Source organism: Scophthalmus maximus, chromosome 6, assembly GCF_022379125.1.
Source record: "Scophthalmus maximus strain ysfricsl-2021 chromosome 6, ASM2237912v1, whole genome shotgun sequence".
Classification (NCBI taxonomy): domain Eukaryota; kingdom Metazoa; phylum Chordata; class Actinopteri; order Pleuronectiformes; family Scophthalmidae; genus Scophthalmus; species Scophthalmus maximus.
Window position 1 is genome coordinate 17,774,559 of NC_061520.1, and position 118,852 is coordinate 17,893,410.

Below are 118,852 nucleotides of genomic sequence, written 5' to 3' on the forward strand. Positions count from 1 at the left end.
ATGGAAAACAACCAAATCGACTGAACATGCTGTGAGTCAGAGCTTTTTTCACTGGAGAAGATGCTTTTTTGAATTTTTTGAGGAATTCAAAGAGGAAAGGTCTTTTTAATTTAGATTCTTTGAGAACATATTAGCCATTCAGTATGTGGTATATGCAAATTGCCGTTGTTAGCGTACACATAAAAAGTCACATGGTGTTTTATTTCGATTCGATTTAAAGGGGTTCTCCTCTGATGTGCAGTTTACTCATCACAAGGAGTACTAGTCAGCAGTGATGTGCATGAAGGTGGCCACTGTGATGTCACCCGTAGAAATGTGAACTGCCGTTTTGAAGCCTCGAGTTTCGCATTTTGACCAGCGCCATGTTGGCTTTTTGGCAGCTGGACGTAGAATTGGGGGTGGGTCTGACTGAGAGCTCGTCCACCTACACCTGCAACCATGCACCGATTGGAAGGACCAGCCGTTAATCACGGTGTATCCGTACTCACACAATGCACATACAATGTATACGGTGCTTTATCGTCTATTTTACTCTAAATTAGACTTTTACAAGATGAATATCATGCTGTATTAAAGACTTGAAACTAGCAATTGAGACAATAAACTCCTCAGGAAAATGTGTACTAACGTTACAAATCAAGCAAGAAGAAATCATTTTCTCAAACACCTCTATAGAAGCTGACTTCTTTTTGCAACCAGCGAGTCGCCCTCTGTTGGTTATTACATAGAATATTTTTCCACATGGGCTTCATTTTCCAGATCCGGGGACTACGACCATTTTCATATACAGTCTATGGTCCCAGTCTGGAATCCATTATATTTTTGTGAACAGCTGCATAATGCTTAATACAATTTCCATACCTTTACTGCACCTTTAACACTTTCTGCTCAATAAAACAATGTATATGGAGCTGAATTACAATTGTAAACCAATCTGGTTTGAGTTGTACTGTTTATGACACATCGTTAAAGTGGTAAATCATGAACACTTTTTTTCTTGGCTTTTAAAAGTTATCGCTGTCTCAAAAATCTAAAATAATGATGATATAAATCATGAAAGATACCCATCAAAGCGACCATCATCAAATTGCTTGTTTTTCTCAACCTCATGTTTAAAATCTCAGGTTATTCAATTTTAAGAGATTTTTAAAAAATAATTAATATTATTAATTTTGTAAAAGTTTCTGCACGAATAATTGCACAACTCCAAACAGTTAGTTGACATTTTTTGGGCCTTTACATTTGTAGTAGATAAAGGTAATGGGCATGTGGTATTAAGCATGTGGCGGAAAGTGACCAATCAAATCATGAGAAAAAGATAATTGTCCATAGGGTCAACTCCTGGAGGACATAAAGGGAAAAAAAGACAGCATTCAGTTGAGGGACTGAGTATCTGTTTCACATAGTCCCTGTCACTTCACGCCGCTCCCCCTCTTTCTTTCCCTCGTGAAACATGAAAGGACGAACCTCATAATAAAATGGAATAAACCATCTTCCAAGGTTGAATTATTGTAATTACATGTAATTGACTGTTTGGCGGCAAAACCATTTCCTCCTGAGATCCCGCATGTGCTTTTTGAAAATCACGATGACTTTGTTCTTGGCCCCGGCCACCGATTGACCTTCTCCAATTGCAGTCTTTCGTGAACGGCTGTGACATGAGACAGAGTGGGACCCGGGGGGGAGGAGGGTGCGGGGGGTTGCTATGTTGTCACAAGATGAGTTTGTTTCTAGCAGTTCCATGTGGTTTCAGTCATCTGTTGGTTTCCTTTTCTTTTCCCTTTTCTCTTGGTCTATTTATAAATACATGAAGTCTTTCGCGACGTTCTGGCCTTGGCCAGAGCCCGGGGGTTAAGAATGGAAGAAACCACCAAGACACAAATTAGTTCATGTTTCATGTCAGTATCTTTGAGGAGGTTGGTTTGTTCTGGGGCAGAAGTATCTGCCTGTACAGTAGACATGTCTGAGGATGCATAGTAGTGGCCATTGTTTAAGGGTTATGCTGGTCAGCCAACAGTCTCTCTGCAGAAGAGGGAAGTTAAATTGACCTCAAATGGCCAATTTTCATCCTGAATGAGTTATCTTTTGTTTGCTGTGGGTCACCAAAGATTATACAAAAATTACACTTCATATAAGTGGAGCAAAAATTCCACATGCACACAATGAAATATATTCTCTCAGTGAACCCATTCACATTTTCACCATTACAGCGGTACAGTGAGGATGAGGCAATGGGGCGACTAGTGGCTGTCCCTGCTTTCATGGAGAAATTTGCCCCAGACCATCGTGTCAGTGTGAATATACTCGTCTGTGTAGCATCTGTCAAGTCATAATACGGTGACCAATGCAGAAAATATGCAAAATGTGATCCAGTAACATGACGACCACATTTTGAGTCCCCAACAAACCTGTTCATCTTGAGCTCAGAGGGCGAAACTATATAAATGTTCATTACAGTGGTGATTAATTCTGACCTCAAAGACTTGCTGACGTAATATTACATTTAGTCAGTTTTTATAGTTACAGGATGTGACATTTTAGTCTGGCCAATATAATACATATATAACAACACCATATTTCCTTGACTCAAAATATAATAAAAACTTTTTTTTGTTTTGCATATGACAGTTTATACTGTGACTCATTAGAAGAAAAAGCAAAGGTCTGTATTTCACTTGAATCGCTACAAAAGGGTGAGAAGAGAGATTTTCTTATTCATTGTATGTGGCAAAGGTCCCTCTGCTGGAATTGGACCTGTGATGCGGCAGTTACATGGTACATGTCTTGAGCTGTTCTCAGACATGACCGCCGAAAAAAAGCCAGCAAATTTGCATCCAGATATTATCCGCAGATTGCTGTTCCCATATGGCAAATGCAGCAGGAGACTACCCAAGTCAGATGTGTTCACAACAGCAGGAATATCTCCGGAACGTTCTGAGTCCTCTGAGAGCGTGCAGGAGCTGCAGGACACGATGGTGACTCCACAAGCAAAGTTTTTGTTTACAGTCATCCACACAGCCACATGCTTACTGTAGTGTCTTTTTGTCCCTATATGGAATAAGAGGGGAATATGGGCTTACTTCTCTTCCTTTGGAATGTTATGCAAGGGGTCTTTCAAGGACCCTTACCACTCCTTTACTTGGCCTTGAAAGTTACACGTCTCATATAGCATAACTTGATTTGAACCAGGTGTTCCTTATCAAGCCAACGATGGGCCTATAAATGTAACCCCCAGGAAGAGTCGGGAGGGTTGTCCTTTTGGCCGGACACTCTCCAGGTTCTGCAGTGCTTGTAATCGATGCTGTTTTTTTTGTAATAAACCTTTATATACAATCAAGACGGTGTCGGCGGACTTCTCTTCAATACATCTTCACATCATCGCTACTTAGTATACAACATTACTTTGAATTCTCCGGATATTTCCCTGCTGTATTCTCACAAGGGACAATCTCCGGGAATTTCCCTAGAGGACTGTCTGGAACAGTACAATGTCCGAAGCAACATTTGCGGACATTTGCTATCTCACATACACAAAAGTCACAAAAGATACCAAAAGATTTCAGCTAATGATAAAAATAGTATTTTAGTGACAAATCTGACGGTTGACATCACACAGGACTTGACATTATGAATACAATAGGAAGCATTACTCAGGGTTCATTAAAATGTGATCTTTTGAACCAGTATGTAAGCAAAGATATAATTACATACAATATATGTGACATTTGGTGGCTCAAGTAATAAATGTCACTTTGATTTTAAAAAAAAAAAACATTCCATGAGTTATGATGGAGAAATTGTAATTCTAGTGTTCACAGTCGATTTGTCAGTGGGTGTCACTCCTCGTATGTGCTGCTCGTTGATTACATGGACTCCAGCTCAAAAGCAACTTGTGAGTGGGAATGTCAGGTTGCCATTTTCTTATGATTGGCTGATGAAAGGTATAATTTGGTACTGCCAAGACAGCAACTTCAAAAGCCTCCAATGCCATATTAGGCTGGAATGTGAAAGCTGTCCAGGCAAAAAATGATCCAATTTTCTACTGGCTTTAATTACAAAGAGGATCCCCTTTCATTGGTGGGGCAATTGCTGTCCATTTCTGAAGACCATTGTGGAAAATTATCAAGTCAAGCATATCCAGAACGCTTAAATCTGGACCTTCTTAGAGTGGCCATGGCATGATTATATCATATTTGAAACTCACATATCCACAGGCTCTGTAAAACAACCTTCAAAATGTTGGTAATGTAGAACCAAGAGACGTTTTTGTGCCAAGGGTAAACAATAAAAGACACAGTGATAACTCTGATGGCCATAGTCCAATCACTCGATGTCCAAAACTAGTTTCTTTAATAACCATTTTGTTTGTGCTTGCGGTGAACAAAATAAAAGAAAAAAATAATAGAAGTGGGTAAATGGTAATTTGCCCTGTAACTGTGCCTTTTTAGAAAGTTTCCCCTCTTGGCTGACACCACGCCAGCAAAATAAAAACATAAATTGTGGTTAATCCCTGGAGCAGAGACATTGTGCCCGAAGCCTGTTGGTAATGGGCAATGCCCTTTCTAATCTAAATAAAGTTAAGCGTTTGTAACAGCAACTTCATTACAGAAAATCCAATTTGTGATTGCAACTCTCAACGTAACCTATGGGTAGCTCTTTGTTGGTCCAAGCAGCTAAGCTGCATGTCTTTTCCATGATTAGTTTTCCAGGAAACTTACATGTACATGACCTTGCATGCAATTCTTGTGATTCATATGCAAAAACTGGATTCTGGTCATTATGGTGGTAAAAAAGAATTAACATCTAAGTGTTCTCAGACATGCAAACTCATGTGCAGAGTTCAGAAGCTTGTGTGAGATACTGTGTGAATGCACCCGAGATTTATTTTCCCACAGTGTAGTGCACAGAGCACATATATGGAAAATAGTCACATATACATTATCACCCAGTCTATGTTAAGATAATGACACAAACTATTCAATCGCTACTTGCTTGACAATAATACACGTCAATTTTTATTGTTACCAATATGACACCACGAGGCAAACACAGAAACTCAGACCTGAGTCAAACATGTATTATTACCAGCTCCACATATCTTTTCTTCTTGGTGCAATAAAAAGATTCTTCTATTTGTCTCATTGTGTAATGCCAACCAAAACAAACTAGATGAATTGATTTAGCGCCTTGACAAGTGCTTCCCTCTCTGCCCCCACCTGTCAGATCTTGTCAAACTAGATTTGACAAGGAGTAGCACACCAAGAAAATGGACCATTCTCATAGATTTGGGACATGTCCAGAGGCTTATTTGTAAGCCTGCAGGGTGTGGCAGGTAAGCTTCCACCACAAAGGCAACAGCTCCCTCCCACGTAATTGCTCTTCATCAGATCAAGATGCATAACATTCCTTCAAACTGCTTCAAGTGACTACTGACAGAGAGACAGAGAGAGCTAACTGCCATCGAAGGTGACTATCTCCAATCTGCATCAGAAGTGGCTGATGGGTTATCGTTGTCTCGTTAGCTGAAGTTTCAGAATCCACCCTGCTCATAAACAATACATACACAGAAACAGCAGACAGATGAACTCAACCAAGCAAAAATACAACAGGAAAACGTAAGCACAATGAGCCAGTGACATGGATGATAGAAAAAAGCCCTTTCGCCAAACTGTGTTATTCACCCCAATAAGTGATCCTTTTATCAAAGTCTGGGCCGTTCTAGCGAGTCAGAGGAAGGATGCATCCTCAGGCAAAACAGAGATAAGGGCCTTTGATAGAATTAAGCCAACGTCAAACAGCCAGTAGATGAGTCCAATGGAGATAAAGCAGCCTGGACTGACAGGTCTGATAATAGTCCAAACAAAGAGAAAGTGGAGATTAAGGGGTTCCTTTTCAGACAGTTAAGTGGACTGCCCAGAGGATACTCCAAAACATGGCTCATCTGTCACAGGCGGGAGGAATGGATACCGTCACTGACGCTTCGTATGGGGATAGATAGAATCTAGGAATGTAGGCCTACAGTGTCAGAGAGAGCTCAACGCACAAGAACACAGATGCAGATAGACTAAACACAAGGGAATAAACAAAACAACTTAATCAATTTGACACCGCATGCGCTGCAAATGCTCACGACAAAACAAAATAAACAAATGTGCTGCAAGTGGCACAGACGACGAGTGGGAGTGTTTCCAGGTTACACAAAAACTAATGAGCCCCACCAGGACGCGCTTGTTGCTCAATGGTTTGTAACTTATATTCTAGATCATTTTTCCAGCCGCATGACGTGAAGCTGACATCAAAAACGTTAAAAGTCACAAAGCATTGAACAACAAGCGATGCCCAGTCAGGATGATCACTTTCCCACCAGCAACAGTCCTATTGTCGCCCATGCTACTTGCAGCAGGTTTCTGTATTTGGTTGTATGGACACCCAGGGCTTATGGCTGTGTTATGTGTGCCTCGCCACCGTCAGTGGTCCATCTACAAAAACCAGCTTAAGATCCTGTACCAGTCTGCCCGGCCCTTAACCCTTGCTCTTTTTCTCCTGGCCTGGTGATCGTACTAGTTCAACTGTCTGTACAGTTACTGCAATAGAGTGTGTGAAAACTTTGTAATGGACAATTAATGGATTAATGAGTTGTCAGTGGTAGTGGATATAATAGTTAATGTATAAGCATAACATCTAATAGATAAAAAGTTATAGACAGTTGAAATAGTTAGCTAAAAGTATTAACAGTTTTGACATAGTTAAAAGTAATGAATAAAATATTGGAATAGATAATTTAGCACTGAATACTAAGCTAAATATGAAGCTTTCTAAATAACTAGCTAAAAGTAATGAATGTCTGATTGAAAAAATTTAACATTTTAGATAAAATAATAGTGTTAAATAACATTATGTGTTGAGCATGTAAACATGTTATTGTGGTTTCAGAAACACAGTTAAGGTCTCGACCATGAATAAGTTATGTAGGCCTATAAATAGGTTTTCCATGTTCCATGTAGCTAAATGCCATATCCTGAATTAAAAACAGGAGTCAAACTACAAGTTACCATTGTTCATGTGTACAAACTAAAATAGGAGGATAGAAAATAAAAAATCTGCTGTTGAAGTAGCCGAGCACAGCGGCCTCTATGCTTGAAGCAAGCTCAGCGATAGCGTGTTTTATCCCGTGGTAAGATAAAAGCTGGGAAACTTTAATGCTCAGTTAAACTGCTCACATCAACACATTAAGTATCAAAAGGGCAATCATGCCTTCGTTTGTGCCAGTAACATTGGTCCCTGAAAAGCCGCCCTCTTTCCACAGTCAAAGCGAAAAGAGTGAATGAAAAAACAAATGATGAGGAGTTAATGCTGAGGCGGCAGAAAAGGAGAGACAGTCAATGTACTCAGCTGTAACACAGTCTGGCACAACACTAACAAAGGAAATGAGCAAACCACACAGCAAATAACAGAGTTTAATTCAACACTCTGGGCCCCACCACTTTACATCTGGGTGCCAACCCATCACTTACAAATACATGGATTTATGAGAAATATTACACACCAATAACTACATTTGTCTAGACGGCAAATTATTTGGGGCCTTCTTACACTGGTATGATCAAGTTCAATTTTCATAAATATGTTTATTGGTATATGTCAAACATTTACAGCTTTCACATTTGCACTTAAGAGTAAATGACATAAATCAGCAAATCAGCAAATCAGTAAATGACATAAATCGGCAAATAAACAAAAAAAAGTCCCACACTGTAAAACTACACATATGAATTTGGAATTTCCTCCCAGAAAACACAAATCGTACTCCCTTAGTAATGTAAATCAATTTCAAGAATTATAGAACTCAGTAGTTGAAATTTCAGTTAGTGTATATGGCAAGATACCTCAGCCTACATGTTAATGTGTTGCCTGTCAACTTAGAGGATGTCTAACGTGTAAGTGAGTGAGTTTTGAATGGTGAAAAGACATTGCGAGGCAACAAATGAGAAATCCCTTGAATTTCACTGTCCTACAAAGAAAACGGATGATCTCAAGTCTTTGAGAAAGACAATAATTTATAAAACAACACAACATATAAGCCTTTTATTCTACTTGTTGGTTGCTTTTCAGGAAATTTCAAAGAAAGAGATGTTAGTTATCAAATTATCAGGGTCACATGTAGATATAGCAGAATATGGAGTAAGTCTTCACCCAGATCAAATGTGTTGTTTTTCTATAAAACTGACAAATCATGAGACTAACTTTCATCTGCCACATTTCATAGACAGGCACAAGTACCATACAGCTGCAACTGATTTTTTTCTACAATTGTGTTAGTCCTTTTGAAGTGGCTCTTCCATTTGCTTTTTCATCATCTTAATTTTTAGTGTGTAATATTCCTCTTGCAGCTTGAGGACGGCCTCTTGTCGTCTCAGCACAGACATTTCCAAATCCGTGCGCTCTTGCAAGGTTGTGCCGTGCACTGAGGTTGGAGAAGTGGAGCAGGGAATATCCGAGTGTTCTCCGGAGGCAGCACAGGGAGTACTGAACTGTACTGCGAGTGATTCAGGAAAATTGGTTAAAACAGTCATCTTTTGTTCTTCTGGAGAGGTGGATGGATGTGGATATGTAAGGAGCTTGTGCTCTGTCGGTGGACATTTGATTGTCAAACTTTCATCAGCTCTGTGGTTGTTTCCATCTTTATCACAGCTGAAATGGGGAAAAAAATCCTTGTCCATGAATTTGTTTGACAAGCTGTTGCAGTGCAATCTACACATATAAAGAGCTAGTTCATTCAAATCATACCAAAAAAACTTTATTTCTTTTTTGGTTTAGTTTATCCAGATTCAAGATAGAATATGGTAAAAAATTAAAAGTGACTTTAGTACACTGAGAGAAGCCAACATACAAAATATGTATAACCTGTTTTGTTGCGTTTCCGCCAAGTCTGACACAGAAGAGTCTTCTCGATCTTGTTGCAGCATGTCTGAGAGGTTCATCACAGAAATCACTATTTGGGTCACAGTGCTGAAATCTTCAAATGACAGGCCTTCATCTGTGAAAGAGCAAATGTCATGCATGAATTGATTAAAAAACAAATACAATTAATTCAACATACGAATAAACATGTGGTCTGCTCATATCCTCAAATTTTCTTTAAACTCTAAACATATATCTTTACACACATCCAGCCTCTTATTTTGCCAGTCTTAGATTGCAGATTTAATGATACTTATTATGAGACTTTTTATTGCTAACAAAAGTGCATATTTTCCTCACCTGTACCCGCATGCCTTCTCTGTCGTTTGATCTCCTCCCTCGACTTTGCCAGAAGATTTTCCCACTTTTTGTTGCAGTCAAAAACTGTTCGCTGAGTCTCTGGAAAGGCAGTATTGATGGCTTGGGCTATTTCCTCCCAGGCTTGTCTTTTATCCTGTATTGATACCCCAGTGCTGCACTTCCCTCTGATTATTTCTTTCCTCTCCTGCATCAACTGGGCAAGAAGGAGACACTCCTCGTCTGTCCAGTTAGGTCTTCGCTTCCTGCTGGACAGCCCCTCAAGAAGTTGTAGAGGCATTTTTCTGAAAGAGAGCGAGAGAGAGAAATACACACACATTGACTATCTGATTGATTGAATAGATACACAATTGATCCATGTTACACCCTGGCAGCACATGCATACAGTGGAGAAATTGCAGCATGGTTAAATTCAACTCTACCGTTTAATATGATCATCTGTCTTAAAGGTTAAGCCTTCCACTTAAGTCGTTTTCAACTTAAGTCATTGTATTTAAGAGATTTTTTGAATTTTGAAGATTTTCGCTACCTGCAACTGAATCAAGTCGAAGAGTAATTTGGTACCTGCCCAGGCTCTTGAGGGACGCAGATACTAGGAGGCAGAAAAGGCGCAATGATACATAAATCCCGAATAAAACCTTAAGGTGAAACGTAAGGCTTTCTTCTCCGTCTCAGGGAAAACGCAGCGTCGCAGGACAGTGACGTCGTCTCCCGGTGACGTGTCAGTTTGTTTACAGCGCCGCAGCGGCACGGAACATGGCGGTGGACATAACTTTACTCTTCAAAGCCAGCGTGAAGACGGTGAAGACCAGGAACAAGGCGATAGGAATCGGCTTCGACTCCACCAAAGATGAGATTTTCAAGCGGAGCAGAACGAAGAGCGGCTTCTCTCAGAAGGCGAAGGAAGTGGTGAGTGTTTTGCCCGAGCTAGCTTTAGCTAACGGGGCTAGCAGCGACACTGAACTCTCATTCACTGGACACTCGGCTGTTTAGCTGAAGTCGCCGAGTTGTAAAATCCAGTATTGACACTAATGGGTTGTTTTCCAACAGTGTTTAATGCTCCCAGACATATTAAAGGAAAGTCTACGTTGCTGTAAAACAATTGTCAACATTTCTGCCAGTTGACAGATTCAGCTTCTCTCAATCCTCTACAGATCACATCGAGCAACCGTAGCAGGAATAATCCTCGTAACTGCTCTACATGTATGTTGAGTTAAAGTGAATTGACATTGTGATCATGTGTCGTTGTGTTTTTCCTCACTCCTGATTTATGTGCCGTGCTGTTGGAGGCAGGTTCCCCTTGACATCCTGTTACATAGTGACATTATTCAACAGCAGCACTAAGATAACCACAGCTGTGCAAGATGCAAACTAATGCTCCAGTCTCATGTTTTCTGTGCCAGAATTTATTCAGTCGTAATTGTACTACAGCTTGGTCCAGTGCAAGGAGACTCTGAACTATCCTGAGGATCGTCCAGCGATATATCATTTCTGTCACCATATTCATGTTCAAGAAACAGTTCCACAGCTTTGCACAGGAGAGATATTAATCGTATGGTCTTGACTATGTTTACGCCGGAGCACTCATAACAACCAGGAATCGCGATCACATTACTCGAGCTGAAAAAAGGGAATGACAATCCCTGTACTCAAAGTAAATCAGCTTTCCACAGAGCTATTACCTGCACAACCATTAGGCTGAACCATTATGTCTGTCTTTGTACACCCTGCCTGTCTCTCTAAACTCAGCCTGCAGGGTGCTAACTGCACGGTTCCCATGATGGGAACCTGACGTACTTGAAAGTTTGTGAATTTGCGAGAAAACAACAATGCCTTGATAATAGACATAATTAGACATGGGTAGGTAATGTGCTTGAATTTATTTTTTCTTTGCATATATAGAAATTGAAGTCTTACATTTCATTTTATTTGACATTAGTAAAAGGCTATGTGCTGCTCTGCCATCACACAGCACCCTTCACCCTTTTTCAGCTGGCAGTCACATCCGTCCTGAGTGATGCGATCAGTGCCAGTCGGACGGCTCTAATTACAGGTGAAAACACTGTCAGGACACATCGAGGACTCATTGAAATCGGATCTCAAAAACCACATTGGGAGGTGGTTTAAGCCGCATGTGTCCAGATTCTAGCAGTGAGAACGGGTATGTGCCTTTTGGCCACAGTAAGGAATCGCCTGCTCAACTGACGCCCTCTGCGTGAGCTGAAGTACAAACTCATTCGCGCGTCTGAAAATTTCCAAAAGCCCATAACAATAGATCACGAGTGCGTCTAACAGCTTTGGTGATGTGTTTTGACTGGAACACGGCAAGGAATAGAGTCTGTATTTTTTTGATTTCTTCTTCTTCTACTACTTCCAATTCTTCTTCTTCTCTTATTTCCGGCAGACCAGGCACGGGAGGGGCACTGCTGCATTTGGTCTTTTGCAAATGGTAATGATGTACGTGTTGAACTGTGTGTTCACACATTCAAGCCCCCTTCCTTTTAACTGTGGAATGTGACCTTCAGTAAAGCCTGTTAGTTGTTATTATCAAAATTCTTACTCTTCTAACATTGATTAACCTTTATTCGTGTGTCAAACTGCATGTTAGGTCCTTGAATTTGAGGGGCTTGGGAAGTCCTTGAAAAGTTCTCAAAGTCAATATTTAAGAAGGTGTGGGAACCTTGTAACTGTTATGGAATCTAGTTCTAAATCACAGTTAGAAAGATTTTAGATTGCTCTGATCTAAAATCGAACAGTTGGTCCCAGTAATTAATTTAATATCTACCCCTTTGGCATGTGATTATACATCTTTGGCACATGTTTGACTGATTGACGGACAAGTGGTTCAAGTGTCACAGATGTCTGTGTCAATTCAGGGGCCACATCCTTTGAAGGGGCTCAATTAAAAAACCTATTCACATAACGTGGATGTCTTATTTGAAAGTCCCCGTCAGTTGGAGGGATTTTCTAATCCTCCCCAGTGTGGGAAGTTCAGAGTAAATGACTGCTCTGCCTGAGATCGCACACTAACAGGTCTGGAAACTGGGTTTAAAATTGACCCAAAAAATGACCTAATGTGATCTAGACTTTAGGCTGGAGTAAGTCAGATTAGTAAGAAAAATCTAAAAGAGTATTTTCATCATTTCCATGATATCGAAAAGACGTGGCAAGTTTCTGAATAGTATCCTGAACTAATTAAAACAGTGGTTCAGTCTTAGCCAGACGTTTGTCAACTACATAACTACATTACAGCAAGGAAATTTTGATTTCATTGCCTCTTTTAAAATACTTAACTTAGCTTCCTAATCTTGATTTAATTATAGGAAATTTCCCATAAGCTTAAATATATTGGTGAAAACAAGTTCTTGTGACGGGACACTGACCTTAAAAACTTGGGAGGAGAGGCAGCATTGGCATTTAATTACTTCAGCAACCTTCACAAATCATCTCATATTTTATTCTTCCACTGAAGTACAGCGACATCATCAATGGTTGGCACCAGGAGATGGACCATTGGCAACAAAAACGCTTCCCTCCATGTCATGAGTGTTGCTTATACAGCCAGAAGTCCTTGGCCTAGCATGAATATCATGAACACAAACCTCTTCAAAGTCACCTCGAAGAACCACTTTACGTTTCCCAAGGGGAGTCGGGGTCTTAAGTTTTACCTGATGTCTCCAACCATCAGTCTGAGGCAAACTTGAGCTACAGTCTCAGCGGCTCTGCACAACCAGTTTTTTGTTATGTCTCGTTACATTGATATTAGAACTGGTGGTTTAATAAAAGCACTGTTGCTGAATCAAAAGAAACCAAAACCTATCCTGTGGTGCCTGCCCTTTGCTTTCCTCCCCCCCACCGCTGTCTCCCTCGCACTGCAGATATCATCTCAACCATCCTGGTGAAGCAGCTTTTGTAGAAATTGAAATTGCGAGTTTGGAATGTCCTGACTGCTTACAGTTATGTCGTGGTTTTCACCCACATCTCCCCTGGCTCAACTATCCATTTTTCTCTCTTTACAGCCTGACATAGGCAGCATTTTTTTTTTTTTATGCAGGTCCCCTCTTTACATGTATGATTCCATAAACATGCTGCAATAACATTTTCTTTTGGCTCTCCAGCAATTTCTTGGGGAAAGCCGATCTTCCCAAGAGCCAGTGATTAAAGGTGGAAGATCAAAACAAAGAAAATATTAAATTAGGTCCCCAGTAACAATGTTGACGGCCGGCACCTAATGCACAACAGATGTGAGTGCCCTTCTAGACATGCATAACTTTCCAAGTTCCCACTGGAGCTTCACAAATTTAGAAAGAAAACATCAAAGTTGACAAATACACAGTGGTCCTGTGAGGCTTTTTTCCACTCAGAAAGCAGCACCATGAGAAAGGAAATGTAGTTTCTTTCAAGGCAACGCAAAAAAGGAGCTTGATTTACTAATAAGAGGGCCAGTGTTTGCAGGGTGGGGTTTTGGTCTGGGGAATCTTTTACCTCATAGGGGTCGGTTTGGGGCACTGTGATCTCTCATTTCACCGCACCACCTCGTCTCTCTGCGTAGCATGCTGCCCTTCTCCAGTTTAAATGAAGGGGGTCACTCTAAAATTGTTAAATTGTGTGTAGAAAATAGTGCCGGGCTCCCAACTGTGCCTTTAGTGTTGCTCTTCCAAAATTGGCTCCTTTTCGCAGTGTTTTCTTATGAACCATGCAAAAGGGTCAGCCAGCACTTGAAAGTATTTTCTGCTGTTGGGGAGGGGCTTTATCCCTCTCACAATTTTCACATTGAAATAGTCGGCTCATATATTCACAATCCAACAGTTTGAATTTCAAGACACTGCTTTACTTGATATTTTTACTTAGTAATGAATATGTTTCCAAGTCTATAATGTTTTTAAACATTTGTGATGTATCATACAGCGACGGAAATAATGTCAGATTACAAACATGTTATTAATAAATATAACATTTACCTTTAATTTTGCCATTTGTTAAATTGAAGATTGGCTGTGATGGTGATCAAGCTTTGAAATAGCTTGTTGGCTACTCTTTATGATTCTGTTTTCATTCAGTTGACAATGGGACATATTTGCAGATGTTTTGCATTTAACAGGTCATGTTGGTAAAATTATAATCAGCAATGACATTTATGATTTATCATTAATGTCAGCCATTTAGGGAAAGTTGGAAATCTGTCCAGATCTTAAAATAAAAAAAGAAGAAGCAAAAAGTGCATTGACTGTACTTGAGTATTCAGGAAATAATTGTACACAGGTGAATAGAAAACAATAATTCATGTATGAAATTATGAGCTTAATCTGGACTATTGTATACATTGTTGTCATGAGTCTGACTGAAGGCTTATTGTATTGCAAACTGTATGGAAGTGTGCGTTTATTTTCAAAAACAGGGCTGGGAAAAGTGGTATAATCTTTCAAATGTATAAAGTTTCTTCTTTATTGTCTTGAGTCAAAAACTATCCTGGCACACGGGCAAAGACATGCCCACATACAGCTGTCTAAACCCAGTCTATATTGAGTCGGCACTTGAGCCGTGGGGAAGTGATCTGCAGGGATCACCCTGAGATGAACGTGCTGCTAAATGGTCTCTTTACCAGTCGGCCTAATCTCTGCACTGTTTTCCCACGAAAGCCAGGCAAATTGAATTTCGAGGCATCTGCTGTCGGGCCAGAGCACAATCTTGATTTTGTTTCACTGCGTGCAACAATGTTTTTTTGCATGATTCATGAAATTGAAAATAAAAGAGGAAAAATGGGGGTGAAACACAGATTCACAGATGTATGTCAAACTCTAAATCATGAGATGGACACCAGATACTCTGCAGACTAAATTGTTTAAGCAGAACAAAAAGTAATGTTTAACACAATAGACCAAGGCCCAATTTAAACATTGAAACATGTTGCAAGACTAAAGCAGCAGCTGTGGAAACCTTTTTAAAGAATGTTGTTCGACTCTGTTGTTAGACAAATCTTAATTATTGTGATTTACAATCGCTGAAATACTACCAACACAGATGACAGCAGGCTGCATACTTGACCCTGACACTCCGAAACACAGAGAGGCTGAACCATGAAACTACAACAGATGTGTACTCATCCAAAACAGATGACATCTCTGAGAGACACTAGTGTGCCTTTTTCTTACGTAAGTGGGAGAGGGCATTGAGTACTAATTATGTATTGTCATTTCACATCGATGTTGAATAAGTCAAGTGATGTTGTTGTTTGAGTAACTAACAAACAACGGCAAAGTATTGTTCGGCTTTTCACTTCACTGGTCATCATTTACCTATAGCAGATGAAAGGCAGCGCTGAGGCAAAGGTCAAAAGAAAAACGGGGTTGATTGCTGCCTCTGAGGTGCAAACTGTCCAAGTCGTAGTTCTCTGTTTTTAATGAGGTTGGATTTTTTGCATTATTGTCAGAATCTGTCATCCACTCTGTGTGGAAACAAGTCTGTTATTTCCACACGCACACACTTTGACTATCGTTGCTTTCTCCATTCTTCAAATTCTTTAACTGCTCTTTTCTGTCTTTGTAAATCAATCATGCTCATCAAGATGCTGATAGGACATGTTTTACATGCTCGGTGCTTCTGGTTTCAGCAGACTTGTCTTGTCTCTTCATGAGACCACATTTTCAAACAAGAAAGAAGTAAATGTTTTTCTTTCAACCCCCTGCCCCCCCTCACAAATATGGCAAATACCATCTCTGAAAGAGTAAAGGACAGTTTTTTATATCACCTTCTTTACTTGACAAGATGTACATTTGCACATTTTATATCCCACCTTATGTTATAGGATTAGAAGCTCTGCGGCACCCTGGCATTCCTTTTGTCTGTCTCTCATCGTCGGTACTTTTTATCAAAAATATATTCTTTCATATCTTTTGTTATCAAATCTATTAAACCATGAGACAATCCAAGTACCTTATACTTTGCATAAGTTATTTAGATTTTTAGGAATATTTGAAATTGATTGGTAGGGATGTCACAGATCTGTCCATTTTTCACATTTTATCATGATCCCATTATATTTGTTCACATGTACTGTCTTGGGCATACCTGCAGATTCTGCTCTTTCTATTTGATAGAGGTTGTCCCCTATTTAAATGTATTGTGCAGCGTACATAGGCGCCTCCGACACAGGGTTTTGTCTGCGTTTCAAAACAACTGCTATTATCTATCTGTTCCTGACACATCACTGGATGTTGCCCTAAACACATTATGCTTCTTCGTTTATTTTGTCCACTGCATTGTCCAGGTTTTTCCATTAGTTAAACATGGCCACCACAGCCAATACATATGTTTCATATGACGGCAATTGCTGAAATGTGATGTGATTGCTTCAAAATGCAGCAGTGTGTCTAAAACACACTGTAAGACCTGTCTCCGCAGTGGTCACCAACAAAGCATCAATCAGACTGCCCATCACACAATAAATGGCGATCTCGGTTTCGTAAGTTGACGTTTTGTATCGTTGCATGATCGGACCTGCGCGATCGAATCTGAACACCAAGATTATTGTGCTAGAGCTGCTTTTTATAGCTTTGAATCTAAATGATCTATCAAGTATAAATCAAAAACACAATAATAAAACTTTAGCACATGTAAAAAAGAAGGTCAAATATTCAGTCGATGAATAATCTCAAAAGCTTTGATTGATGGTGCTTTTTGTTGTTTATAAAGTTGACGGAGGCGTTCTAACATCGAATAGACATAGGAGGACAAACTTACCCCATTAGAGAGTCAGACATAAACAAGATAATAAAATCAACATGCGGCACAGTCTTCTCCACTGAAACATCCCGTATGCATCAGGCCCACATACCTAAATACAACATAGCATTGGCGTCAGTATGAATAGCCCTCGGTCAGGACACACACGGACTTAAAATCAAAGCAGGGCAGCCATCATCAAATTCTGTCAGTTACCTGGATTTAACAAAATAAAGGGCCGTCCAAGCTCTTTTGAAATTTGCCAGCTAAGCCTTTTCTCTTTTCTTCCTCATAATAATCCCCCCTGATGGTTTGTTTGGGCTCAGTCGGGGCTGGAGGGAAGCAGGGGGAAGGAGAAAGTGAGGAGGTAAAGTGGGGGTCTTTGATGATGACGAGATTAGATGTAGCCCGGCAGACTGTCTCCTCCTGCCTTCGCTACGAGCTCTACCTCACACACACACACACACACACACACACACACACACACACACACACACACACCCCTATGGCGGCTGCACGTATACACACGCACACACTCGCATACCTACACACATACGGTGAGCGGCATGCACAAGGCCACCCTCTTCCTCATTGTTGAGGACTTACTTGCTCTTTAGGGTCTTAAGTTACAAGAGCAATTGATCCCCCTGACCCCCTGCAAACCCTTGAGGTTGTGCTGGGAATCTGAGCCCCAATGTATACACAAAGGAGACAGCTCAACCCCCAGAGCAGCACTCTTGACACTCCCTGGCACCCCCACAACACACACACACACACACACACATTGGGTTGATCTAATGCTGTGGATTTAGCCCCGCCTGCTGGTCAAAAAGGTGTTATTACAATTACTGTGGTTCAAGTAAGTATACTGTAGTTTGTACATAAAAAAGTGCTAATTACAAGCAGAAAATATTGTTTATAGTAAAAGATATTAGTAATGCCTTGTAAGAAGACTAGTTTGAAAAGATCACACCATGACAGTCACCTAACCATGCTGTGTCTTAAGCATCTTAAAATTTGTCAGCAACTAACAAATAATGCTCATCGCTAAGAGATCGTGGCTGGTCTCTTGTTTTGTCCGATCGAGTGTGAAAACCAAAGATATACAGTTCATTATCACAGAAAAAACTAAGCGGATAAAGATATCCATATTTTTGAAGGGGAAACCATTTTTCCTTATGAAATACTTAAAGCATTATTCAGTTGTTAAAATATCAGGGACTCCAAATTGATGAACACAGAATAATGCAGTACATTTTGTCATATCTCACTACTCTAACATATGTGGATGCTACTAGATAGCCCGTTCGTTCCAACCTAGATCACCAAGTACATTTTGAAAAGGAGGTTGTTCTTTGGAGGTCTCAACAGCTGTAGGTTTGGAAAATCCTACGGACTCACAGGGGCTCGCTTCAAAGTTTTCTGATTCACCGAGACACCCACATAACATGCAATGTTTTGAAAGACTTTGAACCATAAGAAAGGTTCTCTTCTTCCCTGATCTCCCCCTCTAAGCTCAACTGCTCTGAACAACAATTAACTCTTGACCTCTAATAATTGTATTATTACAAGGGTCGGCTTGCCTGAGTTAGCATGTGCCCCACAGCAGTGTCTTACGCCGCTCGGTTCGCTGCTGAACCAGAGAGAGGGGGGGCTCGGTTTCGAACAAATTGCTCGGCTCTGTTTGTCTTGACACCTTCGTTCTGTGGTGAAGAAATTGTCATTTCTCAGACGTCAGCTCAAATGAAACACCGCTTCAGGTCACCGTGACGCTGGGAATGAATGTTTAGAGACATTATTAGACGGCTGGTGCCGGGTTGCTCCTCACAGCCAAGGCAATTTGATAATTGAGGTGGTTAGAGTGAAAAGGCTGAAGGCCGAAGACAGCGTCATTACGCTATCAAAATAATCTCCCACGCTCTGGGGTCGCTGTCACAGTCAAACTCGTTGTGTCATTTTTCAGTCCTGTGCCTGTCTCAGTTCTGTCTTCTGGGTCTCACAGAGCCTTCTGTGTTCACACCCACTCATGCTCTGCCAGGAGAGCTCTGTGGACAGGGAAGCAATTTGTTCTTTTTTAATATTTGACAAAATTACAGGAGCAAATATTGGACTGAACCAAGTTTCCTCTGGTTTTCCTGTGCACACATACACTCGGACATATTCTCAGTGATGAATAGTAGCAGATCACGAAATTAAAGCTTATTAGAGAATGTTCTGTCACTGCTCTGTGCGCACGTTTATTTGTGAGAGCTGTTTGAGGAGCAAATTACAGGTTTGATTTTTGTATGTCACAGACTTGATGAATTGTAAAAGAAAATATTGAGATAGACACACAGTAGTCGCCTGTCACCTCCAATAAATACTAATCTTTACATTTACTCTGGCTCTGTCTAAATGTAGTCTGGAGGAAATAGTTTCCTGGTACACGTCTGAAGACTCTTTCCTCAGCTGTGATGACACAGTTAACATCTTTGAAGGAGCAACCAAGGTGACTCGTCGACATGAAGGTAATGAAGTCGAGTAATGCTTCTTCTCACTTTGTCTTGGCAGATCGCGAACATCACCAAGCTCAAAGACTTTCTGCTACTACACAGGAAAGATTATGTGAGCGCTGGAAGGTAAGCCTCTCTAAAAAATTAGTCGCCGCCTTCAAAACACAATCCACAACAGCGACAGGGAAAACCCACCAAGGCTGCAGGGAGGGGACGGACACTCTGATTCTGACAAAATTCAGGAGGGGTCAAAAGTCAGGGTTATTTGACGTGTGTGTGTGTGTGCGCGCGTGTGTGTGCGCGCGCGCTGCAGGGTCTTGCCACTGGCACAAGGTCAGCAGCGAGGAGGGTGGTCTGTAGCGGCAGGCTCCAGTCTAATTGTCTGGAATAATTGAGCTGCAACCAAGTGGAGAACAAATCACGCCCTGGGACTAATCCAGGCTTTCCTCCCTTCAAGGCCCCCCTCTGTGTTTTGTAGGTGCGGGTTTTGTGGAGTAGCCCGTGTTTTGTTAGGCTTGTTGATAAAGTCTCAACAGAACACATTAACTAGACATCAGAGATGTCGATGGGTGGAGTTCAGTCGCATTTAGTGGTAGGAAAATACATCAAGATCCCATCACTGGTGTGTTCGTAAGTCTCGTCTACACTCAGCCTCATTATGGCCTGTTCCTATCTTCCAGTTTTTTTTTATCACCCTTCATTTTTCTCTACACCATTTGGCTTTGCCAGACAGAATAATTGCCACCATCTCAGTCCAAGTGTGCTTAAATAATGGCTAATTAAAGTAAAAGCCTCATTGATGATCCCTGAAAATAGATGGGAACAACACACTTTCCCAGGGCTCAAGGTAACGTCCTCAGATAGACCAAAACCTAAAGCTATACAGACATGACACTGAGAAAAGCAGCAAACTTTCACACAGAAACAAGAAATGTTTAGCAATTTTGTCCCGCTGTGATCGCTCTCTGCCCCACACGACCCTGACTCGAAATAGAGGGAAGCACCGGAGGTGGTTGGAGGTAGACGTGAGTTAGGGAGAAGAAAGGCATCTGTCAGTATTTAGTTTGTACATGAATTAGTCTTTGTTTAGTTATAAATCCAATGTTTGGCAGCTGATACTCACCCACAAATGATTAAAACATACTGCGATTGTTGTCGTGTGCTCTACAGTCTCATCTCATCCGATCTCACCCGGATGACAGACAGTGAACGAGATCAGATCGACCAGGACGCTCAGATCTTCATGAGGACCTGCTCTGAAGCCATCAAGCTGCTACGCAATGAAGGTATGCGCTAATATTATAGTGAGCTCAATAAATGTAAAATATGTACAGATGTATTTATTTTCTAACTCAACACTCAATTTGGTTGAATTAAAAAAACATCAACAGCAAACTAGCGAGTAAATGTGGTCTTGTTGTTCATGCAGCAGGGAAGAATGTGACATCAGCCCAGACAAAGGAGCACAGAGGTGCAGTGCTGGACCTCATTGAAATGTATCTGAGGGGTGAGTTAATGCAAATCATAACAAGTCTGACAGAACTTGTATTGTACCAAGTGTGATGTATGCGTCCACAGAGGACACAGGAAAAGTTCAAGGCCTGTTTCGGTATCACTGTTAGCTGTATGCATCTCCTCTTTTATTTAAGGAGTGTGTAAGCTGTATTCTGAGCAGAGAGCCATCAGAGTCAAGAGAATGGTGGACAAAAAGAGACTGTGAGTGTTCAAGTACCTCATTCACACAATTAACTTCTTTTATAAAATCATTTTTAGGATTTAGTAGCAACCTTGAAAAACCAACATGTTTTTGCTCCTGCGTCTCGTGATTTCAGGTCCAGACTGGCACCAGAACATCACAGTCGGGTGGAGAAAACACGAGAGGTCGAGCCCACGGAGGAGAAAACTGTAAAGGAGGAAAGTTCTGGTAAGTCAATGTGTCCATGGCAGCACAAGGACAGTATGTGTGGGTAGACTGGACACTATTCAATGTGATTTGTCCTTTGCTGGTTTTGTATTTTTGTGCATTAAGCTATTTCTGTGCCCCTAAAAGTGCATTTATTTTTGTTCTGTGTTCTGTGCAGGGCAAGGAAACACTTAGGTTAGAGATTTTTTAAACCAGTAGAAACCGTTTGCTAAGAAATTTTAATTTCAAAAGGATTATAGCAAGAATTTTAGTAAAGCAGTTTGTGCTGCAGTAAAGGTTAGTGGTGAATGTTTACCTGGATCTTAACTACACCAGCTTTTACTTACATCTTTACAGTCATCTGAAGGACAACAGTGTGTGTTTCATCTGTGTTTAAAATTTAATTTGAAAAGTGTTGTGTCACTGCAATGTGACTTTGATTAGATCACATTCAGTAGCTTGTAATTCCACAGGTTGATGTCACCCAAACCATCAGGGTTTGGTCAAACCTTCCCATGTATGGATACACTTGACAGTTCACAATGAAACATCTGAGGATGAATAGAAGCCAGATAACAATAATAATCCAAACTGGCTGCACCAAGGTCCAGTGTGGTGAAATGTAAAATGACTACAAGATTACCCAATCTAAACAAAACATATTATCTCTTTCAAAGACAGAATTAGCAACTAGATGAGCGACTGATAAACCAATTAAAGTACAGTTTTGCGGCTACATGAGGCATTTTCACTCTGTTTTTCCTTCCTGTAGATAAGAGTGTGTTAGAGGTCCTGGACAACACTGTGGAACACCTGTGGGAGGAGGGCCGTGTGGAGGACGAGCTCTCTCCTGAGGAGATCCAGATGGTACGACACCTCCAGTCGTCATGATTCATTATTCATGGTACACTGTATATGTAGATCTGTATGGTTGAAGTGTTGAATGTGTAGCTTTTCTTAGATGACATCTATTTAATCAGTAAAGCAGACGTCCGTGCTTTACTGAGGAGGAGGAGGATTACATTTGTAGAGATCCAAACAACAGACTCATGTTGACTTTTGACTTATTTGTCAATACAAAGGTAGCACGCAGTATAGCCTCACACAAGCATTCACATGAATTAATTTAATAACACAGCATATCCATGTTCTTGTGACACTAAATAAATATCTGACACATGCATAATCGTCACTGATGAAGATGTGAATGTGCTGCTGTGTCTGTCTGTCTAGTTTGAACAGGAAAATCAGAGGTTGGTGAGTGAGATGAGCAGCCTGGTGGATGAAGTTAGGTGAGAATCTCCCAGCAAACATAATTTTTTTCTCTGTTTGTTGTGAACAGCATGACTACTACCAGGGAGATCAGTAATTTCACTCTGCTCAGACGGCAGTATTCTGTGAACGTTGTAATTTATTGGGGGGAAAACTGTGGTAATCGAAAGCCACTTGTGAGTAACTGTGTTACACATCGTCATGGCCCCTCCCACTAAATTATAAGTGATTGAAATGCCAGGTGAGCAAGACAACACTTATTTGAAATACCAGATGTTGAACCAGACAGGATTAAAATGACCCAAGGACAGAGGTGTTTGCAGATGAAATTATCACTGTGGCAGCCAGAGAAAATCACTGACATGTTTGTTCCAGATGGAACAAAATTCCTCGGGTCCTGAGGTGAAAATTACCAGACCTGTCCCAGTAATACTAATGCCATCTGGAAGGGCTTAAATATGCTAGGCACACTGCTTTCATGGGACATGTCATGATGAATTTTTTTTGTGCCCATCAGGCAAATCGAGGGGAAGGTGGTAGAGATCTCTCGACTTCAGGAGATCTTTTCTGAGAAAGTGCTGCAACAAGTAAGCTGGCGTCATTTTGTTTCATTCACTCTGTCCCTTGAATGCACACAACTGTGAGGGTCAGTCGCACGTGAACTGATTGTCCATCTCACTTTCCATGGCAGGAAACGGAGATATACAGTATTCATCAGCTGGTTGTGGGGGCTACAGAGAACGTGAAAGAAGGCAATGAGGATATACGAGAGGTAACACTCACTAGATGAGAAACACAGTAATCATAAATATAATTCTTCCTTTGGTCATTGTTAATAAATCTGACCTGTTCTTCTACTGTATATTCTCACCTCTATCAAAGGCAATCAAAAACAACGCCGGCTTCCGGGTGTGGATCCTCTTCTTCCTCGTCATGTGCTCTTTCTCTCTCCTCTTCCTGGACTGGTATGACAGCTAACATAACCGCGAGCGTGGAGTCTCTCTGGGTACACGACAGGAAACTGCCTGGCTCTGGCACATACTGGTGATCTCATTAACAAGTGATGACAACACTGAGACTGAATGTTCGGTTTTCCCATGATGGACAGAGTGGACAAGTTGTTCTTCGTGAAGAGGTCTTGATTCAAGTGGCGATGGCAGTGCTTTTAGGGGCGGCATCAGTGTGTTTAAAAGCACTTCTGTGAAGTCGGGCTTTGTAGGGAGCACTGTATCTACTTATACGTGTTTGTGAGGTTGGACGCTCTTTCTTTGTCTGTCACTGAATGATAAGGTTGTGATTGGCTGCCACTGCTTTTAATCTAATTGACTGAAAGAAAAAAAAATGGTTTCTGTTGATCTCATTTGGAATCATTTGCTTTAATGCCCTATAGGACACTGTATAGACTTGCATCTTCTAATGTCTTTAAATAGATCAAACACCCGGTGTCCCTCTGTGACATTTCATTTATACATCACTGTCAAACCAATGAGAATGTTTTGCTTTCTGGGCATTAATTTGATATCTCTCAAAACATAACTGCACTGACGCACCACTCACATTCGAGTAAAATTCAGCAATATCCTTAATTAAATTCTGTCTTTCTTGACCTCGGGACATCATTTTTATGAGCTAATCCATTTGAAATTTATGTAAAGCTTTCAAATAACATCAAGAGCAGAACAGCAGAAAACCACAGCATGTCTCTGGGGTTTTTTTTGTGAGCCAAAGAAAAGATGCTGTCGACATTTCATTCACGCAGACCCCTAATATTTCTTCTAATCTGTTTAGTAGGATGAACCTATATGGTTGTCAAAGCACACAGTGCGTAGACATGTTTCTCTGATGTTAACTCAATAGAACATGAGCGTTAACTGTATTTATTTTCTGCTCTGTGGGAGCTTCAGTGTTATTGACAAAATCTCCTCTTGAAACAGTAAAAGACAACGTTCCCTTTACACACATGGATTCCACTCGGAACGTCGGTGTGAAATGTGGGCACTTTTATTTCAGTTTTTCATTGAACATTTTTATGTAGCAAATGCACTTCAATGGTAATCATCACTTTGTTTGAAAAAAGTACATAATCTGTGACAGTTTAAGTCAAATGACAAATACAGGGGGAAAAAAAGCAACAGGACAAGCAACTATTGTCAGATTGTTCCACTACATCAAACCTAAGTCTAGCATCTGCGATGGCAACCGACAGCCATCTGTGGCGACAGGAGTCAATGCAAAGCATTGCACAATACAGTGTCTTCACTAGCAATGCAAAAAACATTCAATAGAGTAGCGTAAGATTTATGCTACGAAAAGTAACCACTGAGTTAAGTCTCATGTAGCCAGCAAAGAAAAGCACATGGTGTTCACAAACAGTTCAAATGAATGGAGACAATCAGTAATGCTGGTTTAAAAGACTCGATGCATCAAATACTATAAACTCCTTAACAGCACTATATGCAGAGAGCAGTATGGGATGAATCAAAATAATTAGTCAATTCAAATCCTTTTTTCTTTTTTCTTGCTGGTTAAAAGTTTTCTTCCAGTTCAAACCTCTTTTTTTTGTTGTTGTTCATAATATCATGACAATAAAATTATGACCTCAGTGGCAAATATGCTGCAAACTCGCTGGACCCGGAGAGGCCTGACATGCGCCATCAGTACGCGATGCGTCTGAAAATGAAGAGGTCCAAAGCAAAGTGTTTTGTTATTATCATTGTTATTAAGAGTCGTGCGTGCATGTGCGTGAAAACGAGCGACGCAGACACAACATGGTTCACAGTCATTTCACAATCGCAGTACTAAAGTGGGTTCTCTTACATATGTGTATGTACAAAGACAGTGAGAGTGTGTGTGTGTCTGTATCAGTGTTTGTGTTTCTGTGGCTCTCACTACACATTTGCCACTCTTGTTTTCAAGTGTAAATAAATAACGACAGATGCTATTCAAACAAACCACAAATCCATCCAAAGTCTATGCCTCACTTTGCTGAGAAACATGTTCAAAATTTCCACAGATTTCCTGCTACAGTACACACCAGCTGACCAAACTACATCAACAAGGCAGCACAGCACCTCAGGATCGAGAACTTTTTTTTTGTTTTTGCCATGGGACTGTTGAGGTTTGCTTGAATGGCACAACCATATTATTTACTTATTCCTCTGCAGCAGGTGAGCCCACCTCCTGATGCCAGGTGGGTTAAGCCAGCTTCTGGGCGGTCTCCGTCTCCTGCTGGGTGACCTTCTCCTCAGACATGATGGTCATCCATGGTGATACTGACCGAGTGATGGTCTGCTTGGCTATGTTGTAGTGGTTGATGAGGGTGAAGAGGCGCCCGCGGCCCCCAGGGCCCTGAGGGGGGAAGTTGCCATACATCCCAGCCGGCATGCAGCGTCCTTGCTGCTCGACAGAGCGATGGAGCAAGATGAAAAATACCAAGAGGTGATCAATTGCAAAGGTGAACATTTTTTTGAAAATATGACATCTACTCATGGAGGAATATTGTGTTAATTCTCCTAATTTAAAAAAAATACTGATTAGTAGAAAAGCTGATTAACGTGTGGCAGTTGTGATAAAATGACACCTTCAAATAGAAAATGATGCTGTCAAAGGTCATACGAACAAAAAAAATTCAAGGAGGAACATAAAGAGTACATCTCCCTCAAAGTCCTTTAATTGTGAAGCTGAGTCATGACTCCAGCAAACTTATTGTTAAATGAGATGCCGACGATAAAATGAACTTGAACACATCAGCGTCTTACAGGGTCACAAAGGATGAGGCTGGTAAATGTTTACCGTGTAGACGAAGCTGTCGGGGCAGGGCTGCTCGTACTGGTAGACCTTGTAGACCACCAGGAACACCACGCACACCAGGAAGGCCAGGGCACAGATCACCAGCAAGGTCACCTGCAGGACACACACACACACACACACACACACAGACCAGCTCAATCATCAGCACAAGTCCTGAGTGACAGCTCAGCCTCAGCCTGAGAGAAAGGGTCACTGTAGCTGTCTTGGCTCATAGGTTCATTCACATAAGTGAGGTGTGCACCAAGTTATACAGTTCTGTCTACATATGTGAAGTTGTACAGCATATGTAACAGTGACTAACAGCCAGTCAATGGGGAAATGGCTCCATCGGAGAAACTGATCTACGTCTGTGCCATGAAACAGTTCCAACAGAGAAACTGCGAAATCATGATGCAAATGCTGATTTTTCGCCGAGTGCTGTGCTCTCACAATGTTCTTGAGGATTTCTTAGATCGGGAGCGAGGCTACTCTGCGTAATGTTCCCCCAGCATGTTTGGCACAGATGTGATCGTTAACAGTGTGTGTCGATGTGAATACAAGGATGTTCTTTTTTTCCCCTCTGCCCGTGTGAGTCCTGCACAGCAGAGCAGACAGTACAAAACGGGCGAGGCAACGCAACAGGAGCTTATGAAAGAGGCTCTCTGCGATGAAAGGGCCGCCTGCTGCATTTCAAAGCGCCAACGTGAGGAAACGAGCTGTGTTCTCCGAGAAAGTGACGTGCCTCTTTTTGCCCTTTCAGAAGCTGTTTCGCTCAAGGAAAGCTTGACAGTTTCATCTGTTGATTTTGAATTAGGAGGGAAAGCGGTGCAGTGAATGTGTGATGAATGAATTTCAAAGCATGGAAAGACATCTTTCGCATGTGCAGCTAGGCCAGTGTTGTGTTTTCACTTTCTCCTTCATTTCAAAACCACGTGCTTAAATGACCATTTCAAATGGCCGCCAGGAGCTAATCCCATCTGCTGGCCATGGGGCCGTCGAAGGAGGCTGGAGAGATGCTGCCCGTTTGGAGGCCATCGCCATGGCAGCAGCTGAATTAATGAGAGTTTCGGGGCGGGGTTAAGTGAATCATTGTGGAATTGTGTCCCTGTGCAGCCCTTCAAGATGACAGCCAGCGCAGGACACGAGACGAGAGGGTGGCCCGGGCAAAGAGAAGCCACGGAGTCTGACTTGGACTGGAGAGACAACATTGAGACGGCAGCAGGGACGGACGTTCGGAGCGGCAGGGAGACAGCTGCCTGCTCTGTGGCATATGCGTGTGTGGGAGTGTGGGAGTCGTCGGAAATGGGATGAGGCATGGGACACAGACGGTGGCAGCAAACATCATTCTCACCTTGAGTCGCTCAGAGACGCCTTCGATGATGCTTATTGAGAACTCTGCGATTTTCGGTGATCGTAGCTTCCCCTTCTTGCTCTCGCCATCGTAGTCTGCCTTTGTCTTCACCACCAACTGAAAGAAACACACACACACACACACACACACACACATGAGAACAGGTCCAATCAGCTTGCAGTAATAGCGTGATGACAAAAGGAGGGATCACAGAAGCCGGGTGGGTGAAATGATATCTACTTTGCTCCTCTACTTATGTAAATAATAGATCTGTACAGATAAACATGAGTTCCCTTAATTGGACTAATTGGAAACTGGAGAGGTCATCATCACCACAGGGCCCCTCGCTGTGGCTGTGGAATCAATGGGGGAGGGGGAGGGGGGGAACAAATCAAAAACCTTACCTTGTCTGGTGGAGGAAACTGCAGCTGGCTGGCATCCAGCGGTGTTATGAGAGGGATGGTGTCGAATCCGTCTTCACAAACCGCCTTCCCGTTGTTCTTCTCGCTGAAATTATTCCCCAGCTTCACCATTTTTCCCAACAGGAGAAAAAACACACCAACCTGCGATGGGGGGGGGGGGGGGGGCGAGAGCGCTCGTTGAAAGCTGGTACCTCTCTGGAAAAAAAAGAATCTAACACATATGATGCGAGGCGCTTTGTGGGCCAGGAGGAAGCCTGTTCAGCACAAAAGCGCAGGAGAGGACACGCAGGGATCCGACATGATGAGGCTGGAGCGTCTCTGTGGAGGGGGGTCGGGGGGGCAGAAAAACACCATCTACCGCATCCCAACACTTACCAGCTCTTGTGAATCGGTGTATCTCTGCTGCTGCGGCGTCTTCAGTGGCTCCGGCGCTGGTGTGCGTGTGTTTGTGTGTGACGCAGCCGATTTGCGGAGAGATGCTGCTGCTGCACAATATGGCCAGATGGGTTCGTGCGCCGCGTCTCCTCCTCCGAGCTGGATGCTGCTGCTGGCGTCTGGCTGCACTGCAAGTGATGTAACATCCTCATCTCACACACACACACACACACACACACACACACACACACACATCTGTGTATACCTGTACTATTTTAAATTTGTGGTCAGCACACAGCCAGTAAGGAATCTCTTGCAGAGATTTTTGTGATCCATGCTTTTGTTCCACCATGTGAGAAGGTTAAGTCACACTGTGACATGTACAGTAACTGACCGGCAGCAAATCAGCGAGTTTACATTGCTGTAATGCGGTCAAGTAATGTAGATGTTATTACAGTAAAATAACAATAATCAATAACCACAGTACTGTAATTGTCATCCCAGTGATAGTGTGCTGTATTTTCAATCACAGCGAATATTAGACTACTGTAGCAGGCGCTACTGCAGGGATTTCAGTACTGTAAATCAATAATTAAAATAACTACATGCACAATGACGCCGTTTTTGTCACACAAGTGTCATTTGTTGTATGATTTTCAATCAATTTTACAAATTAAACAACCATATGGTTGCTAGAACTTAGATTTATACACACACTCTGCTCAGTTTTTTCGGACGTCTAGAGTCAGTTTTTGTTCACCTACGTACGTCACCTGTCCAGTGTCCAGCCCAAAACTTTGGCACAGTACAGTCGTTTTATTTCAAAGTGTCCAGCCTAGGAGCTTAAAAGACACTAAAAACCTAACAAGCAAGAACAAAAAGTGCATTTTGTTTTCATCCTGTACAGGATCACAAGGTGACACTTCCTTGTCTCCTCAGGAGTTGAATCCGGTCCCACTGCCACAGGCGAGATGCCTCATCTCGACATGGGCACAGACAGACCTCCGTGCTCTGGTCATGTTAAAGGTGACACAGTTCCCAAGGCCTAGATTACACTTAATCAGACAGTACTCTGCCAGTTGTGGTTTAAGTCTCACCGATTCATTCTGTTTTGGGTCTCTCTCACTGCTCCCATTGTGCCTTTTTTAGTTACAGTAGAGCAGACAGCTGTTCTAGCAACAAAAAAAAAATGCACTAAAAATCCCACTGGAATCCGTCAGACACAGTTAGGGCATTTTGATTTCTAGTTATATGTGGCATGTGAAGGAGCACAATCAGCCTAAAGTATATGGCTATGACGAGGCGCCTTCGATTTTCAAATATGTATTGCTCCATCAAGCTATGATACAAACTAGCTGAACTGAATTATTGATTAAACTATACCTCCCAGAATACAGAACAGAAACCTAGTTAAGATGCATGACATTTTGATTTGTACTAAGCCCTTCCTATCTTCTCATCCTCGTTTCTAGAAATGATGGAGTTAAGCTGTGTCCCTGCATACAGTATTATGCAGTGGCCTGTTGCCAGGCTACAGTGTGAATGAAAAGGGGTTAGGAGCAGATGCATGAATGATCATGTCCAGCCTGTTAATAATGACTGTATAATGACAAAGAAGCAGCAGCAGCAGCAGCAGTGGAGAGAATGACAGTGATCTCCTCACACACTGAGATGGAAACCACAGCTCTGTAGTGGACGCTCGACTTAGCCTGGTGGCTAAACGACAGCTGCAGAGCCCGCGGGTGACGATGCTCGCTGCTGGCTTGTGTCATAAAAGAGTACGTGATGAGTCAGTGGTACAAAGTCACTCACAATCCCATTTTCTCCTCCCTGAGGCCTAGAAGTCATGTGTTTCCTGAAAGTAAATACAAAGCGGTGAAGAAGTGACTGAGCGGTTTCACAGTGATTTCTTTGTGATGTGAAATACTACCTGAGCTGTATCAAAAATAACCCTTCTCATTTAAACCAGTCAAGTTTAGACAATTTCACAGTTAGTTCATGTTGACGTTATTTTTCACTAAATAATGAGTGCATGTGCATAGATGTTTGATGAAAGACGATTGAACTTCATATTGGTGATCACGGTGCTGAATTACAACAAGGAACTCGATGCGCCTCAGTGGTCCTTACATGAATAAAGGAGTTTATTCAACACATATCTGTACAGAGGAGATTGTTGAATGAGTCAACCAAAAAGTACAATAGAAACAATACCAGTATTATACCGAATGGCCAGGGGGGATAACAGACGTCATGTAGTATCTTGGAGACTGTCTCAAGGCACATCTTATCCCACAGCAAGAGACTTGATGGCAACTCCAAACACAAAACATTAGACATCCTGATCTAAGGCGTTCCTGCAGAGGCCTCCAGACCTCTCAGGTCAAGGTCTGTGAGACATAACTTTGGTAAGGCATAATATACGTCATACACAAAGATATTAAAGATGCATTTGACATAAAAATTCTCAGACAATGCACGTATGTTTCGAAATGCTCCCGCAGTTGACTCGGCCTTTGCAGGACAGTCTTCTACAGAGATTAAGAAACCTGTCTTGGATACAATACAGCAGGATGTTGTTAAAAGCTTCTGCGCTGCAAGTAACACACAGCATGGAATCATATGAGCGATATAGAAAGGGAATAATCTAACCTTCTGTGTGATTTACAGAGTTTTAGGTAGCAACAGCAGCAGGGAGATGAGTAGAGGGGATTTCTGCTGCAGTTGCCTTCTCAGGAAAAGCCACTAGAGGGAGACACCAGGCCAATCATGTACTACTCTGATCCGCTTGTGTTGAGGGACAGTGTAATGACTCTTGCACGTGATGGTGAGTTACTGTGTGATCATTATAAACACAATAATCAACAAAACTGTAAAATCATGTTACCAAAGACACTTTGTAAAAGTACTCCTTGTGCTGAACGGCCCATTCCAGAATGTGTATTATATTTGGTGATAACGGTTCACGCATTGATATGAACATCACTGACGTTGCAGTGGGTGAAAGTTGAGCAGATTTTCAGATATACAGCTGGGTAGCTCTTATACAATAATACATCATACTTCATTTGTTGAGCGTATTTTGCCTCATTGATCAGCTGAAGCAACATGTAATGGAGTGGAGTAGAGGTTGAAGTAGCAAAAAATATGTAAATACTAAGTTAATCTTCACCACTGGAGCGGAGAAATTATGTTAAATAATAAATCAACTGATATAACCTTCAGCTTCTAAACCTCTGTGAAGTAAAACTATTATATAAGTTTAAGACAGAAGAAATACTGGAATTAATTTAAGTTTTCATTTTGGAATAAACCCAGCACTGTGTGCGGGATTGACAAATGGGCTACAGCAGCTGAAGTATCTGTACCTCTTCTTACTCTTACTCCCACAGTAAACGTGTGAGTAAAACCTTATATAGCGCTGAAACTGCTGTGTCTTTAAAACCTACTCTTATCTTGGCTCTTTGCCCAGAAGGTTCATTTCCCATTTCCCATCCAGCCACATGGGCTGAGCTCCACCACTCAGAGGGAACGTGTATTTTCACTCGGAGAGCGGCAGCTCCAGCAGCGGCAGCAGTCTGAACTCTGACTCCCTGTAGGACATCTGTCACTGACCAGGGACGTCACAGCAGACCGGTCCCAGCTCACCAATCCTAAAAAGAAGTCGAGGTATGATTTAGACTCTGAAGCCCAGAGTGTGACAGGCTGCCTGCCGGTCGAGTGCAGCCTTACCCATGGCGTTATGTGTTTGCGTAGGTTATCTGTGTGAGCTGTTTGGTATTGATCTGCCGACTTTTGGACAGTATGTCAGATGACTCTTTGAATGTGCTGTGTCTGGGGTTTGAAAGTCCTGCTGCCGTGCCGGTGCTATTGTCTTTTTTCGCGTGAACACAAAGCTTCTTTTCATGAAGCTATAATTCCTCTCACTATGACCCAGCAGACTGTTGTGGGTGTGATGCTCCGAGCTGTAAAGCAGTTCTGTTCATTAAAACTGTTACAGCGTGTAAGAAGGCATGTTGAAGAAAGTTTGCCCTCATTCGATTTTTTTTCTAAATTTTGCCCTAGAAGTGTAATTAGTCACAAAGATTTGAATGGACAGAACTTTTGCAAGAACAATGAGGTTACGCCTGAAAGTTTGACGGCTTGTTAAGTTTCAGAATGAGCCAAAGCAGTGACCAGGCTGCATAAACAGGATGCCGTAGTCTGCCTACCCACACACACACACACATACACAAACACACACACTCCGGTTGAATGAACAGGCACCACCATCAGTGTTGTTGATGTAACAAGCCGAGTGAGATGTTTCTCCACAAACTGGCTGGTCTGTTATTGTGGACAAGTTGCACGGAGGCTGCATCATGCGGGTCGCTTGTGCTGCCGATGTTTCCGGAGGGTTTTCTGGGAAGATGAGGTCACACGGAGACACACCCAGAGGCTTGGGGCCCTCAGCAGGAAAAGACATGGGTGGAAGACTTTTCAGCAGCGCCTCTGACTGAGTCACTGCGTTGATGGAATTTCCATTCATTTTGGAGGAGAAGTATTTTGGTCTGAACATGGTATTCATTTAAAGATGGATGACACGGCTTGACACACATGGGAAGGGTCATTTCTCCCCGTCACATACACAAACAGAAGCCTTATGGCAACTTTGGTAGGATTACATCATCTGCTTTATTTCTATATAAGCAATCATTCAGCAAGAATTCCAAATAGGGTCACCTAATTTCCTCATTTTATCCCAACATAAAGGGAATTTTTGAATGAGCTTGCTTCATGAATTGAAAAAAAAAAAAAACGTGTTTGCATTGGAATGTGGTTGGAATGAGGATCATTTCCTCTCAGCCAGGAAGATCAAGTTGATGACCTGTGAACTCTTTGGAAACAGTTAAAAGCCTCACTTCCTGATCTCCCTTCTCCTTGCGTGGACACTATAATGTGCAACAAGTGCAATTTTTTGCTGAAATGGAATCTCGTTCCACTGCTATCCAAGGATGACAATCATGTTTTAAAATAGTATTATCAAGTGTTTTCAGCCTGAGATTTAGCCGGTCTAGACGGACGTGGCTGACTGAGCCGGAAGCGCGCGAGCGTGTGTGTGTGTGTGAGTGTGAGTGTGTGCGTGCGTGCGTGCGTGCGTAGTGTTGTGGTGGGGGTGGCTTATGCCTCTCAATGGAATCACAGGCACAGACTGAGATTGCCATAACACAGAGTTGGATCCAAAAAGAGAGGAATGAAGTGTAACTGACTGAAAATTCACAAACGATTACTGTTCTTTGGAAAGAGTTACGATAGTGGAAGATGTGAACTATTATATTTAGTTACGCAAACTGTTTTCAAACTATATTATATTTCTCTTTTCATCTCCTAATCTGTGCACCACCAGAGCAACATAACGTATTTAGTGAAGTGGACTGCAAAGAAACATCTCCCGTCTCTCTATAGAGCTACTGTCTTCATTTTGGGACTGTGATCACTCACATCTGCCCATGACTGTTTTTATGTGTACAACACATATTGTACAAGGACTTGTTCTTCTCTGCAGCTGTTTGAATTGCTCCCATAAACACACTGTTACCAGCACTTCAGAGTACAACAAGCTGTGGTCAGCTCCGAGCAACGCAACACAGCGGACCACAGCGGACAAGCTCTAAATATACGCAACTTCAATTCAAGCCTTTTCAACCCGTCATGACGTGTTTTTCTCGCTGAACTCTATTTTTCTGAGGCGCATTTTCCAAAATTACAGACTCCATTCACCGAGGCTTGCAGCACAGCCAAGCCCGTCACTATAATGGAAAGCCATGGACATGGATGACGTCCTGTCCTATGTGGGGAAAATATGGATGATGATGATGATGATGATGATGAGGAAGTTGCAGAGTTGCTCTTACTCAACAAAGCAGGAATCGATTGAGACTGTGGTAGTGTACACACTCTACCAGTTCATGTCATGTTTAACTCCAGCTGAAGAATTGTTTGTTTGTTTTTTTTCACGTTTGATTTGAAGAATCATAGATATCAGGCTCTGGGCTATTCACAAAAACATCCTCTGGTTATCATGTGACCCCCTGGGGAAGGATGGCCAAAACAAATACTGTTCACAGGTTCCTGCGATAGAAAATGCATCCACTATGAGGGGTGCACATAATAACAGGAGCACAGCTATTATTATTAGTTAAACACTAGATAACAACAGAGTTGAATCGACATATGCGACAGTCTCAGCAAAAGATCAATATCAAAACCTTTCAAAAACAGTCCAACTGCTGGGCCCTAAGCTGTTTTCTCCTGAGGTGATCTATGTGAAGTTGAACTTACAAGTGCCTATAAACTATAAACATTTAAATGATCTTTTATTAACTATCTTATTATTTACTTTACTAGTTTGACAATATACTGAATTTGATACTTATGTAAAGTGTTACTTTAACCACTGGGGGCGAGGACTTGAACTTCACCTGAACACCTGAAACACTCCACTGTAAAGACAAAACTTTGTGATCTGCAGACAAAAAACACATCTTCTTTGTCTGATCACATTTTAAAATGCAGTGGGTGTTTTTCTTTGCCAGGAACAGTCTCTTTTTCTCACTGTAAGAGAGAAAACTACACTTGCACCTCTGTAGACACTAGTGTTGGGTTTAGCATGGCCTGAGAAACAGAACAGATCTTCTGTCTGATATCATTGTCGAGCAGCAGGCCGCATGAGAAAAAACTCAAATCAGCTGACTTGGTCCTAAAGCACCAAGAATCACTTCACACGTTGTGCATAACTTCTGGAAGAAGAAAAAAAGAACTACATAATGAATGCACTTTAAAGAACACCGGCCCAGTGTTCCTCCGATCGCTCTCGGGGTGTGGAGTACCGGTCAAGCCAGATCGCTCAGAGAGCCCTGAGCCACGTCCTTACACAAGAATGAATTCCCACTTTATCTCATGACTGACTTCATCTTTTTATGGTTGGGACTTTCTACCCAATGCAACCGGGCACATACCAGCTGCTGATAGAAGGTCGAGGGCGGAGACTCGGGACGGGGAGGGACCTACCTGCAGAGGGAGAGGAAGGAATTTGACAGCAGGGCACCAGTGTTTCCCAGTGACTGGTCTCTGGAGAGTATGCCTCCTAGCTAAGGGGAAAACACTTGTACTGGTGTTGGTGTCCGTCCATCGACTGGAGAGGGGACATCAAAATGGGAGGCACCATAAGTCAGAGGAAGGGCAGCAAGCGGAACAGCTCAAGGACTCGCACGAGCAGCACCATGTGAGTCAAACCACTGACCTGTTTGATCCAGGCTTTACAGCATTAGATCAAATGCATCTAATCTTCAGTTCATTGACTTAAAACTTGTGCTGCTTGTAGCTGAACTATAAACAAAAATGTGACTTTTATGTGGCACGCAGTAACATCCATGCCTGGAACTATAACTGTAATGTAAAATACAACAATGAACCTGTGGCTGCACTCACTTGCAGTCTGTTTCCACATGGTGCGACTGGCCTCTGTTCAAGCGTACACTTGCACACACGTGCAAATATTCACACAGCCTCAAAATGAATCCACAGACTGTACCGAGTGCGTCTGTCAGCTTTAAAGCAACCAACCCACCAATGACATTAACATGGGATCTGATCTTAGGTAGAAAAACAGTGAATCTTAGAACCACCAATGTTCAGAATATACAAAACTTAGTGTGCAACATTTATAAAAGGGGTTTGGTTGTTTGTTTGGACACGGCTGTGACCGGTTTAACGTGATCAGTTTACAGGGCTGCCTGAACACGTCCACAGTTGTCTCATCACAGTGTGATGTCATTGTGAGACAAATAGCTTCACTGTGTCAATATTTGCTCGAGGCAATCCACGTCCTCTTGTTCTGGGAGGTACAATGGCAGATCTGACACACGGGACAGTGAGTTTGTCAGTAACTTAACTTGAAGTGTTGTGGATAGCCAACATCCCACATTGGTCGCTTATGGAGCAGAGGAAACTTTTGCAAATTCTGTTCATGCACAGCTCAAGTTGTGCAGAGAAATCATTGGTCACATAATACTTGTTGATCAGATGCGTTTAAATTTCTCAATGAAAACTATAGTGTTATATTTATTGAAAACTAAATAAAAGGTGATTTTAGAAAAATCCTATTTCACCTTTTAGCATCAAATAACCACATGGTGTGAAAGACGGACAAATGGACAGGTTTACTCCAAAGTCTTATTCCGTTTATTCCGGCATTTGTGAAATCACACTTTCGCTCCTGATTAGCAGAACTGTTTCCTTCATGATCAGCAGAAACGGCTTCCACCTGTTACCATGGTCACTGTACACAAAGATGATGACAGCCTAGGCTGCAAAATGCTCAAATGTCATGAAAATAAAAAATGCATGACAAAAATGTAAACTTTACTCACAAAAACTGTAAAATGCCTTTAATTTATGTTGACTGAAACCAAACTAGATCTGAATTCGGTTCCAAAATCAACACCGATGGCCACGTTCTGTTCTCTTCAGAACAAAGTTAGTTGGTGTTATTTGTTGCTGGGCTCTTTATCCAACACACAAATGAACCAACTGATTAAAAAAATAGCATTCCGTCCTCAATTTTCACAATTAATATATGCATCCTCACTTCCTCCTAACTTTGGCTGTCTGTCGTAGTGTTTGTGGTCTCCGCCTCTTCTCCTCTCACCCAGGGGTTGGGTGCCTTGCTCAGTGTTTTGCAGGCCACAGCGTCAGGCTGGCATGAATCAGCAAATCTCTCTCTGGCTTTCTCCCAGTTCTTCTGGGACTTTGATCTGGTCAGAGAGACGCTGTCGAGGGACATGGTAGCACTGGCTCCCAAACCCGACTGAGACTTTCTGATTTTCAGTTGAATCTAGGGAGAGAGGAATGAGAAGTGAAGACAATCAATTCAGTTTGTTGCTTTGGAATACATCTATGCAAAAGCAGATGAGCCAGTGAGACATCTCCAGCGTTCTCACAGGGGCTTTCATTCCAGTTCCCTCTTTGCCCAGTCCCTCTCCTTTCTTCCAGCCCATTTTCTCCAACATCTTCCTTCCTTTATTGACTTCGCTGATCTCCCTTTGAAAGAAAAAAACACAATATACAATTACCACTCGCATCTATTGTATTATAACTTGTTTGGCGACAGTCAAACTGCCAAAGACTTACTCGTGAACAGAAGCAGGTGCGTCGTCTCGTTGGAAAGCGCCCTCGCTGCCCACTGTCTGTCGACGAGACTCTGCTCGGTCTTGGTATTTGGGGTTCCTCACGGCTTTGACCTCCTCATACTCACTGCTCTGTTTTTACAGAAAAGCACAGAGGTGAATGAAGAGAAGAAGGGTGTTGAAACTAAAACTGCTGCTGGTCCGGATCTCACTCACCTGCAGGCCATATTTGGCCTTCATCTGCTTCAGCTCCTTCTGCCTCAGAGCTTCTTTATCCTCTTTGGTGAGAGTAGGACCTTAAGAAAAAAAAAACTGTGAGAGGGAAGCCAAATATATCATGGTTTCATGAATCTATACGAAAACCATTGTCCTTGATTTACCGTGGGTGCGTTTCCTGTAGAGGTTGCTCACCTGTAGTCTCCGCTCTCCTGTGCTTGCTGAGGTGAGCCATCACCTGACCAGGCTCACATCCGTCACAGGTGTCAGTGCCTGAGTGGATATGGAAGGAGAGCACAGTCTCTCCCATCTTCACCTCATCACCGTGCATCAGCGCATGCGGCTCACACTTGGCTTTGGGCTGTCGGAGAAATATTCATTGATAACGTCACCGCTTACTTCTTCTTGTTTTATTTAGAGGCAGCAAACGGAGAAAATTCTGACCTGTAAGATTCGGTTGCCATTGATGACTGTTCCGTTCTGGCTTCCCTGGTCCACCAGCATGTAGCTCTGCTGCCCCTGGTCAAAGTGCACCTCTGCATGGAGCTGGAAACAGACACAGTTTACAGTTAGAAACATCACAGTACCCTTTATTACACAAATAACAAATTTGATCCCTAGAGAAATATACAAGTAAGGGGGGGCTTACCTTGCTGACTCCCATCTCTGGTATTCGAATTGCATGATCCATATCTTTTTCTCTGCAACAGAAAGACATCATGTTGGGCTTCAATAAGATTTCTGGGCAAATATTATCAGAGTGAGAGATCAATTAACAACTGACAAAGAGGATGTACTTTTCAATACTCGTCCTGTCGTGTAGCTCAGTATTGCAGCCTCAGGATTAACAACTCCTAATTATAAAAATGCAGGCACTTATTTTTAAGCCCTTGGTATGCAAGTATCAAACATTCGCTGTCATGTTGTCACTTCACAAAAGACTAAATGAGACAAACCTGCCAATGGTGGCTGGAGAGTCGGCTGTGATGATGAACAGACAGCCCACCTGCAGCACTGGAGACCTGACCACTGTCACTCGTACACAGGGAGGCCAAATGTCTTTGACTGCAAGAAAAATACAGCCACAAAATAGTCAAGACAATTAAAACACTGTCAACACCAGCAAAAACAAATCTCCAAACAAATTACTATTAAAGAGCGTGTGCGCCCAGCACACGCGTGAAATTCCGCTTGTTTTTCCCCTCACCTTCCTGACTCCGAGTCTCCATCTCAGATTCTGGGCTTTCCATGTAGGGAGAGGCCGTGGACGACGAAGGAGTGGACTCCCACTCGTCTTTCTCAGACTCCGTTATCTCACCCTCCTCCGGTTCGCTGTTCCCCTCCGAGTCATCACTCTGAACGGGGCTTTTCTTCTTCTTCCGCTTAACTTTTGATGATTTAGATTTCTTCTTTTTCTTCTTTGATCTTTCCTTCTCGTCGTGGCGTGAACCGTTTTTCTGCTTCTTCCTCTTTGACGAAGATTTGTCGCTCTCCTCCTGACGTGGAGCCAAGTCTGCACTGCGAGACCTTCGCTTCAGTTTCCGTGATTCCGTGGTCTTCTTAGTTGTCCGCAGTTCCACCCAGTCATTCTCTTCTTGTTCCAACTTAATATCATCAGATGTTAGTTGTTCCTGCCATCAGACAGTCAATGATGTGATTACCACCTCCAGTCATGTTCACTGACAGCAGGCCAGCTGGCTTTGTACTGTAGCTCCAGAGCCTTTTGGCACAATGCATTGTCTCAGTCTTCAAAGACAATTCACCGCAGACCTGAACCACATCAGCTCAGGTTTAACACTAAAGTCCTCACTTATCCAAGTATTGGTTTGCCGCCAGATTTATACACACAGGTTAATAAATCTTTGAGTCGTACAAAGTTTATGACAAAGTACAGAGAAAGTAATGATCACATCAAACTGTTTGAAAGATCTGACAAAATGATAAATGCTTTATGGTTGAACTACAGCTTGAGCTTTAGTATTTTAGTTTTGACATGATTATTGATTGTTTTGAGGTTTGATCTGTTACTGAACAGCTTGATATGCCCCCAACCCACTGGGAAAATGTACATGGTTTCTCTACAGAATGACAACCAGTGGGCGTGAGGCTTCTGATTTCTGATAACACAGGCAATGATGCGAGTGTAAAGGATTGCATCATATCTATAAAGTATGAAAGATGTATTGTATGAATGCGTTTACTACAAACTCTTAACGTGACTTATTTTTTTAATGGAATGTATAGAAGGACATGTTTTGATGGTAAACGATATACAACCAAGTCCCTGGTTAAAGAAATATTTTGAAATGATCAGGATGGTGGTATTAAAATAGTACCTCTGTGTGAAGCAGTATTCCAGCAAGAGGAAATCTTCATTTTAGCCAATGAGCTAGTCATCTCTTGCACCTAGGTCAGAGGAATAGTTGTCTTTTAGTGAACTAACCTCAAATTAATACCAAAAGCAAGTGTTTGAAGACTGAGACCAACAATGTTAAGGGGTACTATACGAAGTCAAAAGCCAGCTGTCAGCCACAAAAGAATAAAGCGCTCATGCATCAATAAAAAAACCCTGTCGCTAACATACCTTATCATCCGTTTTCTTGGCCCCTTTCTTGAACTTCCTGCCTTTCTTTTCCGCAGTGTGTTTGTCTGGACAAAGCTCTGTCGCAGTCTGCGCAGCAGGCACCTCAATCCTGGAATGAAACTGGTATCGGCCGCTCTCTGCGTCATAGTAGTAGTAAATACCTGTGTTTGCATCGTAGTACAACTGACTGGCCTGAGAAAGAGAGAGTTTTTAAAAAAAAAAAAAAATCAAATTACTGGTACATAATGTCTGTCAAAAAATAGCTTCCGAGATGAATTCTGCTGGACACCAAAAGAAGCGGTCGACGAACCGAGTCGTAGTAGAAGCCTGTGCTGTGATCGTAGTACATCCCTGTAGTCTCGTCAAAGACAAACCCAGTCTGTGTCATTGCCTCTTCAGCAGTGGCCCTCAACATGTCAGCTATGGATCCTGCATCACCCTCCTAGAAGAGACAACATCATGTATCTATCTCATATCACACACAGAAACTTATGAACTCTACTTAGTCGAGTAGCATCACATTATTTCGGTATGTGGGAAAAGTGTTGACACAGACAAGTGGCTCATGAGGTGAACCATTAATAAATATTCTGATAACAAAATGTTTGAGCAATTCATACTGTAATCAATCAAATATTTTCACTTCTTGTAACTTTTTTAATACAGCTAACTTAGAGCTAAGTATGACTTCAAACGGACCTCTGTTGTGACTGCAACACTGCTGTCAGGTCGAGTTGACTCATTTGCAGCTGCTGCTTCGTCTGGTGCTGAAACCTCTGCCGCTTTGCTGTCATCAGCTTCGTCCACTGCTGCTCCGTCCACTGCTGCTCCGTCCACTGCTGCTCCGTCCGCTGCTGCTGTGTCCAGGCCTTCCTGAGTATCTGCTGCTTCAGGGTTCTGACAGTAGCTTCCATAGTAGTAGTTGTAATAATCTGGAATGAAATATTAAAAACATTTGCAACAATTCTCACACTTCCTGTCCAACCGATCTGGTCCAATTAAACGACCAAAGTTACCCACCGGTTTCCGTCCACACGTTTTCTTCCGTCTGAGTTTCCCCGTTCACTCTGTCTTTATCCTTCTTCTTCCGTTCGTGGATCTCTGCGCTCAGCTGATCAACCTGAACCAATGAAGTTCGGATCAATTCAAACCGTCCTAACGTGATAATACCATCGTGATGACTCACAAATCCAGGCTGATTTATTTCAGGAAACGTATTAATCAAGAAAATTAAAAAGGAACAAATAATTTCGGTTGACCTATTCAGAATAATGTGTAGCTGCTAGTGAACATTAGAACAGGGCTTTACAGAATGAATAAATACCTTTCAGTGTTGACAACACTGAAGTTATCCTCTCATCTTAACAAGCAGTGTGGTGGACAGCTCTGCACAATCGGTTCTGATGGTCTGTTCCACCACACGTTCTGTGAGCAGAGGGTCGCTGGGTGGACTCACCTGTTTCCTCAGGTCTTCGTTGTAGCTCTCTGTGCTCCGCTGGAGTCTCTCGGACTGGTTGAGCTGCTTCTGCAGCTTCACCAGCTCGGTCCTGCACTCCCTGAGCTCCTGCTTCAGCGAGTCCACCTTCAGCAGCAGCTCGGCCACTTCACACTTCGCTCCGTCGTCGTTCTCCATCAGTCAAACTGAAGACACGAACGTGCGCGAGTTATTGAATGACGTGGTGAACAGGTCAAGGCAGCTAGCTCCTCTGCCCGCTGACGACACCTGCATCGCGCCGCTCTGCTCACCGCCTGTGTGGTTTGCGCCTCTTCGTCGGTGGGCTTCCTGTCCGCGCGGCGCATGAACCGACCTGAAAGTTGAAAATAAACATCTTGTAACCAGCCAGTTTTTCCGACACACCCCAGCACATGTTTAGAAGATAGTTAGACAGTTAGAGTTATAACCGTGGGAACGTCTACAGTCCACCCTGCTCTCGACCGCCATTTACTAAGAGTGAGGCGCGCCGCGGCGGAAGTGCTTCTTCTTCGGGTTCGGCGGACTTCTTCTCCCGCTGTCGATCTGCCACATCACCAAGAGCTTCAGCGCCGCCTAGCGGTGAACCGCGTTCATAGTTTTAGCCATAACGCATAACCAGAAGCATTGCTTTCATCTTTTGACCTTCCTTCCTCCCACAATCCCTTTTAAATTGAGTGCACTTTCCAGAATTTAATTAAGTGTTTAATGGCATAATGAATCGCTACGGAGCGCAGCAAGTGACATAAAAGACAAAACCCTGCTCTGTGTCCTATCTTTTATGACTCTTTTATGTTTGCAGGTAAATATGAAGGTGCAACACAATTAGGTTTGCATGACTGTTGAGCTATAGCAGTTAGTGTGCAGTCGTGTGCATTATTTATAATGCAGTATACTTTAGTGAGCATATTGAATGTGAATGGAGTTTGTACTGTATTCACATGACACATGCTTATTCCAGTATGAACATTGTTGATTGAGTGTTTCAACTGATGGCGTTTAAAGCTATCAGAAATATGTAATGACACATAACACCATTTTGTGCAGTGGCTATTTCTGTGCACTCTCCAATTGTTATTGTGGTCTTTGACCACTAGATGTCAATGCAACACACTGATTCTGGCAACTAGAGTCATACTCAGACGACTGATTTGGCCTTTCTGGTACTGTAGAGACTGAAGAATGGGCTCACAGTCATTTGTGGCAGGATGTGGTCATAACTTTAAGTCAAAGCTTAACCGTTTCTGTTAGACGCCTGCAGATCTTGGCTGCTGATTGTTCGACTCACGTTGTGCAGCTTGTGTTTTCCATCTGTCAATGTTTGCTGTTTGTGGACTGACATGTTGGGTTCCCTCATTGTGATGATAAGGCAGAAGTGAGGACTGCTGTATGCTGTTGCACAAATCAAGCCTGTCAGTGGCCCTTGCTCTACTTGTCCTTCCCGTCCCTCTGTTGTTCCTCAAACAATCACATTTCCACTCTTCTGGTCACAATTGTGACTCACTTTCTTCCTACTCATTAATTTCCATTCTTGGAAAATGAATTGATATAAAAAGAACAGGGAATGTTTGATGCACTCGGGGCAGTTTGCTGACGCTTGCCAAGACCAGGCCATCTCCCTGTGTGTCTGAACCTATTTCAGGCTCCAGAGGAAGGGCTGTTATGTAATGATGTGGCTCCAGTATTGTTGTTTAAAACTAAAACACATTTTTGTTCATGACTAAAATGTATTTTGAGGAATAAACTATAGACACAGCCCTGTGAGAAAAATACTATTAGTGGATGCTAAGACACATAGACGTGGATACTAATCGTAAAAGTCTCATGAGTCACATTTGTACAGTGAATGGCAGAATTTGAGTTGCTGTGTTAACTGAGAACAACTCTACAATCTGTTGGGGAAGTCAGATTGTTTCTCTTTCTAGTTTTAATGACTTTCTCAAAATTGACTTTCAGGTTCCTCCCACCGCGTTTGAAATCTGAGCTCTTTTCAGTTGTGTTTGGATATTGGTGGAGCGTCAGACTTCTTGGCAGGAGCCATGGTAGATGTGGTGGTGGTGCAGCATTGAAGAATAGGTGGGTCTTCCATCTGGAGACACGCACAGCTGCCTCACGCTACTTACTAATGCTTGTTGATGCCATTTATTTTAGACCTGAAATACTCGCGTCCCAAAGTCCTCCCTGAGGACGACTGGCAGTTTGGGAAAAGTGAAAGAAAAAAAACGTGTTTTTTTAGTGTTTTGAAATTGATTCTGAGCAACATATGGTGATTTTGCATAAGGGATTGTAATATGAACGTTTTTCTTACGTAACCTACTTATCCTTCGCTACCATAAGTTTTCACTGACTGCTCTGGTGCAGTCATTTGGAATAAACAGGGAATCCATGGAAACAGAGTCTTAAATGTTCTTTCCACTTTTCAGACATCAACATAGCGCTACAAAAACACAAACAAAAAAACAGATGTAGGAAACACACCACCATCATTCCTTCCCTTTCAGGTTTTTCTAGCGTTCTTTAACTTCATCTATTGATCAAACACTTTAGGACCTAACTGCTTATCAAGGATTATTGAGCAGTATAACCACCCATTGTTGTAATAACACTGAGCTACCAAAGGTCTTGACTGTGGCTAAGTCAATTTAAAAAGAGGAAAGCCTGGTACTGTTGTAGGCAAACATCTTGCAGACGAGAAAGAGAGACTAACTGCTCAGAATAAAGACAACATGATTCATAAAACTTTAACTATAATCTTGAATCTTTAAACTGCCCCTTAACTACTACCTGCACCTCATCAGTGCATCCTGGGGCCCAGTCGCCCTCCACCCAGCTCCACATGTTCCACGAGACCCAGACATTAACTGGGCAAAGGGACAAACTCCACCCTTTGCTGGTCAAATGTGGAAACTCTGAGTCTGACTGCGGCACGTGTGTCTCTGCTCCTCGGTGGGAATTTGGGAGGAGTTTTGCTGCTGTGTGGTCGTCGAGCCAAACCTTTCAGTTTCTGGCACTGGAGGACAACATCAGAAAGCAATGCGCAGGAGATGCTTTGTCATTTTATTTGACAAGAAGTTACAGCCATTGTAGTGCAGAATGCTCTCGTTCTGTCTCCCTGCACAGTTTGTCTTTGCTAAGTGTCAACTAAGCCCCAGTGACAAAAAGTTATTGTGTATTAATATGAGTGTAACATTTTAAGATGCATATTGACTAACTGCAGCTGCTGAAGCCTAAATTTTGCTTTCTGGTTAATATCTGGAATGCATTTATTCTCAGAGAACTATGGATCTTTTCCTGTAGGGAAGCATTTTGAGGGGATCACTTTACAGCCATTGTGAACAGGAGGAGTGATTGCAGAGATCCATATTTCTGTCATATGGAGTATTACTTAAGGATAGACTTGAGGAAAAATTTAACCTATTCTTAATACACTGTCTGAGCTCACTTTGGAGCTCCTATATTTGTTTGATTTTGGAATTGAAAACTCACACATGTAGGTGATTGATTTGATAACTGCTGCTAATCATAATGTACTCAAATGCAAACCACTTTTGAAGCAGTGGTTCTGATTGGGATGCTGCTACGTTTGAGTCTTTTCTTCTATAAGTTTTTTTTCCTTTGTTCACTATAGTGAGTGGCTTTTTTTCCTGTTTGTCAGCATTAGCTCTAGAAAAACTGCCGCTCGTGCTGCCGAGGTGGTTCAGACACACCTCATGAGTGATATCATGTCATCTTTCCTTCCAATTTACTTGATTACACTCATAGTTTACGCAAGTCGGATGCAACAAGGGTTGTTTTTTTGGTGGCAATCAATGAGTGCATTGAAGGCCATTGTCGTCAGCTTAGTGTTTATACCGCAGACAAATTGAATCCAGCCAGGTAGAGAACCTGAGGCTACAGAACAGGTTCCCGCGGTCACGCATGCCTGCCTGCCACTGGATGGGAGAAACAGTTAACTGTTTCAAAGCCTGGGGGAGCAGAGGAGGCTTTAAAATCCAGCCCCACATTCCTAATCTCTCTTTGGGCTGTAAAATGTGGAGCCCCAACCGTTCAACTCCTCCTCCTCCTCCTGTGTTTGTTTTCTGACTCCCTCCTTCTGCTACAGAGTAGAAGAGCAGCCTGACGGGGAAGTACCATTCTCCAACCACAGGGGAACTCCTTGTGCTGAGTACAGAAGAGCTGTATACAAGAACCCTGCCTCCCCCCTCTGCGCTCTCCTTCGGTGGACTGGCCCGATGTGGAGGGGAGAGGTCTGAGGGGGTTTAGAAGAGGAGAGAGTGAGAACAGCATTTTGGAAACCAGCTGATCAGAAGCTGTGGTATTCTGCCACAGAGGCAGTGAAGAGAGGAACCGTGACTGGAAAAGAGGAGAAGAGACGGCAGCTGGCAGTCTTCTTTGTGATTGAGAATATACAAAAAGGAGAGTGTAAAAGAAATGTCTCCTTTGATGGGAAACTGGGAGCTTGTGTGAAGAGAGCAGCTCTGTGGAAAGATGTGAGAGCACTGGGTCGGGTGGAGATCTGAGGAAGAGGCACACAGAAAAAAGAATCAGTCCAGGGCTGGAAGGAAAAGCAGTCCCTGACCATCAGTGAGTCAACAGAGGGCCGAGGATCCCTGAGGAGAGCGGAGCGATGTCTTCTTGGCTGTCACCTGTGTCGTGGGCCAAATGGACGTGGACAGCGGTGCGCGGGGGAGAGGGAGAAGAGGAGGATGAAGAGGGGCTGGGGGCCAGTGAAGACAGGGAGCAACGTGGAGAGAGAGGCGAGGAAAATGAGGAGGAGGAGGAGGAGGAGAGATCTCAAGGCTGCAGGCAAGTGGTGTGCTTCTCGCTGTGCGGACTGGAGGAGGGGGCATTGGTACATGTGTGTGTTTACATGTCAGGTTGAGGAATCTCCGTGACGGTTGGATGAAATGAACTGGAGACAGAGAGGAGGAAAACAAACCCGTCCGACACATTTCTGGTGTGGTTATGGTTCAGACTGTGACATACAGTGTTTGAACGTAATGTCTTTGTCAGCCTCAGACAGTAGACATTCTCAGAAACAACACACACCCCAGCAGGAGCCAGTCAAGTACAATTTAGTTGAATGACGTAATCAACCGAAAACACAAAGATGAAACGTGCCCAGGACACTGAGGCGTTTGTGCCTCTGTTCTTGATAACATTATCATCCTGGCCACAGTCAAATGCCAAGATCCATGTTTGTTTTCTGATTATTTAACCAGAGTAGTGTCAAGACGTGTGATGTTGCTTCCTTGAAGTGATCAGATCAAATTGAAACTCATAATTACAGTCACAAATTGCTGTGGGAAAGGGTCCATGCACTACATAGTGCAAATTGTATTCAGATGGGATGCTCACATCTTTATTTAAAATGATTAGATCACTTATAGCTAGTAAGTTACAGTCTTATAATTCATGCTGTCTGGTGCTTACGACGAAACAGGAAATAGTAGGCTGCTCTACTTCCTCTTCCTCTGTATGTCTTTTACTTCATCTATATTTTCGCCCCATCTCTATTCTCCCCATCGCTGGCATGAATCAGATCACAGAATCTAGAGACATTAAGACAAGATTAATACATCGAATTATGTGTATGATTACATTCAAATTATTTTTGGTTTGCATGAAAAACATATCGACAATTTTGTGGCATCGTCCCTTAGATCAGTGTTGCACGGCCTGGGAGGTAGGTAAGATATTTGTGTTAACGTGGAAGTTGCTTTTTCGTGACTTTTTAAAAATGTAATACTGGATAGTTTTACCTCCTCGTGATTTTATTCAAATGAAACAATGCAAGAAGAGAAAATAGACAAATCGACACACATTCGATTTTAAGGTCACAAGCCGTGAAGCCAGGAGTCCTACGGTATCTGGAATTAAAAAACATCACTGTATGATTTAATAAGGAACAACATTTGTGCATAAACTTGTACATATTGCACATTTTATTGCCGTGAGAGCAGTTCTGTAGGTTTGTTAAGGTCTGTTGCAGTTCACAACGCTAGTTCAACCTTTTGCTCTTGGCGATCAGCAGTTTTTTCTATGTCCTTCTCTTAGTATTTTTGTAATATGATCACTCATCTGTTATGTAATGATTTTTCTGTTCCCCTCTCTCATTTCATGAATGTTTGGAAAGTTCACGCTCTGTCTCTCCCTCTCTCTTCTCCGTGACTCTCTCTCTCTGACTACCACAGCTCTGACTCAGAGGGTAATTTTGGCACCCCCGAAGCTGCGACTCCTGTCCACGGCCTTTCGACCATCCTGGGAGAGCTGGAGAACAACAACACTGATGCAGACAAAACAGGTGAGGCCACTGCCGAGCAAAACAACAGGCCGACTGAGAAGGGCGAGGACAGACAGCCGACCTAAGTTGTCCAAGACGTAAACACACTGTACAGTAACACCTCGGGGGAACCGGAGTTTCTCATTAACATAACAAATATTGAACAGAACAGAAGCAGAAAGAGTCACTCTTTGATGTTGCCATGGAAACAAGTCTTTTGACATTGTGCAAAATGTTCAGACATCACATGTGTGCACATGTGTTTGTCTTCAAACTCAGCAAGAAAGAAAACGTGCCCAAAATGTGTCAACTAGATATATTTTATATGTTCAAATAATCACTTTAAATAGCACAATTATGCATATATGAATCCCACTACTGTGTCTGAACTGTGCACATGGTGTATCAGGTTCACCGCAGCAGAGTAATTGGATACACATGTATAGTTTGCTGTCTCAGGAATGTACCTACTGACTGCATTTCAGCTTTCAATAAGGATTTACCTGCCTTTTTTTAAAAAGTCGTGAAGCATTCACATTTCTCATGTATTATATTCTATCAAAAGCACAATGCATTGCTTTATTACAGGTACCTCGGGTTAGCTAATAGTTAAGCAGTCCTGCATCTTTGGTATGTAAACGAGTATGCAGCGGGGACTTTGGGTGGGTTTCGGGTGCGATGGTGGCGGAAGTACTGTCACTGTCATTTGAATTCTCAGAGGAGGAGTCTGTAGCAGAGTGTGGGAATGGCCTTTGCCCTGGAATTTCAACAGGTTCAACAAAAGCTTTGGTTCACCCTGTTTTGTACTGGTCACTGATAGTGGTCACAATGAGGGGAGTGACTGAGCAAAGCTTGTTATCAGGCTGGAACCATCAAACAGCTCTCTCTCTTTCATTTTTTGAAGTAGCCCAGGTTTTTTTGGAGACCATGGGATGATATGAAGCTGCTGTTGTTTTGTCAGGATTGAAACCTTCCGGTAAAACAGCTCCAGCAACATTTTGCAAAGGTGTACATTGCACAGGTCAGCCAGAATGTAGAGAGGAGGGAGTTCACTGTTGTTGCAACCACAAACATCCCTCCCTGAAGCAGGTTATAACTGGCAGACGGGAGCTGAAGTGCCTCCGTAAACGTCTTTGAATGTAAACATGCTGGCGGCTGTGTTTGTCTGTGCCCATCCAAAGTCTCCATTACTCCATCGGAATCAGTCTATACAACGATGGCGCTTTATAAATATTTAATGGATTGTCGAGGACTTTGTGACAAAAAGTCCCCAAACATAAAACTTGATTACGTTCACAGCTGGATGCTTCGCATTTCTCATTTTGTTTTCCACAGAAGTTGAAGCAAATGAAGATAATCAGACAACTATTATGCACAGATAGGATTTGTGTATTTTAAGGCACTGCAGCTGAGTTAGTTTTATCCTTGTTGTGACGTGTTCTACCTCTATACAAACTCTGTAAGCTCTGTAAAAAAAACATAGTGCTGAATATATGGATGAAGTCATGTTTGTATGGGCATGTTAGAAGGCAGGAACTCTTTGAAAATGACACCCGGGCGACATGCTAATGTGAACAGAAGTAGGTAGAAACACAGCAGGCAGTGCTAGTTTCCTAGCAACATAACATTACATGAAAATGGCGATTATGACAGGCATACTGAAATATGTTGACGTGTCAAACGCAGCCCAGGAGGTAATAATGACACCATAGTTGCTTTCACTGTAGTCATCATCATACAAAGTAAATCATTGTGCTTTTTATTTGTGTGTCTGAATGTACAATCTATGGTTCAAATATGATGGCCCTCATAGTAAGACATTGCCATGGCAACAGCAGCCATTGGAACGGTTGGTTGGCTAGTAACCTTCTTTCAGAGAGCCAATCAGATATCACCTTCAACAGAGTTTCATTTGATTGGGGAGAATGTCGTAGCAGAAGGGTGTATGTAGTCTTAATTGTCACATTTTGACTAGGTTTATGTTGTTGTTTTTTAGGCTTAATATTTTTTCTTGGATTTCCTCTTTCAGACTTGGATCAGGAGGAGCACCTGATAGTGACTTCTCCTGCCGAGGATCAGCGTAGTTTGCTCAGCCACAACATGGGTCAGGACGAGCCTGCCGTCCCCACGGCGGGCCCTCTGGAAATAAACATGCAGATACTAGATGCAGAACAAACAGAGAATTGTCCAGAAGCTTTGGACTCTGTGCTTGTCCCTGATTCCTCCTCAATGAAGGATAAAAGCCCAGTTCCGTCCCCTGAGCCAACCCAAGCCCCAGTCCCCATCCCAGTTGCAGATCCTGTCCCGGACATGGCTCCAGCTCCAGTTTCAGCTCCAGCTCCAGCTCCAGCTCCAGCTCCAGTTTCAGCTCCATCTCCATCTCCAGCTCCAGCTCCAGCTCCAGCTCCAGCTCCAGCTCCAGTTTCAGTTTCAGCTCCAGCTCCAGCTCCAACTGCAGCTCCAATTCAAGCTCCAGCTCCATCTCCATCTCCAGCTCCAGCTCCAGCTCCAGCTCCAGCTCCATCTCCAGCTGCAGCTCCAGCTCCAGCTATAGTTTCAGGTCCAGCTCCAGCTCCAGCTCTAGTTTCAGGTCCAGCTCTAGCTCCAACTCCAGCTCTAGCTCCAGCTCCAACTCCAGCTCCAGCTCTAGTTTCAGGTCCAGCTCCAGCTCCAGCTCTAGTTTCAGGTCCAGCTCTAGCTCCAACTCCAGCTCTAGCTCCAGCTCCAACTCCAGCTCCAGCTCTAGTTTCAGGTCTAGCTCCAGCTCCAGTTCCAGCTCCAACCCAAAAACCAGACTCAGTACCATGTTCTGAATCTGCACCCAGTCAAACTCTGGAGCCCCCTGAGGAAAAACCTCTTGCTGTTTCAGAACTAGAGTGCAATGGCCTCCCAAAAAAGACAGAGCCCACTCAAAAGACTAAAACCAGCAAATCTAAGCCTCCGTCTTTGAAAATGAAAGCCTCCCTGAACGAGCTTGCTCAATCAAATGAGGAACAAGAACTTCCTGTACCCATGGCCACATACAACTTTGACCCTGACAAGTTAGATATCAGCTTTAACCCCTTTACCAGCGGTGGATCAAAAATCCAAAATTCTCCTCCACCGTGTGGTTCAAGCTCTCTAGCAAGGCTTGAGCCTCTCGGTTGCTCATTTGCTGTCAGCGAGGCCAGCTCAGCAGCAGAGGCAGAGATGATGGAGCCTTCATCGGAGACCAAACCTGTGATGCTGGAGTTCGGTCTGGACGAGGGGACGGTCAGCAAGCCACCTCCGAGGAAATTAGGTAAAAAAAAGACAATCAGCAAACTTTCAGCTAAGAAGCAGAGGCCCACAGGATCAGAGGCTTCCTGCAAACCTGCACCAGAACGCACAGTGTCCGAACCAGAATCTCAACCAGTACCAGAAGCAATTTCCCAGTCTATATCAGAACCTGTGTCTGATCCTCCCCCAGAAACTTCTTTGCCTGTTTCAGACTCTTCTGCGCCTCTGAACCTTGAGGACCTTCCTATTCCTAAGAAAGGAACGTATAACTTTGATCCCAGTCAGTGGGATGACCCCAACTTCAATCCGTTTGGTAGTAATGGAAATATGAGCAGCTCTCCAGCTATCCCTAAGGGCTCCTACAGCTTCAACCCAGACAATTATGACGATTCTGTTGACCCATTTAAACCCTCCACAAGCCTGAGCACCGAGGACTCGTCCAGCAGCGCTGCTCAGCCTGAGAAGAAAGCAAAAGACGGTGGCAAACAGAGAGCTGGGCACTTGCCTGGTGAGAAGAAAGTGAGGCAGATCCCCAAGAAAAGCAAAGAGACGACAATCGTGTAAGTCTGCAGTCAAATGGCTTGAGGTGGAATTTCCATCCATATGTTTGCTATCTTCCTTTCTTACCCCAGAATTTAAATTAAAAAAATTATTAATTACGATTCCATGTAATAAGATCTATTCCCTGTCATTGCTCTTTCTTGGGCTGAGGGTGTCTGGATGCATAGCAAACAATCCTTTGAACACACGGCAAACACTTAACACTGCATACTGACCATTGATGCCATTCCCATATAGGTTATTTATAGGCAGTGCTTATGCACTGTTCAAACTAGTTTTAGCTTTTCAAGGGGTGTCAGCATCTTGCGTTTATGCTCAAACTGTAAACTATCTGCTGAGTTTCTAACATGCTGAGCTGAACACGTTTGTCTCTTCCCCCTGTTCTTTGTTCCCTTATGAAAACCCCTCCCCACTTCTCGCGGTATCCCCTTCATCCTTCATCCTTCCTCTTCGTGTCTGTTGCGCCACCCCCAATATCTGCTTTCGCCCCACTTCTCTTGGCCTCAGGAAATCTGACAAAGTCAAGTTTCTCTGTTTTCTGTTGTAAGTACTCACACTATCGACGCTGTCTTTCATGCATGCATCGCTTCCCATTATTACTCTCGTCACGGCATGTGCCATGTCAGAACTGACGTATGAAGGAGTGCGTGTCTTCCTCAGTTTCACCTCAACTTGCAGGGCCGTTCCCTCACAATTTAATTTGTCCTGTCTTGTGGTGCCTTTGGAAGCCGGGCAGCACCAGTGTGGTTATACATGTTTGTTGCTGCACCTCATCTGATATAGGGCCATGCAACAAGGCACAGGAATGTTTGCAGCTTAGTGGTTGTAGTAAGCAGTGAATATGGATGATTTTTTTGTGAAGGTCACACAAGTTCCTGTCTATATATAGATTCTAACTGTTATTGTCATGTGCTTGTTTTTTTTAGGAACACCTGTAAAGTCCAGAAATATGATGAGAGCCAGCCCTTGGTGCTTGACGTGTGTACTCAGGTAATGTGTGTATTCGGCTTTATGAGTATCTGTATGTGTGTGAGTGTTGTGACAGCTGAAATGTTTCACTTTACTGCAGTGACACCACAAAGTCCATTATTCAGCAGCTGTCCAACCACTTGGCCTGACCTCTTAACACACACACACACACACACACACACACACACAGTCCCACACGTGCATCAGCAGTGTCCAGTGTAAGCTTGGCACAGTGACAGATCTGTTACTTATCACTCTGTCAGATATTAGTCTGCTGCTCCTACAGGCCCTCGACATTATCACTTCCTCCACTCTCAGGAGATATCCTGACACTCTTGCGCAGCTTTAAAGCACCTTAGAAACCTTAACACAATTGGAATGTGTTACTGAAACTATGGTTACGTTGGATCTCACGGACTGTCTGAATGAATTTACTGTACCAGCATCATTTCATGAACATTTCAGTTCACAATGGTTCATGTGCACTCGGTAGAGTCAAGGTTTTTATTAAACGTGCAAATTAAATTTCTGTAAAGAGTCAGTTTATATGTAAACATCTTTTTTTTTCATTCAGAGAGATGCGTGAAAGTGCTCTATGACTACAAATCCTTTTGTAATGTGGCTCCCATATTGTCCTCTCGTCTCCAGGGGGAAGACGAGGTGGCGGTTCAGACCCCAGAGATCACTCAGCAGGTTCATCACGCCACAGATGAGGAGAAGCTGGCGTCCACCGGCATCATGGGCCAGCCAACGGACACCCAGGAGGAGAGGGAAGAGCCCGAATGTAATAAAGCTCCTGCGAAAAAACAGCCAGTCAAAGATATGTCTGTCATGGATGGTATGTTTCTCAGTTTACTCAGATATTCAAGACTTGAATAGACTTGTGATCAGCTATAACTTAGCCTGGGCGCTAAATAACACACACAAGGAGCACCCAGGCTACATATGACACATTTTCCCCTTCTCACATTCAGTAAAAGAGTTCTCTGACCAATGTGTTCATGAAGAAATTCATGTTTTTGATAAGTGACAGCACAAGCACACTAAATTATTGTATCCACAGGCACAGTATCTGGTCCCTGTTGTTCCACCACACCTTTTAAGTTCTCTTGTGATGTATTTTGTTCATCGTGTATTTGGAGATACAACATGAAAATGCCATTTTGTACCGGCATATTCACGGTGCAGGGTGTTGGAGAGGTTCCAGTTGAATTGGAAAACATGAACAAGGAGAGTGAGAGTGAGAGAAATGGAGCATGCATACGCAGCAGAATCCCTGTCCTGGATATAAGGAAATCATAAACATTACACTAGGGAACAACTGCTTCTTACAGTTGTGCATCAAAACTGTGTCTGACACCATCTCTTTCTAATGGAAACTCTTTGAAACTCTTTTGTTTCCCAAATTCTTAATGATGAAGTCCAGGTACATTTTTGACATGTACTGTATCGAATTGCTCCTTTTTTGTAATTTAGATATGGCTACATAGAACAATTAACTTATGTCTCGTTGTTTTGTGTTTTTTCTCCTCAAAGGTCCTGAGATCAAGAAGTCAGATCACCAGGTGGAGAAGGACACCTGCAGTCTGAAAGATGATATAGTAAGTATAACCACAGGCAGGGACTCGCATCAATATTTCAACACTTGCAGCTTGTTTTGCACCAGCGGTGCTTCATCTCAGTTGACTTGTGTTGTAGTCCGATGCCCCAACAGGTACTTTAGCTACAAGAATCAAATAGTTTTTACTCACACCATATTGATCTAATATAACCACTTGCACTTGTGGAGCTATGCAAATGTTTCATTAATTAAGTCAACACGCATGTGCACAGTATTTCCATAGCACTCTCTGCAAAGACATCGTGTGACGACAAGTGCTATTGTCTCACATGAAAAATTGAAATATCTGGGTTGTGCTTACACATATCAAGAAATAATGGATTAGGCTCTTGTCAGGCTGAGTACACAGCATGTTTCCTACATGTTCCACAGAGTGAGGTAACCATGAAGCAAATGATGAAGATGACGAGCAGTGAGGCCACCGACACAGGAGCCCTGAGCCAGGACAACATACCGCTGAGTGAGATGGACAAGGCTGAAGTCCTCACCCTGATCAGAGAAGAGGTACACAGTGAATCTGACGGTGATCACTATCTCAGATCTAAACATATCCAGTCCATTTATTTATTTATTTATTTTCTTTTCATGTCCTGTCTTCCTATCAGATCATCACCAAAGAGATCGAGGTGAATGAGTGGAAGACAAAGTATGAGGAGAGCAGGGCAGAGGTTTTTGAGATGAGGTACGAAGCTTCCTTGCTTCCTGTTTACAACACAAATGTAGAAAAATGTGAATCATCCAGAGAAGTAAAGCTAACAGACGACGGCTCTCTGCTCTTATCTTGACAGGAAAATAGTTGCAGAATATGAGAAGACAGTTGCACAGATGATTGGTGAGTTGCCGCCACCTGGTGGTCGTACTTCCTACATAGTTTTGTTTGTTCACCAGGTACGGCACCTCCAATTTTATTGTATGCCATCTGCTGAAATGGCATCTAATACAGTCAAAGTAATGTGTTCTCATATGTAGTATGTGTAAAGCCCTTTCCTCACATAAGTGCTCTCTTGTCTGTAGAGGATGAGCAGCAGCAGAAGACCCTGTCCTGCAGTAAGTCAGTCAGGCAGTTGACCTTGGAGAGAGATCAGGCTCTGGCTGACCTCAACTCAGTGGAGCGCTCCTTCGCTGACCTCTTCAGGAGGTACGAGACCATGAAGGGAGTTCTGGAGGGCTTCAAGAAGGTCAGTAGAGTTTTATGTGTCATTATGCAGTGTAGTCCGCCTTTATGTGATAGCCAGTGCGCTATATATTCTCTACATGCATCTTTCCAGAATGAGGAGATGCTGAAGAAGTGTGCACAGGACTACCTGATGCGGATCAAGCAGGAGGAGCAACGGTACCAAACCCTCAAGGTGCATGCTGAGGAGAAACTGGACAAGTGAGTGTTGAGTTTTCATCCATGAGTCAGGTTTTTACATTTTTAGAAAAATTTGGAGTTCAAGGCTGATTCTGACAATCTTTCCGTCCATCTTCTTCCTCCCCCACTCCCACACTCGCAGGGCTAATGAAGACATAGCCCAGGTGCGTGCCAAGGCCAACGCTGAGGGAGCCGCACTGAACGCCACCCTGAGGATGGAGCAGATGAAGGTGGATTCACTTGAAAGAGCTGTGCTCCAAAAGGTAGGAATGACCGAAAACATGATTCAAACTTTGTAGGTGAAAGGAAGAGTGTGCTAAAAAAAACGTTGGTCTTCGCTGTGAGAGATTTGCATTAAGTTTTCTGTTTTGGCTGATACTTCCCTTTTCAATTGTAAAGTTTGGTAAAAGGTACTGAGCACACATTTTTGGATCTGAATACATTTGTGCTCCCAGCTGATTTTTACTTTTTGCACCATGAAGAGCTACACATTTTTTTGTATTTGCATTGCAAAACATACCTTTTCCTGTTTTGTGTAATGAGATTTTTGGCCAAAGATATGAAATCACAGATTAATGGTAGTTGTTTTATGATAGTGATAGTCTGTCATTTACAGTGCACGCTTGCCAACAACAAATTGAACACCAGGGGGCAGTATTTCATTTATTAAAACAAAAGTGTCACCAAGTATCTCTCCCTGTTTGCAATGCAGCAAAGTGGATACGACCTGTCCACATTGACTGTTCTGCAGGACACAAGAAAACTTTTTTCTCTGCCTACAGATTTAGAAAAGTTTTGATTGCTCCTTTATGGAGATGTGTTTCTCAGATAATTTTCTAAACCTTGTGTCTGTCTCACAGAATCAAGAGATCGAGGAGCTCACCAAGATCTGCGATGAACTGATATCCAAACTGGGAACAGAATAGGAGGCCTGTAGTGTAACTCGCACTGCAATGTGTGATTCTGTACATGAACACAGCTTTCTCTTTGTCAGCTCATATGTTTATAACAATATAGATATTATTGAAATACAGAATGGTTACACTTTCTCATATTATTTTTCCGACTGAAATATGAAACCAGACAAAATATGTAATTGTGTAAATTAAGAAGCACAAATGTATCACGAGGGGTAGGTTAAAGTAAAGTGATTATATTCCATTATTTTGTTCAAGGACAATTGTTTGGGTTAATAAATAATCCATTTGCATCTGTTGGTTCTGGTGTAAAACAATTAACCAAAATGTTCTATCACAAAGAATTTAAGTTTCACACAAAGCTGTAGAAAAAAATGTGGAAACTAAGGGAAAGAAAATGTGCACAGACACATTTTAGTACAAAACGTCTACAGTGTAAGACAGATACAGTTTTCAGAAAGGACAAATCACTGAGTGGAGTGCCTACACTGATCATACTGTATTAAGTTTATGATGTTTAAATATTTTTTGCTGGAATTTTATCTGTGATACAGACAATTAAGTTCTGCTGCTTGTTTTCTGTCATCGTTAAATGAGCTCTAAATAATATCACTATAATTTCTTGAGTTGAATTTTACATTTTGTCACTTATTTTGAAGTTAAACCACAACGTTTCTACATATTGTTCTTCGCGCCCCCTCACATCTCTGGGATAGTTGAATTTGAAAAGCACTTAAGAAAACCATACTTACACTCACTCATATAATATTTTCATGTGATTTTTTTGACAGTGATGGGTGGAGATAAAAGTCTCAAGTGGTGAAAGCTTTGCTTTTAATAATACTCTAACATTAAACCATGTGCCATGTTTCATTTTCTGCATTTGAGTGTGGAAAATTTAAAAGCACATTATATTGCATCCATGTAGATATTTTTGGATCATATTCATATTTTATCTGTGAGACCACATGTTGCTGGTGTGCCTTTAATTTGTTTATGTAAAAATATATATATATATATATATATTTTTGTTCCTCAATGTAGTTGTTTCCAAACTCTGTTGCCAAAGTGTAGTGTATTCATTATATTTCTTGTATGATAAAAAATATTCTGAACAATAGTGAGTCATCATGGGTTTTACAGTTTTAATGCTTGATATGATGGACTTCATTACTTCTCATGGTAAGCAGATTGGAAGCAGGTTATCATTATATAGTAAAATCTCCACTGAACATTTTCTGGTCTGATATCGCTCAGCTATGTATCATATATATAGGACTGATTTTGTGGTTTGTTTGGAAACCCTCTTTTACATCAGCACAACCAGTTGCCAAATGTCAGTGTAAGTTGAGATGGGGTTCAGTGTGACTTTGTCCAGTTGTAGTGGTGTTACAGTGAAGGTGCCAAGTGTGAATTTGATACTTTGTGAAAAGAGTGTTCTAAATTTTGTCCATAATATTTGTAAAATTGAAGAATTAAGTATATACTCAGATTATTTTGTGCATTCCTGAATAAATGGTAGAGATTTAATATGATGCCACTGTCGTCCTTTGCCTGAATACTTTCAGCTGTGCACGACAAACCACAAACACATAACTGGCCTCTGTCTTTGCAGTGATGAACGTAAACCGATGCAACTTCGGACAGACATTATTCAACCCTACAGTGGAGCCACAGTTCACAACAGTTTTCCTTTATGCTCTTTCAGCCAATGTACTGTTACTTTTTACAGACATGTCATTAGTGGCATTTTGTTTGTCTGCCGTTTCCTCTAGCAGTCATGTTTAACAGTGAGAACAATGTGTCCATAAATACATAAAGAAAACAGTCTAGCTGAGCCCATACGCCCAGTAATTTATAAGGAACCCCTCAGTATACATTCAGGATGTCAAATTGAGATGACTAATTATATGTCTGTACTGTAGATTGAAAAATGAACCTGAGGTAGTTGAGTTTCTAACCGCGCCCAGCTCCGTTTACAGTTGTGTGTTTGCTCCACTTTAACATTCCCTGGTTATGTTGCAACTTGACAACAAAGACCTGCTTCCCGCTTCCCTGGGCTGCAGAAGGACTATTGATCACTAAACGTGACAGAAGGAGAGAAGTAACTCTTTGTTAACAGTTAACCCTTTTACATTTCGTTAAAGAGGACTGATTCTACTTCCCGATCTCATTCCTGATGTAACTTAGTGATGCTTCTCAGACAACACTAGAGGTCATCCTCATTAAATAACAGTTTGAGTAAAATAGTTCACCAACTGTGGCCATTAAGGTTAACTGCTGTAGCCACACTGTGACACCACAAAGATATTTGATATTTGAAACCATCTCTTCAATGTAGAAGAGATGGTTTTCATCCCTTTGCCAACTACAGTCTGTATGGACAAGTGAACCAAAACATGTTTAGTGGCAGACCAAAGCAGAACAGAGCTGCAGGGTTGATTCTCAGCGGAATCAGCCTTCACTATAACTGACATACAACACTAGTCATTTTATTAAATTATTGCTGAACCAAACTTTAAAAACACACTCCCAGTATCCCCACATTTCACTTCAGATGCTTCGGCATAGAAAGGAGACGTTTCAGCTGGGGGCTGCTTTCCTGTGTTTATTGGCTCCTGCAGAAGACAATATAAATCCCAGTATTTGCCTTCTGGTGTTTCTCTGCACTTCTGCACCTGCGAAATGGCGCTGTGTGCATTTTTGTTTTGAAATTCAGTCCTATTTATCCATTATTTAACCAGGAAGGTCCTATTGAGATGCAATATCTCTTCTGCCAGGGATTCCTGGTCAAGATGGGCAGCAAATATACAAACCAATATCCGATGAAAACCATAAAACACTGCAGCTATGAAAAACAGCCATAGTAGCAGTATATTAAAGTAACTCATAATGATAAATCAAAATCCTTAAATGAAAATGTGAGATATCACATCTGTCAGAAAGACGTTATGGGATGATGGGTCAGTATCGAATGGTTTGATAAAAATCAGAAAGTGAGTCCCTCCGTTTGACACTTTCATAACCCATAATCTACTTATTGAAGTTATTGAATCTCTGGAGTTATCAAGAATCTATTACACTCTTCTGAGATGCAGTTTCAGTCCTATGCTCTATGTACACGAAGGCGTAATTCAGTTTAATGGGTTGTTTCACAATCCACAGATCCAGGTCCAGGATCTTTCCAGCTCCGTGGAGTGTGTTTTCGTAACCCTGGCGACTGGGCCGGAGGGGGCGTGTCCAGGATGCTGAGGCGCTCGCTCATTGGCTGCCGGGTGTGGCGGGGAGTGGGAGCGCGCTGCCAGCTGTGAGGGGAGCAGAGCGAACAGCCGGGGAGAGAAGCACAGGGACAAAGACGCGCTGCTCCTCAGCTCATCCTCTCCAGCAGGTTGGAAAAGGGCGCACTGCTCGTTCTTTGTCGGTCAAAGTAAGTCTCTCTTTTCACCTTGAACATATTTCAGGATAGTCGGCTACTGATTGGAGGATGTTTCGCACGTGCAGGAATATGAGAAACTTTATAATTTCTGAATTCTTTTTCTTTCCCTTATGCGACCTTGCACATGAACAGGATGTACACTTATATGTTTTGCTTTGTAAAAAAGTTGTTTGCTTTTATTTGAAATCCTGTGCTTGCCTTCCAATGAAGAGTTGCACCACCAAAAGGGCTCAGCTTGATCTGAACATGAGCTACAAGAGTATTGCATTGTTAAACATTGATAACCCTTATCCAAAGTAGACGGCCATTCTTCTCATGCTACAGTATGTGTGCCTGGCCACGTAGAACTTCCAGAAGAAGCTGCAGGACTCTTCTGACTCTGCAGACATGCAGCGATGAGGGGTTTTCTTTTCTTTTCTCACTCCCTGGGAATGTTTGGATCTGGGCTGGTCTGGCTTAACAGGCACTTGATGGTTGAATTATGCTTTTCACAAACGAACAATAAACAACACAAAGGCACTGGCTCTGACTGAGAAAGCAATGAATTCATCATGTGGGCATTTTGGATTTTCCAGTTGACTTCACTATCCTCAGTTACCTTTCACTGACAGACGGCCCTCACTTGTAGTTCAGCCTTATTGTTCTTATGAAAGACTTGTTATATGGCCCTGAAGGAAGTGGGTGTGTCTCCACTGGTTTTGTAAGAAGTATCCATATCACACACAGCGCACATCCAAGAGAAGTGTGGATTTTTGTCCGACAGCTGTGTGGAGTTGACACGTGTTGATTGGACTGATGGATGATCACTGAGAAGTGACCCCCCGCTGTTGAGTCTTTCACTCTCTGTGTTGAATCAACTGTCATGCCGTGAGACGCACTGAAAGGGGGGGGACACACTTTAAAGGCCAAATTAAAGTAGCTCCTGCTGAACTTGTTCCTCTCATTTGGAAAATAAACCAGAAGCTTCACTGTGATGATCACAAGTGCTGTCTAACAGTTTATTGAGTGTGTACTCCAGGGGTGATTTTTGTAAGCCCATGAGCCAAGTTTGTTGGCTGTTACTATGACGTCAACCTGGAAAGCCCCCCCCCCCCCCCCACACTCACTTTCACTGTCCTCCTCCCCTCCCTTAACTCCAGGAACATTCCTCCCTGAGGGCTTTTGGTCCCTCCGTTTGACACTTTCATGGTTTGCCATGAAATATCGAGGCGGAGTTAACTTTCCCTCTGATCCTCAGTTGTGCAGCCTCCAGGCACAGATCAGCAGATAAATGAGAGGGGCAGTGCCCACCCTGCTGAAGCCCACATTTACTCTTCATTAGGCTGACAGAAGAAAGACAGAGAGAGGAATCCTCTTCTCAGCAACACAACCTTCATTCTCACCCAAACCTTCCCAAATTCTGCTTCCTCTCTCCCTTTCTGGCAGTCAAATGTTCCTTCCCCATTTTTTTGTGATTCTCAAACTCACACTTGTGGTTTTACAGAGGCCAGTGAGGGGTCTCTGGTAGCCTGATGACAGCCAAACCAAACTGTTCCTGCACATGTAACTGCTCACTGGCTTAAATTATGGACCAAACTCCCAAACACCACAAATTACTGTCTGCCTCCTCCTGTCTTCAGAAAACATTCACCTCTCAGTCAAACTCCTCCGTTACTAAAACCATCTTATTTCAAAATAATCAAAAGCAGTGAAGCATTATATGGCTCGACTTTGAAGCTGACGCTGTCTTGTTTTATTACTGTATCTCCCTGTAGATCCGTGGCATCATGCTGCACCCAGTTGCCCTTTACTGCGCTCTGTTCGCCGTGCTGTTCGCGCTGTGCAACGCCCAGTCAGACTCTGGCACCCCTGGGATCCAGCTACGTCTCGCCGGGGAGAAGCGGAAACACTATGAGGGCCGCGTGGAGGTTTTCTACAATGGAGAGTGGGGGACGGTGTGTGATGATGACTTCTCCATCTATGCCGCCCAAGTGGTGTGTAGAGAGCTTGGCTTCTTGGACGCAGAGGCCTGGTTGCCTTCCGCCAAGTACGGAAAAGGAGAAGGTAAGAAAATCTAGCACAGACGAGTATGTGTTGGTCTCCGAAATTTGATGTAAATGTTTTATTCCTTTGCTCAAAAACTTTGGAAGTTCAAATAAAAACCACGTTGTTCATCTAAGGTGAGGGTTATAGGTTATTAATCTCGGCAAACTGCCAGTAGGCCAACCGCACATATTCAGATGCAGTATATCTCTTCCTACTGTTTCATATGTTCCATGGTATGAGGTACACGTTTCCCCCTGTCTGACTGCTAATATCCTCAGGCACTGGTTTCCCCATTAGAGGAGACGTGAGAGACGCCAATCAGTTCATGAAGTAGGGGGGTTGAAGGGGGGTCAAGACTGGAAACAGTGGGTGTGTTAAACAGACACACACACAGACAGACAGACATAATCTCATCTCCTTTTTCTTAGTTACATATAAATTCCTACGTCACTGTAAAATAAAAAATCCCGATGATATTCCAAACTCTGTAAATGCAACAGCTGTTGGTGTTGGTGTGTGTAAGTTGGTAACAGTTAATTCAAACAGTGTCCCTTGTTAAAGGCACATGTTTTCCAACTGGGTCAGTCACAGCCAATCAGTCACTTTAACAGTGAAGTCATTAACCCGGATATTTACTTCCCAAAGCACCAGAGTCATTATAGCAATTTCAACAATTACATTCGTGCAGTAATAGACTCCATGCATGTAATGTTGCACACGGATCCTTTTTACTGAGAAGCAGTTAACAACCAGTTTGATGTATATGCATGTCCTGTCTGTGCAGAAAGGCAACTGTTTGCACTGGATTCAAGCAGTGATATAGGAATGTAAAGATGGAGGCATTTGGGGTTTGGTCAGGGTGTGCCCTTCTTGCAGTGTTTATTTAAAAATTGTACAAAAAAGACTTCTGTCACTCTGAATGTTGTAATGTGTAAGTTTCACTTACAATATGTACAGAAAAAGGATTGTGCCATTTATTGGCGATGATGAGAAGGGGTTATTCTGTTCCTGACAAATAGATGTTTAGTTAATGGGACAATCCGTTTGACTGGAGGGTTTGAAGCTGTGTGCACGTGTGTGTTTTCGTGTTGTTGGTGGAGACACATGGCTATAAAAGTGATGAAGAGCATTTTCCATTTCCTGTCATCATGATGACTGTTGAAAGAGACTGTCACATGTTTTTAATCAAAGTCTTAACTGCATAACAACATCCCTTTTGGATGCAGTGTTTTTCCCTGCCTGTTTGTTAAACAGATCCCCTTGCACCGCTATTATTTTTCACACTCATTGTACAATATCTCAAAATCCAGTTTATTCAGATGCTCTTAGGAACTCTGTGCTCTGTACAGTTTGTTAGGATTTAGATTTTTGGCTGACTGAGTTAAACTGCCAATAAAAGCTCAATTTTGGAAATGTATGGCTCCGTGCAAACTGCACTCCCTGCTCTTTTCACCGTCTTGCGAAATGAAGGTTTTAACACAGCAATCCAAAACGATTAAATCTGGCAATTCAGAATGTTTGTTTAGCCAGAGGTGTACAAGCTGGTTCTCACGTGGAATCTCTGCTGTATTTCAGCACCAGGGAACTTGACTCTTATTCTGAAAAAATGTTCCAGAGGTAATCACTTGCTGCCAGGAGGAGGCTACGTGACCGTATAACATGCAGTCACTTTCTTGGTATGATCAGGATGTTCCTCAGCTGCATGTTGAGACTGTCGGAGGAGCTGGTTTCCATGGCCACTGTTATGTGGTTTCCAAGTGTGAGCCGGCTGGTTGAGAACAGACACCTGGACAGCAGATGATCCGCTTCAGCCGTGACAACCATTTTTTGGCCAATTTTGCTCTGAAAAAATGCGTCAGGTTATGGTAGAGACCAAACACATCTCCACGTGAGTAGGTTTACTGTCTCTGTTATTGGACTTCAGTTGTAATGCTGAAATAGAGGTCAATAGGGTGTGACACATGGCTTAGACTGTCAAGGTGCAATGTTAAAAGCACTCTTTCATTTGACTTTTCAAAGGTAATCCGCCTGCTAGGGAAAGTTACGGGGACATGAAGATCATAGAGACATGTTACTCGGTATGCAGAGTGTGGCACCAGCCCGGCCAGTGCAAAGAGTTTGATATCAGATAATAAAGAATCAAAGTCACATGGTATAGCATGTCACATTTTATTTTCATTTCATGTTATTTCAAACATGGGCATGCATACTGTACAAAACAAAAGTCAAAAAGAAACATTGCAGTCAAAATGGCTGTAACTGATGATTATTGTCTCCACAAATAATCGATAATGTTACGGGGTCTACAAACTGTTTATGTTTGACCAACAGTCTAATACACAAGGTAATAAGATCAACAGAGACAAGCAATAACTCATCAAAAACTCAAACCTCCTACCAGGGTCCTCTACCAAAAAAACTTAATCTTCTTAAGAATTGGTGACAGCTCACACATATCTTTGTCCGTCTCCGTTGCAGGCCGCATCTGGCTAGACAACGTGCACTGCACTGGTGGAGAGAAGAGTCTGGCTCAGTGTGAGTCCAACGGCCTCGGAGTGTCTGACTGCAAACATTCAGAAGATGTCGGGGTGGTGTGTAACCAGAAGCGCATTCCAGGCTACAAGTTCATCCGGAACCAGGCCAATAGTGAGGAGGTGGGTTCACATTAACAAATGTCTACGCAATTAAACCTGCACACATACAGTAAATATGTGCATATACACATCTGAACTGTGTAAACGATTGCAGCCAGCTTCTAACAACATAGAAGATGTTCACAATAAATAAAAAAAGAACAGAGGACAGGCTGGGGATGAAAGAAAAACCTTATCGCAGTGCTCTGCTCCAAGGGGCATGAAGTGCAGTGTTCTTCAAATCCTGCGATCACTCCAGACAGAGTATGTGAATTGTCTGTCGATCAGAAGAGGAACAATAATTTGCTGCATCAAAACACATTGTTCAGGCTTATCATTGTAAAGCGATGTAACATGTCCTTAACAAAATACCAAATATACATCATCCATTTGTGGTTTTGGTGCACATGAATAACTTTCACACTTTTGCTCCAAACATAATGAAAACTGAAAACCTGCGCACAGGTCAGGATTGTGTTGCATTCGTTAATCTACCACTAAATTTGTGGTAGTCTTTCCCAAGTTTTTAGTAATTACAAACTACTTCCAAACCAGTGATGACCGAAATCAGGTTGCACCAACACAACTGATGAGATGTCTTAGCCTGTAAATACTAGTGAAGTGATTGATAGATAACATAGATAATACCGTCCAATAAAAACTGTAACGAGTTTCATAAATAAAAATACAGTTTTAAGAGAACAAAAAATATATTAAACTAACTAACTTGTGTTTGTGACTTCATAATTTATTATGAAATGTTTTTGTATCGACTCTTTTACTCCCATCTTTTAGTTAATATATTATCAAGCTGACGTTATTTTGTTAGTTAAGATAGATAGCTAGCTATACAAGTTACAGCCGGCAGTTTGTAGGTATAAATGTTCTGTAACAACTAGTGTCTATATATGAAGTAGTATGTGTGCAATTCATTTTAATGGAGTGATGAGTAAATCTCCGTGAAAAACACTTATTATGCAGTTCTTAATTAATAACCAAAGTTATTCCGAACAGCTGTTGAAACTGGCTCCAGTACTTTATGATCTGTATGATTGAATGGAAACAACTCATACGGCCTTATGGTTACTGAATCGGCATGTCTGGACAAAATGAGCCGGCAGTCCCTCCGTGCAGGTAGTCACATCTGCGCTGACATCAGGCCAGTGAAATGATCCACTAGTCAGCGAATAATGGCGTATTATGTTGAGCTGTCCACGCCACCCTTTTTTTGCACTAATGACTTTGCCAGGCTGCTATTAGTCCACCCCGGCCCCTCACCAGGCCCCCGCTGCGCAGCCGGGGAGATTTTTAGATATGACTCAGAGAGGAGGAAGACCATCCTGTCTCGCTGCACAGAACGCCTCTGTGCCGGATGGAAAGTCAGTGTGGGTTTGTGGATGTGACTGGGAGCACGGGAGGGAGAGAGGAAGATAGAGACATTCCTTCTGCTTGTCTGAGAACAAGTTATTGAGAATCACTGCCACGGAGCGGTCCTACCTGACAGATAGGAAGCAACATTTGTTTGGCAGCTTCAGACAGTCGTTGTTCTGACACTGTGTCACTGCCTTCATGTGGGGCAGCAACAGAGTCCATACTAGATGCAGGGCGGTACATTTTGCTGTGTTACCCTTCTCTTTACATCAGCCAGAAGTGAGACTGAGGTCACCTGAAACAACTTGTGTATCCTTCTCATTCCTAGCTGAGTCATGGGAATGAAGGAATACATGAAAGGGCTACTGAACCTTATTCACAGTTTTTCTTATTTTTACAGGACGTGTATATAAGCAGCACCCTCTTGTTCCTTATGTGCCGTGTGTATTTAGGGTCTCTGGGGCGTCACTTCAGTTCAGTCCCCCACCCTGTAAATATTTCCTAGGTCTGTCTGAAGTCATACACCTCTTCAGCCGTGCCTGAGCTGACGTCAGCAATGGGCAGCACTGTTCCTTCAATCTGTTCATTCACAGCATGAATTGACATTCTGTGCTCTATCTGGAAAGTTAACACCCTCACCACGGGTGTACTACAGTCTGAGTAAAGTCAAATCATTTTTGATGCGATTAAAGTTAAGATATGAATTTGAGTCACATCATTTGAATCACCAGCTACTTCCATCAGTAGGTGTCGGGTAGTTTTTAAGTATTTCAGGGTAAATGTACAGGTCACAAAGTTGCTTCAAAGTGTAATTATTTTGTTTTTGTGAGGGATACACCATGAGACTACATCGCAGTGTATGGGAATATGTGAAGATAAGACCATAACAGCTCACTCTGGCAAGTTCAGCTTCCACCACAAATGATAGTCTACCGAAAGCATCGGTCTGTCATTAATGGAAACAGAAGCTTCCGCTGGAAAAAGTTGCACGTCTTGAATCGTATCGGTCAATAAACGTGTTTAATCCTATAATATAGTTGTAGGGAATAAGCAAAATATAGCGTGTAATGATTGTTCTTCTCACATCCTGTCAGAGCCTCATATGACCTCTGTAAAAATCCGTCTGCTACTGATCTGACCTCTGGAGATTCTTCAACCTTTCTCAGCTGGTTATGTAATGCTTTAACACAACAACACACCATACATTCCTAAGTGATAAATAAGTTATCTTCATTATTTTAACATGCAGCATCTAATTCTACAACTACACCGCCTGGAGTCTATTTGACCATGCACAATGACTTTTTCATTTTAATTCTAACCCGGCACAGTTGATTTATTTAGCAGCACGTGTTTGTGTCTCGCAGAAGTCTGAGTCTTTCAGTAAACAAGGCGGCTCACGTTTGACGGCAGAGCCAGACACTGGAATGACAGGAAACTTTGTTTATGTGTCAGTGGCTTTTGAACTAACGCAGATATTTTTTCCGGCTGTTGTTCATGTGGGAAGGGAACGTGTCATAGTGTCTCATTTGCTAGAGGTTGTCTGAAATGCAAAGTCTGTATATGTCAGATGTTTACGAGAGAGTGTGGCGTGTCATTTAAGCATAATTATTGGTTCATGGTTATATTTGATTGCAGATGTTTATGACTGTGTTTTTTCCAAGAGATTGGCATTGTTGTTTACGAGTGCATAATACATTGTCCCCTGCAGAAGAGACATTTCCAGTGGGAGCTCACATAAGCCAAGAACATTGGCAATTTTTCATGTGAAGAGATCACCCACTGCTGCCTGCAGAGCCTCGCACATCATTATAACCACATGGCAAATCTCGATGAGTTCATCTTCAGTCTTCTTCAGTGAGGGAAGAGAAAACATTGGCTCAGCATTGGCCGCTACCGATGCCCGGTAGACCATTTAGTGTGTTTACTTCGACCAAACACTTGGATCTTAAATCAACACGAAGATATCAGGAGCCAGTTGTAATAACACAATGCAGCGGTTAAAAGGCGCTTGATCCTTTGCGAGGCAGCGGCTGCGCTTCTCCATCGAGGCGTGCTGGTGTCCCCTTACAAGGATTTCAGCTCTGCACATTCTGTGCTATAGGGCAAAAAGGAAACCCGAGCCCAAGTTGGATTCGCCTCCACGTTATGTATGCAAGGGGCTCGCGAGGAGGACGCTGATCGAAGGGAGAAAAGGCTGATGCATGTCAGGGGGGCGGAGACAGTTTCTCTCTCTCGTGCACAGAGCTGCAGACAGATCTACCACATGTTCAACAGCTGGATCCCACTGTGGCCTCAGCTCTGCTCTCGACTGCACAGTGCTCAAAGTCTAGACCATTATTCTAGGGAGATGTGAATTATTGTATGTGCGCTGCATATACTTTATCTATATACTTTAAGTATAGATATTACACAAATTAAGCTTTTCAGCTATGCTACAGGTACTGATGAATCACTTAAAATAATGCCTCTGCTTCTTTAGTGCAGCAAACACTTTTATTAAGTTCCCAATCCACAAAGTGGATGTGCTGTTTCAACATTCCAGTACATATCGTTTAAACTTAAAGGAATAGTTTGACTTTTTGGAAAATATACTCATCATCAAGTCTGTCTATGAAGTTACAATCAGCATCAAAGTTGGTATGGTAGCCTGGCTCTGTTTGACTGTACCAAACTCTGCCTGTTGGCACCTCTCAAGCTCCTTTTAACGCATTATATCTCATTAACTTAATCTATACAATGACTTAAGAGTGAAAATGGCAACTTGTGGTTTAATAGGAGGTTATACTGGACCACGGACTATTTTTGCTGTCTGTCTGCAGTGAGCTTGTCGTCTGAGTCCAGGGAGTAACTGTCTTCCAATCGGAAAAATAAAATGAGCATGGGGACTGTTGTTTTTACATTTTTTCTGTTTAAATACTAAACAAGCAAGATGGAACATGTGAGAGAGTTTCAGAAGTGCTGTCTGGGGGATTTTTGTTGTCGACCTTTGGATGCAACCCAGCATGCCGTTCCTCCCGCTGCGAATCTAAATGACGCATCTCTTTAGGCTATTGCTTCATATTTGATGTAAAATAAAAAGAGAGTCGTACGCTATCAATTGTCTCATCAAACTCTCAACGAGAAAACAAATAAGCATCCAAATTTCCCAAATTAAACTAACTTGTTGAGCAATTTGAAATCAGCCAGTTTCAGTTTCTGGACAATAACATACATAAAAAAGAAGAACAATCATCCTCTAATATATGAACAGTATTGCATTAAACTGCTTTAATTTGATTAATATGCACTCAAAGGTCATGCTGTAAATCTGCCTACATTTTTTAGTTATGAAATAGTGGTCATTTGGAAATTTTGGTTGATATGTATATATGAGTGTGTGTAGTCTTCATGTAGGAATGATTCTCTTTCATTGCCAAGATGGGACCAGGGCACTTTAATAGATATTCCAGATTCTTTCTCTCTCTCTCTCTCTCTCTCTCTCTCTCTCTCTCTCTCTCTCTCTCTCTCTCTCTCTCTCTCTCTCTCTCACACACACACACACACACTTCCTCTGTCAAGTGAGGCAGGCAGACTGGAGGCCGGTGAGGCAGAAAGTGGGGTGGGGTCGATGTGAAAGTCATTTCAAAGAGCCTTGCTGTTCCCCTGCTTTTTCATCTAAACTGTAGCGTGATTATCCTCCATACTTGCCAAGTTTGGTTAGGTGGGCCGGGCAGTGGATGGGGGTCTGCTGGCACGTGCAGAGGAACGTGCAGCAGGGTGGGAAAGCTGAGTGAAACGGAAGAGTAGTGGAAGCATTAGTCAGAGACTGGCTAGACCACAGTCTCATGTTCGCACATCTACATTCAGAGGGGGTCCTGGTCTGAAAAACAAGTCTGCTTTCCAAGTGGAAAGGTTTCAGTGACGGTCAAAGCTGGCTAAATACAGAATGTTTTCTTTTTTCTTAGACGCCACTTACAAACAAGAACAAGAATGTCAGTCTGTATTTGAACAGGATGAAAAGTATTCGGGGGAAAATCCACAGAATGAATGAATCACTACTGTATCACAGCCTTGGAGTGACTGTAAGGATGAGGAAATCTAATAGAAATGTCCCGGTGGGAATTAACCTCAGTATGACCTGCAGTATGGAAGGGTTACTGTCCCTGCATATCATATTTGGACATATAAAGTTCACACTGATCCTAATGATACACCGTCAAATGTCCTATTCAAAAAGGAATAAATAGTTCCACATTTTGATAAATAACTTCATCCACTTTCTTGCTGAGGATTGAGATGTTCAGTAACACTCTCATCCCTGAACAGTAAATAATAAGCTACCACCATGGGTGATTTAGGTAACAGTAAAGACAGGAAACGGGGAGATGGCCTCCTGTCTCAGTCCACAGATAACAAGATCCACCTACCAGCACCTACAAATCATACAAATTAAAATGTTACTACCTTCGTTAAACTTGAACAGCACCTTTGGACAGAGCCAGACTTTATGCTGAACTAAGATAACCATCAGCTGGCTGTAGCCTCAACTTTATCACGTGGTGTCAGACCTCCTCATCTAAAGCTCTCAGCAAGAAACTATTAATACCCATAATGTGAAACTGGGTTTCATGGTACAGTTTTGATATTATAAAGTTTCACTGCTTTCTTGTCATATAATATAGAACTCTTTATCATGTTTTTTATTATGTAGTAATCATTTTCCTGCGTTGTTTAAAAGAAGAGTTTGGGCCTGGACCTTTTTCTGGGTTTATGTCTGGCTGTCAGGGTTTTGGGGGGGAAACGCCTGGACTGATCACAGCTGTGGGTATCTGTCCACTCGAGTCTCACACGTTCTCATGGCCCGTTTCCGCCGTCTGAGCCAAATACAACACTGTTCAGACCCTTCTCCGTGCCCCATTTCATACTCTCCTCGTGCCCCTCTGCCCTGTCTGGTATTTTAACCTTCACACCTGGCTTCACTTGTACTGTGGTTTTTACTGTATAATTTCTTGTTCTGTATCAGGTGAACTTTAGTTGAGCCATGGTTTTAATTTGTCTTTGTTTCTCTTTGTTATTACACGTTGTTAACCATCTTCATGGTTTAAATTTTAATAGCACAATTAATAATCTGTACATCATTATCATCTCGCTTTGAAATTGAAACTAAGTAAATCAAAGCACAGATATACTGTAGGTCAGATCCCTGATCATGATCACGTCTCCTCACCCTCACATCCTGCTGGGCACTAATGGAAAACACAGTCATCAGTCAGTCAGTCAGTCATGGCCAGCAGGAATCTCCTCATGAGAGAGTGTTTCTTTTCCCAACTGCTGCGGTCAGTGGCAGTGCTGGGGTCACTGTAGAAACAGTCTGACTTCGCCTTGGCTCCTCCTGCACTGCAGTCTTTAGTGTTCAGAGGAGTCTTGAACATTCCTTCAGGCTGATGCCATCTCAGGAAACCACCCTCTGGGCAAGCATTTAGTATTTCTGGGAGACACGCCTGAATGATTTTTTTTTTAAAGAAGCTCCTGTTATGAATTTACTGAGATCAGCGTTTGCATACCACAAAGTAGCTCAGAGTTTTGGCTCTTTTTGGCACCCACAGTGTAACCTCACACCCAGCCAGGGACAAACGGCAGCATTTGGCCAAAGGGAGGAAATAAACAATGGCCCTTTAGGTAGCTGTTTCCCCATAAAGCCCCAGAGGTCAAAGGTTACCATTCCTTTCTGATTTAGGGGTCTTCAGGACACGTGATGCTAACTATGTTTGGTGACCCTCTGCCTGACCAACTGGCTTTACAGCCCTTAATAATAGTGTGCGGACCACCCGCAGTCACTCCTCTCAACCTGAACCCTGTCAGCCACTCAGCTCACCGCGGCTTCTTTCTTCAACCTCTCTTTATTTTGAAATGAGACCAATTCTGGTTTTATTTTTAACCTTTCCTGTCTCTCTTTTTTAATCACACATGGCATTCAAGATGCAAGATGAGAAGTCTTTGAAGAGATATTTGGCTTATATTCTCTCTCCATATGTCCCCCTAAGGGACGTGACTGGTATTTGTCCTGTTGTGCTCTTCTGGTTTGTTTCAGCTTCTTGATTTCAAGGTTGCAACAGAGAAAAAATAATGACAATGATGTATTTCTGTTCATTTGATAACACAGCAACAAGAATGAAACACCAGTACATTACCAGTCATTGCCTTTACGTTTTTGTGGTGTAGGCAAAACACAGATCTCGGTTGTGATGTAAGCTGTCAACGATCTCCCCACCAGCTCTTAAATCTCCACACTAAATCCTAAAATGCAGCGAAGATGGAGGAAAAATTCCAGACATTCACTCGACTTGCTAGGGCCTCTCACCAACACTTAACACGTTTACACAAAGATCTCATTGCCAGCGTTTTCAAGTTAACAGTGCGATTTATTTTATTTTTTTCTGAAACACACATAGGCTGTATAGTATTTATAATATATCAAGTGGAACAGTGTATGTGAAGTCCAGAGTATAGATTAAACCAACTACATCCCGTTAATACTATCCTTGTCTCCTAGAAATCTTCAATTCATTCACTTTATTTATTATATAATCGTGTTTCTAAAGCAATGGAACTATGACAGTATAGTTTATGGAAACATTAAGGTAGATTTCAGTAAGTTGGACGTAAGGTAGCACTGCAAGTTCTTGGAAACACTTCAGGGGGAATTACAGAGAAAGACTCCATTGGAACATGATATGCATGGGAGTGCAGATATTTCAGCATGGGAATACAAAGAATGTTCTTGGGCTCCATCTGTTTGAGTTGAAATGTGAAGCATGAAACAAAGGATTCTAGTCAAATTCATCACTTGAGACTGCTGATGATGAAGGATGGTTTCAAGTAAAAATAATCATCTGTTTTCTTGTTACAACTTCTCAATAGTTTTATATTTTCCACCATGAATATCTTTCAGTTTTTCACTTTTTTAAAGTCCATCATTCCCTTATCCCCCATTGATTTTATTTGTAAAGGTGGGAAATATTTAATATATTAACTAAAACTAAAACTCTGAAGTGACACAGTCTAATAAAACGCTGTTAGCACCGCTTTAACGCAGGTTGACCTGTGTATTGTCTTTGATGATGGTTTTTTTTTAGTCTAAGGCAACAATGAATTGGATGTCATCACTTTTTAAACCTTAACTATTTATTTGCGTGTTCATTTTTAATTTAAATACAATTTGAATGTGTTTTTTAATTGTTGTTACCCGTAATATCGAGGGCAGTGATGGACCATCCTTGTGTCTGTGTCTCAGAGTGTGACAGTGCAGGTGGAGGATGTGAGGATCAGGGCCACGTATTCTCACAGGAAAAGGATTCCCGTCACCGAGGGGTTTTTGGAGGTGAAAGACGGCGGCAAGTGGCGACAGATCTGTAACGAAGAGTGGACGCCGATGAACAGCAGGGTCATCTGTGGCATGTACGGCTTCCCTGTTGAGAAACGCTTCAATCACCGACCCTACAAGTGAGTAATGGGGCCAGCGGCAGGGTTTAAATAAGGCCAATTAGATATAATGAAAGTCTTCACATGAGTTTAACTCCAACATAAACATATAGCTTTTTGCCGAGTTAACTGCGTTTTAGGGGAATGGGAATATAGCAGTGTTACATACAGTATATAAAGAATCCTTTTTAGATTCGCACCTGTGTGAAAAGCATGTTGTCATTTGAGGTGCACCACACGTTCCTTTATAATGCAAACATCTTCACGTGTTAAAAATACTGCATTTCCTGCCGGTGCTTTTGAGGTCTGCGTCTATTGTACCACACCAGACTGATGTTAGGAAGCGTTGCATAGCCAAGTTGTTTACAGTGGTCATCAGTCAACCCTTCATCCACTCTCCACCGTGAGATTAAACAGACTCGGGCCTGGGGATTCTTGAAAAGAGGATAAACACTGCCTCAGGAAGTCTTAGGGGATGAAGGCAGGTCCTTGCTGGGAAACGACTGAGTGCAGCGCGCTGTGAAACAGTGGCTCCTTTTGACTACGTCCTAATGAGGCCGCCCCGATCAGGGTTCTTGGGACTGATCACAATCCCTTTATCACCTCTCTGCAGATCACACGACCTTCAAATGTCCGATGAGGTTTGTGGTGTTCAAATAGAGTAATTGTCTCGGAAGTCTTGTCATCTAATCTGTTTTTTTCTGTTCAGCCTTTTTTTTTGAGACAGCCATTAAAACTAATCAGAACGAATACGGGCCAAGAACAGTTGGTGGCTGATGGATCAGAGCAAACTTATTGTCTCATTGTTTCCCCCTGAGCATGAGTGATAACATTCTACCATCCTAAAATGTCACAATCAATAAGTAGCTGATCACAAAGCCAGCGACTTCCTACAACACTTTGTGTCTCGTAAATTTTTATAAGTGAACATGAGAACTGTAGTTCAAAATAAAGCAGATGCTCACTGCACATGAGAAAATAATCAGATGAGCACATCTGGTGATACATGAAGGAGAAGGACATGTTTCTCTCTTGGCTCTCTCAGCCTGAGGTATAAATCAAATTATCAAACTTGTTTTTAATAAGAAATTGTCTACCTGCCCTTTTAATGGATGTTGTGTGAAGTTCACACACACAAAATAGGGCGTAGGTTTATGTTTTCATAACTAGAGTGTTATCTGTTCCCAATGTTAGCTGGGATTGGCTCCAGCCCCCCTGCGACCCATAAATGGATAAAGCGGTAGACGATGGATGGATGGATGAGTGTTCTTTATTCATCATTCATTATGCCAATAATCAGAAATATATTTATTCACAAACACTTATTCACAAGTCAATGAGATTGACATGAGATCATGTATCTCGTGATGAGGTTTGCATCTGGATCTTCTAATCTTTCCGCCTTCATGAAGGCAAAGAAGGTGACGTGATTAAAAATGTTTTTTTTATAGTTCTGGCTGATACAACCTCATCTGATTTGATGCTAATCTTCAAATCGGCAATGACCACCTCATCATTCAGGAATCAGAAAGTTTGTGTGGCCTCATGTGGTTCACTGTTTTACAGAGGTGAAATATTCAACCTTTCATCTTTCAACAACAACAAAACACTGTTTTATTCCCCAAAATGTGCCCATAACAGTCCAACAAAATGAGTGAAATTTGGTATTTCATCAAATATCTCAAATTGTGCTTGTATTCAAATGGAGTTGAAGCTTCATTCTGTTTATAGCATCTGGATAAGCTATAAGAACTGAAAGGCTGTAAATGTAGCTCACTGGTTTCATTACATGGTCTGCCTCTTCCAAGGCTCAGGCCTCTTCAAGATCCACTGTTATTGGTTTCCTCAGTGACTTGACAAAAGTTTGGGGTCATGAGAATGGAAAGGTACTTTCCCACAACAATATCTCCATTGTGCTTCGCAGCATGGATGGGCATTGTCGAATCGTTGAATCCCTCACACAAGTAAATCTCATAAAACTGCTGCTTAATATTTAAGTGTGAGAAGGAGCAATAAAATATTTTATGTGCTCTCCAACATGTCAGAAGCTATTTGTTAAAGTTTGTGACTAAGGCTGAGCTCTTTAGCGGAACACGGAGGCTGAGATCAAGGTTGCAGATAAAAAGCGATACTGCAAGAGTTGATCTAGGTGATCTGTCAAACCAGGGGTAGAAGGAGTTCTATTTTCCAGCGAGGCCTTTGAGCGAGAGCAAGTAGTGGATCCTGAACAAAGGAGAGACAAAGGTTAGGGGCCAAGAGGGTAGACAAAAAAACAGTCCAAAACAGTCGAGATCAAGCAAATCGGCCAAAGTATTAATATCACAGGGTATCCAATAATCTGGCAGAGTACGCGTGTTTGTGCCCGCCCTTAAATCCCACAGCAGGTGAGAGTTGATTGAGATACAGGTGACAGAATGAGTTGGCGAGAGAAGAGGGAACTGGCAGCCCTGCGCAGCCGCGAGCACACTGTCAAAAACCAGGGCAGGGCAGGGAATCCAGGAAGTAGTCCAAGAAGGGTTCACAATCCTAACACCGTGCTGTCGATGAACGCTGCTGCAAACCGATCTCCGAACCAATCTGCTGTTTTCTTTGTTCACGGGAGGTGTTTTCATTCCTGTGAATTTCAGGAACTTAGTTGATATAGAAACTGCCTCACAGGGATGTTACATCATCGTTAGCAATCAACCCTTCTGATCAGCCTCACGTGAATCTCAAGAGTCCCGCGCGGCTCAGTGGGTGACGACAACGTGTTCGATGTCAGATTCTATCACCAGCACTCGAACGTACAAAGTTCAACACTTTTCAAAACAATCTTTGCAGCGGCATTACCATGTGACGATGAGATGACATTAAATAACAAAGACTGACTAAATGCTGACGGTGATGGATTGTGTCTCTGAAGCATGATTCAAGACGTCTGCAGGTTTTAGCTTGAACACATACCTATGAGAGGCTAAAACAGTTGGCAGCTGAACACAAATGACCACTAATAATGTACAGTGTAAACCATGTGCAAAAAACTATGTTTCATGGCCCTGTCATTTTATTACTCCTCAGATTGCTGGCCAACCGTCGTAAGAAGAACTACTGGGGTTATTCGGTCAACTGCACAGGCAACGAGTCCAACTTGTCCGACTGTAAACTGGGCAGGGAGATAGAGCTGAAGGGCAACAGCACCTGTGAACAGGGCATGCCTGTCGTGGTCAGCTGTGTGCCTGGACGTGCCTTCGCTCCCAGCGTCAGCATCGGCTTCAGGAAGGCCTACAGGGTGGAGGTAGGTCAGAGAACAACTGTAAACCGCCAGTTTGTGGCACCATATGGCTGATGTTGTCACGTGTCAAGGAGCAGGACCCAAATGCAGAGTGCAAAAAGTAGTAATTTAATAAATAGAAAAGAAAACAAACTTACAAATTCCCAAAGTAAAACAAAAAACAACAAAAAGCACAGAGACTGAACAGACACAAGGGGGGCGGGGCTAATTGAACACAGGTGAGACACATGAGGAACAGGTGCAGACAATCACAGGGGCAGGTGACACCAGAAACAAGACACAGAAAAGGAAGTGAAGCAACACAGGGAAAGGGACTTCAAAATAAAACAGGAAACTCAAGAAAACACAAACACAGGATAACAATGGTAACTTAACCAAGGCAAAGATACACTAGACATAGAGCTGCACAAGAAATGGAAGAAATAAATCAAAGTCCACTAGAACTAAAGTTCATGGGGCAGAACCATGACAGATGTTAGTGTCTATTGTGAACTAATCGGGCATATTGCAGATGGCAGTTTTTTTTTAGTTTTTTTTTTAATAAAAGACATGAATGTCCAATTCAGAATCTGTTTGATCTATTAATGCAGTGTGGTGCAACATCATGACGTTACATAACAGGATGCACAAACACTTTCATTGTGAATACAGGATACGCCGTCCTATGATCAGTTCTTCTTAACCTTCTACCTCTGGATTAGAAAAATATCCTACGCTGAAGTCAAGCATCTGGAGACATTTGAATGAATGAATGCTAAACATCTGTCAAATATACAGTCAAACTATCAGTATTCCTTCTTGGTTTTTATTGTTTATTTGTGAGTTATTACCAAGTTTTCACAATTGTTTCCGGTATACTGCAAAACAACAAACAATGGTAACCCACTAGAGAAAGAAGTATGTAATGCAATACAGTATATATAAAGAAATCTCCTTGATTTCAACTGCTTTAGATTTTTAAAATCCCATAATACCTGTTGCGGTTTGCCTGGCAGTGCATCACCCAGAGAACAGTCAGCCTGCCACCAACAGGTCAGTCGAACAGGCTGGTGTTTGGTGCTTAAAACCACAAATATATAGTATATTCTTACACAACGTGGCGGAAAAAAAGGGATCTGTAACAATAGTAATTTACATGATTGTTCTTTTTTTTAACATTTTCACTAACTTTAGTTTTCTGGTTGGCTGTTTCCATAGCAACCCCTGGTGCGTCTAAGAGGCGGAGCCATGATCGGCGAGGGGCGAGTGGAGGTGTTGAAGAACGGCGAGTGGGGAACAGTGTGTGACGACAACTGGAACAACCGAGCTGCCACCGTGGTGTGTCGAGAGCTCGGATTTGGAAGCGCCAAAGAAGCCCTGACTGGTGCCCGGATGGGACAAGGTAGGGTCCACGGATTAGTAACTCGACTGTGTAGGGTGCTACACTGATATCAAGTTAGAATTAAATTGTAATGACAATTTATTAAAAGAATTGAGGAAGGGGTCCTACAAATCATAATTTAAGTGCATGGTTGATTTTTTTATTTACAATATAATACTTATATTCTTAAACGTATTTATCAATGTAGTGATTATATTTCAAATGGAATTTTACAGTGCAGTGAATTTTCAAGTTTTTTTAATATGTTAAAAAAGTGGAATTAATGTTAAGTTACTTGTTAAACACAGAAAATATTCAGTGTAGACTGATATCGTCTGGGCCAATGCAGCTATGTAATAATAAGTTTATTATTAAGTATTAAGTTAATAATAGTTTCTCTTTTACACAAGGAGTTCAGGACATAACTCTGGCACAAATGGAAGACATCCTTATAAAAAAAGAATACGTTACAGGTTTATTTAAAATAACGTTCACCTGATACATTTTTGTATTATAACCAAACAAGGGTCATAATCCCAGCTCAAGGTCCATTTACAGTAATCACATCAAACACATTCTGGTGACACAATCCTGACTCCAAACACTAAGACATGGGAGACCACAGTCACAACGAACAGGTGGACGCTAGCAGAATTTGGTTTTCTCGACATTTCACATTTACAGCACTATCGTCCAAGCGCAGCGTCAAATAAAACCTCAGTCCCAGCTGTGACAATGAAAGGTGTGGACTGAAACCGGAGACCTCCACCTCCACTTTATTTGCCCTCTGTATCACCACCCTTCTGTGTCCCACTTCAGTCAGTCTAGACCTTGAGTCAGAACACGAATGTACGGAGTGGCCCATTCATGTTCACACTTTGACTTGAGACCTGATTCTGCGAAATGCAATCTACCTCAGGATTATAAGAAGCATATGTTGGTTGGAATACGTTAGTCTTCTCCTCTGCTTTGTCCAGACATCAAAACACGAGAGTGAACAAAATGTTCCAGCAAAGAAAAAAAACAGACTTTATGGGTTTCAGAGGAGGAATTCTAAGTTGGAGAGTCCACGAGGTTATTTGAGGGATTTTTCTTATTTTTATGAGCTGACCTCTGCATCAAAAATGGTACCACACATTTAGACTAGAAATAGATGATTGCGTTTGCTTTCAGAAGTCAGTGAGAGTCAGAGTGGATTTAGCAAGATTGTCAAAGAAAGTGGAAAAAGGTTTTCTTTTTTATTAAACTATATACTGTATATACTGATTTACTGTTTATATGTGTGTATTGTTTATCTTTTTTCAGTGCGCTTCACAAATAGAGATTTTCAGTGTCATGCAATTGAAAAATTCAATATTTTATTCATTTAATCCATTGCAATCATCTGTCAAATACGGAAACTGGCTGTGTGTTCTCTTCCTGTTGTGAACTTATTTTTCTCCAATGGCTCCCAGCCCATCTCAGTCTCGGAGCTCTAGAGACATTCCTGCTCAGTCACATGGGAAGAAAACTTGCATGGACGGAGTACTCACACATGTTATTGTGGAAACTCCTCTACACTTTTTTTTAATTTTTTTTATTTTTCAGACCTCAAGTGTCTCATTTTCATTTGACATAGCCGAGTGCTTGTTTCCTTTGGTTTTTAATTCTTGGCAAAACAGAATGAAATCTTACATCTGTCTTTGGACAGAGCCGTTCAAACAAAACAATCAGACTGGCGACGGAATTGGTGTTTCCTAAAATGATTGTGCAATCCAAAATTAGAAATGTATTCTTTCCAGTAATGGAAATAGATGACGCTTCATCTTCTTCCACAGTTAATTTTCTGTTCAATTATGAACATGGTGAAAACCCCAGCCGTTTTTAGTCATTGTAAGTGTTGACGTATGTTCAACTGAATGAAAACATTCAACGTGCCTGGTTTGTTTCCCTGTAGGGATCGGCCCGGTCCACATGAATGAGGTGGAGTGCTCTGGGTTTGAAAAGTCGCTGACTGAGTGCCACTTCAACCGCGAGTCGGTGGGCTGCAGCCACGAGGAAGACGCAGCTGTCAGGTGTAATGTTCCTGCCATGGGCTTCCAGAAGAGAGTGAGTCCATCAACCATACAAAACATGAACAGCATTTTATATTTTTATAGCTCTGCAAGACGCGTCTCTCTGTCTCTGTCCTCAGCTTCGGTTAAATGGTGGCCGTAACCCCTATGAGGGTCGTGTGGAGGTCCTGGCAGAGAAGAATGGCTCTCTGGTGTGGGGCACAGTGTGCAGTGACAGCTGGGGGACCATGGAGGCCATGGTGGTGTGCAGGCAGCTGGGCTTGGGCTTTGCAAGCCACGCTTTCCAGGTAAGATCCGGCAATCAAATCATAATAATAATCAAAATCTATTCGATATTACTGTTAATTTATTGTTATTTACACTAATAAAAAATTGCTCCTTAAGTAACCTGTGCTCTATGTGTGGGAATTGGCCACTGTGATGTTATTGAGGATGCACAAGATCAATCTGGCCCTGCAGAACCTTTAACAGTTAGCAAGATGAATAGTGAAACTTTCATCCCAGCCAACTCACACAGTAGTGATACACATAGTTAACTTATGACATTTTAAATACGTTTATCATCAATACAGGACATGGCATTATTCATGTTTGACAAAATAATCTCGGGTCAAAGGTGCATTTGATGGCAGCAATAGCATGTCAGGACAGAGAGTTTCCAGCGTGGTGTCATTTTGAGTTTGCATCCACATTATCTTTATGTTTGTGCACAATGTCAGGTTATTGTTAAGTATTAGTCAGCTTACCTAATCGACTAGGATAAATTGATAAATTGGAAAGAAAGTCACACTCACACATGCTTTTTTCAACTTTCCTTTCCACAGTATCGTGCCTCTGAAACAAAGTTGTGTCTGTTTGTAGCTGAAGAAGTTAATCTGTGTAATTAGATACTTGGAGATGGCTTTAAACTTAAATGTGTAGAAGACAATATGAATAACATGTGTGGTAAGAATGAGCTTAAAAAATCAGTCTTGCAGTTCTACACATTTTAATGTGTGTGTGTTTGCGTGTCAGTGGGGGCCATGAACACTCACTCGGACAAGCTTTAGCTTTATTGATCCCACAGGGCAAAATAAAGATGTTGCTCGCTTAGAAACATTAAAAACACACCGTCAGCACAGACAGCGGGTCAGGCATGTTAGACCTATGACACATACGTGTGGAAAGCTCCTCAGCAGGAGTGGTGGGGAAAGCCTTGACTTCTTGTTTGAAGTCTAGTGGACCCTCCAACAGTTAGGCGTGTGGCGACACTTTGCAGCGTCACAGTCCTGTCATGATCACCTTTCCCTCTTGCTTTTTAATGGAGACCCCCAGTGCTCCCCTCTATATCATGAGGTGGGAGGCCGGTACAAGTAAAGACCCCCGTCGCGTTAAGTCAGAAGCCAGTGTGGCATTCTTGGCTTAACAGTGTTTATGAGCCTGGAAAGTATGTGTGAATCATGGGGATGTCTGCAGGCGTAGGCTGTTCATCTCACTCAGCTGTGTTTGGGACAATTACGTGCAATGAACTTCTAATGGAGCAACGTGTAAACATGTCATCATGTGCTTGTGCTCAGTGCTGGAGCAGCCACCCTCTCCAGTCGAGTGTTTTCCTTCACTGATCCAGCATCTGAAAGCAAATGTCTTGTACTTATTAGTTAGTAGTTATTGCACCTTATTAAAGAGTATTTCTGTGCCAAGTCAAATAATCTGGTCAACGTATCATAGTCACACGTGTCTTTGACACCACATACTGTGAGTTGCCATTGCGTAAGTGTTCTCGTGTTAACGGCAGGTTTAGGGGTGATAAATGTCTGTTCTTTGTTGTCATAGCGGAGCAGGGAAACCGTTCGCACAGAGACTCTTTCCTGTCCGACCTTTAAATGCTTCTGCAGGCAAATCCCACCAGCAGATGGAACAAATGACACAGAGTCTAAAACTATACTGCTGAATGTCTGTCCGTCTCTTCAACCCACCAGCGAGTACTCCCACGTCCATATCCCTCAGCTCAGTTTCTGTCCCATGATTCCTCCACTTCCTTGAAAGATGGTGGAAAGTATGAGTTTCCTTAACGCTTTCCCTGTGGTTTGCAAAATGCGGACAACAGGGCACCCCACGCTCTCTGTGTGTGTGTGTGTGTGTGTGTGTGTGTGTGTGTGTGTGTGTGTGTGTGTGTGTGTGTGTGTGTGTGTGTGTGTGTGTGTGTGTGTGTGTGTGTGTGTGTGTGTGTGTGTGTGTGTGTGTGTGTGTGAGAGTGCGTGCGTGCGTGCGTGCGTGCGTGCGTGCGTGCGTGCGTGCGTGCGTGCGTATGATAGCCATTTTGATTAGATTTGCCTTGTGGGACAACTGGGATGACGTGTCTGCAAATTAAACACAGGAGGAAAAACTAAGATAATGTTTTGGTTAAGAACCGTCCCACATAGATCTTCTTTTTCAAAAACTGTTTAAGCAGCACAATCCTCGTCTGCCTATTTCCGGCTGGCTTTAGCACAAATAGATGAAATAATGTTAAAGAGCTGTGGAGTTGCTTTTCTTTCCCAACTGTACGCTAAACATGAATCTACAGCGTGCAGGCAGATAACATAGCTTAGCACAAAGACTGGAAACAGGTGGAAACTGCTAGCCCCACTCTGTCAGAAGGTAACTAAATCTCGCCCATGTATTATGTTTACTACACGAGCGGCACAGAGCCAGGTTACACTTCAGTTTTTGTATGGGTTAAACAAATCAGACATTCCGATTAGGGCGCGTTAGATGGGTTTTTGGTTGCTGGACTTAGATTTTCTAATGCTTGTGTTGAGATAAGATAACCAGCTGCTGGCTCCAGCTTTATGCCATTAACTGTTCCTTTCAAGTCCGCAACGATTAGGACGTGAGGAGCTTGCAATTTCCTGATTATCATTCATCTCTCTCTTTTCTGCGCTTCTCTGTATTCAGGAAACATGGTACTGGGAAGGAGACTCCTCGGCTGATGCAGTGGTGATGAGTGGAGTGAGATGTTCAGGAACTGAGCTGACTCTGGATCAGTGTCTGCATCATGGGAAACACGTCCACTGTCCCAAAGGAGGTGGACGCTTGGCTGCCGGGGTCTCGTGTACTCTGAGTAAGAAACCGCAGAATACAAATACCTCATACATGTAGAATATTACAAAGTCTAATTACAAGAGGTACATTTTTGGGGGGTTAAACAAACAAATGGACTCGGAAAAAATGAATTGAAATGAATTGAAATCTCCCTCCCAGCGGCCCCTGACCTGGTTCTCAGCGCGCAGGCTGTGGAGCAGACCACATACCTGGAGGACAGGCCCATGTACGCTCTGCAGTGTGCCCATGAGGAGCACTGTCTCTCCAGCAGCGCTGACAACGCCGACTCCAGCTCCTACCGCCGCCTCCTCCGCTTCTCCTCCCAGATCCACAACAACGGCCTGTCAGACTTCAGGCCGCGGGCCGCTCACCATTCCTGGATTTGGCATGAATGTCACAGGTGAGACCTCTAGGAGCCCTGCAGATTATAGTTTACTTAAGCATTATACCCCTCCTATGAACCAATCAGATCGCTTGATTTGAGCTACCCGTTTTATAATGCTGCTCTTATGACTGCATGAAACTTGCTCTGTTCAAATGATCGAGTGATTGCACTGGGTAAATATTGTTCATGCTGAATGGTAAATGTCAAAGTTTAATAATACCAAAAGGCATCTTTTAAGAGGACATATATTTTTGTCTTTTAAACAATTTCACATAATTAATTACCAACATCTAACTGTCCTGATAATATCTCCATCCCTCTGACAGTTCCCCCTGTACTTCCACTGCTGATTGGAGTCGTACGTGGATTTGAGTATGTCATAGGGAAGCTAAAAGTAGGTATCTATAGGGGATGGTTACACATTTTTACTATATATTTTTTTGTCTTTGTCCTTCTCAGACATTACCATAGTATGGAGGTTTTCACCCACTATGACCTGCTGAGTCTGAACGGCACTAAAGTGGCACAGGGACACAAAGCCAGCTTCTGTCTCGAGGACACGCATTGTGACGAGGGTAAAGACAGACACCTTCCTTCCTTTCCTCTTTCATTTCATCACAACTGTGGCTTTGAATTGTGCAAATGTGTAGAATTGTGCTACTGAGTTCTGGATTCACTTGCTTTTCTTTCCTTGTATAATACAGTGGGAACATTGCTCAAATTCTAATATTGTTAATTTATGATTTGATGAAAGTTTCTTGGCAGGACAGAACACCTCAATAAAAAACTGCTCTCAATGCTGACAGGTATCCAGAAGAGGTACGAATGTGCAAACTTCGGTGCACAAGGAATCACAGTTGGCTGCTGGGATACCTATAGACATGATATAGATTGTCAGTGGGTCGACATCACGGATGTGAAGCCCGGCGACTACATCTTCCAGGTCAGTCCGTTGGCCGTGTGGGATACGGCACATCTGCTGCTGGAAAGATCATCTCATCTCCAGCCATTGTGGTCTTACAGACCAAACAAACACTTTCCGTGCCTCTGCATTTGCCTTCACTTGGCGTTCAGTCAGTAAACGCTTACTCAACAAGAAGGGGTTGTTAGAGGACAGGGGGTTGTCTCATGGACTCTGCAGCTGCTGCAGGAATTGAATTTACAAACTTCACTCAAGTTCATCTTTGCGAAGCAGTTGCATCTATTCAACTTTTTGATTTTCAGACAATCACTAAACCTGCATCATTTGGGTAAACATTCCTCAGTCATGTCTAACATCTTTTTTTTCTCTCCCCAGGTTGTGATTAACCCCAACTACGAGGTTGCAGAGTCAGATTACACCAACAACATCATGAAATGCCGCTCTCGGTACGACGGACAAAGGATATGGATGTACAACTGTCGTACAGGTGAGACATTTATTTTACAAGATTCTTAATCCTTTCGGTTTAGGTTTAAAACATATTAATTCGTTTTTACAATATTTACCTGGTGTAGATGCAAACATACTAAAGGTTAATATAGTTAAGTGTGGCATTGATGTTGGAAACATTCTTTTGAATGATCTTGGTCCATGACGTCATCACGTGACCTCTGCTGATTTGGCAGCTGCACGTTCACTCTCCTGTTCTAGCACATCCCAAAGGTGCTGAGCAAAATTCAGCTCGAGACGAGGGAGGAGAGCGATGTTCATGAAACTAGCGACATCTTGCTGGAAGTAGACAATTGGAAGATGGTAAACTGTAGCCATGAAGGGAAGCACAAGGTCCGCAGCATTTCTCAGATAGACTTATATTAGACAATAAATGCTTGGTATTAAAGGCAAGAGAAAACATTCTCCACACCGTTACACCAGCACCACCAGCTTTGACTGCTGTAACAAGGCAGGTTGGCTCCATGAATTCTGACCCCACCATCTGCAGCCTCAGCAGAAATCCAGATTCATCAGACCAGGCCACATTTTTCCAGACATCAGCCGTTGAGTTTCGGTGAGTTTGTGCCCACTGCAGCCTCAGTTTTGTTCCTGGCCGACACAAGTGGAACCCGATGTGGTCCTTTTCTGCTCACCACAGTAGTAAAGAGTGGTTATCTGAGCTATCGTAGTCTTTCCGTTAGCTCCGACCAATCTGACCGTTTCTCCTGCCTCGTAATCGTCTGATAGGAAAATGGCATTAATGAGCAGGTGAACGGGGGTTCCTCATAAAGTGCTTGGTGAACGTGTATGTTTATTTTACAACACCGAAACATCGTCTGTACAATATATTAAGTTAAAACAATGTATAGTTTTCATAGTTTCAAGGAAATTGTGCCGCATTTAATGCTACAATCAAGTCTTCTCTTCCCTGAAATTCCACAATAAGAGACAATAAGTAACTGCCATAGTGATGCAAAGTCCTGTCAAACTCAAATCAGACACAAAAGATCATTTCAGGGAAACGGCCCGTTTCAATTTGAAAAAAAAATAACACCCTTCTTTTACTAAATACAAACAAAAAGCATGTATGTACACCCCTCGCAGAAGATGAATGTTGAGTCAGTGGAAAAATTAGTTAAATAATCATTACAGAAACATCAACAGAGGGCTGAACATTCAAGCTTCCAATTGACAAACTTACCAGTTAGAAACTTATTAAATCAGTTACATGGTGTAAGAAACAGCGTCAACTCTTTGCATCTGAGGCAACAATACCAAGGTAGGTTGGTTTTTTTTTCTATTTAGATGAATAAAAAAAATATCAAGAACTGAACATCTTATAAGTTGTATACAAAAATAAAACATTTTAAAATGAACTAAAAAATTAGAAGTCCAGTATAACGTTGCTTGTTAAATAAGTTTTTCTCTTAAATACTGACTTTTGGAAACAATTATTACGTGTTTTTATCACTGATCTGCTCCCATTGACGAATCTACATTACATTTGTCATAAAAAAAAATATGTAACTGCAGCACACAACGTGATAGATTTCTTCAACCAATCCTGAGAATTAATCTGTGGAGAAATTCGACATGAAGTTAGACAAGAATTGCTACTTGTACAGAATAATGTGACCAATCCTGGATGACCTGGGCCAGAAGTAAACAAAAAAAAACAACACTGCCTGGAAACACACATGCAATCAAATCAGAACAAGTGTTGGAGCATCTCAAGTGTCTTGTCAGTTGCTTGAAATCTGGACTATTTCATACTTCATTGGTTCTTCAACGCTGATCCATCATCGTCTTGTTGTTAGTGAGCAGTGAACGACAGGAAACACTACAATAATGTCCAAGGGTCAGGGGTCAGGTTGATTCAGTTTCATTCTCACTGGCCCTTGAGCAGGGCGGATGTTGGTGATGCGGGGCACTGAAGCGGACATACGGTGGTGGACGGTAGTCATACTCAGGACGTCAGCGGGTTGTGATCACTGTCGAGCCTCTTCAGCAGCCGACATCTGCTGGACCTTTCTGGAGAATACGACGACAAATCAAAACATGGCACACAATAAACAACTTCCAAAAGTTGCTAGATTTATTTTAATATGTTTGGCTCCACTGTCAGTGAATAAAAAGGATTTTCTACTTCTTAATTCATCACATCGAGGGGTGGGCAGGTAATGTCAAAAGTGGTGTGGATTCAGTGTTTGATTTGGATTGTGTTACATGATCCTGCTCCTGATCCCCTCTCCCCTGTCTGACCTAACAGGTGGCACACTGAGTTCAGAAACAGAAGAACTGTTCCCTGGATTGTTCACCAACCAGATTTCACACAGGTAGAAACCGAGATGGACGACAAGGACGGACGGACGGACGGACATTAGTGAAGCAAATATTAATAATTGACAACCACTAGAGGGGGCTGTGCAGCTTTGCTTCCTTGCAGAGGTGCTGAATTAATGTTGAGCTCAGGGCTCAACTGGTACAAAGGACAATGACTAAATGGGAAGAAAAAAAAAAGACCTGCTTGCTTACTAAATGTATAACCAGCTGTACAAAAATGTTCTTATCTCGTGTGTCTTGCCAATCGTTGTTAGTGAGATGTAGCTTTTGACCTGGTGCTTAATGAGAGAGACATCAGGGAGGATTGCAGCCAAATAATTTATTTTGAATGAACTGTGCCAAACAGTTCAAGGCCAAAGTGTCCAGGATTTGGGGAAAAGCCTCAAACGAAAAAACCCTTTAGACGAGACGTTGAGTTTGCTTGGGATGGATGAAAACAGTCTGCTGCTAAATCTGGTGCTACATGTGGTTTGAAATCTTACACTATATGTTAGTTTTCTCTAAAACAGATGAACTCAAACTGGTGTATCAATCACATTAGCTTCTGCAATATTGGACTGTTAGAGGGCTTCACGAGAAACCAAAAATAAGTGCAGTACATGATAGTTGTACTGTATTGTACTCCAGAGCAAAAAGGCACAGTTTTACGGCAACAACACAGATGACAAGACAAATGACTCCTGTTTCCAAAAGAGCTGTATTGAACTTTCTACAAATAATGACAACTTGTTACCACAACTGCAATATGGGCAAGTGAAAGTTGGATTGTCAAGAGCCACTCTGCTGAATACAGCAGATTTATTTATGCCAACAGTCGCTTGGATTTGTTTCATGCAGTATTTCTGACAATGTGTGAAGATTTACAGTCACAAATATAAGTCATAGTTAAGCTGAGAGGGAAAGTGCTTTTTGCTTGTTCACCACATACTTGAGTTCACTTTTGAAAAATGTTTTATTTATTGTCTTTTTTTCCTTGGTTGTTACAGTAGACATACATTCTCACCTTCATGAAATGCACATCCCCTCAGCTTATTTTTCACTTTTGTTAAATTATTACCATCAGGGACTATGATGACATTGTGGATGCACTGTAACATCCACACACGTGTGTGAAAATGACTTGTTGTAAATGATTCTTTTTTTATGTAGAGAATTCAATGACCCCTCTTTTTATAAGGGTACTTGTTAGTTGTTGCCTGACCGTTTTTATTTTGTATGCATGAGTGAATGTGGAAAAGCATTAAATCTTTTGAAATAAAAGTGGTAAAAGCAGATCCATATTTAAGTGAACCTCATTATGATGTTCAAAGATTTAAATGGTTTTAATGATGTGTGATCAGTCTATACAGAGCTACTTCTTCTGATCACTAGCAATCAAATCACCATAGTGGTTAGAGTTAGACTAAGCAATAACACAGTGTTTCTTGAGTAAATGTGACAAAAATCCAAGCATGCGGTTACTTAAAAAAAACCCTCCCAAAATCGTAAAGTGTCTAATTTTTTCCCTGTTTGAGAAAATCGCAGCCACAGTGGCACACAGGCTGACATTCATGTCACCAAAGAAGGAATTCGTTTTCAGCAGCTACTGTCAAAGCCAGTGTTAGCAGTGTGAACTTATAATGCCTAAGATTTAGTGGCTTGCATTGGTTTGTTCACCTGTACATGCCGACGGTGTAAGCACTTCTCTTCAGTACCGCGGCACTCTGCCCCGTCCCTGCAGCCCCAGAGCTCTGGTCACCATCCGCTTGGCGACAGCACTGTCGGTCCTGGGACGTTCCTTCACTGGCTGGATAAACTCTGGAGGAAAGCACAGCAACAATCGTCTGTTCGTCATACAGTGTTGAAACAAAAACCACTTCCCAGACTAAATATTAGACTCCACTAAGTGGCAAACCCAACATGATGTCACCCAGTGGTTTGGAAAATGTCCTTTTGAAGCCACGAGTTTGGTATTTTGGTTTTGTTTAGACCGCTTGTGAGCATATTTGGACGTGAGGGTGGAGCTGGGGAGAGGCGAGGGGGTGGGTCTGTCTGAAAGCGAGAATACTGCTCAACCACCTACACCTGCACCCATTTGATGGTGTTAGCCGTCAATCACACGGTATCCACGCCCCAACGCACCCAGTGCTTTTAAATCTATTTGACAGGAAATGGGGCCATAATCTACAAAATGAACATCATGCAGTAGTGAAAAAAACTTGGAACTACAGATTCAGACCATAAACTTCCCAGGAAAATGTTTACTGACGTTATAAATCAAGTGAGACGTAGTCATTTGCTCATAAACTTCTATAAAAACAGACTTCACCCTCTGCCGGTCGTTTGAGAGAATTCAAGTTTCAGGCGCTACAGCCTGGAGTCCACATCCATTTTTATACGCAGTCGATGGTCAGCACAGAAGGTAAAAACAATATAGCTTAAAATAATACATGGGTCAGGGAAGTGAATCTGCTACCTGCTCGTCGAAGGGCTTTGCCTTTGGCTTTTTTACTCCCTTCAGCCAGTGCTCGTGCCTTCAGCAGTGGGTGGCAGATGGAGAGGGCTTGGAGAGCTGCATGTGACACAAGACAGAGCACTACATATTAGCACATCTTCAGTCATGTACATAAGCTCCTCAAACCCACCTGAGGGAGTTTATACCTTCTGACTCATTGGAAAAAACCCCAAGGGCGTGTGTGTTGTCCACCCACTTGATCTTCATTCCACCATCACTGAGGTACACAGGAGAACAGCATTTTATTGACTAGATCAAGTGTCTGGGATAATATAAACAAAATATTAAAGGGGTGTTTTTATCCTCCATGTATTGATCACAGCATTTTGTTGCAGAATAAATACATAAGAAAAACATGATTCTCTTGCGTAAGAATGAGGAAACTTATATTCATGCGACTAAGAGGCTAAAATACAAACTGGCGTGAAGAGGATGAGGATCTAAACTCCCTGCTCTCACCTGTAGTCTGTGAAGGCATCCAGCAGGTCATCCGTTTTGAAAATAGGCGGGAAGTCATAGATCTCGATCACGTGACGAAACTCGTCTTGGTTGACGCAAACATTCTCATAAATAGAGTAGTCGTTGTGGACGAGCTCGATGGAAAAAGACACGGCCTCTTTCAGATGTGCCTTGATCTGACGGGAGAAACAAATATAAATTAAATGTGGCCTCAAAGAGAAGATGAAAACAATATTAATACATGTAATATATAGAGATAATTTTCCCCACTTATTTCTCCATACAAAAACATGCTAACTTACCTCTTCAGTTACATCATCAGCATCTGTGCTGGTGTCTTCTATCTGGGCGCTGCATGACACATTAGTAAGGTCGTCTTTGTCCTTTACGTCATCCTCCAGGGTCATGTCAGTGAAGCAAGACACAGTCTGCTCCCAGACAAGGGGCTCGGCCTCATGCGACTCCAGCACCATCTTTTGTTTCTCACCCAGAGGACAAAGTGCTGAACTGTCTTCTCTGTGGTTGGGGATAGCGTCCGCCACACTGGGGAATGATTCTTGTCTGGATGTGGATGAGGGCTTAGTGTCTTCTGTAGTTTCGTTGGAGGAGCGAGAGTCAGGTGAACTGGTGATGCAGCTGCAGCTGCGAGAGGCAGGGCTTGGCGACTCTTCATGCATTGCGGGTCCTTCTGAGTTTTGCAGGGACAGCCTCTCCCGAGCAGCTCGTGGCATGTAAAGAGGTTTGTCTGGCCTCTTAAGCCCTCGGCTTCGTGATGGTATTGAAGGTTTAGGCTTAGCAAGGCCGTCCATCTCCTCCCTACATCTTACAGCCTCTTCACACAAGCTGTTGTTGCTCTCCAAGTCACCGTCTTCCTCAAACTCACCCCTACAGAAAAGCCAACAAAACCCCACATTGTTATTAAAACCTTGAATTCATTATAAACTACTTGTATCAGTTCAAATTTAAAGGTGCTATATGAAAGCTGTTGCTTTCGCTACATGACCAATGTAAGCATTAAAAGCAGTTTACTTCAGTCATTGTTGCGTTTACAAGACAAGAGGTTAGAATACACCCTCTGGTCAGTCTTTATCCTTTCAGGTTGGACTGGGAGCAGACTGGACGCTACAGTGACTCACTGTCAAAAAGTAGCATTACCAGATTACTTAGCATGCTAATTTCAGTGGAAGAAAAGGGTTAAAAACAGAGGCAAAACCAGATTTAACACAGGCATAACATAGCCCTAACCCTTTCTATCTCTGGAGAAAGGAATCAACTCTAGACTGAGTTTGACAGCTGGTCAATGCTGGCAAAAACTTGCACAACGCACCTTAAATGTCCATTGTTGGCTGCAATGTGTCCTGCACCAGAGAAACCAGCTGTGTTCTTGATGTATTCAATAATTAACATCACACCTGGTCAGAACTAGGCATTTTCTCTTACTTTTAAAATGCATAGAATGGTTAAGTGTTAAAAACCCTTAAACACAGAATTAAGTTTGGTAAACGTTGAGCCTGTGAGCTACTATTCCTACACTTTGTACCTGAGCTCAGAGTGGAGGACCGCCACCCTGCGACACCAGCTTTCTCCCACCGAGAAGGTGGTGAGCTCTGGCAGTTCTTCTATGGTCTTGTGAATCAGGTACCGCAGTCTGCTCGGTAGACACGGGAACAGGAGCACACTGGAAGAACACAGGGGGCAACAGAGATGTTAGAGGGCAATACGTACTTTAAACAGTGTTAAAGCAACTCTATTTTTGATTACATCTATCTGGCATTGAGGCTTTAATATCGTTGCATGTAATATCTTATTGGGTTATTTTTCCTGCTGAGTTGAGCAGAAGCAAAAGAACCAATCTAGCAGATCTTTATGAATTCAAACTTAAAATCCACCTAATGGGATGGGGTTTTAAACTTTTACAGCCTTTTTGTTATTTACTTCACTTTGTAGAATAAAGTGCAGGAAGGAAGTCTTCCCCACTCCAGTCCTCACATCTGGTCTGAGGAGCAGTTGTACATTTGAGAAGAGATGCAAGTCACTGAGGGCTGCTTTTGCAGGAAAACTGTGAAAGTGGTGATTAGTTCTGATATTGTTGTGGGTGAGATACCTCTTATTTTCCATAAATGACACAGTGATGGTCGTAATATGCATCACCTCTAATGAAAGAGCAGCAAGTCAAGCACAGACACGATGCTCGACCGCACAACGGGTTTCCCGTCAAGAGTAAATTATGCTTTATTCCAAAACAAGAAACCCACATTTAACTTTCCCCCTCTGTGCAACTTGTCTCACCCCGTGAAGTTCAGTGACAAGACTAAAGTCCCCAGATATGTATGATTGTGATGCAGAGGAAGCTGTCAAATTAAATGATGGGTTCTTAAAAGAAATGTGCACCTGTTGTGTGATCTATATAGAAACTGTAACTGAGGTTACAGCGATCAGAAACATGAGCCCAGTGGAACACTGAACACAACTGGTCGGGTCGACTGCTGTGAGTCTCTTACCTGTCGCGGCTGCTCTTCTGTTGGTATGTTTCCAGATCGTCCATGACCAGATGCACGAACTCATTTTCTTGCTTCGGGAGATAAATGCCATCGAAACAAGGAAACGCCAGGGTGGACAGAGGAGTTAACTTCTACTGACCTCACTGGCTGTAACGAAATCAAAACAAATGTCGAAATCAATCCAACTTTAGCCAAAGGTAAAGTCACTGTGACCCGTGCGCCAGTGTGTTTCCAATATGCGTCAAATAAACAATGTGTTTAAAATCCCTGTGTTAGTCAAAGCGAGGTAGAACTGGAGGCTGCAGGTTGTGTTGTTGTCATTTCCTAAACCGCGCGTGAAAACATGCCGTCCGCGTCAGTCCACCGGAAGTGAGTGCATGCTTGTAGTAAGTGGACAGTTCTTACCCTCGTGGCGTGTCAGGTGTGTTACTGTGACCTGGGTGTGTTACGTGAGACACTGAAGCCACAGGAGCGTCGGAGACTGCGGACACAGTCACAGACATAAGCGGCTGGGCAGCTAGTTAGCACCTTCCAGTCACCGGAAGCAGATGTTTTCCGTCACGGGCAGCAAGATATCCGGTCTGACTTCTTCACAATAAAAGTCCAACAAATGTACCCCTCCTCAAAAGAAAGGGAAAAATAATAGACAATGTGTATTTCATTAAAAAAAATGTAACCTAGAACAGAAATGTTCAGCAACAAAACATACTTAAAGACCAAAAGTAAAACTACTCATTATTGCTGTTGTGTTAATATTATTGTGTGTAATAAAACATCTTGAAAAAAGGTTAATATCTTAATTTTGTTATATTTACTAATAGCAATTGGAAACAATCTTTCACCACACTAAACGCTTATTTGGTTTGCAATGTAAATACATAGATAAAATTTCTATTTATATGTTTGGCTTGTAACAAGAAAGAAAAAGCCAGGTTGCTGTGCTAGAATTGTGAAAAAAATTAAATCTAATTTCAGGGTAAACTGGAGCAAATACATTTGGATTAAAGTTTTTTTTACTTCATTGTAAATAGTTCACATCAGAGTTTTGTGTCCTACTACATGAATGATTTCTTGATTATACTTTGTATTGCTTATCAGAATCGGCAACACAACTAAAATTGACAAAAAAATAGAGTAATTAATTAATTAAGAGTACATTTTCCTCCCAAATTTAGTAAAGTGTAAGTATAAAGTGGCAGAAGATAGAAATACTCCAGGAAGGTACCTCAAATTTGTAAGTAGTACAGTATTTGAGTAAATGTGTTAGTTACATTCCTCCAATGCACATGTACTCTGATATTTGAAATAAGGTCAAACGTGGGGAGCTTTAGAGATTTCAGGAAAAGAACGTTTATTTAGACAAAACAGAAGAATATTTGTAAGAAAAGTAGACTGGTCGTATCAAACACCAACTACAGCAATCATCTGTGGAAATTCAAAGTGTTTAAGGTTCTTGTGGTGTTTGGTGACAATGACAGAGGGGATGACATTCACAATATAGTGACTCTTAGGAGGAATGTGTAACAGGACTGCTGATATGATTTAGAAGATTTAGTGCGATGACATAGCAGACTGACACTTTTCATAATGTATTAGGTTGCGTTATTGTTTTATGACTGACTTATCAACAGTAAACATGCTCCATCTATGATGTCACAAAATCTCCAGTCCAGAACTTCCACTGTGTTTCACAAGACAAGAGCCCCCAGCAAAGACAACAACCAGTGTTTTAATACTGTGGCATACAACAGGATTTAGTTTTACAGAAATCTCAGCTTTTACCTATTTCTGTGACAACTCTTAGCAAAAACTTGATATTTGACTTTAAACAATTTGCAAAACAATACACAGGTCAAATCCCTCATGATTACCATTGTCAAAAAGTGGCATTTAACACAATGGCACGATTCATAGAGACTCATCATGAACAAGTAGGATATCATTTATACATTATAGTATTTGGAGAGTAAAAAAAAAAAGTTCGTCAGGCTCTGTGCCTCAGCACACTCTATTTGAAAATAAAATAATAGAAACTACATTAAAGTGCCATTACTCGGCTTTCAATACATAGTATCTAAAGTTTAGGGGTTCAAGCAAATTTGGACAGATACAAATGAGGTCAAACAAAACCATGTTTAACATTTTATGGGAAATCCGTTGCTTGTTGCGGTTTCCCCTCTTTTTCAGCATGAATTAACGTTGAACCAACACACAGCTTTCCAAGAAACATTTAGCAGCTAAGTCTAAGATTACTTTGGAACTCCTGCAATTTGGCCTTTGGTCGCTGTATCTCCCACAAATTTATTTCTATATTGACAAAAACATTACATTCAACATACCTACTCAAATTAAAGCTGGGACTTGGCACGTCAATGCAGTACTGGTTATTTTATTTCAAACTGAATGTGCTGAAGCACAGAGCCTGAGGAGCAAAAATAACAAAACGTTCATACAGACTGGACAGTACATTATCTTGTATATAAAAACACATTAAGAAACTTAAGGATAGGCAGTAGAGTACTTATAAATAACAAATGAGAAGCAGGTCAAGAGTATATACATCCATTCAGGCGAAGCAGATATCTGAGTATGTGCTTCCAGACAGATGAAGAGTATCTGGTCAGTCATTAGTCTAAACAAAGAGTAAAGAAAAATGAATAAAATCATTTTGAGAATAAACAAAAGGTTAGAGTTAATTGAGTTTTCAGTGTTGTCAAGTCATCCTAGTAACTAAATTTCAGTTATCATCATGCTATGGAATTACAGGTGGTCAGAAATCTTTTTTTATTCCATCATGAAATTCTGATTTCTCATAGAGCAAGAGTGTCATTTATTGGAGCTCCCAAGATTCTCCCAGTGAATCCGACTCTTCATTTTAAATGTGTCTATGACTTGCAACATACCGCATGATCCTTTATCTTCCAGAGCCAACACTTCTGTCTTCAAAGATGGTGATTTCAACCTGGAAGATAAAAAGTTAAGGAAGACGTGCAATTCTGCGGGGGCACATTTTCTTAATCTGCTTTTCTTGGTGGACACAAAGATGTACCATCTATGTTTACTTTTGCTTATAGAATTATTGTGTCATTACAAGCTGTGGAAATTAGGCCCACTTTAAACTTAAAAATGAATAAATTTGATCAAAAATCTGCCAGGCGAAGGATACAACTCTGAGGCCTCGCTCAATGGGGTCAGTGAGCAGCAAGCCCCTGGGGGCATATATCTTCTCGTTCTGGTCCTTTATGAACCTGGCAATCTTCTTCAACATCTGTACAGACAAAGGCAGATACACACTCAGAGAGTATCACACAACTGTAACATATACAGTGACATTTAGATCAGTCCAACCCCACGAAGGGACAAAAAAACACTTGAAGCACTTTTACCTTTTCATAGTGTGTTTCCATACAGAGGAAGATTGTGTATGCAGTGAGACACGCCAGGCAGCCCTCCAAGTACGACTTCCCCCCTAGTTTCTCTGCCTCTGCATACAGGTTGTTTAAAGTCTGGATGGTCTCCTCAAACTGCTGCTTATCAAGCTGAACACACACACACACACACACACGAACGTAGATTAAAGGCATATTCCACAAGTCCTCAGTCAACAATGAACACATCCATGTACACACTGTGCATCACACCCTTGAGTCCAGTTCAGAGGGGAACTTGGTCTGGAACCTGCAGGTGGTCCCTGAGCCGTAGTCCCTCTGGACGAACACCTTGGAGGAGACAGCTGGCTGCTGGAGGTCCTGTAAGCTGTGGGTCTGATCGAGTTAACCAAAAATGAATATGACTCTTTTTTTGAGGAATATTATTTGTCCGATAGGCTGAAACTGTGGCACCTTTGGTAAAACCAGCTAACGCTTAGCTCAATAAGGATACGAACCAGTATCCTCTAGCCACACAGGCTCGCGTTTTATCATTAAGATAATCACAACCAAGACATTTAATCCATGTCCCTATATACTTCTGATCCAATGACAATCAGAACGTAATGTGATACTGCAGGGAATTATGCATTGAATACCACGGTGTTTAGAACATGGGGTGACGTTAGCTAGCGTTAGCTAACAACGCGTTAGCTTACGTTTGCTGACACGTCAAAGCCGCTGGAAAGTACGGTAATGTGAGCCTTCATCTCGACACGAATCAACGTCAGTACGATAATCTAGACGGCCGACCGCATGTTAGTCTGTAAATTAATAAAAACCCCAGAATAAACGCTTTACCTCCGCCATGGTGGACTCTTCCTCCAATTACTAACCCACGAGTTCCGGTCTATTACTTTCACAATAAAAGTTCATTTAGAAAGGATATATTCGTGGGTGAATTGCAATTACATGAATAACAGAATGTTTTCCATTACTCTTCTAGCTGTTCAGTTTCATTCTCTACATCAGGAACTGATATACGTTAACATAGGCATCCAGACCCATAAACTCATCTCTACATTGGTTTCCATGTGCATTCTTTATGTAGGAAAACACATGAGGTACAATGTACTTTGATATCATAAAGCTAATCATGCCAGCTATTATTGCTGTGCAGCCTTCCTAAATTATAAACACTTAAGTCCTCATCCTTAAAGTGAAATCATCAACACTGAAGCTCCAGCCTTTATTCTGAAGGCTGCTTTAGTCAGACACATGATATCAATATGGAAGTGCATCACCATATCCAACTTACGGCAAGGAAATTCAAACAACAAAAGGGGAGTTTTGGATTTTTTTATTGAATCATGGTTTTGTTTGAGTCAAATGTGGTTCCATTCGCTGTTTTGTTTTAGTCGAACAGACCAAAGCCCATGTCATCATCAGACTCTTCAGACTCTTCCTTAACCTCCTCCTTAGCAGCAGCAGCTGGAGCTGCAGCCTCAGCAGCTGCTGCAGGTGCTGCTACAGCAGCAAAAGCAGACGGGTCAGCAAGGAATGCCTTGACCTGTGAAGACAAAGGGTATAACATTACTAAGTGGAATCTGGTTATACAAAATATTCTCATAAAAATCTTTATTTAAAGCTCAAAAGGTTGTCTGAAACCAAGGAACCCTGACTTACTAATGCTCTTTGCAAGGTGATTAACACTGAAACCCAGCCTGCAGGTAAAATAATGGCAAGATTTGCATACCTTGTCTGCCAGGGGGAAGGAGTAGTCTGTCTCCACAGCAATAGCCAAGACTCTCTTGTAACCATTGATGATGGTGTGGGGGACAGAGGCCAAGGTAGGGTAGCCGATCTCCAGACACACGCTAGCGATGTTCCTCACGCCCTAAATAAAATTACATGTTAAATTTTACAGCAATGGATGGGCCATGTGAATTTAGGTTACAAAATTAATTTCTTTAGAAGAGCACTGCATCTCACCTCCAGGAATCTGGCATGCAGGGACTCCTCTGTGATGTCAAGCACTTCAGGGCTGTAAACGCTGCCGTTGTCATACACCTGCTGGATGTTGAGTCCGTAGGAGAAGGGCGAGATGTTCAGCATGTTGAGCAGTGTGGCCTCGCTGGCACCGACCTTGTCGCCCGTCTTGATCAGACCGACGTCACTCTGGAAGAGAGAAATTCTGTTTGATAATGATGCAAACAATTACATATTTTCTGCTTCCTTAAATGTCATTCAACAATTCATGGGCATTGACTTTAATACAATATGAGGGAGGTAGTCCGACACACCAAGCAAACATTCCAACCATGTTTTCAAACTCACCAAGATTTCAATGGTTCCCCTAGAGATCTTGGTGGTGATACCCAGAGCCTGGAAGAAAGAGGTCTTCTCAGGACCCAGACCGGTGTTCTGGGCAGGCACAGTCACATCACAGGGGGCGATGGCTCCAGCACGGGCAGCTGCAGGTACCTGGGGTAATGACAGAAACAGTTTAGTTTATCACTTAGCTAGGGAAGATTTGAACATGGCTGTATGAAGCTCCATGGAAAGTTAAATGCATTGTCTGAAACCATACGTGCCTGGTAGTCAAAAGGTGCTGACAAACAGGTATAGCGAGGAAACAAGTGACTGTTTGCAGGGGGAACGACAACACAGTACTGCACAAGCTGTATTGTAACTTATCCTGCACATAGACAGTGTCTGAATATCAGTGTTTAAATGCACCCATCAACTAGATTCTCCTGAATAAGTCTTTAAATAACAAATTCATTAACTTTAATAACAATTGATCCCACTTAAATGAAGATTTTGTTTTTAATTTATGTTTATCTACATACAAATGCTTCCCTTATACTGACAAATCTAGGGCCAATAGTTTTGTGGGAAACATCAAAGTGCATCAGACTAGTCGTCTACACCATACAGTAGTAGCCAGGATTCTATTCAAACGTTTACCTTGTTTTCCAGCAGCAGGTCCCGGATTTCGGCCAGATCCTCCTTGGTGAAGACAAAGCCCACATTTCCTTTAATGTGGGGCAGGAGCCTGTCAAATTAATGGATCAATTGTTAATTATGCAGACAGGGCATAATTTTTAAACTTTACAGAAAGTGTTTTGTGTCTGAAACCATGCGTCCCTGGTTGCCGGAGGTGATTTAGGCAGACAGGGATAGCTGGAAACAGGTTATTGTTTGCAGGGGGAACGACAGCACCGCACCAAACAAGCTGCACTGTAACTTATCCTGCTATGTAAAAACTTATGGCTTGAAGGAGCCAAAGTAAAGGGGATTGTGAACTCACTTCTCCAGGGCCGGGTTGTTCTCCAGGTGGCCACGGATGGCTTTGCGCATCATGGTGTTTTTACCCATCAGCACCACAGCCTTTCCACGCAGGGACAGACGGATGGTCTGCATCTGCTTGGAGCCGACATTGTCTGCCCCCACGATGAAGCATTTTGGAAAGTCATCCAGAAGTTGCTACAAATCGAGGGCACAGCACATCAGCAGACAAATCTAAACACAAGAAATCATATACAATATAATTAAAGTTACGATTGACTTGTATGTGTGGTTAAAGACGTGAGAACACGGGCTCGTTTGTGTCCAGGTCATACTCACGATGATTTTGATGAAGTAGTTGGACTTCCACGTGGCCCTGTCTTCCCTGGGCATCTTTGCAGTGCTACCAAGGATCGCTGAACAGCTGGTTTAAAGACAAGGTAGTACCTGTAAAGAACGAAAACGTTACTATCGTACTTCAGAACGTAAAACTTCATTCTTTTTAGTGTACAGCGTGACATGTGGCCGACTGCTAGCATTAGCAGGCTAACAGTAGGCTAGTCAGACTGAAACAGGGCCGCACTCGATCCAAGTCGCACCACCACCACACTTCACCCGTACAAGTGCGGGCCTGTTTGAGCATAGATAACATGTCAATGTGTGCTATAAAAGTTGATAAAATTAAACTCAAAGTTAGAATAGTGTAATTTCACCAGCCATTACTTCCCCCCCGTTCAACAAGGACAATGAGAACGGCCTTACCTTTCAAGAGGGTCGCGTGAAAGAGAGAGAACAAGATGGTGGACGTCGGACATATATATACTGTGTAACGACCAATCACAGGAGAGTTGTGGGCGACAGCTTTGCGACTATTGGGTGATTTTATTGTCAGTCACAGCCAGATAAGAGGATCGCAACGTGATTGGTTGTGCACTCTTCTTCGTCGTTTTTAATGGCGACTGGCAACCAGCGTAACAGATGCATCATCGTCACCTTCTGCTCCGGAGTTTTCTCTCTCCTCTGACAGTGGCAGATATTCAAATGTAGAGGTAGTGATTATTTGTTTAATCGTAGATCAATATACCGTTAGTTTTCATAGGTTCTAAAAAAGTTGTTGTTTGATGTTAAATTTAGTGTACAACGAACCCTAACCCTAACCACTGCCCTAACCAAATCAAACGTAGCATTTAAGTGCTTTTAAAGTGTAAAATCAAAGAAAATATGTGAAATGTTACGACATATTTTCCAGGAGACGTGACAATACGCATGCGCAAGCAGTGAACCAATGAACAAGCTCATTTTTATTGTGTTCTCAGCCTCAGACATACCTCTGATATTCAGTTGGATAAATGACCTAACCATATGTTGGATTATACAGTGAAGGATGGGAAATGAAATATGAAATGTTTTAACATCAGACAGGAGATATAAAAGCTATACAATGCTCAACAGAATCATAAACCAAGCAGCTAAAATCCCTGGACCACTAAGACCCAACTCTCAGAACTTTACAGTCGTGCGGCAGAAAGGAAAGCATTTTGCATCACAATGGACTCGCCATCCCCTTCATCTCTTCTCAGATTACCAACATCCCAACAAAAACAGCATACTCAGATATAATAGGAAAGTATCTGAATGGTTTCTCTCGGGTGGTACCAAGAAGGATCAAGAGGGACAACGTATGAACAGAACTGGGGAATACTAGAGTTCAGAAACTCGGCATTAAATCTTTAATAAACCTGCCAAATGGGTTGAATAGAGGAGTCTTCCTCGTGTGAGGCCGAGTTCCAGCTGTGCTTCTCCCTCCGGAGCAGAAGGTGGCGCTAACGCGCCTAGCGCCGTCGGTCGCCACTTGCCAAGAAAAAAAGACGGAGAAGAGGAAGTGCTTGTCGCTCAATGTGCGGCGTCGCGTCCGGTCGTTCCTTCAAAATGTGTTCGTGACGTTCAACGCGAATTTGGCAGCGACGAACAAGGCAACGGGCGATCGAGCAGCGACCACAGCGCGATGGCGCAGCCGCCTCGGCAGCTGCCGTCGGAGGTGTGGAACCACGTGTTCGGGTACCTGTCAGCGGCGGACAAGTTCCGTGTCCGCGCGTGCTGCAAGTACTTCAGGAAGCTCGTCGACCACGGCTCCCTGTGGAGGCACTGGGCCGTGGTGCTGGCGTTCCACGGCGGCTCCTACAACGGTCCCTTCTGGACGAGCCTCCGCCGCCGCAGGGTCACCGGCGCCGTGGTGCGGAGCACCAGGGTGAAGGACTGGAGGCAGCTCGCCCAGTCGCTGCCGGCCCTCACCACGCTGGTGATGGACCAGAGCTCCCAGAAGAGCCTCGCCTGCCTGAGGGACTTCCGTCACCTGACGCGTCTGGCGGTGAGGAGCAGCTGCAGCTCTCTGCTGCTCGACGCCTCCACCGTGTCCGAGCCCGGGCGGCTGACCCACCTGAGCATGTGCGATGTCACCTTCCCCACCGCGGCGCTGGGCAGCGTCGTCTCCGCGGTCTCCCGGTTCTCCAACCTCACGTCCCTGGTCTGTCACCACATGGGAGTCTTTGAGGAGACCATCCTCATGGTTCACTCCATCCTCGGCTGCCTGCCAAAGTTGAAGCACCTGTCCTTGTCTGTTGTGCACAAGCTGTGCACCTTCCACAACGTCCCCGGCCCCGACCCGGCAGGGGGGGCCCAGGGCCCAGTGGAGGCCCCGGCCTTGTCCAGTTTGGAACTCATCGACTGCATGGATCACTCGCTGCCCGAGGATGCCATGAAGCTGATGCCTGGCCTGAAGAGCCTTGCCGTCTTCTACAGGCACTCGCACCAGGAGCTGCCCGACCGGCGGCCATCGCCCGTGTGTCACCTGAGGACGTGGCTCAGTGACCTCCCTCAGCTGTCCACCCTGGCCATCGTCAAGGGCCCGCCAGTCAACAAGTACGTCGCCTCCATCCCGCCCACGGTGACCAGCCTCACGCTCTGCGTCTCGGGGTTGTCCTCGAAGGACATGACCGCCATGGCGGCGCGGGTGCCGGACCTCCTCCACCTTCACGTTGACCCCTGGCCCTCGCGTTTGGGGGCTCACACGGCCCGGATCCCACTGCTCTTCCCGAAGCTCAGGCGGCTCAAACTTCGCCACGAACGCGTACCAGAGAACAAGTTCTTGGCCCTGCACCTGCTGCGGGACCTGCGGTACTTGGAGATTCTGGACAGCCGACCACATCTCCCAGAGCTTGCTGGCAAGCTCCAAGCCCTCACGAACTACAGACTTGAGGTGAAAACCTCTCCCTGTCCCAGGGATGTGTTGTCTTGTTCCTGTGTTTGTCAGGTTTACTGATTTACTCTTTCAATGGGCCAGTTGAATATTCCCAAATTGCAGCGAAGAACCTGTCAGTGATGTCTGGTTTTAAAGATATATATATATATATTATTTTTTTTCACCAATAATTTACTTGAAAAATAACCTAGAGACTTACGAATCACTTTGTCATACTTCACATTCATGTCCTTTGTTTCACAGAGCAGTGACTGCGTTGGACACCAGCGGTGTCCTGCTGTACTCCTCATTGTGTGGTTCCCAATCTGGGGGTCAGCCTCTTAACAAGGGTCACAAAGTGAACATATGGGATCACAAGATGATGGAGATATGAAAGCCGACGGATGTTTCTGCTGTGTAACATTTTGTTTAATTGTTTTCAGACTTTAATCTTAACAAAACCATCAGTGTGGGTCTAGCATTTATTCTATCATGCATCACACTCAGGTAACATCTGTTTATTTCCCGGACTCATAGCTGACCTTAACCCTACATTTGTAATATATATTTGTTATGAAAAAGGTAATAAAAAACTGATTTCTTTCACTGTGTTCTAACACGTGACAAAGATCTGGTTCAATGCATAAACACTTAAATAGTAATACTTTCTGCCAAAAGTTTTCTTGGACAGAACAATGCCAGAAGCAAAGTTTTATTTATTTTCAGCAGTTGTATCAGTCGGTCAGTAACAAGGACCCACCCACACAAAGAGCCTAAACAAGTTGTGGCTCATGAGAAATTTCAAATGTTAAAAGATCACATGGATGTCTCCATTTACAAAGTTCACTTAATCTCATCAGCAGTAAAATGCTTAAGATTTTTTAAAATGTTTTATTCTTTGACAGAAGCAAAAACAATAAGGCAATATAATGTCAGAACACAAATACACTCGTGGTCAAATTAACTCAAAACTAAAATTGCCATTTTCTCAGGCAAACACAGTTTAAATGAAGGTGCAAACGTCTTTCTGACAGCCCCTGCTACCTGTCAATCTCAGTCTGCTACAAGTGTACACCGGAGAGGGTCTCTCCATTGGCTCGTCTATTACAGTGTAAAGGTTAAAGGTTGAGATGCACCACAGCAGGTGAAGCCTCTCCCAGAGTTCAGCCCGGAAAGAGTCGGATCACAGGACGACTCCAGTGTGTAAGACCTTATTGCATTGACACATTTGGCACGAGAACACAAATATTTTTCTCAAAGTTAAACATTTTGAGTGTGGATACTGTCATAACTCCTTGCACACCTATAAATCAAAAACAAAACGCGCAAAAAAAGTAAAATAAAGATTGAAATGGGTCATTACATGAATTTGGCCAAAGGCTCGGCCCTGGCATGGTGTCTTACTCTGATTCCTGACCAGCACATAACACATTAACATCCAGCTTCCACCAGTGAGCCCAGCACAGAGATCAGCTCAGACGGCAGGATCATAACTCGTTACTCAAAATCGAAACACTGAGGGCTGCTTCCGAGGAAGTCTGACGAACCGGAACCCAAGCTGGTCTGTGTGTGTTGGAGGAGGGAAAAACTACTGTCGGCCTACTTGCCAATAGAGCCAGCTCTGCATCAACCTGAACCGCTAAAAAGATAATGATTATATATACAGTTATCACTGTCTAGCATACTGCATATGAATTTAAATTCTGATTGTAACAGCAAATGGCAGCTAGTGCTGAATAAACTCCACACAAAAAATCAAGTAGCATGCTTGTAATCCAGATGCACAACCAAATTTGAAATCATGAACCAGGCTTATTCATTTAACGAAGTGATAAAGCCACAAGAATATGGAAAGAAATCTCATGAAAGCTGTAAATCTTCACTCTAATCATTGTTTTGGCTTTTAAAAAAAACTAAACAAAAAAACACAGTAATATATAATTCTTATTAACTTACTTTTTGTTATCACCAGCCATCATGTTTAATTTCAATTGAAAAATATTCATGGAAATGACAGCACAAACTTTGCAGTAGTAGAATAAGAAAGTTCAGAGTTGCGATATGAAAAAGAGTTCAGTGTGGTTCTTCTCTAGACTGATTTCACTTCCAATGTGAAACAAAGAATTACATAAGCACGTGTGTATGTACTCTATACTGACACCGAAAAAACATCTGGGTTGGGTTTTTTTTTAAACAACAGTAGAAAAATAGGGATTAATATCCTGATGACAATAACTTGTAAAATGCACCTTTAAGACAGTTTCATCAAAAGTTCTGTGGTTGGAGTGTGCGAAGAGTTTTAACTGGCATTTGAAAGAAGTGAGTTCAGTGTGTCTCTGTGTACATGTACTGTACATATAGAGCGTTCACGTGGTTATTTTAAATGGCACGTCAATAGGTTCCAAAGGTAGAAAAATACATCTGTTTTCATAGATTATATCACTCATTGGCCGAGCACTGGGTAGTCAACACTCGACATATGTTAAATCTGATTAAGTCAACTCTCTGTGGTCCATGCGATCAAGCAGCCATCTCATACCTGCATATTGTAAAACCACCATACTGCGCAGGGTCTTGCCCTGCAATGGGGTAATAAAATCATGAACAAATCACAGCTCTGAGGGAGTCTCACAACCTCTCTCATATGTTTATATATGTACACACACGCACACACATACACACACACAAGGGGTAATTAGCATATTTTCTTTGCTGCACACAGCAAATAAACCTCTAAATAAAAATCTCTTTGGGCTCTCTTTAAAAATTGTTTAGCAAAAGTGTGAAATGCCAAACCTGAGAGGTTGGACAGTCAGTAAAGTCTCGACGCAAAGTGTCGACGCATGCAGATGTTCGCCCACAGTCTAACTGAAGAGTTTGATGAAGCAGCCGTGGCAGTAGGGCTTGTCGTTCTGCTCCTTGAAGGTGCCTTTGTTGAGCTGCTTGAGGCAGAAAGCACACACAAAGTGCTCTGGGTGGAACTTCTTGCCCATGGCCGTGATGCAGCGGCCGGTGATTGGCTTCTGGCAGCCGGAGCACAGTGAGCCGCGCCGCTCGTGGTAGTGCGCCTCGCAGTACGGCTGCCCGTCGTGGTCGAAGAAGCTGCCGTTTATGAACGGCGTGAAGCACTCCTGCAGAATCAGAAGGGGGAAGAATTTCATGACGAATGGCTGACACAAAATGGTGAAATCCAGCACAGAATGGCGAGGGACTCACCCTGCAGACGAAGCATTCGGGGTGCCAGAGGGAGTTGAGAGCGGAGATGTAGTTCTCCAGGATGGCACGGGCACATCCGCCACATTTAGGGGCAAACATGTCAAAGTAGTCCTTTCTGCAGAAGGCCTTCCCGTCCTTCTCATGGAAACCTAGAGCCCAGCGAAGACACACTTTGAGCATCTTTTAGCTGTGAAAATTCAACACAGCTATGAAGCTCCAAACCAGGTACTGTGCCATTAATTGAACAGCAGCTGATACCTTCTGGTCCAAAAAAGGCTCCACACTGGGCACAGAAGAAATGCTCCGGATGCCAGGTCTTGTCCAGGGCAGTCACTACTTTCTGTGAAGCAAAAAGGAGAAGCAGTCAAACATTCACCGTCTCCTAGAGGTGTGACATCAATATAACTTCTCAGGAGGCAAGGAGAGGGCGGGCAAAGCCCACAGAGGGGGGATGGGTGGCGCAGGAATTACCTCTAGCTCATATTTTCCAGGCCTGATGGCATTTCTCAGCACCTTCAGCTGGATGCACTCATACTGACCATGTAACACAAGATTTTTAAAATCACCCACAACTGCTAAGTTTCTGCTGCAGGGTAGAAAATATTTCTTAGTCTAAAGCCCAAACGTTTGAGTGCATACAGTGATTCTTGACTTTGCCACCAGGGGGAGCAATGGTGACAAAGAGGGCGTTATTTTGAGGGAAAGCCGTTTTAACAAATGTCATTTATTATCTGTAAAGAATATCGGCACACAAGATGCCCGGAATTAAATATATTCTTAAAAAAGATTATATAAGACCACTAGATGATTCCAACTCCCCTGATAAAAACACAGTAACCATTTCTAGTAAGTAATTGAAAATTGAGAAGAAAGAAAGCAAACAAAGAAATAATAGATATGATGTGTGTGTGTGTGTGTGTGTGTGTGTGTCTCTATGTGTGTGAGAGACAAACACACCCTGCAAGGATGAATCCAGAGACTTTGACAGTGACTCATGTTGGCCTTTTCCCAGACTTAATTCCACTGTCCACGATCTACTTCCCTTCCAGCATTTCTGGCACTGCATGTGTGTGTGTGTGTGTGTGTGTGTGTGTAAGACCAACGGCTGAAAACCCCCAATGGGAGTTTGTCACTATGAAGATGTGAGTTAGCGCCGACAAGTGAGAGATGAGAGTAGCAAGCAGTGACATGGACATACAGTATGTGTTAGTCTGTCAGGATTCGTACCTCAACTACAAGTCATTTCCCTTCTGTACTGCCACTAAGGCCTTAATCCATTAGGTTATGAATAAATACATTTCGACATATACAGTATATATATTAATATATATGTGTGTGTGTGTGTGTGTGTGTGTGTGTGTGTGTGTGTGTGTGTGTGTGTGTTAATGCATGCAGTACTAACATCCAAAATGGGCCCGTTGCAGTAGTGGCATCTCGGTGAGAACAGGTTGTGGTAGTCGTTCTCACAGTATGGCTGCCCGTCTCGCTCAAAGAAGTTCTTGGAGCCTATCTCGTCCTGACAGTGTGTGCACACAAAGTGCTCCGGGTGCCATGTTCTGCCCATGGCGGTAACCACCTGGTGTAGGGAGACAGGGCGTTAAATTGAAATGAGCTGCAGATGGAAAGGCCTCGCTCAGCAGAGCAAATCACTGCCTTGCCGGCAGGAGGCAGATGGGGTAAGGGAAACCAGCTGCAAATGTACATCTCATAAATCATATTTCAAAATCAATTTTGGCTCCATATTTATGAAAATACCAGTTGATTTAATTTTAATTTTACTACACGGGAAAAAATCAATAATGCTTCTTGTGAAAAAAAAATCTTTTCATTTGGTCCATCTGAGGTATAAGTTAGTAGTAAGTTCTAATTCCTATCTGGTACGTTGCTGACAAAATCCTGTAGGTATCATGTTACATTATATATTATGACATATAGTATGCTCACATTAATTGGACCATGTAACGGTTTTTTTTTTTTTTTTACAAATTTACACTTGATGATACGTTTATATGGTGTAATTTTCTATATTTCTCGAACTACTGCTTGTCAATATAATTATTGATGGTGGCTTCGACCTTAAGCAATCAGCACAAGATATGGAGAACATGAGCCAACACAGCACAACCCATCCAACTGGGGCAAATACTGTATATCTGCAAGTGTGAAATCTTCCTTTCATCATATTATTGAAAAAAAACAGCTCTGATGGTATTTTATATGCCCATGGGTATTGTAAGTGATGTTTCACTTGTGTTCTTGAGCCATGAGATAATATATCCAAACACAATGCACGTTCTCATTCAGTATCTATACCAACTGAGGTCTTGTTTGAATGTGGACTGACTTGTTTGATTCAGTATTATCATCACCTGTCCAACAATGGGTTTCTTGCAGGCTCCACAGACGCCCTTAGCCACAGTCTGGACTCCCAGTCTGTTGAGGTCTGACTGCAGGCTCCCCAGCATGTTGTCCAGCTTGTTGGCTGGTTTAGGGGGCGCCGTGGGGGACGTCTTTCCCTTGGACTGGATCTGACGGGGATGAAAGACCCGGATGGTTTTCATTATACAATTCAGATGGACAGTACAGAGGTTGACAAACTAACAAAGATGACTAAAAATTAGCGACACTACAGTGATTACTTCTGGTCACAGGTGAACACAGCACCAGGCATACTCTTACAAGCAATAAAAACATTTACAGTACATATAGAAAGTATGTTGTACGAATGAATATGGCACTGAAACTCAATGAAACTAAATTAAAGAGAATACCACGGCCAATGAACAGGTTAACCATGACAAAGTATGTTAATGATCCATGTTTGCAGTGTTTGATGTTGAACGTGAATCGAGGTGCAATTTGGCTTCTGTGATGTGAGCAAACAGACCTTCTCAGATGGTGTAGTCATTGGAGCTTCATGACTTCTACATTCCAATGAGAGAGAAAATAGCATCTGTGCTCCATGTATTCTCTCTCTCTCACACATACACGCACACACTTTCCCTTTGACAACATATATATTATTCTGCTCATGTAAATCTACGACTCCACAATTAAAAAAATATGAATTCTAAAAGATGTGATGGTACATGATATTCAACAAGGACACACTAGTATCTAACCTAGTGGGACGTGTTGACGGAAGTCCTGTGAGAGATGCTATAATTGTGGTGGTAACTGTGCTGTCATGTGGCAGATTAGGTTTCAGTTGCGCCGCGAGTTTACCATTCCTGCTCATGGCAGGACAGTTAGTGTAACAGGAACATGGGGTGGTTACATGGGGGGTGCCTCTAAGCTCTTAAACTCTCAACTCCACTCTGAATGCACAGCTCCTGGCGCCATCAGATGTCAGAATTAGAAAATGAGGCTCAGTCTCAACAGCCTGAATGTCAGCAACCCTCATAACCTGGACTGAGTGGATTTCTGACAAAGCTTTAAAGAGGGTGTCCATTGCAACTTGGCAGGAATGAACACAAGGAGTCATGAGCAGGAGCCAATGACCAGAGAATGTCCGTAGTTCACTCTAATACTGAAGTGCAACTGCTTGGATTTAGACTAAATAAATAATTTGCAAACACACCAAAGTAAAATGACCCAAAGTCACAATACAATCCAGACAAGAGAGTCAAACAGTTCAAGTGTGACAGAAAGTGGAAAGACAGAATGAAGTCAGAGAGGTGAAGAGGGAGAAATGCAAATAAGGTGATCCGTGCCTGCATTGGTGGGAAGGTGGGGTCGTACTCAGTCTGACATCCCACTGATATAAAGACCTTGGGAGGCGGAGGTGGCGTGACAGGCTTGGGAGGGGGGCTAGGTGATGGAGGGGGCAGGAAAGGGGGAGGCGTGGGCTCCCTGGGGGGAGGGTTTGGCTCTTTTGGGGGTGGAGGGGTGGGTTCTTGAGGAGGAGGAGGGGTTGGAGGGGGCGGAGGTAGTGGTGGGGGAGTCTGCTTAACCGGGGGTGGCGTTTTGGGTGCTGGGGGAGATTGCGGAGGGGGCAGGACTTTTCTCTGTGGGGCAGATGGTTCAGGAGGGATGATGATCTGGGGGAAAGAAGGAAAAAGGAAAAACGGCAAACAGAGGAGGCAAACATATAAGACACAAAAACAGGGTCAGAATGAAGAAAAGGAAATGGTGATGAAACAAAATTGGCCCAATTAACTTTGCCAGGAAATGTTGTATAATATCAATAAATGGCTGTATATTTGTTGATTATAGGCCAAAAACCGTAATTAAAAAACAAAGGGACCTATAATATCCAACTCTTGCTTTGGACCTCAAATGTCTACCTTATCCACAGTTGGCCGGACCCCTTCTTCACGTGTTCGCTGTGGGTTGGACATGACAATGACTCCCTCTGCCAGCCAGTCATCTGGCTGCTGTTTGCGCCGGCGCTCGACTCGCCCTATCCCCAGTTTCCCCTGCAGCTCCTCGATGAGTCGGTCTTGCGAGTTGCTTTTATTCACAATGATTGGTCCCATTTTGCGCCGCAATAGTCCCTCCCTGAACATCGGATGCACATTGGACGTCTCTTTGGTTCGGCGGATAACTGACTTGAGCTGGAGAGTAGATGATAAGGAGGTGTGGGAACCCGGGGTTGGGCCAGTCACCAGAAAGTCCATGTTGGGTTGCAAACACAAGCAGGACAGCCCGGCACAGGATGTCTCACTCAAGCGGCAAAAATGCTCAAGCTCCGGCTTTGTCAAAATGCTCTGTAGGTTGTCAGGTTTATTCCAGTTTTATTGCCGAAGCACTGCTTTCCATTCAGGTCCATTCTCTACAATCATGTGTACTTCAAACTATATCACGTGCCATGCTGGATAGCTGATGTGGGGACAACACAGGTCGATCACAAAATGCTTTCACAAAAGGTCAGCACATGCCAAAGCAAAGCCAAAGGTCAAAAAAGCAAACATCTTGTGGGCTGATATGCATTGACACAGTCAATGATTAAAAACATATCAACATGGCTGTGTGAACATGACAGGTCAGGCCCAATGACTAACACCGCAATGTTGACAGAGGCAAGTAGCGGCGTGCATAAACATCCTTCCAGCAAAGCTTTCAGCAACAGCCAAAGTTGTCTCTAGAGAGACTTCTCCCTCAAACCATTTTGTAATTCCTATGCAATGACACCACATGCATCACACCACAGAGATTGAAGAATTTCTCCTGATCAAGACAATTGTACTATTGTACAGCTCCAGCTCTCCCAAAATAAGCTTGTTTCATCACTTAGAGGTGCTCTCTGCTAGAACAATCCTCTGACACAACCATCCTGCCATTATTGTAAGAGATGATTAATATCTGAGGTCACATGGCCAAACAAGATAAAGACAACATGGAGCCTTTAAAGCCTGTCTAGCTTCATGCCAGCAGCTTATTTTGGAAGAGTCAAGCCGAGCTTCCTACTTGGCCAGACGCAGACAGCCGCTCTACAGCAGAGGGCTGCTGTAGGGGCAGGTCCAGCGTTGCATCTGGTGTCCCGGGGCAGGTGGAGGGTGTAAAACACTCGTCCATCCAGCTGGACTCAGTCAAGGGTGTGAGGGTTCCCTCTCGGCTCAGATCAGGGTAAATCTCCTCTTCATCGTCCCAATATCTTTCTTCAGCTCCAGGCATAAAGGATGTAGGTGGCTGGTTCTCACCCAATTTGGGGGAGTCCGGGGCTAATAGTCTGTCTAAAGCATCATCCAAGAAAGGCTCCCGGCATGGCCATGTTAAATCCAGTACTTCGCCTGTCTGTTTTTCTGTGGTCGGGAGAGACAGGCTATTTGGTGGTACCGCAGCAAGTGAAATAGGTGAAGCTCTGGGACTGCTGGTGCCTGGAACTGTGTATATTTTTCTAATGACTGAAGCAGGACTCTTAGGAACAGCAGATTCACTCTTTGGAACAGTAACTGGACTTGAAAGTCTTGGCAGTATTATTGGGCAAGAATTATTTTGGATTGTTTCAGGGCTAGAACTCTTGGGTACAGTTGGTGAACTAGAAATATTAGGGATCGTCACAGGACTTGAAAGTCTTTGAGCTGACACTGGACTCCCACTCTTGGCAGCCGTTTCTGGACTAGCACTCTTTGGGACACTTATCGGACTTGAGTGATATGGGACTGTAACAGGACTAGCACTTTTTGGTAATTGATTTGAAAGCCTTGGAACTGTGAATGGACTCACAGTCTTTGGCACTGTTTCTGTAGTTGTTGGGACTGTCACTGGACTTTGATTCTTTGCAGCTGCTTCTGGACTAGGGCTAATGGAAACTGGAGTCTGACTTTTGTAAGATTGACTTAGATTGGAGCATTTAAGATCAGGTGGACTAGGACTCTTGACTCTAAGAGTGGGACTGGGGTTAGGCACAGTAACAGAACTAGGGCTTTGGGAAACAATCGCTGGACTGGAGCTCTGGGCAGCAGAACCTGGACTAGAACCTCTGCAAACAGTGACTGGACTATTTCTAGTTGGACTTAAGACTTTACTAGCAAAGAAACTAGAGGTAGATATTGGTGTAGGGCTGTCAACTCTAGGTTGACTAGGAGGCTTTTGGGTAGTGAAGACACCAAGGCTCTCCACATGACAGATCTCAGAAGTGACACTGACACCATCACCTTTCTGTTGAATTTGGGAGTACTTGGATGATGCAGTTACTATAGTGGAACCAGCTGAAGTTGTATGGGCTGAACTACTATCTTCATCTATATGGAGTTCCAGTGGAAGAGGTGTACAGGAGGGAGTAGTGTAATTAGAATGTATAAGAGTATCCAGTGAACCAGCATGAGGATTTATAGATGGTGTGGTTTCTGCTTGGACAACTGGTGAACCAGTTATGGGTGAGGGATCTACTGCCTCCTGATTTACAGACAACTGAGAGCCAGACTGAATTGAGTGCAATGATGTAATGATTGCAATGTACATACAGAGACAAAGACATACACAGTGGTGGAGAAAAGAGAAAGAGACCAGGGAAAATAGATTGAGAATGAAGGGAATGAACAATTAAAAGAAGAGACACAGATGCCTCTTAATTGTATCATTTCAAAAGCAATCCTAAAATACCAAACAAAATGTATTCTAATTAATTAACACAAATTTTATTTCAGTTTATTGTAATAGCTTAAATCTTGATATCCCCCCCCCTGACATGTAAGGGCAACACACATTGTGTTTAATCAACACAATATCAACAAAACGGACCACAGTAATATAGAAAAGATATGAATTATTGTTATGTGAATTGGGTTTTATCAAAATTTGGGTTGAATTGCATTATATTTCACAGATACTGCTTTTGCTTTGTAAACCCAAATAAGCATCCAAATGAAGCATAACAAAACCTAAATGATATCTGGTGGGAAAATTGTATGCCACCAATTTAATTCTCATTTTTATTTAAAGATAGAGAAACACCCACTAGTCATTGCACTGCAACATAGCAAAAGTTTATATTTGTGTGAGTGAAATCTGTGGAAACTGCTGATGAAGATACAGTATGATGTGGAACACGAAAACAGTAAAATATGTTCAAGGAAAACTTCTATTTTTGTTGTAGAGCAGAAACCAATTTCACATTTAACATAAAATTGATAATGTTACTGCGATCAAATTTATTTTTACAAATAATTTGACAGTTGTGAAAACCCCCAAACATGTGTAGCAAACTGTTTTCCTCAACAGAAATGCCAACACACAATGCCAAAAATAAACACCCTCCATCAAGTGGGAAAACTGCAGAGCTCTAAACTCTACCGACCTGTGTAACGTACTCACATTGCTTTGGACTTTGAAGTCAGACAAGGAGGCCATGAGCTCATCCAGCTCTCGTGTGGCAGAGGAGGCAGACATTCTGGCTTGCTGCTGTGCTGGTGTTTCCTCTTGTCCATCTCCTTGTTCGTCTGTCAACACCAGTGGTGTGGGACTAAAGGAAATAAAAGAACAGAGTCAAAAATAAGTAAATACATACACTTAAGTGGGAATCAATACATCTTAATGCACTGGCATATTTTCTTTTCTTGCTATAACAATTTGTCTCTTACATGGGTGAGGGCACAGAACTTTCCAGTTCATCTAGAAGGCTCTCAACACTTGGTCGCACATCCTCTATCCCGCGAGCCATTGCACCGCGCTTTGGCTTTTCCATTTCAGGTGGTACGGCCTTGCCGGCGGTAGAGACTCCATTCTCTTGGATATGGTGGATGATACTGCAGGCAGGCAGTGGTGGAGCTGCTTCTTCTATAACAGGAAAACAAAAATATAAATTAATCCCCCACACACATCTACAAGCGCAGGTTATCTTAAAAAAAGTGCAAGACAACAAAATACAAGTGTATAGAAAAGGACATGCCTGTGCAGACATAAGAGTTTTAAACAAATTGTAAATTCATCCCTGTGTGTACCTTCTGTGGGGAAAGCAGGGGTGCTTTGCTGGACAGCATTGAGCTCCAATAGCAGACGGTCCAGCTCAGACAGGTTGCTGCCCAAAGTTGAGTTCATGGCAACAGCTGATGACTCACTATTCTTCTGCTTGTTAGGGAAACTGTACGGAGTAGACAGAGTAACCAATACTTATCATCAACAACAGCTCTGGACTGAGAATGTTGCTGTATTTTTAAACTGGCATCATTGGAACAGTGCTTCTGCAAACCAATGAGAAATGGGGGATCTCTATTCTAGAGTTAACTAGAAGTACGTTGTTCCCACCGTAAATTAATTCGAGGCCTACCTGTATACGTGGTCCTCTTCACCAGTGGGTTGGGTTGGACTGCTGCTTTCTCTAGACCAGGGACTTCTCTGTGCCGAGCTGAAGGACTGAGCAAAGTGGGTAAAGGACCATTCAGAAATTAAACATCTAATGTACATAAACCTTTATGTTTTGAGTAAATGAAACCATTATAATGTAAAGAATGATTCACTCTGTGCCGGGGACGTATAGAGATTGTGTACAGTTTGCATTTACCTCTGTTTCATCCAGTCCGTTCAGGGTTTGTTCAGAGGGAGTGGGTGGGACTTGTGGTGGAGAGCAGATGTCTTGCTGGGTCTGACCCCCAACAGGGAAGGAGTAGGCGGTCTCGTCAGACAGGAAGAGTGGGCGCTTGGATATGTGGGGTGTTGTGGACTCAAGGTCCGCCAACAAAGCATCTATGGAAATACAATATTTATCATCAGAGGTCTTATAATATGATGATAGATACTTTTAAAAACAAACACAAAAAATGTAAGGATCTTTATATACCAGTTATGTTAAGGTAGGCATTACTTACAAATCTTGTTGTTGCAACATAAAGTTGCAGATTAATGAGTTGAGTACACATTGCATTATCAGATTTACAGGAATTTTGCATGAATGTAACAAATTTTGTCCCGGTATTTCATTCATTGAAATGGCTAAAAAAAAAAATCCCATCTCATTATTTGATAGACCTTCAGAAAATGTAAAAAATGTCACAATATTGAAAAACAGATCTAAAATCAAATGCAATGTATTGGTTGTCTTCTATTAAGCACAGCGCGGGACAACTAGCAGCTCGCCACCAGCTTAGTTTGCAAACACGCAGAACCAAATAATTGCAGCATCTCTCGAAATTGCTCAAAAGCCCATGTGCACTGACATCAGGGAAGGTGACATTGTAAAAGGTGAATCACACAGACCGTCTAGGCCACTCCTTCAGTTACTCATTGACCCTCGTCTGTCTGCAGGCTTTACATGTCTTAAGCCCCAGAGTCACTGTCAAGTCTGTGACCAGGTATATTTTTATCATTCAGGCGCCAACGGCCACCATCGCTGTGTGAGTGGGTTATTTAGTATTATGAGAACGACACCGTCAAAAAAGACAACTACTAATCTAGCAGTCCTGACCAGTAGGTAGAAGGACACATAACATTATATTTATGAAGAGCACAGACTGTATTACTGAATACCCGGGCTTATTTTAGCATGCTCACTCACCACAGCAGGGTTTAGTTTCTCTCTAAAAAATACTACCCTAAATTTAATAACACCCTGGATCTAATGATAAATGTCTGGTGTGAATAGAGGATTTATTTGTCACCATATAAACATATAATTGTGCATTTACCAATACAGTACAGGCTATTAAAGACACTGGGAAACTTCAAGTCCACGCCAAATAAACCATAGTTTGATACAGCAAGTGTATGGCACCAAGTATTATTCCTTATTGCTGAAAAGCCAATTCAATTTTTATAAAACACTACACTGTTTCCAATATTCAATTCAATGAGCTATTCTGATAATATTGTAATATTGCCAAAATCCTCAAGTTGTGTTCAACAGTAACAACTGCACCCAACCTCCATCCTAAAATAAACCAGTGGGTCAAGACGAGACAAAACCAAAGCTAAAGTAACATGAAGATGAGACGTACCTTTGGAAAAGGACAAGCAGTTACACCCAGGGAAAATGAAGAGGAGATAACACAAAGGAAAAGAAGAAGAAGTAGAAGTGGAGGAAGAGGGCACCCCAAACAGACTGTCTGCCAGGCAGGAACTGCCTTTCTTAACTCTACCATCAGCGTAAGAGACCGAGAGATGAGGAGGGGAGGGGGAGCGCTAGTGAGCGCAGAGGAAAGGGTGAGGGTAGAGAGGGGAGGAAGAGGTTAAAATTAATAGCAGGGGGTTTAGGTTCAAACCCCCCCCCCCCCCAAAAAAACTCCCTCACTGCTATGCCAAGTCCAACCAAGCTGCCTGAAAGCTCAAGTGAAGAGACACTACTCACGCAAATGACGACCCTGAGGACAGAGCTGTCCAACTCTGGCAGGAGCACGCACGCACACACACACTGTTGTGAAATGAGCAAAGTTGAGAGCAAGCTGAGCTCTTATCAACAGAGGCATGCCCGACAAAAGGGAGTGGTATCCCAAAAAGGTATATAAAAGTGTAATCCGCCCCTCCTTCGGGCTGTCAGCGCAAACTCTGCTTCGGTCACTCATGACTCACGCTCACTTTCAACACATCTCTTACAGATCAACAAGGATCAGATGATGAAAATATGACCGTCGACGCTCGTCATCAGGAGAATTTATGCACTCGTACATGTTTACCTGAGCACGACTGTTGGGTACAGCGCGGTATCGTCAGTGCAGTGGTAACTTGGATTGCAGCGTTTCCCCAGACAGAGAGGAGACATGGCAGAAGCAGAGTCGCATCGAGACCAGATCCACTTGGACCAGCCTTGCCTTCGCATGGTGATCGTGTTTATCGTGGCTGCTGTGCCAGTCGACTGGGTATCAACAGCAGAGGCTCAGACACAGAAGTCCGGGCACATTCCACTGACTTCCATTATGGAGACACAGCACAGCCCAGTGTTTACACTACTGCAGGCTGATCTGTGAGTGTCTCTGTATCCCCTGGTGGCAGCTCAATACACACCCAGGGATGTAAAGAGGCAACACACACAAACGTCGGTCTTTAGAGTCCATACCAAGTAGGGTTTGTGCTAAAACGTACAGTACAGACACACACACACACACACACACACACACACACACACACACACACACACACACACACACACACACACACACACACACACACACACACAGGTGCACCAAACGCTGCAGTGTCTGTTCAAGAAGAAGAAGTGACTAGGATTGTGATTTTGTTCTCAGAGTGTTTCTTAGAGGTTAAGACTTCTTCTTTACAACATTTCCCACAATGCGGCTGATCTTACTGTAACACAGTACAATTTTCAGTATACAGTAACAGTATAACTTTTACAGTTGCTGACGTCAGATCAAAGTTTTACTGCAGCTGGGGGAGACTTCGGTCGACAGATGTTGGTCCAGATGGTTTACACAAGAGATGTTAATCAACTTAGCGCTCGAGCTGAACTGGCCGTAACCCTGGTTATAAAGAATCTGCTGCTACGAAACAGAGTTACTGCTCCTCAAACACGAGCCTCCGGGCTACAGGAAACAAATATTCTGTTGTGGCATTGGCTTGTGGGAGACCTGTGCGCCAGCTTTAAAGTCTAAGAGTTCTTGTATCATCAAGCTCATTTCCCTCAACAAAGTGGAGGGAGCAGTCTTATAATTTAGAGGATATAGGCTAAACATAAAATCTGGAAACTAGCAGCTTAGGGGTTGATTGTTTTGTTGGCTCAACACTGCATGCGAGGCGTGCTCTGACAAACACACAGAGGTGTGTCAGCCTCCGCTGCCAAGGGAACATACCGTGACACACAAACCCTGCTGCACAGCACAGTCAATCCCCACAGTGACCAAAAATGGAACTACAGTAAAATGAGGAACTCGTAAGACAAATGAGCACACAAGTCATAAAAATGGGCCTCCTCAGTCATTCTTACCCTTTGTTAAGAGAGGCGTCTTAGAGAGATACAATTTTTTTTTTAAGAAAGAGCACATGTGAGGGAACTGCCTAGAAGTAATTTCATACGGGATAAAACCCTGGATGATCAAAGTCCCTGTGAGGCTGACAGTTGTGAGAGGGTGAC

General features: G+C 42.6%; 11 protein-coding genes and 1 non-coding gene across 21 annotated transcripts; 4 read left to right on the plus strand and 8 right to left on the minus strand.

Moving 5' to 3' along the window:
* Positions 1-7,443: 7,443 nt before the first annotated feature.
* Positions 7,444-9,976, minus strand: LOC118308990 (myb-related transcription factor, partner of profilin). Of its 2 annotated transcripts, none has more exons than XM_035630539.2 (4): positions 9,844-9,976; positions 9,262-9,563; positions 8,905-9,037; positions 7,444-8,691 (listed from the first exon to the last, which is right to left on the minus strand). In XM_035630539.2, exons 2-4 carry the CDS (start codon positions 9,557-9,559, stop codon positions 8,316-8,318), a joined length of 807 nt encoding a protein of 268 aa, XP_035486432.1. In that variant the 5' UTR covers positions 9,560-9,563; positions 9,844-9,976; the 3' UTR covers positions 7,444-8,315. The 2 variants fall into 2 exon arrangements, with proteins under 2 accessions (XP_035486432.1, XP_035486431.1); XM_035630538.2 differs by having other exon boundaries at positions 9,809-9,959.
* Positions 9,977-9,980: 4 nt separating this feature from the next.
* Positions 9,981-24,274, plus strand: stx18 (syntaxin 18). 2 transcript variants are annotated; one of them, XM_035630536.2, is made up of 11 exons: positions 9,981-10,188; positions 19,552-19,619; positions 20,664-20,779; positions 20,923-21,000; positions 21,143-21,209; positions 21,326-21,417; positions 22,169-22,263; positions 22,630-22,688; positions 23,186-23,255; positions 23,360-23,440; positions 23,551-24,274. In XM_035630536.2, the coding sequence occupies exons 1-11, from the start codon at positions 10,036-10,038 to the stop codon at positions 23,644-23,646; spliced, it is 975 nt and encodes a 324-aa protein (XP_035486429.1). In that variant the 5' UTR covers positions 9,981-10,035; the 3' UTR covers positions 23,647-24,274. The 2 variants fall into 2 exon arrangements, with proteins under 2 accessions (XP_035486429.1, XP_035486430.1); XM_035630537.2 differs by lacking the exon at positions 19,552-19,619 and having other exon boundaries at positions 9,996-10,188.
* Positions 24,275-24,647: 373 nt separating this feature from the next.
* On the minus strand, positions 24,648-28,802 carry LOC118308991 (neuronal vesicle trafficking-associated protein 1). Of its 2 annotated transcripts, none has more exons than XM_035630543.2 (6): positions 28,606-28,802; positions 28,213-28,371; positions 27,809-27,925; positions 26,461-26,571; positions 25,846-26,064; positions 24,648-25,338 (listed from the first exon to the last, which is right to left on the minus strand). In XM_035630543.2, the coding sequence occupies exons 2-5, from the start codon at positions 28,339-28,341 to the stop codon at positions 25,864-25,866; spliced, it is 558 nt and encodes a 185-aa protein (XP_035486436.1). In that variant the 5' UTR covers positions 28,342-28,371; positions 28,606-28,802; the 3' UTR covers positions 24,648-25,338; positions 25,846-25,863. The 2 variants fall into 2 exon arrangements, with proteins under 2 accessions (XP_035486436.1, XP_035486434.1); XM_035630541.2 differs by having other exon boundaries at positions 25,819-26,064.
* Positions 28,803-32,121: 3,319 nt separating this feature from the next.
* On the plus strand, positions 32,122-58,536 carry tacc1 (transforming, acidic coiled-coil containing protein 1). 3 transcript variants are annotated; one of them, XM_047332351.1, is made up of 13 exons: positions 32,122-32,274; positions 48,238-48,347; positions 50,356-52,144; positions 53,072-53,135; positions 53,763-53,952; positions 54,651-54,715; positions 55,108-55,239; positions 55,341-55,417; positions 55,524-55,567; positions 55,750-55,913; positions 56,004-56,110; positions 56,232-56,352; positions 56,950-58,536. In XM_047332351.1, exons 3-13 carry the CDS (start codon positions 50,427-50,429, stop codon positions 57,013-57,015), a joined length of 2,748 nt encoding a protein of 915 aa, XP_047188307.1. In that variant the 5' UTR covers positions 32,122-32,274; positions 48,238-48,347; positions 50,356-50,426; the 3' UTR covers positions 57,016-58,536. The 3 variants fall into 3 exon arrangements, with proteins under 3 accessions (XP_047188307.1, XP_047188306.1, XP_035486437.2); XM_047332350.1 differs by lacking the exon at positions 32,122-32,274 and adding an exon at positions 35,696-35,869; XM_035630544.2 differs by lacking the exon at positions 32,122-32,274 and adding an exon at positions 46,309-46,849.
* aggf1 (angiogenic factor with G patch and FHA domains 1) lies at positions 36,806-42,536 on the minus strand. Of its 2 annotated transcripts, none has more exons than XM_035630535.2 (15): positions 42,319-42,536; positions 42,029-42,213; positions 41,593-41,692; positions 41,272-41,504; positions 40,883-41,014; positions 40,573-40,764; positions 40,325-40,394; positions 38,945-39,053; positions 38,638-38,689; positions 38,433-38,534; positions 38,184-38,349; positions 37,989-38,068; positions 37,777-37,904; positions 37,587-37,686; positions 36,806-37,480 (listed from the first exon to the last, which is right to left on the minus strand). In XM_035630535.2, the coding sequence occupies exons 2-15, from the start codon at positions 42,203-42,205 to the stop codon at positions 37,241-37,243; spliced, it is 1,881 nt and encodes a 626-aa protein (XP_035486428.2). In that variant the 5' UTR covers positions 42,206-42,213; positions 42,319-42,536; the 3' UTR covers positions 36,806-37,240. The 2 variants fall into 2 exon arrangements, with proteins under 2 accessions (XP_035486428.2, XP_035486427.2); XM_035630534.2 differs by lacking the exon at positions 40,325-40,394 and adding an exon at positions 39,196-39,619 and having other exon boundaries at positions 42,319-42,535.
* Positions 58,537-60,309: 1,773 nt separating the features above from the next.
* loxl2a (lysyl oxidase-like 2a) lies at positions 60,310-89,099 on the plus strand. Its single transcript, XM_035631128.2, has 14 exons — positions 60,310-60,433; positions 62,197-62,485; positions 64,946-65,121; positions 73,748-73,956; positions 76,993-77,209; positions 78,404-78,587; positions 80,503-80,654; positions 80,740-80,907; positions 83,537-83,702; positions 83,843-84,083; positions 84,528-84,643; positions 84,875-85,011; positions 85,366-85,477; positions 87,752-89,099. The coding sequence occupies exons 2-14, from the start codon at positions 62,209-62,211 to the stop codon at positions 87,820-87,822; spliced, it is 2,226 nt and encodes a 741-aa protein (XP_035487021.2). The 5' UTR covers positions 60,310-60,433; positions 62,197-62,208; the 3' UTR covers positions 87,823-89,099.
* On the minus strand, positions 86,262-93,843 carry r3hcc1 (R3H domain and coiled-coil containing 1). 2 transcript variants are annotated; one of them, XM_035631131.2, is made up of 9 exons: positions 93,685-93,843; positions 93,280-93,426; positions 92,319-92,456; positions 91,081-91,663; positions 90,779-90,954; positions 90,466-90,536; positions 90,281-90,376; positions 89,482-89,622; positions 86,262-87,509 (listed from the first exon to the last, which is right to left on the minus strand). In XM_035631131.2, exons 2-8 carry the CDS (start codon positions 93,321-93,323, stop codon positions 89,513-89,515), a joined length of 1,218 nt encoding a protein of 405 aa, XP_035487024.1. In that variant the 5' UTR covers positions 93,324-93,426; positions 93,685-93,843; the 3' UTR covers positions 86,262-87,509; positions 89,482-89,512. The 2 variants fall into 2 exon arrangements, with proteins under 2 accessions (XP_035487024.1, XP_035487023.1); XM_035631130.2 differs by having other exon boundaries at positions 86,262-87,513.
* A 762-nt stretch (positions 93,844-94,605) lies between these two features.
* golga7 (golgin A7) lies at positions 94,606-97,630 on the minus strand. The gene is made up of 6 exons (XM_035631137.2): positions 97,509-97,630; positions 96,921-97,043; positions 96,666-96,818; positions 96,446-96,547; positions 96,183-96,241; positions 94,606-95,911 (listed from the first exon to the last, which is right to left on the minus strand). The coding sequence occupies exons 1-5, from the start codon at positions 97,515-97,517 to the stop codon at positions 96,194-96,196; spliced, it is 435 nt and encodes a 144-aa protein (XP_035487030.2). The 5' UTR covers positions 97,518-97,630; the 3' UTR covers positions 94,606-95,911; positions 96,183-96,193.
* Positions 97,631-97,992: 362 nt separating this feature from the next.
* Positions 97,993-100,830, minus strand: rplp0 (ribosomal protein, large, P0). 2 transcript variants are annotated; one of them, XM_035631133.1, is made up of 8 exons: positions 100,701-100,830; positions 100,278-100,385; positions 99,961-100,136; positions 99,618-99,705; positions 98,985-99,131; positions 98,640-98,825; positions 98,404-98,544; positions 97,993-98,217 (listed from the first exon to the last, which is right to left on the minus strand). In XM_035631133.1, exons 2-8 carry the CDS (start codon positions 100,329-100,331, stop codon positions 98,062-98,064), a joined length of 948 nt encoding a protein of 315 aa, XP_035487026.1. In that variant the 5' UTR covers positions 100,332-100,385; positions 100,701-100,830; the 3' UTR covers positions 97,993-98,061. The 2 variants fall into 2 exon arrangements, with proteins under 2 accessions (XP_035487026.1, XP_035487027.1); XM_035631134.1 differs by having other exon boundaries at positions 99,961-100,172; positions 100,701-100,718.
* Positions 99,222-99,351, minus strand: LOC118310162. The gene has a single exon (XR_004793748.1). It is a non-coding gene; the product is annotated as a small nucleolar RNA SNORA63 (small nucleolar RNA).
* Positions 100,831-101,782: 952 nt separating the features above from the next.
* LOC118309243 lies at positions 101,783-103,793 on the plus strand. Its single transcript, XM_035631129.2, has 2 exons — positions 101,783-103,194; positions 103,441-103,793. Exons 1-2 carry the CDS (start codon positions 101,944-101,946, stop codon positions 103,519-103,521), a joined length of 1,332 nt encoding a protein of 443 aa, XP_035487022.1. The 5' UTR covers positions 101,783-101,943; the 3' UTR covers positions 103,522-103,793.
* A 254-nt stretch (positions 103,794-104,047) lies between these two features.
* On the minus strand, positions 104,048-117,249 carry LOC118309241 (paxillin-like). 2 transcript variants are annotated; one of them, XM_035631127.2, is made up of 11 exons: positions 117,116-117,237; positions 115,337-115,518; positions 115,103-115,188; positions 114,777-114,916; positions 114,417-114,612; positions 114,151-114,298; positions 108,762-108,920; positions 107,795-107,968; positions 106,651-106,732; positions 106,393-106,541; positions 104,048-106,307 (listed from the first exon to the last, which is right to left on the minus strand). In XM_035631127.2, exons 1-11 carry the CDS (start codon positions 117,231-117,233, stop codon positions 106,041-106,043), a joined length of 1,701 nt encoding a protein of 566 aa, XP_035487020.1. In that variant the 5' UTR covers positions 117,234-117,237; the 3' UTR covers positions 104,048-106,040. The 2 variants fall into 2 exon arrangements, with proteins under 2 accessions (XP_035487020.1, XP_035487019.1); XM_035631126.2 differs by lacking the exons at positions 104,048-106,307; positions 106,393-106,541; positions 106,651-106,732; positions 107,795-107,968; positions 108,762-108,920 and adding exons at positions 110,297-110,948; positions 111,802-113,259 and having other exon boundaries at positions 117,116-117,249.
* Positions 117,250-118,852: the final 1,603 nt, after the last annotated feature.

Excerpts from the sequence above, each read along its gene's own strand:
- LOC118309243 (XM_035631129.2), top strand. The coding sequence starts at position 101,944 with ATGGCGCAGCCGCCTCGGCAGCTGCCGTCGGAGGTGTGGAACCACGTG. Across the intron at positions 103,195-103,440 it reads TCACGAACTACAGACTTGAG|AGCAGTGACTGCGTTGGACA; the intron begins GTGAAAACCTCT and ends TTTGTTTCACAG.
- r3hcc1 (XM_035631131.2), bottom strand. The coding sequence starts at position 93,323 with ATGGACGATCTGGAAACATACCAACAGAAGAGCAGCCGCGACAG. Across the intron at positions 92,457-93,279 it reads CAGAAGAGCAGCCGCGACAG|TGTGCTCCTGTTCCCGTGTC; the intron begins GTAAGAGACTCA and ends GTGTTCTTCCAG. Across the intron at positions 89,623-90,280 it reads CAAAGCCCTTCGACGAGCAG|AGTTTATCCAGCCAGTGAAG; the intron begins GTAGCAGATTCA and ends GCTTTCCTCCAG.
- LOC118309241 (XM_035631126.2), bottom strand. The coding sequence starts at position 117,233 with ATGCCTCTGTTGATAAGAGCTCAGCTTGCTCTCAACTTTGCTCATTTC. Across the intron at positions 114,299-114,416 it reads AGTTCTGTGCCCTCACCCAT|TCCCACACCACTGGTGTTGA; the intron begins GTAAGAGACAAA and ends TATTTCCTTTAG. Across the intron at positions 110,949-111,801 it reads GGCTGTCTGCGTCTGGCCAA|CTCAAGTCAGTTATCCGCCG; the intron begins GTAGGAAGCTCG and ends TCTACTCTCCAG.
- golga7 (XM_035631137.2), bottom strand. Across the intron at positions 96,819-96,920 it reads CCTCTGAACTGGACTCAAGG|CTTGATAAGCAGCAGTTTGA; the intron begins GTGTGATGCACA and ends GTGTGTGTTCAG. Across the intron at positions 96,242-96,445 it reads TTGAGCGAGGCCTCAGAGTT|GTTGAAATCACCATCTTTGA; the intron begins GTATCCTTCGCC and ends TTTATCTTCCAG.
- stx18 (XM_035630536.2), top strand. The coding sequence starts at position 10,036 with ATGGCGGTGGACATAACTTTACTCTTCAAAGCCAGCGTGAAGACGGTG. Across the intron at positions 21,001-21,142 it reads CATTGAAATGTATCTGAGGG|GAGTGTGTAAGCTGTATTCT; the intron begins GTGAGTTAATGC and ends CTTTTATTTAAG. Across the intron at positions 23,256-23,359 it reads CTGAGAAAGTGCTGCAACAA|GAAACGGAGATATACAGTAT; the intron begins GTAAGCTGGCGT and ends TTTCCATGGCAG.
- aggf1 (XM_035630534.2), bottom strand. The coding sequence starts at position 42,205 with ATGGAGAACGACGACGGAGCGAAGTGTGAAGTGGCCGAGCTGCTGCTG. Across the intron at positions 38,690-38,944 it reads TCTCCAGCCACCATTGGCAG|AGAAAAAGATATGGATCATG; the intron begins GTTTGTCTCATT and ends TTTCTGTTGCAG. Across the intron at positions 37,905-37,988 it reads AGGCCAAATATGGCCTGCAG|AGCAGTGAGTATGAGGAGGT; the intron begins GTGAGTGAGATC and ends CTGTAAAAACAG.
- rplp0 (XM_035631133.1), bottom strand. The coding sequence starts at position 100,331 with ATGCCCAGGGAAGACAGGGCCACGTGGAAGTCCAACTACTTCATCAAA. Across the intron at positions 99,132-99,617 it reads ACCTGCTGCTGGAAAACAAG|GTACCTGCAGCTGCCCGTGC; the intron begins GTAAACGTTTGA and ends TCATTACCCCAG. Across the intron at positions 98,545-98,639 it reads TGCATGCCAGATTCCTGGAG|GGCGTGAGGAACATCGCTAG; the intron begins GTGAGATGCAGT and ends AATTTTATTTAG.
- LOC118308991 (XM_035630543.2), bottom strand. The coding sequence starts at position 28,341 with ATGGTGAAGCTGGGGAATAATTTCAGCGAGAAGAACAACGGGAAGGCG. Across the intron at positions 27,926-28,212 it reads AGTTTCCTCCACCAGACAAG|TTGGTGGTGAAGACAAAGGC; the intron begins GTAAGGTTTTTG and ends TGTTTCTTTCAG. Across the intron at positions 26,065-26,460 it reads CCGACAGCTTCGTCTACACG|CAAGGACGCTGCATGCCGGC; the intron begins GTAAACATTTAC and ends TCTGTCGAGCAG.
- tacc1 (XM_035630544.2), top strand. The coding sequence starts at position 46,671 with ATGTCTTCTTGGCTGTCACCTGTGTCGTGGGCCAAATGGACGTGGACA. Across the intron at positions 46,850-48,237 it reads GAGAGATCTCAAGGCTGCAG|CTCTGACTCAGAGGGTAATT; the intron begins GCAAGTGGTGTG and ends TGACTACCACAG. Across the intron at positions 48,348-50,355 it reads CACTGATGCAGACAAAACAG|ACTTGGATCAGGAGGAGCAC; the intron begins GTGAGGCCACTG and ends TTCCTCTTTCAG.
- LOC118308990 (XM_035630539.2), bottom strand. The coding sequence starts at position 9,559 with ATGCCTCTACAACTTCTTGAGGGGCTGTCCAGCAGGAAGCGAAGACCT. Across the intron at positions 9,038-9,261 it reads GAGAAGGCATGCGGGTACAG|ATGAAGGCCTGTCATTTGAA; the intron begins GTGAGGAAAATA and ends GCTCTTTCACAG. Across the intron at positions 8,692-8,904 it reads GCGGAAACGCAACAAAACAG|CTGTGATAAAGATGGAAACA; the intron begins GTTATACATATT and ends TCCCCATTTCAG.
- loxl2a (XM_035631128.2), top strand. The coding sequence starts at position 62,209 with ATGCTGCACCCAGTTGCCCTTTACTGCGCTCTGTTCGCCGTGCTGTTC. Across the intron at positions 73,957-76,992 it reads TTCAATCACCGACCCTACAA|ATTGCTGGCCAACCGTCGTA; the intron begins GTGAGTAATGGG and ends ATTACTCCTCAG. Across the intron at positions 78,588-80,502 it reads TGGTGCCCGGATGGGACAAG|GGATCGGCCCGGTCCACATG; the intron begins GTAGGGTCCACG and ends GTTTCCCTGTAG.